Source organism: Zea mays, chromosome 9 (genome assembly GCF_902167145.1).
Source record: "Zea mays cultivar B73 chromosome 9, Zm-B73-REFERENCE-NAM-5.0, whole genome shotgun sequence".
NCBI classification, from domain to species: Eukaryota; Viridiplantae; Streptophyta; class Magnoliopsida; order Poales; family Poaceae; genus Zea; species Zea mays.
In genome coordinates, this window is record NC_050104.1 from 123,688,394 (window position 1) to 123,832,572 (window position 144,179).

The 144,179-nt window shown below is 47.1% G+C and overlaps 3 protein-coding genes and 2 pseudogenes across 3 annotated transcripts; 2 read left to right on the top strand and 3 right to left on the bottom strand.

Annotated features, from left to right (window-relative positions):
* Nucleotides 1–21,468: 21,468 nt before the first annotated feature.
* On the bottom strand, nucleotides 21,469–22,948 carry LOC103638974 (poly(U)-specific endoribonuclease-B). Its single transcript, XM_008661758.4, has 3 exons — nucleotides 22,352–22,948; nucleotides 22,205–22,276; nucleotides 21,469–22,113 (listed from the first exon to the last, which is right to left on the bottom strand). Exons 1-3 carry the CDS (start codon nucleotides 22,946–22,948, stop codon nucleotides 21,877–21,879), a joined length of 906 nt encoding a protein of 301 aa, XP_008659980.1. The 3' UTR covers nucleotides 21,469–21,876.
* A 25,440-nt stretch (nucleotides 22,949–48,388) lies between these two features.
* LOC103640255 (clustered mitochondria protein) lies at nucleotides 48,389–50,136 on the top strand. The gene is made up of 5 exons (XM_008662870.2): nucleotides 48,389–48,490; nucleotides 48,655–48,719; nucleotides 48,798–49,137; nucleotides 49,300–49,404; nucleotides 50,002–50,136. Exons 1-5 carry the CDS (start codon nucleotides 48,389–48,391, stop codon nucleotides 50,122–50,124), a joined length of 735 nt encoding a protein of 244 aa, XP_008661092.1. The 3' UTR covers nucleotides 50,125–50,136.
* Nucleotides 50,137–53,303: 3,167 nt separating this feature from the next.
* Nucleotides 53,304–54,113, top strand: LOC100279117 (uncharacterized). Its single transcript, NM_001152158.2, has one exon. It carries the CDS (start codon nucleotides 53,485–53,487, stop codon nucleotides 53,863–53,865), a length of 381 nt encoding a protein of 126 aa, NP_001145630.2. The 5' UTR covers nucleotides 53,304–53,484; the 3' UTR covers nucleotides 53,866–54,113.
* Nucleotides 54,114–57,499: 3,386 nt separating this feature from the next.
* LOC103638976 (syndetin-like) lies at nucleotides 57,500–97,371 on the bottom strand (annotated as a pseudogene).
* On the bottom strand, nucleotides 60,143–60,261 carry LOC111590226 (uncharacterized; annotated as a pseudogene).
* Nucleotides 97,372–144,179: the final 46,808 nt, after the last annotated feature.

Genomic DNA, 144,179 nt, shown 5'->3' on the forward strand with positions numbered 1-144,179 from the left:
GTGGGCGCTGGGCGTGGGGAAGGTGAAGACCTGGTAGCACCAGGTGCCTACGTACATTAGATTCTTAATAGATAGTAGATATATGTTCTTGTGCTTTTGGTAACATGTCGTTCTTTTCTCTAAAATAAATATTAATGGTTTTCAACTTATCCTGGCTTATTTGTATATGTTGGTTAGTGGTCAACTGTACTATGCTGCTACGATCTTTTAGGTACCGATGTGTTGTTGGGTTCCTATATGGCTTATGAAGTTATCCAGTTCAAGCATGCTTGGGTATTATCGAAGCCCATTTGTGTTAGGACTTATTACGATGATCTCCAGTATAGGGGTTCATGGCCTCAAAACACTATCAATCTAACTTTCATGGTGGAAATAATTGCCAAACTTGTCTGGGCAACTAGGGATCATTACTTCTTAGACCCCACATTATCTCTTGAATTCCTTTATCACTTGTATCTATCGTTTGTTTGCAAGCTGAGAGCTGGATCCTCTTTGGCATCTGATGCCACTCATGTGTCAATTCTTCTTAGTTTACTGAAGGTACATGTGAACACTTTTGCATATGCTCTATTGAAATTTAACCTAAGTATTTTTCTACTTTAATATGATTTTTTACACTCTAGAAAGGCATTTTGTTACTGATACAACTGCATGCTAGGGGAAGTTCACATGCATAACTTCTATCATGTGTTAGAGACAATTTATAGTTTTATATGGCTCCTGATGTCCATTAACCAGACCTTGATCAGAGGTTGGTGACTAGATAGCATGTCGCACCATAAAAAAAGGTTGAGAAGGACAGGCCTCGTGCAGTGGTGAGAGTTGTCTCACTAATTCACCAGGTTGAGTATTCGAAGCAGCCTCTCCACATGTGTGGGAGGATGGCTTGCCATGGTTTTTTACTTCCCTAGACCTCATTCGTGTAGGAACCTCTAGCACTAGCTCTACCTTTTTTGCTTGTTTTGGCTGCTAAAGTTGTGCCTAGCTTTACAGAGCAAATAAATTTGGAAAATAAAACTCATTTCAACAAATAAAGCTGCTCTCAAATATCAAATTGCATGTTTGTTGCATTATTTTTTCAATAATTTGTTTAAGATTTTGTTGCATCATCACCAAGCTCTTGCGTTGTCCCCAACAACATTTGTGATTCTGGTTCATTCGTGTACCATGACAACAAATTAACTTGCAATAATGTCGTGTTCACCTTAAGGTTGTCAACATACATGCTTCTTGTGAAATATTTAGAACTTACTATGATGAGTACCTTACTGCATAATCCATTAATATGTTGAAGCAACATTCCTCTTTAACCTGGAAGGAATAAATATACTGTTCTGGAGCTCAATGGTGTTGATACAATATCTAATAGACTTGCTAGCTATACTGCTAATTGACAGGTGCATGCTTCACATTTAATTTTTTTCTATTTTCATAGAACTCACACTATCTGAGTAACGTGTTGCTAAATTTGAGATATTAAGGCATCAGAATGGTTTTATTCAACTTTTGTTAAGGCATCTTCCTTCAGTATCACTTGTGCTGCTGCTGCACTTCTCCTACCCACTCCATCCGAGAATGAGAATATACTCTATCTAAATTGAACTGTTTATATGGTCACTACTCATTATTATGTCTTTATTTATTATAAATCTTTGATGTGGCTAAGAGGAGTTACTGTTGAAGGGGTCATTCATTCTTTGAACTTCTAGCCACCTGGTATAGGTTCCTAAGGACAACAGAGACTACATCCATCCTTACTTAGCAATGACCATGATCAATGTTAGCAAAACCAGATATCTCCTGCTCTCAATCAGTAATTCAGTATCAAGCAGTGGTTGTTGTCTCAGCTGCCTTCCAGTGTGCTGGTTATCTGAAGCAGCAATTCCTACACCTTCAACAGCCTATGCAGTCTCCACAGGAGCAGTGCAACCTCAATCCACTGTTGCTACAAGAAATATGATAGCTTTTGCTGGTCATTCTATGTTTCTATCATGTAAGTTTCAGGAAATAAATTTATTCAGTGTGGCAACTGGAAGAAAGCACATACTATTTTACTGACTTGTGGTGTGGAGTGAGTTAAGTTTGTACCCGTGAATTGTGATCAATGTTTTATTGATTCTTCCATCCTTATTCCATCTACTAGGTATATGTCGGTGCGTTATTACGAAACCAATATGATAAAATACATTAATATACAAAACACTAACTGGTTTGTTGATTCTTCCATCCTTATTCTATCTACTAGGTAAATGCCCGTGCGTTGCAGCGAAAACATATAATATCACAATAACTTATGTACAAATGTGTGTTATACTGTTGTGAGAAAACGTTTCGTAATCTATTTATGATCCAGACATATATAAATTGTTATTTTAATCTAACTATTTCAACACTACACAGTACTATACAGACTTCTATATATGATTTTAATAGTGTCATGTCAATTGCATCATTTAAATGTTAAGACTATCACAAAAAACTACAAACTTATACAATTCTTCAGAAAATATTTAGGTGCCTTGAAATGATATACAAAATATTCGACAAATGTTAGTGTACAATGATTGCATACATTGATCACTCTCCTGCTTATTGGATTCACATTGCAATATATATCATCCATGCTAGCCAAATGTTCGGCCAACAAACGATAGCCAGTTACAACATTACACTCGACATCAAAGAAGCTTGGAGTAGCAGAGGATTCAACAGCAACAACAAAGCAATTTAGTCTCAAGCAAGTTGTGGTAGGCTATAGTTGAAACCCAAGTACCCAACATGAGTCCCAAGCAAATTCAGAGGAAAGTGGATGATTGCAAGAGGAATACAAAGAATTAGGTGTGTACCCTTGTTTCAATATTGACAATCTCTCTAAGTAGTGACAACCAATCTGTGAATAAGAATAGAATATCTTCAGCTAGACCACTGGAGCTTGAGAAGATTTTCTTGGTAGCATCATAAACTACCTTCTCACCTCCGAGCTTAGATGGCAAAGTAGATATATTAGCAGCTGTACAAAAGGACAATGAATCAATACCTGCTACAGACATATAAGTATTTCTCCGGTAGTAAGAAGCTAAATGTGTGCATCAATATTTTAAAAGAATTTAGAATAAGAAAAACAAGGTCAATAATTTAGAGCATTCAAGCCAAATATATGTACCTGCAGCAATGACTGGTAAATCTAGAACCAAACAGAGAATTCTAGAACCAAACAGAGAAACAGACGGCCTGATTGGTTGCCGACAGCATATGCGCCTGGCTTACATGAGCCTGTACCGGTTGAGTCGCTCATATTTGGCATCTGGACACATGCATGCTAATAAGTGTAAAAAAGCCTTGCCTGCAGCCGCGTGTACAGGTTCCGACAGTGCTGTTCAGCCAACCAATCAAAAGCACAATACCTGCTACAGACATATAAGTATTTCTCCGGTAGTAAGAAGCTAAATGTGTGCATCAATATTTTAAAAGAATTTAGAATAAGAAAAACAAGGTCAATAATTTAGAGCATTCAAGCCAAATATATGTACCTGCAGCAATGACTGGTAAATCTAGAACCAAACAGAGAATTCTAGAACCAAACAGAGAAACAGACGGCCTGATTGGTTGCCGACAGCATCTGCGCCTGGCTTACATGAGCCTGTACCGGTTGAGTCGCTCATATTTGGCATCTGGACACATGCATGCTAATAAGTGTAAAAAAGCCTTGCCTGCAGCCGCGTGTACAGGTTCCGACAGTGCTGTTCAGCCAACCAATCAAAAGCACAAGCCCAGTTAACGCATGCGGGGACCCTGGCGCCAGGGGCTAGGTAACCAATCATGCGAAGAGTGGCTCTGTTCTGATTGCCAAACACAGAATAGAGCCATTCCATACTCAGAATCTGGAATGGAACTATTCCATCCAAATAGACTCTAGAACCAAACACTACCAGCACAAGTTTTATTGCTGCTGACATACATAGCAAGCTTTTCTGATCTGTATATATCGAACATGCTTACATATGCTTCCTCTCTAGTTTTGCATGCCGATCGTGGCTCTGTCCTGCTGCCTAAGCCTCTCTACTGACTGAATTTCTCCTGCCAACATGCATGTGAGACAACACGTCAGAACAAGATCTCGTGCATGATGCATTAACAGATCTACCAAATGATATTTGTAGGGGAACACTCTAAAATCGGTTATTTAAATCCAAAGTCAGCTTTATCCCGACTATCAGCTAGCTATCACAACCCCCAGTCCGTTGAATAGGAATAACATCAAATTTCTTCAGCAAACTATGTGCAGATCGATAACAAGGACCAGTTAGAATGGTAATTCAGGATGCCTAATCTATTATGCAGTTCATGATTTCTAAATGTATCCATGGTCGTCCTACGCAAATTGACGAACACTGCATTTGAGAACATGCTGGTCAGCTGTTGTGCTATTACAAAAAAGGGGCAAACCAAACCCTTTCCATTGAGAATGAAGACAACAACAACACAGGGAATCAATAGATTATAGTGATTTAACCATCTGCATTTAAGATGCCTAATCTAGTATGCAGTTCGTGATTTCTTCGCAGATAGGTACAATCAGGTATCCATGTTCGAATGTGACATCAACCACATCCCACACGAATGCATTAACCAGATCCATGCGTCATACAGCATCAAACCGATGGAGCAGCCGAAACAAGCACCGTGCACGGACGGGATCGGGCGAGCGCGTGATCCAGGAATGGGGACTGAGGGCAGTACCTTGCCGCCCAAGAGGAAGATACCGGCCAGGCCGGCGGTGGCGACGCCGCACCAGATGACGACCGTCGATGAGAGCAGTGACCACTTGCGGTAGATCATCTTTGACCTCCTCGGATCCCTCTCTCGCTCTCCCATCCCTTGGCGTGCGTGCAGGTGCGGCGGCGGCGGCTAGTCCTCGACCTCGATAGAGCTGCTGGACGTGTCACGGATGGAGAAGAGAGAGACAGACGGATTCCACCAAAGAATGGGCCCTTGTAACGAGGCGTATCATGTCGTGGCAATCGGCGGCGGCCCTGCCGGTGCAGGCGAGCGAGCGCAGCACGGTGCCGAGCTCCTCGGCGGAGATGAGCCCGTCCCTGTTGCCGTCGAACACGTCGAACGCCTCCCGCAGGTCCCTCTCCTCCTCCTCCGCACCATCGGCCTCTTCAGCGTCGCCCTCCGCCACCACTGGCACCGGTACCTCCCTCGCCGCTGATGGGGCGGATCCGAGGCCACCTTCCATTGACGGCATGGGAGGAGGCTGGGGCGGAGATCATCGGCCACCTTCCGTGATTGATGGTGGGGCGATCCTCGGCACAAATCTGCGGCAGCACGGACAACAGCCGTGTTTCAGGAAACAAATCAGGAAGCTAAATGATTCTCGGCAGAACCGTGCATGGCGCCGTTGTTGGTAGTATAGATTCCGTTGATGGCGGCCATTGTTGGTAGGAGATCGCGACGCGGATGGCGGTGCGGGTGGGAGTGGGAGGCAGAACCGTGCACCATATCAGTGTGGACGTCTACACTATGTTCTTAATAGTATTAGAGATTATTCCATCTACTAGGTATATGCCGGTGCATTATTATGGAATCAATATGATAAAAAACATTGATATACAAAACACTAATTGTTATTCTACACTTCTGTTGGCATCACTATATAGTTAGGCATGTAAACATCCACTCTTAGTGATGCCAACAGAAGTGTAGAATAACAATTAGTGTTTTTATATATCAATGTATTTTTATCATATTGATTCTGTACCAAACATGGATAGTATCTTATGTTTTTTTGAGGTATGTAAACATTCACTTTTAGTGTTGCTAACAAAAATATAGAATAAGAATTAATGTTTTGCATATCACTGTATTTTATCATAGTGCTTCTGCATCTCAATGTATCTTACTATTACATGGTGACTCTGTAGAAACGCACGGACATACATCTAGTAAAATTTAGAACCCATTAGGACTTATTCGGTTATTTTTAATCCATATGGATTAGAGGGGATTGATACGGATTAGGAGAGATTTTGACTTACTAGGGATTGAAAACCCTTCAATTCCCCTTAATTTATATGGATTGGGGTAGAACCGAACAAGCAGTTGTGTGGTGAAAGCCCGCGTGGAAGTTTTTGAATCCGTTGGAATTCGCGAGGTGGTTTGGGCCCAATATTTAGTAGCCCAGCGTGCGAAATACATATAGGCACCTTCTCTGTCGCCCTAGCTAACTTCCGGGACAGGGATTTATCTGAACAGGGATTGTGTCACTCAGAGGTATAGCGTCAATGTTCTCGCCGGCCGTTCGAACAAGATGGGGAGGTCGGGGAAACAGGGCAGGGCACAAGCAAACAAAGCATGGTACGCGACGGCCATACCCATACGGGACAGGACACAGGACGAGAGAAGAACAGCGCGAGCATGGAGCTGGTCCCATCGGTATCGGCGTCGGCGTCGGCGTGGTCCTCGCATGTTGCAAGAGTCTCATCAATCATCCAGTCTGAGGTCTGAACCGGACTATAAAGATGGCGGCACGAACGCCAGCCAACGCGGCCGGCAAGTAGTAAAAGCTGGCGCCAGGCCAGCTGCCCGCGGGATTCGAGCGCTGAAACCCATGCGCCGTAGCTGCAGCCGTGGTGGCGCGCTGAAACACATGCGCTGCGACCCGCATCCTATGCCAGCGCCTTGCATCCGCACGTGCACCGCTTCGATTCGTTCGGACGGGTGCATGCACATGCACTGCAGTTGCAGCAACTGACAGTTTTTACTGGGAGGGACACGTTACCCGACTGCCCGCCGTCAAAGTCAGGCTACTACTGTTCACCGATCCCAAATGGAAATGCCATTCCACGAGGCAAAACCAGTTCATTGCGGTTGCGGCTGGAGCGAGGGATCACATTGAGCCGCACGCGCAGTTTGGGGCTTCCAGCCTCGAGCTCCATATATGTCCGTTGCGGCTGTGCGCGCTGTAACGCGTGTGTGTACGAGGTTAGATTAGAAGCTCGCGGCAGAAAATTCATAGATTGATTCTCGCCGGTCAAAAGCCACCAAAAATAAACGTATCCTAACAAAAAATAATTTTCTTTTCGATGATTTAGAGAGTATTTGAATAAACTAGAGTTAATAGTTAGTGGTTAAAATTAGTTGAGACATCCAAACATCTTAACTAATAGTTCAATTATTTGCTATTTTTGATAAATTAGTTAATACTTAGTTAGCTAGTTAATTCTACTAATAATTTTTAGTCAACTAATTATTAGTTCTAGTGTATTCAAACACCGGCTAAATAGGTTTACTTTTACTTCCGGTTGTATGCTTTCGTAGAAATTCCAACATCGAAAGTAGAGCTTGTTTTCGTCGGTAGCCGCTCCGCGAAAACCAGGCCTACTATTCTCGAGTATAGCTAGTGCCCGTAGTAGCTTGTTTATTGTTGTGCTCTACTAGTGTACAAAACAAAGCTAGTACTATAGTTATGTAGGGGCTTGCATTGGGTGAAATAATAGAGCTAGTGCAAAGTAGAGTAGTTGATTTTTTTTCCCGTAAACAAGTTCTATATATCAACGACAAGGACAGTTGGTTTTGAATCAGACTAGATCAAAGGGCGCCCCCTATCCAGCACAAAGGGAAAAACATGAGTGCTAAGGATTTGATAATACTACTTAAAAGCTTGAGTGCGAGACAAATAGAGCAACAAAGCAGTGATCAGATCGGACACATAGCGAGGCTAGTTATAATAGTAACATCCAACTTTTTTTGCTAGCTTTGAGACTGTTTGGATCTCTCATTAAATCATGCAGTGCCTATTTGTTATGTTATTATTTTTTATGGTTGCATTCTTATGTTTGGTAATTGTACGACAACCTCTACTATATGTGTGAAAGTGGAAACCCGAAGAAACTTTTGTATGAACACTATTTTCATTACTAGATGAAGCTATGGATGCAGTCGGAACAATACTGCCATCTGAAGATTCAGTCCGAGAGGAGGAAAAAACCTAAATTTCTTGAGATGCAAGAACTTATCAAGTTGACGTATACATATGCGTGCATCTCTTTTATCTCTGTACATATAACATGTAGAGTGTAATAATTAAACGACGTGTTTTTTAACCTCCCATTGTGCCAATGCAGCCAAAGCTTTGGGAAATACAAAACCACTATATTGATCAGTCTCACCCTATATGCCTACTTGTTATTTGTTAGGTGCATTTTATCTTGATCCCCTCTAAGGAATTTTTCACTATCGGACATTCCAATGGCTTTGAAGAATGAAACTTACATGATTGATAGCATCAACACCAGTAGACGTTTTTGTGATGTCTGTACTTTCATGGTTTCCATTTTCTTCAAGTCAAGCAAAGAGATCAGATCATCGCATTTGTTACATAATAGGGAGTAGAAAAGGTCACATGTTAATACCTGGGGTAGGAACTGATCCTCGATGCCTCATTTTTGGCTCAGTAAAAGCTCACTCATAGGTGGTGCAACATTCTTCTTGCAAAGACCACTTTGATAAAGAAACTGTAGTTTTGGCTCTGAAATATGATCAAATAATATTAATAATTATGAACTGAACGATTGCTGCAAACATCTCATGATTTGGGTATGGAATTGTCATTCTAATTTTATGTAAATGTATGCTTCAATAAAAACAAAACTTGAATTGAGGAACCAGATTCAAGAGAAATAAAAGCATTCCTAAAATCTAGAATTAGTTCAGCAATGTTGATAGATAGATAGAGCATCAGCTAACTCAAATAGTATAAAAGTAATTTACTTGATTATTTTTTAGGTCATTATGGTCAACAACTTGAAGTTTAGTGGCAGCAAATGGAAGCCTTTGGCCCATAGATCGACAAACATCTCCTACAGAAATTGAGACACACCGAAAAGCAAAATAACACATCACTACATTTTAACCATTTGGATAACTATATGCGAGTTAGTCAACTAAATGGAACTCCATATTAGCTGCAAGTAAATAGCTAGCTGAAACAAGTGTTTCCAAGTGAATATAATTCTCATTGTAATAACTAAACAATATAAGCTAGAAGATGAATAAAATGCCACAAAGTAATGAAACCTATCCTTAGGACCAACTCAGGAATAGGCTAGCCTACATCCTTAGGCTACCCTATCTTTAGGGTTTTAAGCTTCTCTTGTGTTTACGATGACCTAAATCTAGTAAAAGAACGATGTTGTCGTAAACACAAGAGAAGCTTAAAACCCTAAAGTGATCTCGAGCGTGATCCACCAGGGAACACAACTCCTAAGCCCTATCCCAAGACAAAATCACCAAAGAACCCTAGATCCACGAGATGAGAGACATCCAAACGAGGGTCAAGGCACACACATAGGTGTCATGGCCGTCCTCCTTAACGATCCCCGGTGGCTCAGGTCCATGGGGGCGAGGAGATTGGGGTGCTTCCTGTCGCCTCAGGTCTCACCCTCGCCGCGGCTGCGTCCTCCCCAGTCTCCGCGTCGTCTTGGTCACCGCCGCATCCTCCATTATGAGCACGCGAGGGAGGAGCAGAGAGAGGCGTGAGAAAGGAGGAGAACCTGTAAGTGTCGGTGGGCGTGCTGCTAGGGAGTAGGAGGGGAGTGTGGTGGCAGTGCTCAAAGTTGAGTTAGATAACAAATTCATGTTCGAAGTCGGACACACGTCGACAACCACGCTAGCCGAAGGAGCCACCGAACGTGGGGCGGGGGGCGCTGGATGGGAGTGCCAGCGCGGGGATGACGATGGCTGGAAGGGGAAGAGGACGAGGGTGTGGAGGGAGTTGCGGGATAGAGGACAATGCATAGGTCGCTGCTCAGCTGAATTGGATGTAAGTTTTGGGTCCGTCCGGACGCGTGTTAACAAGCGATAGGAGGTTATATGCAGGAACGCGGAGGAAGCCCCAAACCTGAGCGTCTTTTAAGACTTTAGATTAGTACTCCATAAAAGTAATTCCTACATATGTTCCCTTGAACAAATCATATATCAATGGAACCCATATATATATACTAGTCGGTTGCCTGTCCGTTGCGACGGCTCACAACAATATCCACGTAAACTATCCACCAAAAAGATCTCAATATTTTTTATTGATTATCTCCGCATAATATTTTTTGATTTGACTAACTGATGTTGTTGTTTACTCCATCCAATATGTTTTGGAACAACACAGCCAATAAAGGGAGCGATTAGAAGAGAGTTCACAACGACTCACTGGACGAACAGAGATTATAGAATGACATAATTCCACCATACAGAGACCAAATAAAAGGAACTTTGTGAGCTCAAGTTTCTAAAATAAGTCACATGAACTCAAACTTATAAACAAGATAGATCAAAATATGGAGTGGTTGCTAAAGTAAGGCATCAATAAAAATCGGATCCGCTCCATACAAATTATGGTACTTCGTAGCAATTACTAACGTTTAAAACCAACAAATAACCTTTTCTTTCACTGTTAGCATGACAAATCATTGCTGCTCCATCCAATTCAACAACCTCAAACACCATGGAGTCCATTGCGTCAATGTGGTCTCAGAAACGAGCTAATGCATGCAAGAGCCAAGAATACCAAGAACGAGCACCATGTGGTAGTGCCTGCATGGATCTCCAAATCCTAACACATATTTGCAGGATCCATGAGCCATCATCAGAATAACACAAACCATGTGCAGACAATAAATAAAGTATTAACACACCCAAATTATGTTCAGTCCTTAGCATAACAAAAATTAACACCCAAAACAACAGATGAACAACACAATAATTTTTGCAATGGCAGAAGGATGGGTGACTGGTATATAGAAGTGGTAGAAGCATACCGAGTCGACACCGTGGTAAGGGAAATGACATATAGACATGCGATGCCGAGCCATCGAACGAGTACCATAGGCAGCAAATCAGGGACCCCCATCCCCGCCTTCCCCACTTCCAAGGTTTCGTAGAGCAGGAAGGGAAGGGAAGAGGCGGGCATGCCTGTTCGTTGCCGGCGAAGAATACGACGAAGACCTGGACATCTGGAGGCGACATAGGTAGTATACCGCTAGATACATATAGGGAGAGAGCATGCAAGCAAAGAAAGAAGCCCAGCCGGAGCAGCTCCAAACCGAGAGGCACCCGCACCAGACATCAGTCCGAGAAGGGACAGAGAATGAGAGTGCCTTCCCAGCCCTGGACCCGTTGAGATGACACACCACCAGCACCAACTCCATATCATATGCTGACTGTTGTCGCGCTATGGACCTTGGTTGTCCAATATCTCAGACCTGGACTCCTCATCTCCAAGATAACCTAAGCGTGGCGGGCGCCACCGTTTCCTCCTCGGCGACACGCACGGAGAAAGGTCAGGAGCAATACTGACTCGCCCCGTACCCGCGTCGACAAGCGTCGGTCGGCTCGCGGTTGTGACCGTGGGCGAGGGCAGTAGGTTGGGGAGGAAAAACAGGGTGAATGCCGAAAAGACGAACGGGACGTCCGATGACGGTGAAAACGATGGTGTGTGCATGCTGTGAAACGTCCTCGTGGACGTGCAATAACCACTGCGTGGGTCGGTATCGGGGCTAGTGTCGGACGAATATGGGGAGGAGGCGCCTGCTTCCACGCCCTCTGCCGAGAATGGGGTGGCGCGGAGGCGGAGGCATGAGGGGAGATAGAAAAGAAGTAAGATGGCGAACGAGGTGGCGGCAACAGAGGCGAGGACCATCATTATCGTGCGGAAGTATAGATGGCCAAATGAGTTGTGTCTGACAGGCCGGCCCGAGGCACGGCCCATTTAATAGTGCCTGGGCCAGCTCGACACGAGCGTCATGCCGTGCTTGGGCCGTAGCCTTGGCCTGGCCCGGCACGATTTTTTTTATTTTACAAAAATCTTATATACATATGTACAATTTAGATTCAATATTAAAAACATATGAGTTCTACTTGTTAGACAGCTTCACCCAGTGTTCCATCCTTCTTCCTTCAGGACGTGGGTTCGAACACCACCTCATGCACCGCTTTTTTAACAAATTTTACGCTGATTTAACCAAATATAACGACGGGCTAACGGACCAGTCCCGCACGGGCAGCAGGCCGGCGTGCCGTGCTTGGGGCGGAGTGGCGGCCCGCGGGCGTCGGGCCTAGCGGACCCGTGTCGGGCCGCCGTTTGGCCATTTATATGCGGATGTGTGGTTTGGGACATGGAAGTTGGTTGCGTGGAGGAGATGGGCGTGCATCGGGTTAATTTGAAATAGATGTGAGGGGTTATTTATAAAAAAATGACGCGAAAAGACCGTTGAAACTGGTGTTTTAATATAGTATATATATAAGGTGAGGATATTAGGAGCCCTGGGCTTACATAGCATACAGGAAGCCCCCAGCCATGCACCACCGCAGTGTGGCCGCCACTAGTAGAAAAAGGCTCAACACCTGTGGGACGATATATTTTTACAGACGGATCCGGTTATCCACCGACTGTGCTATTTCTACTGGCGGTTCCTTAAGAAAACCGCCACTAAAAATCGTATTTCTACTGGCGGTTCCTTAAGAAAACCGCCAGTAGAAATCCATGATTTGTAATGGCGGTTTTCTTAAGGAACCGCCAGTAGAAATACGATTTCTAGTGGCGGTTTTCTTAAGAAACCGCCACTAGAAATCATTTTTATCCTTAATTTTTCGAGTTTTTCAAACGACCTCGTATGACAAAACCACCAAAATAAAAGTTGTAGATCTCTAAAAGTTATAAAACTTTGTAGTTGACAACTTTTTTATTTGAACTCATTTCGGCTCTCAAAAATTGAATCTAAGTATGTCAAATTTAAAATTCAAATTTTGCAAACTACCTCGGATGAAAAAAGTGTCAAAATAAAAGTTGTAGAACTTCAAAAGTTATTTATCTTTGTAGTTGACAACTTTTTTATTTGAATTCGTTTAGGGTCTCAAATAAGCAATTTACATTCAAATGGTTGTAATATGTGGAGAAAACAACTACAAACTAGACACAAGGCATGTCATAGACGGAGTGGTAGTGGAGGGTTCGCGCGAGGGTGAGGTTGACGGTTCGATTACTAACAACCGCGTAGCGCGCGAATTTTGCGCGAAAAACGCCGCGACTTGCGACGGAGACAGGCGGGTGGGGTGGGCCTAATAAAAATAAATTTTTTTATTATTTTTAAAATTTGATTTATGTTTCCTGGAAACGATTTGCACTGGCGGTTTTATTACGTCGACCGCCAGTGAAAATCGATTTTCACTGGCGGTTTTATTAGGTCGACCGCCAGTGAAAATCGATTTTCACTGGCGGTCTTCAGTTACCCGCCTGTAAAAATGATGATTTTTACTGGCCCCTAGCACTGGCGGGTACGATAAACGCCACTAAAAATAGGTTTACGACCGCCAGTATAGATCTTCTCTGTACTAGTGCGCCAGTCTATCTCCTGCATGTGTCCATTCCTTGCATGCGCGCAATTTGTTTGCATTTACATGTGCGAGAAATTAGAAAGTGTATCCATTAATTGGTGCATGCATGGAAACAAAAAAAATCTGATTTAAATGCTTTATTACTTCCATGGGCGAAGCCAGGATCCAAAATTAGGGGACCAAATTAGATTAGGGGCTGTTAGAAGCATTTTTTTGCACTATTTACATGTGAATTAGCCAAAAAAAACTAACATGTCCTATAGAATTAGGGGGCATTAGGGGGGACATTGCCCCTGTGCCCCGTGCCATCGCCCCTGATTACTTCCATAAATATAGGATATCTATAACAGCCATGCAGCTAGACTCGTTAGAAACATTTTATGAAATATACTGCTACTAACTATGCTACACAGGCAGATATTTATACAATACAGTACGCTGCGTAAAAAATCAGTTTCCTATTGCATGTGCACAAATTTAGGATGACAATAATGTGCGTTGAGAGAAAAATGAATTGACATGCATGGAAACAAAAAAATCTGATTTTCATGCTTTATTTTGTGCATAAAAATAGGATATCTACAACAGTAATGCAGTTAGGCTCGTTGGAACCAGTTTATGACATATACTGATACTAATTATGCTACACTATATAGATATTCTATGCAGTTTGGTACATCGCGTAAAAAATCTGTTTTTCGCTGCATACGCACAAATTTAGGATGATAAGAATGTGGATTGAAAGAAAATAGATTGACATGCATGGAAGCAAAAAATCTGATTTAAATGTTTTATTTCGTCCATAAAAGTAGAATCTTGACAACAGTCATGCAGGTAGGATCGTTGTAAGCAGTTTATGACATATACTAACATTAATTATGCTACACGGTATAGATATTTATGCACTGCGGTATAGCGCAAAAAAATATGTTTCCTGCTACATGCGCACAAATTTAGGACGACAAGAATGTGCGTTGAAAGAAAATTGATTGGCATGCATGAAAATAAAAAAATATGTTTTAAATGCTTAATTTCCTCCATAAATATAGGATCTTTTCAACAGTCATGCATCTAGCCTTGTTAGAACTAGCTTATGATGTACGTTGAGATTAATTATTCTACGTCGAAGGTATTTATACAATACGGTACATTGTGTACAAAATCTATTTACTATTGCATGCGCACAAATTTAGAATGACAAGAATGCGAGTTGAAAGGGAATGGATTGGTATGCATGGAACAAAAATCTGATTTTCAATGTTTTATTTCGTCCATAAATATAGGATCTCTCCAACAGTCATGCAATTAGGCTCGTTAGAACCAATTTATGATATATACTAATACTAATTATGCTACATGACAAATGTATTTATGCATTTCGGTATACTATGCAAAAATCAACAAACGTTTACATAAAATGTGAATAGAAATATCATAAACATACAAAAGATGGAAGGAAAGCCATGAACTGACAATGTATCATAAAACCTATTGACGTTGGCATAAATATGTATACAAAATAGCATAAAAACAGGGTCGTCGATCCGCCACTGCTCGTCGGCTAGAGAAGTCTGTCGTAGTCGCTCGCGCCTAGGGAAGGACGGTGTCGTCGCGGGAGGGGGGACGCCAGTGGGCTCCACTCTGGATGCGTGCCTCCGAGAAGTCAACATCGTGCTCGTGCCTCTAGGATCCGCCGCCGCGTGCACTCCTCCAAGATCCATCGTCGCTGCTGCCGAAGCCTACAGCGCCTCGCGCAACCGACGTCACCACCGGGCCTAGGGTGCACCGTCGCCGCTCGTCCGGTTCGAGAGCGCCGTCGGTGTTTGCCCGCCCGCCATAGGAGCGTCGCCGCCGGTCGCCCGCCTCGGCGTGCCACCGCCGGTAGCCTCCGGGATCGTCGTCGCTCGCACGCCTGAGGAAACTGCCACCACCGCTAAAACCTAATCTCTGGCGACCTGGGGGGTCTTTTTATAGCCGTCTGAGCCTAGTGCGGTTGAACCGGATGGCACCGTTGAGCCAAGGCTTCCTTTAGTTATTAGAAGCACATGGCTTCAAATATACACAATATATATATAGCACACTCAGCCCTCACTAGTACACAGAAGCTCTATAATGACGGTTGTAAACCTATTTTTACTGGCGTTTTTTAGAATCGCTAGTGGAATGCACTGGCGATCGGCATAATAAAACTGCTAGTGAAAAATATTTTCAGAAACATAAACCGGTTTTAAAAACAAAACAATATTTTCTTTAATGAGAGGCCTCGGACCACCAATGGTTGCTAGGAATTTTTCGCGCAAAATTCAAGCGTCACGCAGTTACTAGGAATCAAACCCCGACCTCAGCCTCGCGCATACCTCCTCTACTAGTCCACATATGACATGCTTTGTGTCTAGTTTGTAGTTTTGTTGTCCACATATTACAATCAATTGAATGTGAATTGCTTATTTAAGACAGTAAACTAATTCAAATAAAAAAGTTGCTAACTGCAAAATTGAATACCTTTTGAAGTTCTACAGCTTTCATTGTGGCACTTTTTTCGTCCGAGGTCGTTTGCAAAATTTGAATTTTAAATTTGACAAATTTAGATGCAATTTTTGAGAGCCGGAATGATTATAAATAAAAAAGTTATCAACTACAAAGTTTCATAACTTTTGGAGATCTACAACTTATTTTAGTGGTTTCATTATACGAGGTCGTTTAAAAACTCGAAAAATTAAGGATAAAAATGATTTCTAGTGACGGTTTTTTAAGGAACCACCACTAAAAATAGCACAGATTGATAACCGAATCTATATGTAAAAATACACCACACCGCCTTTTTCTACTAGTGCCTTAACATGTTTTTTTTGGTTTTGTTTTGTTTCGAACGTGTCCAACTCTCACTGTCTTCTATTCTATCTCGTAGATACAGTGGACCACTATACTTGGCCAAATACGCGTGGCCCATGCCTGGCACGGCATGGGGCACATTAACCAGACATGCATGCATAGCAGCGCTTCAGCACGATGCCCTGATCATGTCGTACCGCCCTGTCAGCCATGCGCCCCATGCCAACGTCTCAGCCTAGGCATGGTACTAGCGCTGGCCTCTTTGTCATGTCGTGCCGTCGTGCCAACAAGGCAGCGGACCTGCGCCGCCGGCCGGCATGATCAAAGTTGTGTAATACTACTGAATAAAACTTTGGAGATGCTCCTTTTTAACGAGGGTTTGGAGAGTAGGTTTAAAATATACTTTGAAGATGCTCTAAGCCCAACAAAAGCGCAGCTAGCAAGCATACACGTACAGGAGCCTTATTATAATATAAAAACGAGATATGTATTTAAACACGAACAAACATAACTTGTAGTGGTATAAGCCAAGCGAGCAGAGTTGGAATCCTCCACTGCGTTCAACAGAGTAGGCGAGGTACGGAGAAACTCACTTAAAATATAGTAGTAGAGATGTACAACTACTCCGCCCGGTAATACTTTTACTCACTGATAGTCATCCATAATGGCGACAACTGTCACAATTATTTTGAAAAGGAAAACGGTACTAAGAAAAAGGGGACTGAAGTACGGGTGATTCCCTTGTGCCGTGGTCGACGAGTCGAGCCGACACACCCGGCTCGCGCGGAGGTTAGCCGCCGCGAGTCCACGACGTGGGGAAAGCGGGCGGCATCCGAGGCTAGCAGGCTGCATGCCGGTAGCTGAGACTGAGAGTATGGGCACGCGTACTCGCCGGTGTAGAGGTAGAGGTCGCGCGACAGACACAACAGGGTCGCGTCGTTTTCAAAGACTGCCGGCCACCGATGGCGCGAGACGTGACCGGGCGGCAACGGTTGCCGGATCGACCTGGCCTCGGTCGCGTCGTCCTGGTCTCTGCGCTCCAGCTTAATTGCATGCACAGCACATGCCTGGCCTGGAATGCAAGCTGATCTGATCACCGTACCAACCCATTCTCATTCTGGGCGCAGGCAGGGCAGCAGTATGCTGTGCCGCCCGTGGCATGCATCGGCTGCGGATCCGCGGGCGCCGCCGAAACTCAGGCGCCGCCCGCCCAGCAACCGTATCCGATGCGCGGCGGCCTTCCATGACTCCACGTGCATGCAGCCCTTGATTACGGTCCGGACGAAAGCTAACGCGACTGCCGACCTGGAAGTTACCACATGCATGGTGGAACCGAAGAAATTTTAATTTACTGCTGCTGCTGCTTACTTACAGATCCCAAAACGATCGATGAACAGTGAGCGCATCTATATATATATATATATATATATATATATATATATATATATATATCTACTACTCTATATGTTAGCAGTGTAGGCGTCCACATTGCCATGTTCTGCCACCCGCAGCCGCCCCGCCCCGCAGCCGTGTGGACGCCTACCAGATCTCGGTCGCGATATTCCAGCGATTCTACGTCCCGCCGCCGCCATCATCGCCCCCAAACTCGCGCTCTGCTCCGCGGCCTCCACGCCCTTCCCCCGCCCGACTCTCCTCGCCCGACTCTCCTCTCTCCCGCAATCCCCGCGGCCTCGCCCCAGATCACCGTCCCGGCTCCCCAGAAATTCGCCTAGATCGCCGCCCCAGCTCTCGATCCTCGCCCACGCTCTCCATGGAAGGCGAATCCGTCCGCGACAGCCCGATCTCCATGCAAGGCACGTCCTCCGCCCCGGATTGCTGCCCCGGCTGGCTGGTTCCTTCCTTCCGGCTTCCCCCGTCAACCAAATCAACTCGTGAGGTCTCCTCCCCATCGCCACACCCACGCGCCGCGCACCGCACACCCGCTCGCCACGATCCCTAATCAATCGGACTGACCCTAGCCCGCCGCCGGCCACCCACGACCGCCCGCCTCGGCTCGTCTCAAATCGGGCGTCCCAGGGGAGCGAGGCCTCGATCGCAGCGGACCCCGATGCCCCGCATTCTGGCCCCTCCGGCGACGTCGGCGGCAGCGGAGGCATGATCCGGGGGGACTCGGCGGACCTGCCAGCCATGGACGCCGCCACACGCCCGGCCATTGTCATCGACAACGGCACAGGGCTCCCACACCTTGCAGGACGTGTACGACTCGCTGGACGTGCACGTCGTCCACTGCCTCTCCGTGCTGGTCGACGCTGACTAGGCGCCCGACGACTACTACATGGTGGCCTGCACGCTGTTCATCCACGACGCCAAGTCCGCCTCCACCCTCATCCGCTACGCCGGCTCCAGCGGAGCCTCGCCGACGCCCAACATGACCGAGCCGCCGGCCGGCTGGGCGACTGGGCCTGGTCCATCAACCAGGCCAGGTCGTTCCGATGGAACCTGACGGCCAGTGTCGCACGCCCCAACCTGCAGGGCTCCTACCACTATGACCAGATCAACATCACCCGCACCATCAAGGTCATGGTCTCCCGTGGCCACATCGACGGCAAGCTCCACTATGGCTTCAACGACATCTCCCACAGGGACACCGAGACCCCCCTCAAGTTCGCCGAGTACTTCAACGTCACTCACGGGGTGTTCAGCTACAACCAGATGGGCAACGTGCCCCCCGCCGTCAATGGGCCACTCCATGTCATCCCCAACGTCATCACAGCCGAGTTGCATCTATTTGATCAATTCTAGGCGCTGAGGTTACTATCGGAAGATCATATAATACCCAAGTAATCGAAGTAGAAGAAGCTTTGGAGAATCATGCAAAGAGTGGTGGCCTTCTTAAGCAATATGATATAGGGTTTCAAATCTCTGTTCTTGTTGCGCTGACAACTACTTTGATGCTCTTCTGCAGCCATATCCATCAGGTATATCTCTAGCTGCCCATGTATAATTTCCCCCAAAGTAGTCCAGTGTAGTATTTTTATTGAAAGAATATTCCAGCGTAGTATATTACTCTATGTTCTTCTGAGAAAAGATATTATAAGCAGATACACCCTTTTATTCTGTAGATTGATGGAGACCTTGCGGTTAGAAAGATGACCCCACTGGTATTTCTTTTACCTTAAACCCAGTTCAAACTTCCTTTACCAATTTTGGCTTCGCACCCATAACTTTTTTTATAACATAGATTTTATGTACCTGAATCTGCAACCTGGTAAGAATTGGCATAAAAAGAGTCGCGCAGATTGTGTCAATTGGGATTCTCATGCTTTACATTCCCTTGACTGTATTTGGCACATGCGGATCTCTCCCATCACCTTGCATTATTGTGGGCTACTTTCAACCAACCATAATGCTCCATGTAAGAAAAAAATAGTGTTCTTGATCTGCAGTTCATCAATCCAAAATATACATGCTAAAATCATTCATGTAAAGTTTCAGTTATTGAACGTGCCTCTTCTGTTTATAATGACTGTTGAGTGATTTTAGGATAGCAATTTAGTATAGCATGTCATTAAGTAAAGGAACAAACATCAATGTTTTTTTGTTTATTTTTGGCGCAAAGGAACAGACTGTCTGAATACTCAGTTGTGACGAATGCTATCTATTCTGCCTCTTCTGTTTATAATGACTGTTGATTGATTTTAGGATAGCAATTTAGTATAGCATGTCATTAAGTAAAGGAACAAACATCAATGTTTTTTTGTTTATTTTTGGCGCAAAGGAATAGACTGTTCGAATACTCAGTTGTTTATAATGACTGTTGATTGATTTTAGGATAGCAATTTAGTATAGCATGTCATTAAGTAAAGGAACAAACATCAATGTTTTTTTGTTTATTTTTGGCGCAAAGGAACAGACTGTCCGAATACTCAGTTGTGACGAATGTTATCTATTCTGTTTTTATTTTTCTTACATCTCAGCTTTGATCATTATTTGAAGTGATGCATTGTTGTTTTTTGGTTCCTACATAAATAGAAAGGGTCGATGGGTTATTGGATTATGAGTGATGATAACAAAATATTCTATTTTTAATGAACAAGAGACATGCTTTCAATTAGCGTCAAGAGGAGGATCCCTGTAACTTGATTTGTTCTGGTGTGGCCACTGGTGCTTAGGATTATGGACCAACTAATAGGACTTATCAAAGAAATATTGGTCCTACACATTTTGTACACAAACTATTTTGCTCATACAACTGGTTACATATCATAAATATTCATGCAACTCGAGTAATCTGCAATGGTGTGCAATTGGTGAAACACAATGGTATTTTCCACCTTGTGCTCCATCTTCTTAGGGCAGTTGAAGTCTGTAACATATCAAAGCATAGATTTTTTTAGTCTGCTTCTTCATGCTTGGAGTAACTCATTTTTATCTATAGGTGTGGTTGGTGCAAGGTGATTCTTCACTGCGACGGCAACGCCAACAGCGAACTGGGAGGTGTTGTGGCTCTGCACAACCCTTGGTTAGCCTTACTCAACCTTTGCATCCCCTCTTGCTTGCTTTCTCTAACTGCAGGGATTTGTTTTTTCTGTGCTTTTACATACATAGCATATTCCCGATTGAGCTGTTACAAATGTGATCTAGGCTCATTTGCTCATTACTTTTTTATTTTGCTTTATCTGTTAATGAAATAAAAAGGTACCCTCTCCTTCACCGGTCCATACCATTTAGATTTCATCATACAAGACCAACTGAAAGATTCTGTCACTGTTTCTTGGTCATATTATCGTGCATGTTCGGGTGTTCTGTCAGTCTCAAACAGTGGTGATAATGTCTATCTTACAGATTACAGATTGGATCACACAGTCCTGGTTGATTTCCTCACTTAAGGTGCGTGAACTCTGTAATCCTTGGTTTTTTCCGACCATGAATCAACTGAATTGTTATTTTTTTTATCATGTATTGTTATGTACAGAGTTCATGCCCATACCATTTAGGTTATTCTTAGCCTGCCCATACCATTTTGATTTCATTTTTTCGACCATGTTTCTGTTGAATTTTCCTAACAAACTATGGTGTTAATGTCATGGATGCTTGTGTGTATTGGGTGTTTGTATTGGGGTATAAAGTTTATATGCATTCTTCCAGTATATATCGGTTGATGCTAATTTTTAGATAAAATGATAGTGGAGAGGCATTAGACATTCTCTCTGTAGATTCAAAGGCCTTATGGCCCCAGACTCTACAAAGTCAACCAAAGATTAAGACATTATTAAAAAAACAGGTTCTTTCATCCAATACTCATACTTATAAGGTTTAAACTTTAAAGTAACCTGACATGCAGCTATTTGTGGATGTAACAAACAAGCTGGCCAAAACAAGTCTGAAGTGTGAGACCAGGAAAAATCATTAAGCGATCACTAACTGTATCTTCTGGTAAATGTGAAACATAGTAAGATCAGCATAACCCAAACATAAACACGTTCACACATGAAAGTCTCGGTCATCAACTTTTTAGTAGTGCAAGTAGCAATACGATTGGAGATGGCAGCAACAAATTGAATAGTATGTTACATTTTCTTGCACAAGTAACCAGCTGACCATGAACAGTACAGTGTTAACTTCACGTAATTGATTATAAAACGAAGAAATTGAAGATTTGGAAAACTGTAGAAGCATAGCACCAGATAATCAGTTCTCTGCAATGGGAAAGGTTGATCCAATTTTGTTATTCCCTAATCGGTAGCACTTGACGTTCACACTGTATGGGCCAATATCGACGCGGTTATCTTCCCCTCCAACAAAAAAGCACAACGTGTAGAGTGCAACCTCGAACTTAGGACTGACGCCAATCAACGTGTTGGATACTGATTTCAGCACGCCATGCCACTCAAACTGAACAATCAGCAGCTGTATCTCTGAATCAGGCTGCCAAGACCAGGGTAGAACATTTTAGCTAACATTTTTCATATGCACAGCAGCGTTGCATCAATTCTTAGCTACATAGTAATATAATCACCGATTCACCACGGCGCCTTGGAAATATATAACCTTGGTAATCCACATTTCCCTTGGCTTCTTCCAAGTAAAACTGCAAATTAGTCATGGAATACCTGTTAGTGTTCAAATGAGGAAATTAGATTTCATTAACAACACGAGAACTTGCCTGAATCCAGTTATGGAAGCCTGATACCTCACTTTCCCCTTGTCCCGGTCCTTTGATCTCACCAACAAACACATGCTCAAAGGCAGTAGAGCAGCTAGAGTTGCCACCTCTTCCATACAAATCAAACCATAGGGATGTCAGCATTTTCTTGAAGTCCTCATAGTCCTGAGGCACAACCCCCTTCTGCACTAAGTACCGGTGCAAGTACTTAATTGGCGATGTTCTGGCGATCTCTTCAACAAAAGCTATTTCTTCGTGCTTATCCTGGTGGGGGTTATAGTTATCCAGAAGTGCGCAAAAACGTGAGTAGGTGGGTTTTCTTAGCACATCGTCGCCTAGCCAGCTGAACAAGCTTTCGGATGCCATATCACCCTTCTGATAAACTTTCTTCCCCTCGCCACAGTCGATTATGTAGTCCTTACCAGGAACGATACGGTTCATATCGAGCTCCCAAAGTCGGCTACACGCTTTCGATAAGCTATCCAGCTCCTCCCTGGTGGGCTCGAAATTGAGTCCTTGGTGGATATGACCGACATCCTCAGAGTACTTTTGTTCTGATGGTGGCTTTCTGTATCCATTCCATGCTTCAGACTGCATTATGCAATATCGTGAATTCAGAGTTTAGATAGTACAAGAAAGCTTTAGAACACGCAATTATCACCATTCAACTAGAGTGTCAATTGATTTATGTGGACGTAAAAGTAACAGTCTTACAAGAAACAAATGGGGTGCAACCGTGTATCTACACCTGGTTTGGTCAGATCTGTCACCAGCAAGGCAGCAATAAAGCTCAAACTGGTGTGGTCTAACAGAACGACACAACTTCAGACTATTGATACAGTTAAAATAAAACTTCAGAGCAATTATCTTGACTTGGTTCATATTCTGGTTTCCTCATTCAAAGATGAGCAAAGAGGGAAGAGTCGACAAGTGGCATCTTTAACACTAACAGATCACATTCTGCAACGGTCTCAAGGAGTGAATATCCCACAGACCAAACAAGAAGGAGTGAGATAACGATGGCCCACTCTATTACTCAAACCAAACAGGCCATTACAACATGCTTCTAAAAAATACTTGTCTTTTTCATATTCTTATTTAGAAATTAGATCATGCTGCTTTTGCATCATAAGAAAAAAATAGCCATGATTATTGGCCCCTGAAAACAACGAACCATAAGCAGGGTTGAGTCAGTACCACCTGTCTCACTGGCCTAGAATGTTCGAGGTGATCAGGATGCTAGAAGGAGACAGGCTCACAGAGAGATGGGAGGTGTCGCAGAACGTGGACACGCCAGAGTTCGTCTCATCGGAGCTCCTACTTCAAAAGTACATGGATTTTGCAGCGGACGAATGCTCGCTTGGTGTAGAAGCCATGGAGCTCTCTGGACTAAGGTGACCATCTGATCGATCGGATCGGCCATCGCACAGGTCGCATAGGTGTCTTGCCATATCAAGCCTATATTATTGTTGTATTACATTGGACACATAGGGAAGGGAAAAAATCCGGTGAATTGTAGGGTGTGATCTGTCTGCCTATACTTGTGGTGGCATTCATTTATGCAAATGATTTTGATATATTGATGTCGAGAATATATATGTTGTTTATTTCTATGTAATCGTTGCACACTATAATTTTATCAAACAACTTTTGTATTGTTGCAAGGGGCGACAAAAATTCAGTGGATTGTAGTGTGTGATTTGTCTATCTATAACTGTGGTGGTATTCAGTTGTGCAAATGATTTGTGGTATATTGATGCCAAGGATATATATGTTTGTTTTTATGTAATTGTGCGTACGTGGCAACGCACGGGCACATACCTAGTATATATATATATATATCACTACTACAGCATACCTCTGTACAGGCGGTTTGGTTCGCCTCTACATAGGCGGTTCCAGGAACCGCTTGTGGTGCACCGCCTGTGATATAAAACAACATCACAGGCGGTCAATCAAAAACCGCCTGTGAAAAACACAGATTACAGGCGGTCCAGTTCAAAGGAACCACCTGTGATAGACACACATCACAGGCGGTTTCTTATCCTAGCCGCTTGTGTAGCCACACATCACAGGCGGTTTTTTATATAAGTCCGACTGCATACAATATAAATCACAGACGGTTTTCATTATACAGATTCATATATACAGAATTTTCAAACATAGAATATACACAGATTTCATACACAGATTATACACAGATTCACACAGATTGCATACACAGATTTCATACACATATTACAAGTTCCATAACAGGTATAATACACAGATTCATCCACATATCAAGTTCCATCGTCATACACAGATTTATACACATATCAAGTTCCATATACAACTAAACATCTCAAAGTTCCATAGACAACTAAACATCTAAAGTTCCTAACTAAAGACCTAAACACTGTGTGATATTGTGTACAAACTTAGTTCTGGGAATTTTTGCAAATTTCCATTTGTATTGTAGAATAGCCCTTGTTGATGAAGAACTTCACGGCGCATAAAGTAAAGCAAGTCTCTTACAACCTTAGCAACGCCGACGGAAACCATATCTCTTTCTAACCATTCAGCATTGATCTTGGATTTAGGAACCTGCAATGAAAGCAAAAAGCAAGCGGTGCTAAGAGTAATGTGATGAGCAACAATATAACATAAAAATTGCAACATAGACAATGATAGCGAACTTACATCCTCACGATTGACCATGTAATTGAAGGTGACACGACACCATTCGCATACATAATAACCGCACGGGACAGTACCCGGAGGTTGTTTGTCACCATATGGAAATAATGATATTGACAAATTAGGCTTGTCCTCTGGATGTTCGCCGCCAAGATCTTTCCAATAAAAACGGTATGCACTGCATATAAGAATAGCATTGTGAGATTAAGAATACATTTGTTAAGTTGTAATAAGTACAAGTGTGCAATAATAATCATACTTCTCTAAAATCTTCAAGAAGTCATTATACGTAGCCTTTTCCATTCTCAGTGAGTCGAAGACCACGACTTTACCATCCTTTGGCCAGATCATGATACAAATGTAGTGGTCACTATATAGACATAGACGAAAACACATGTTAAGATCACGATTGCCATAATTTATAGTTCAAAATTAAACCATGTCGATAACTTACTTAAAGTGGTGCGGAGCTATTATTAAGTCCTTGCCATGTTGTACATGATTATACATGGCTCGTCCAATGTATGCCGCCATTACCTTCATTTTCTTTCTCTGATTCTATTTGACGGCTTTCTCAAATTCAGCATCGTCCAAGTCTTTGTATTCTTCTCCATGCCTCCGAGCAACTACTTTGTAGCGAGCTTGGGATATCATCAACGGGTCAAGAAACCCTGTCTTAAGTTGTTTATTCTTATCATCCATGTATTGCATCCTACGTGTAATAGTGTTAATCGTTAGACTCTCGTTTATGTGTGCGTGTACAAAACTAACAAATATGAAAGTTTAGAGGTACTTACAAGCAAAAGAGGGTTAAGTAGTTGGTTTCCATCCTTTGTCGGTGGTACAACGACCAGATATCGTCAAAGAATAAATGCCGCACAGGATCTATATGATCATTGCTCCAAAATGCATCTTCTGGCACAACAAATGTGAAGTCCTCGAGTTTGTATTTGTTGCTAGCCACCATGTACCACTCATGCATTCTAATCTCCGGAATCAACAACTTAAAAAGTTGCACCGTCGTCAAGAACGGCCTCCCATTCACAAATTTTGGAGGAACATCCTCCTTCTTGTATACCGAGATATTGGTTTTAAGACGTAATGATTCTCGAGTATGAATCATTCCATCTTCTTCCCATACTTCGAAATTGTCTATTTGGGACCATGTGCCTACTCCATGAGATGCTGATTCCGCTTTTGATTGATTTGTCATAACTCTCTGCAATTTATGCAGGTAGCGTGCCACTGATTCTGACGGTTTCTTGACATCGTCAGTGGTGATTCGCTTATGAATTTTCTTTGAAATAGTTGGCCCTTCAACATTGGTGCCAACCTTTGGTTCCTTTTTTATGTTGACGTCGACATTCTGAGGAACAATTTTGTCTACGTCCCCCTCGTCGAGTTCCTTCGCAAGAGGCGATATGATTGTTTCAACGATTTTTTGGAGGTCGGTGTCATATTTTCCTGCACCATGGGGTGTGGAATGATCGAACTATCTTTTTGTTGCATTGGTGTTGAATTCGGCTCATCACCCAACTTGATGTCGCGTCGATGCCAAAGGACCAACTCGTTCATTGCCTCCTGCAAAGTTATGATCCCCTCAACTGGAAAATCTATCTCACAATCTTCACAACCACTGTCTGTGATTTCTAGAACTTGGACCACATCATAGTGTGGCGGGACAGGATTATCCTTGTAGTTAACAAGTCTTGGTTTTACCAAACCAGTAGCAGCTTGCTTTGTTTTTGTCCTAGATCGATTGATTGGAATATGAAGAAAGCAAGGCTTGTCCTCAACAATATCGTCTACAGGGTACTTGGTCAAGTCTTGCACAGATCCTACGCTGCTAGGGACTATAGGTGGACTCATGTGGCTTGGCTTGAGTTCAAATGATATGCATTCTGTTTTCTTCATTTTGTTCATCACGCCATTAATAGCCTTTTCTACCCTTTCATCAATAGTCTCTTCAAGGGTCCTTTTCGACTTCTCGTGTTTCCTATATGACGACGCATACTCTGGAAACGCCTCTCTCCAGGAAATCTTAGAAGAGATTCCCCGAGCCCGTCCAGTGTGTTCAGGATTGCCTAGTGCTGCAGTTAGTATGTCATTATCCCTCCGAGGCATAAATTCTCCTTTTTTTTTTCTCTTATCTGCATATTCTTGATTTTTTGTCGAAACTTCGCCTACCAATTCTGGATGCAAAAGTTTGCCTTCCTCACTCAAACCTGCCCGACCTAAGATCCAACGAATAGCTCGCTCATCGATATCTTTTAATATTGGGTCCAAAGTGTCGTTAGCTATAGCTTCCTCGATTATCCTGTTCCACTTCACAACTTTATGGTGATATCCGGTTGACCCCAGGCGATGGGGGTGTTTGTTCATCTTTGCTCTCTGAGAATTAGTTTCGCCCATTTCTTTGGCCTTCAGTTCGGTCTTCTGACGAACAAATTCCTCCCACTGAGCTTGAGTGATTTTCCCCATTTTCTTGGGCGGAGGAACCTTATTCTTCTTAACAAATTCCCTATTCATCTCGGCCTTCCACCCACGAAACATCTTGACCATAGCAGAGAGCATCGACTTCCTTACTGCATCCTCTGTGCCTTTTGGGAACTTGAATGACTCAGACAACTTAGCCCATAGCTTATTGCGGGTGTCTTCATCTAAATCCTTCCATTTTTGAAGTGTGATTGGCACTATATCTCTAACAGTAGACCCGCAGGAATTTCGAAACTTTGTAACCATGTCAAGTGGTTCTTCAGGAAACCCCTCTGCATTTAGTTTTGTTACGTACATAACTGCACCTTCTTTCATCTGATTCGGACCTCGTCGCCCTCGTTTCCGCTTATGTGAAACGGATGATTCAGGCATCAGAGCATCCTCCGTGTTTCGTTCCAAACATGCATCCTCTTTCTTCTCTTCATTTGAAATCTATATAGTGAAACAATTAATGGCCTTTCATATATGAACATTATTTTAGAATATAGTCGGCATATTTCTATTTACCTCTTCTTCGTTGGGAATATAGTCGGCATCAAGCTCATCTGATGTTTTTTTCTTCCTTGGAGGTATAGGAGTACAAGGATTGTCGTCACTAGAACTATCCTCCCCGCTCCCTTCACCGGAGCTGCTCGTTGTCTGCCATTCAAGTTTGGTCGCGTCTTCATCAACTTTGTTAGACGCACCGGTGCAGACCACATCCATACTAGGCTGCTCGTTGTCTGCCATTCAAGCTGGTTCCATCGATAAAGGGATATATTGTTAGTCTGATATACTTGTTCCATCAATAAGGGAACTTGGAGAAAAGGTGATTCAAAAGAAATCGAGCCCAAACCCGCCTTCGGGGCAGGATCGGGTCGGGAAGCAAGCTCGCAGATAGAAGTGCACTTTCCAATGCAGTTAGACAGAGAAGGCATGGCTGTGATGTTATAATGCTGAAGGACCTCAAGAAGAGATTATGCCCTGTAGTCTACCACCTCCCGTTATTTGTGGGCTTCACCGAGGGCGGGAAACATTTGGTGACATCAAACGACCTTCGGGCTGGGGAAGTCTGCGAGCTTGTTAAGGGGCCAGACGATGGTGAGCCGGTGTACTCTGTCCGGATGTGTGGTCACAAAATTTAAAGCCGCCCCGGCTTCATCTGTGTTCTCTTCTCTTATGTCGGCTACTAAGATCACTTAGCACCCCACCTAAGAGAAGAGAAGCACACACATGCAGCCGGGGCGGCTTTAAATTTTGTGACCACACATCCGGACATAGTACACCGGCTCACCATCGTCTGGCCCCTTAACAAGCTCGCAGACGTCTTCAGCCCGAAGGTCGTTTGCTATCACCAAATGTTTCCAGCCATCGGTGAAGCCCACAAATAACGGGAGGTGGTAGACTACAGGGCTTAATCTCTTCTTGGGGTCCTTCAGCATTATAACATCACAGCCATGCCTTCTCTGTCTAACTGCATTGGAAAGTGCACTTCTATCTGCGAGCTTGCTTCCCGACCCGATTCAGGCATTTCGCCGATGCCATTCTCCATATAAGTCCCAAACAGAGAATAGGGATGAGGTAGTCAAGATTGTAGGCGCTAGTGCTCAACTACTAGCATCTATAGATATGGACACAAGTCCAAATTTGGTGCTACTCGGCACCATCGATATCACTAGAAAAAAATACATCAAAGAGATCCACTTCCCAATAGTACTCGAAGATAGTTCATTGACTTGACACTCTCTAAGAGGTTCATACAAAATACATTATCTCTAAGAGTGAAACCTACGATACTCATATCGTGTTGTTTAGGACTAAACATCAACAACCCCTTGACTGGTCGCTATCATACTCAATTCCAAAATATTTTTCCAATATGTCGGCTTGAGTAAGGAGATCTGGGCTTGGGAGTTCCTCCAAATCTTCTGCAGCTTCATCATCTTCAGCATATTGCAGGGCTTCATCTTGAATAATTTTAGCCCTCTTGGAGTCAGCATACTTTTTGATGGACAGAGCACACTTCTCAAGCATGTCGCATACATCTCCAATTTGAAACAAAGTGGTCTTAAGTGTGTACACTGATTCCGGTTCACTAGTATCCACAACCCCATCAGTCACTAGACTGCGAATGATGTCAACATGTGTCTCGATGACTCGAACTGAGCTCTCAACCATGTCAAGTGGCTCTTTTTCCATCTCTAAAACTGAAAATGGCCAAGTCTCACAATCAAAATTGAGATCGCAACAAAGGCAGGGATCAGAGGGAAAACAAGGATGTGGCTTATAGGGCAAAAAGAGGGGTCCAAATAACATTGTCATGGCTATGAACAAGTCAAAGATGGGAGATAAGAACAAGTCTTATAACATAGGGTTGGGAAGCAAAGATAGGTAGTCAAAAAACTAAGAAGGGAGATAAGAACAAGTCTTATAACATAGGGAGATAATAACATTGTCATGGCTATGTACTTCCATGATGTATGTGGCCATAAGCACATTTGCCCTAATGATTATCAAACAAAGATAGGTAGTCAAAAAACACTAAAAATAGACTTGTTGCCCCAATCACTATGGAGATTTTCTTATAACTGAATATGTAAGTGAAAAAACATTTAATCAGAAGGGATAAAAATAGATCCCAATCGATGGAGGGACACAAAATTCTTCATTCGAAGGATACTAACACCTTAATGGTATACAAACATTTAATCAGAAGGGATAAAAGAAATAAAAAAATTGATACATGAGAAGTAATTGACAACCAAGCAATAAGCATATGATTCAGGGATAGCCAAACAAGTAATTGACAACCAAGCAATAAGCAATAAGCATATTGACAACCAAACAAAATAAGTAAGTGAAAACAACAACAGTAATTAATCTAAGAACTGATACTCAGGGATAGCCATTGATTAACACCTTGATGTGTTTGAACCATTGATTAACCTAAGCATTTGATTAACCTAACCATTTGATTAACCTAAGCTATGATTCAAACACATATATATCCAGCTGTGTATTCAAACACATATATGATTCAAACACAAGTAATCTGCCATCAATTAACATATATGATTCAAACACATATATGATTCAAACACATATAGGAAATTCGAGCCATGAACTTAGAAGAAATGAACCTGAACTTTGACCTTACTACGAGAGGAAGAAGAAAGAGCTTGGGGACGGCGGCGCTTCGGGCTCGGGGACCGTGACGGCAGCCCTTGGGCTCGGGGACGAGGACGGCGGGGCTCGAGCTCGGGCTCGGGGACGGTGGGCGCTCGGGCTCGGTGAAGGGGACGACGGCGCTCGGGCTCGGTCTCAGGACGAGGACGGCGGGGCTCGAGCTCGGTGAAGGGGACGGCGGCGCTCGGGCTCGGTGAAGGGGACGGTGTTGCTCGGGCGCTCGGGGACGGCGGCGCTCGGGCTCGGGGATGGGGACGGCGGCGCTCGGGCTCGGGGACGGGGACGGCGGCGCTCGAGCTCGGGGACGGGGACGACGGCGCTCGGGTTCATGCTCGGGGACGGGGACACGGCGGCAGCCTAGCGGCGCTCGGGTTCGTGCTCGGGCGGGAAGAGTTAGGGTTCCTGCCGACCAACGAGCCTTTTATATTGTAAAGAATCCCAGGCGGATATTTAGCAAAACCGCCTGTGATAGACAACATCACAGGCGGTTGTTAATTCCGACCGCCTGTGATAAATTAACTTCACAGGCGGTTGACGTAAAAAACCGTCTGTGATGTTATCTATCACAAGCGGTTTTGCTAAATATCTGCCTGTGATGTGTGTACACTATAAAAGGGCTAGCCCCCGACGGGTTCCAGAACCCTAACTCGCAGAACCCTAATTCACAGCACTAGCGGCGGCGGGTTTTTTTTGAGATCTACAGGGAGAAGGTTTTGTTTTTGAGTTTATTGATTGATTTCAATAGTTTATGCATATATATGATCTCTATTTGTTTTCTTTCTCATTTTGATGCGATTTTTTGCCTTAATTTTGTAATATAGAACGGATTTGAAGAAAAGCTTTGGAATTCAAGATTTGGACTTATAATAGTTGATCTAGTTTAAAGATTCTTTAAAAACACAATTGTCTCACCTCAAGGTATCTATTGTTGCAATGTTTGTTTTATTTTCATACATATCATCTCGTTTCATGTTTTATGGATGAATTCAATTAATTAATGATTTTATTGATGTTAATCAATATAAGGATAGGTAATGGACCGAGGTTGGATGTACAATGTGCCAAGACCACATCCGTTGTATATTCGAAATTTGAGAAGCTTTATTGAAGCGGCCAAAAAGCACACGAATTTGCGAAAGAGCAAGGAGATATTATGTCCGTACATCGACTGTGATAATAAGATAGCTTGGAGAGATACAGGAGTAATCCAATCACATCTGCTAAAAAGAGGGTTTAAAAACAATTACACGATATGGTCAGAACATGGTGAGTTGGATCCGTGTGAAGTGCCTGGTAATGACGAGAGAGTTGTCGGAATTTTAGATCTTAAAGTTGATGGTAAAGTGGATAATGTGGATGCTAATCAAGATTTTGAAGAATTTGATTGCGAAGAGATGTTGCGCCATATGGAACCAGAAATGTTGAGTTCTGTGGGATCGCAGAAAGGGCTATCTAAAATGGAGGGACTGGAAAGTGCTTCAAAAGAACCTTTATATGATGAATCAAAGGGTTGTGACAAAGAGTTTACTACACTGCGTACAGTTCTAGAACTTCTGAAGTTGAAGGCTAGCGCCGGATGGTCAGATACTAGCTTCACAGATGTTTTGAATTTTCTGTCCCAATTACTACCAAAACCCAACAAACTACCAACAAGCACTTATAAAGCGAAGAAGCTTATATCTCCCATAGCTCTGGGTGTGCAAAAAATTCATGCATGTACGAACCATTGTATTCTGTATCGTGGCGATTTTGAGAACGCATCAAGATGCCCAGTTTGCAATGTCAGTCGATACAAGAAGAGCTACAATCAAGACTGTGTAAAAAATTACCGAAGAAAAATAAAAACAAGAAATCCACTATTGGACCTGAAAGTGACGATGACACTTTTGATGACATGGATGGGAAAAAGAAGTCAAAGAACCCAGCTTTGGTGATGTGGTATCTTCCAGTAATTGATCGCTTAAAACGTTTGTTCTCAAATCCTAGGGAGGCTGAGCTTATGCGTTGGCATGCTGGAAATCGCAAGCAGAATAAAAAACAGATTCGACACCCTGCTGATGCATCACAATGGAAAAATTTCGATCTTATGTATCCTGAGTTTGCCAAAGAAACCAGAAATGTAAGATTTGCTTTGGGTACAGATGGAATGAATCCATTTGGTGAAAAAAGAAGTGTACATAGCACCTGGCCCGTGACTTTAACGATGTACAACCTTCCATCATGGCTGTGTCACAAAAGAAAGTACATTATGTTGACTATTCTTATTCAAGGTCCGAAATCAGCTGGTGTTGATATTGATGTGTTCCTAGAACCTCTTATGGAAGATATGACAAAGCTCTGGAATGAAGGAGTTAGAATATGGGATGAGTATTGCCATGAGTATTTCAACTTAAGAGCAATTATATTTGTTACCATCCATGATTCTCCCGGTGGCGCCACACTATCAGGGCAAAAGACTAAAGGAAAGAATGGTTGTGTAGTGTGCGTCGATAGAACTACTTCCATGTACCTTAAATCATCCAAGAAGTTGGTGTTCATGGGACACAGAAGATTCTTGATGAAGCAGCATAAGTACCGAAAGATGAAAGCGGAATTTAACAATCAACTGGAAAGTGAAGGCGCAACAAAGCCTTATAGTGGGAAACTTGTTTTTGAAATTGTAAAGAACATTCATGTTGTATTCGGAAAGGGAAAATGAGAGCACCTAGAGGGGGGTGAATAGGTGATCCTGTAAAACTTCAAAACTTAAGCCACAAACTTGGTTAGGTGTTAGCGCAATAACCGCCAAGTGGCTAAAGAGGAATCTTCAACAAAACACAATAACCAACAAGAGATCAATCACAGAGATGGCACGGTGGTTATCCCGTGGTTCGGCCAAGACCAACGCTTGCCTACTCCACGTTGTGGCGTCCCAACGGACGAGGGTTGCAATCAACCCCTCTCAAGCGGTCCAAAGACCCACTTGAATACCACAGAGTTTTGCTTGCTTTTCTCAATCCTGTTTGCGAGGAATCTCCACAACTTGGAGCCTCTCGCCCTTACACTTGAAATTCACAAAAAAGCACAGAGCAAGGGAGGATTAGCAACACACACAAGACACAAGAAACAGAGTATCAACACGCACACAAGTCGCAACAAGAGCTCGCAACACAACTCAATGAGTTCACAACTCCACTAGAGCTCTATATGCTATCACAATGAAACAAATGCGCGGAATCAAGGTCTTGGTGCTTAGGAATGTTGTAGGAATGCTTGGTATGCTCCTCCATGCGCCTAGGGGTCCCTTTTATAGCCCCAAGGCAGCTAGGAGCCGTTGAGAGCAATCTAGGAAGGCTGATCTTGCCTTCTGTCGACTGGCGCACCGGACAGTCCGGTGCCCGATTTCTTTCCAAAAATGGCGCAGTCGACCGTTTGCAGTCTGAGAGCCGTTGGCGCACCGGACATTCCGGTGCCCCCTTCTAGCCGTTGGCTCGGCCACGTGTCCCGCGCAGATCGCGCGGCCGACCGTTGGCCCTGCCGACCGTTGGCTCACCGGACAGTCCGGTGCACACCGGACAGTCCGGTGAATTATAGTCGTACGTCGCCGGTGAATTCCCGAGAGCGGCCACTTCGCTCGAGCCAGCCTGGCGCACCGGACACTGTCCGGTGCACCACCGGACAGTCCGGTGCTCCCAGACTGAGCAGAGTCTTGGCTGCTCGAGCCAAGACATTTTCAATTGGATTTTTCCTGTTTCCAGCACTTAGACACAATACATTAGTCCATAAAACAATGTACTAAGTCTGAGAAACATACCTTTATCCTTGATTTGTACTTTGTCCACCTTTTTACACTTAGGCACTTGTGTTGGACACTAAATCACCAAAATACTTAGAAATGGCCCAAGGGCACATTTCCCTTTCAATCTCCCCCTTTTTGGTGATTTATGCCAACACAACATAAAGCAAGTAGAACAAGTACAAAATCAATTCAAATAAGAACTCAAAATTGTTTTGATTCAATTTTGACATATATGGATCACTCTATGCCACCACTTGGTTTGTTTTTGCAAATCAAACTCAAATTCCTATCTCTAAGTCAAATCCACTTGTAGAGACAAAAAGAGAGGTATTCCAAAGAAATTTGATCAAGGATTTCAAAAACTCCCCCTTTTTCCCATAATCAACACTTCTTCCCACAAGAGGCCAACTTTTGACATAAGAGACAATAAAAGAGTTTTGACAAACCAAAAGCTCTAATCTACTATTTTCAAAATTTCTCAAGTGGTAGCTGATCCATCTATTGCTTTGGCCTTTATTTTCTCCCCCTTTGGCATCAAGCACCAAAACGGGATCAAGCTTGGCCCTTAAACCCCATTGCCTCACCAAAATCTTCAAATAAGAACACAAAGGCAATAAGAGTACATGAGATGAACTTGGAATAAGTTACCCTCTCATCGGAGTGCAGTGGAAGTCTTTCATGGTCCAAGTCCACCTTTTCCCTTTCAAACCTCCTTTGAGACTAAAACAAGCAAACTCAAGCATATGGTTAGTCTCAAAGGGTCAAGTTGTAACACAACTCCCCCTAAATATGTGCATCACTTGCACAAGGACTTGTGAGGTCCGGGAAGTGTTTGTACAACTTGAGCACCATAGTAAACAACAAAATGCATAAGGAACATGATCAAGGGCATAAACACATGTATGCTATAAATCAATCCAAGTTCCGCGAATCTAGGACATTTAGCTCACTACGCAGCCTGCAAAAGGTCTTTTCATCTAAAGGCTTAGTGAAGATATCAGCTAGCTGGTTCTCGGTGCTAACATGAAACACTTCGATATCTCCCTTTTGCTGGTGGTCTCTCAAAAAGTGATGTCGGATGTCAATGTGCTTTGTGCGGCTGTGCTCAACAGGATTTTCCGCTATTCGGATAGCACTCTCATTATCACATAGGAGTGGGACTTTGCTCAGATTGTAGCCAAAGTCCCGGAGGGTTTGCCTCATCCAAAGCAGTTGCGCACAACACTGTCCTGCGGCAACATACTCGGCCTCAGCGGTGGATAGGGCAACGGAAGTTTGTTTCTTAGAGTTCCACGACACAGGGACCTTCCTAAGAATTGGCACGTCCCCGATGTACTCTTCCTATCGACCTTACATCCAGCATAGTCGGAATCTGAGTACCCAATCAAGTCAAAGTTAGACCCCTTTGGATACCAGATCCCGAAGCAAGGCGTAGCGACTAAATATCGAAGAATTCGCTTCACAGCCACTAAGTGACACTCCTTAGGATCGGATTGAAATCTAGCACACATGCATACGCTAAGCATAATATTCGGTCTACTAGCACACAAATAAAGTAAAGACCCTATCATAGACCGGTATAATTTTTGATCAACGGACTTACCTTCTTTGTTGAGGTCGGTGTGTCCGTCAGTTCCCATCGGTGTCTTTGCGGGCTTGGCGTCCTTCATCCCAAACCGCTTTAGCAAGTCTTGCGTGTACTTCGTTTGGGAGATGAAAGTGCCGTCCTTGAGTTGCTTCACTTGGAACCCAAGGAAGTAGTTCAACTCGCCCATCATCGACATCTCGAATTTCTGCGTCATAACCCTGCTAAACTCTTCACAAGACTTTTGGTTAGTAGAACCAAATATTATGTCATCGACATAAATTTGGCACACAAAAAGATCACCATCGCAAGTCTTAGTAAAAAGAGTTGGATCGGCTTTCCCAACCTTGAAAGCATTAGCAATTAAAAAGTCTCTAAGGCATTCATACCATGCTCTTGGGGTTTGCTTAAGTCCATAGAGCGCCTTAGAGAGCTTACACACGTGGTCGGGGTATCGTTCATCCTCGAAGCCAGGGGGTTGCTCCACGTACACCTCCTCTTTGATCGGCCCGTTGAGGAAAGCGCTCTTCACATCCATTTGGTACAACCTGAAAGAGTGGTGAGCGGCATATGCTAGCAAAATACGAATTGATTCTAGTCTAGCCACAGGAGCGAATGTCTCCTCAAAATCCAAACCTGCGACTTGGGCATAACCTTTTGCCACAAGTCGAGCCTTGTTCCTTGTCACCACCCCGTGCTCGTCTTGTTTATTGCGGAACACCCACTTGGTTCCCACAACATTTTGCTTGGGACGAGGCACCAGCGTCCAAACTTCATTGCGCTTGAAGTTGTTGAGTTCCTCCTGCATGGCCAACACCCAGTCCGGATCTAGCAAGGCCTCTTCTACCCTGAAAGGCTCAATAGAAGAGACAAAAGAGTAATGCTCACAAAAATTAACTAATCTTGAACGAGTAGTTACTCCCTTGCTAATATCACCCAATATTTGGTCGACGGGATGATCTCTTTGAATCATCGCTCGAACTTGGGTTGGAGGTGCCTGAGGTGCTTCTTCTTCTTCAACTTGAACATCTTGTGCTCCCCCTTGATCATGCGCCTCCACTTGAGGTACCTGTTCGTCATCTTGGGTTGGGGGATGCACCATAGTTGAGGAAGATGGTTGATCTTGCTCCAATTGTTCCTGAGGCCGTACATCTCCAATCGCCATGGTGCGTATCGCGGCCGTTGGAACGTCTTCTTCATCTACATCATCAAGATCAACAACTTGCTCTCTTGGAGAGCCATTAGTCTCATCAAATACAACGTCGCTAGAGACTTCAACCAAACCCGATGATTTGTTGAAGACCCTATACGCCTTTGTATTTGAATCATAACCTAATAAAAACCCTTCTACAGCTTTGGGAGCAAATTTAGAAGATCTACCTTTCTTCACAAGAATATAACACTTGCTCCCAAATACACGAAAATAAGACACATTGGGTTTGTTACCAGTTAGCAGCTCATATGAAGTCTTTTTGAGGAGGCGGTGAAGGTAGACCCTGTTGATGGCGTGGCAAGCCGTGTTCACGGCTTCCGACCAAAAACGCTCGGGGGTCTTGAACTCTCCAAGCATAGTCCTCGCCATATCAATGAGCGTCCTGTTCTTCCTCTCTACCACACCATTTTGCTGAGGTGTGTAGGGAGCGGAGAACTTGTGCTTGATCCCCTCCTCCTCAAGGAACTCCTCCACTTGAAGATTCTTGAATTCGGACCCGTTGTCGCTTCTTATCTTCTTCACCTTGAGCTCAAACTCATTTTGAGCTCTCCTTAGGAAACGCTTGAGGGTCCCTTGGGTTTCAGACTTATCCTGCAAAAAGAACACCCAAGTGAAGCGGGAAAAGTCATCAACAATAACTAGACCATACTTACTTCCTCCTATGCTCAGATAGGCGACTGGTCCGAAGAGGTCCATATGCAGCAGCTCCAGAGGTCTTGAAGTAGTCATCACATTCTTGCTGTGATGTGCTCCTCCCACTTGTTTACCTGCTTGACAAGCTGCACAAGGTCTATCTTTTTCGAATTGCACGTTAGTCAAACCTATCACGTGTTCTCCCTTTAGAAGCTTGTGAAGGTTCTTCATCCCCACATGTGCTAAGCGGCGATGCCACAGCCAGCCCATGCTAGTCTTAGCAATTAAGCATGCATCTAGACCGGCCTCCTCTTTTGCAAAATCAACTAAATAAAGTTTGTCGTCTAGTACACCCTTAAAAGCTAGTGAACCATCACATCTTCTAAAGACAGACACATCTACATTTGTAAATAGACAATTATATCCCATTTTGCATAATTGACTAACAGATAACAAATTATATCCAAGCGACTCAACTAAAAACACATTAGAAATAGAGTGCTCAGATGAAATAGCAATTTTACCTAACCCTTTTACCTTGCCTTGGTTCCCATCACTGAATATAATTGAATCATGGGAATCCTCATTTTTGACGTAGGAGGTGAACATCTTCTTCTCCCCCGTCATATGGTTTGTGCATCCGCTGTCGATAATCCAGCTTGAGCCCCCGGATGCATAAACCTGCAAGGCAAATTTAGGCTTGGGTCTTAGGTACCCAACTCTTGTTGGGTCCTACAAGGTTAGTTACAATTGTCTTAGGGACCCAAATGCAAGTTTTATCACCCTTGCATTTTGCCCCTAATTTCCTAGCAACTATCTTCCTATCCTTTCTACAAATAGCAAAGGAAGCATTTAAAGCATGATAAATTGTAGAGGGTACATTCATAACTTTCCTAGGAACATGAACAATATTCTTTCTAGGCACATGATGAATATTTTTCCTAGGCATATCTCTACCATGCATATAGGAAGAACTGGGAGCAAACATAGCATAAGAATCATAGGCATGTGAATCAAAAGCATTGCAACTCCTATGAGACTGTCTTCTATCATTGTACATAAAAGCATGGTTCTTTTTAGTACTACTTGCCATAGGGGCCTTCCCTTTCTCCTTGGCAGAGATGGGAGCCTTATGGCTTGTTAAGTTCTTGGCTTCCCTCTTGAAGCCAAGCCCATCCTTAATTGAGGGGTGTCTACCAATCGTGTAGGCATCCCTAGCAAATTTTAGTTTATCAAAATCACTTTTGCTAGCCTTAAGTTGGGCATTAAGACTAGCCATTTCATCATTTAACTTTGCAATAGAAGCTATGTGTTCACTACAAGCATCAATATCAAAATCTTTACATCTATTGCAAATAACAACATTTTCTACACAAGTTGTTGATTTACTAGCTATTTCTAACTTAGCATTCAAATCATCATTAATGCTCCTTAAGCTAGAAATCCTCTCATGGCAAGAAGATAATTCACAAGAAAGCAGTTCATTTCTCTTAACTTCTAAGGCATGAGATTTTTGTGCTTCTACAAATTTGTCATGTTCTTCATACAACAAGTCCTCTTGTTTTTCTAAAAGCCTATTCTTATCATTCAAGGCATCAATCAATTCATTAATTTTATCTACCTTGGTTCTATCTAGGCCCTTAAATAAACATGAATAATCTATTTCATCCTCATCACTAGATTCGTCCTCACTTCAAGAAGCATAAGTAGAGTTTCGAGTACATACCTTCTTCTCCCTTGCCATAAGGCATGTGTGACGCTCGTTGGGGAAGAGGGATGACTTGTTGAAGGCGGTGGCGGCGAGTCCTTCATTGTCGGAGTCGGACGAGGAGCAATCCGAATCCCACTCCTTGCCAAGATGTGCCTCGCCCTTTGCCTTCTTATAGTTCTTCTTCTTCTCCCTCTTGTTCCCTTGATCCTGATCACCATCATTGTCGGGACAGTTAGCAATAAAATGACCAATCTTACCGCATTTGAAGCATGAGCGCTTCTCCTTGGCTTTGGTCTTGCTTGGCTGTCCCTTGCGACCCTTAAGCGCCATCTTGAATCTTTTGATGATGAGGGCCATCTCTTCATCATTAAGTCCGGCCGCCTCAATTTGTGCCACCTTGCTAGGTAGCGCCTCCTTGCTTCTTGTTGCCTTGAGAGCAAGGGGTTGAGGCTCGTTGATCGGACCATTTAACGCGTCGTCCACGTATCTTGCCTCCTTGATCATCATTTGCCCGCTTACGAATTTTCCAAGGACTTCTTCGGGCGACATTTTGGTGTACCTGGGATTCTCACGAATATTATTCACCAAATGAGGATCAAGAACGGTAAAGGACCTTAGCATCAGTCGGACGACGTCGTGGTCCGTCCATCGCGTGCTTCCGTAGCTCCTTATTTTGTTGATAAGGGTCTTGAGCCGGTTGTACGTTTGGGTTGGCTCCTCGCCCCTTATCATCGCGAATCGTCCAAGCTCACCTTCCACCAACTCCATCTTGGTGAGCAATGTGACGTCGTTCCCCTCATGAGAGATTTTGAGGGTGTCCCATATTTGCTTGGCGTTATCCAAGCCGCTCACTTTGTGGTATTCATCCCTGCACAATGAAGCTAGAAGAACAGTAGTAGCTTGTGCATTCTTATGAATTTGCTCATTAATGAACATGGGACTATCCGTACTATCAAAGTGCATTCCACTCTCTACAATCTCCCATATACTAGGATGGAGAGAGAATAGGTCACTACGCATTTTGTGGCTCCAAAATCCGTAGTCCTCCCCATCAAAGTGTGGAGCTTGCCGAGAGGAATGGAGAGCAAATGTGAATTTGAACTTTGCGGAATACGAGAGTAGTCAAAAGAAAAGTTCGAATTGACCGATTTCCTTCTCTCATAGTCGTTGTGGTCGTCGTCCTTTTGGGAAGAAGTAGACTCATCGCTGTCGTCGTAGTAGACGATCTCCTTGATGCGCCTTGTCTTCTTCTTCTTCCCATCCTTCCGTCTATGGCCCGAGCCCGAGTCGGTAAGCTTGTCATCCTTCGGCTCGTTGACGAAAGATTCCTTCTCTTTATCGTTGATCACGATACCCTTCCCCTTAGGATCCATCTCTTCGGGCGGTTAGTCCCTTTGTGAAGAGAACGGCTCCGATACCAATTGAGAGCACCTAGAGGGGGGGTGAATAGGTGATCCTGTAAAACTTCAAAACTTAAGCCACAAACTTGGTTAGGTGTTAGCGCAATAACCGCCAAGTGGCTAGAGAGGAATCTTCAACAAAACACAATAATCAACAAGAGATCAATCACAGAGATGGCACGGTGGTTATCCCGTGGTTCGGCCAAGACCAACGCTTGCCTACTCCACGTTGTGGCGTCCCAACGGACGAGGGTTGCAATCAACCCCTCTCAAGCGGTCCAAAGACCCACTTGAATACCACGGAGTTTTGCTTGCTTTTCTCAATCCTGTTTGCGAGGAATCTCCACAACTTGGAGCCTCTCGCCCTTACACTTGAAATTCACAAAGAAGCACAGAGCAAGGGAGGATTAGCAACACACACAAGACACAAGAAACAGAGTGTCAACACGCACACAAGTCGCAACAAGAGCTCGCAACACAACTCAATGAATTCACAACTCCACTAGAGCTCTATATGCTATCACAATGAAACAAATGCGCGGAATCAAGGTCTTGGTGCTTAGGAATGTTGTAGGAATGCTTGGTATGCTCCTCCATGCGCCTAGGGGTCCCTTTTATAGCCACAAGGCAGCTAGGAGCCGTTGAGAGCAATCTAGGAAGGCTGATCTTGCCTTCTGTCGACTGGCGCACCGGACAGTCCGGTGCACACCGGACACTGTCCGGTGCCCGATTTCTTTCCAAAAATGGCGCAGTCGACCGTTTGCAGTCTGAGAGCCGTTGGCGCACCGGACAGTCCGGTGCCCCCTTCTAGACGTTGGCTCGACCACGTGTCCCGCGCAGATCACGTGGCCGACCGTTGGCCCTGCCGATCGTTGGCTCACCGGACAGTCCGGTGCACACCGGACAGTCCGGTGAATTATAGCCGTACGTCGCCGGTGAATTCCCGAGAGCGGCCACTTCGCTCGAGCCAGCCTAGCGCACCGGACACTGTCCGGTGCACCACCGGACAGTCCGGTGCTCCCAGACTGAGCAGAGTCTTGGCTGCTCGAGCCAAGACATTTTCAATTGGATTTTTCCTGTTTCCAGCACTTAGACACAATACATTAGTCCATAAAACAATGTACTAAGTCTGAGAAACATACCTTTATCCTTGATTTGTACTTTGTCCACCTTTTTACACTTAGGCACTTGTGTTGGACACTAAATCACCAAAATACTTAGAAATGGCCCAAGGGCACATTTCCCTTTCAGAAAAAACAAAGGAGAAAAGAGAAAGAGAACTGACCCTTCAACTTACACAACTTTCAAGAAGCAATCAATTTTTTTCAAGTACCTCCCGTACTGGAAGGATATGGAAATTTGCCACAGCATTGATTTGATGCATGTAACAAAAAATGTTTTTGACAGCATCATTGGAACCTTGCTGGGCATGCCGAGTAAGACAAAAGACGGACTCAAATCACGCAATGATCTAGTAGATCTTCAAATCAGACCGGAACTTCATCCAGTGGATAGTGGCAAAGGGAAGCCTTACCTCCCCCTAGCTAGCTACAACTTGTCAGTTGAGGAGAGAACAAAGATTTGCAAATGTTTGCGTGGGGTCAAAGTGCCCACAGGTTTCTCATCCAATATCAGCAGACTAGTCAGGATGAAGGACTTGTCTCTATTTGGCTACAACTCTCATGACTGCCATGTGATGATGACGGTGTTCCTCCCAATTGCGGTAAGAGCCCTCGAAACAGAGCATGTCAAAGTTGTCATCACACGCTTGTGTTACTTTTTCAATGCGGTTTCACAAAAAGTAATAGCTTTAGAAGACTTGGACTATCTAAAGGCATACATCATCGAGACTATGTGCAAGCTTGAAATGTGTTTTCCTCCATCATTTTTTGATATGCAAGTACACCTAATCATACATCTCGTGGATCAGATAAAAATATTAGGGCCACTATATTTACATCATATGTTTCAGTTGGAGCGATACCTGGGAGTATTAAAAGGTTATGTGCGAAATTGCGCTCACCCAGAGGGTTCAATCATGGAGGGATACACTACAGAAGAAGTGATTGAGAGCTGTATAGATTACATCAGTGACAGAACAATGATAGGTGTGCCTGTACCTAAACATGAGGGTAAACTATGTGGGAGAGGGAGAATGGGCAAGAAAACTTTTCGCGTTGAGGATTACAAGCTAGTACATTGTGCTCATGGTAGTGTACTACAACATCTCACGATAGCCGAGCCTTACATAGAGGAACACCTGGATAAGCTTCGTAAAGAAAATCAGAACCGCACAGAGGACTGGATCATGAGGGAGCACAAACATCGTTTCAGCGAATGGTTAATGGACAAAAACATCCCATTCGGAGACTCTTTGGAAGAGAAAACAATGAAGAATTTGGCTTCTGGGCCATCGTGTTTTGTGACATCATGGCAAGCATATGACATCAATGGGTACACATTCTACACTAAATCAAAAGACATGAAAAGTGTTGCACAAAATAGCGGTGTTCGTATCGATGCTTTTGACCTACATGGACAGAAGACCACATATTTTGGATTCATAGAGGAAATATGGGAACTTGATTATGGCCCAAGCATGAAAATACCCTTATTTAAGTGCCAATGGGTACAACATCCCGTGGGGGTGATAGTGGATAACTACGGACTCACACTGGTAGACTTAAAGAAAGTAGGATATAAAGATGACCCGTGGGTTCTCGCCGAATGTGTTGCACAAGTGTTCTATGTACTCGATCCAGCAGATGAGAAGATGCATGTAGTTATTTCTGGAAAGCAAAAAATTGTTGGAGTTGAGAATGTGGGAGACCAAGATGAGGAATACAATAAGTATGAAGAGATGTTCGTCTTTAACGGTCTAGAGAGAATCAAGCGTGTGGAAAAGAAAATTGATAAGAACTTAAAGCCATACATGCGGAAAAATGGTAGTTCATGAAAAATTGTATGAATCAAATTGTATTTGTTATCATGTATGATCGACTATGAATTGTGGTTGCCAATTAATTTAAAATCTCTCTAGTTATCTATGTGTGCTATTGTAATTCATTTAAATTGTATTTGCATACTATTGTTAAAAATTAAATATTAATTCATTTAAATTGTATTTGCATATTTCTGTTAAAAATTAAAATTATTTTCATATTTAAATTGTATTTTCATATTTTTACAATCACAGGCGGTTTTTTCTTAGGGTCCGTTTGTGAAAAGGATAGAGCACCACAGGCGGTCCTAAACAAAAACCGTTTGTGATACTATTACATCACAGGCGTACTGAACCGCCTGGGACATCACATGCGGTTTTCTAACCGAACCGCTTGTGATGTAAAAAGTCTACCGCTTGTATAGTGCCAAATTGTACTAGTGTATACAGTATAGCTTGAATACTAGCAGCTGGTGCCTAGAGTGGAGTGGCAAGGAAGTTTTTTTTAACGATCGAGGTGAAGCTAGCTAGGTATAGCCACGCCAGCAGCAAGCTGCAAGCAGTTCACGACTTACGGACAGGCCGAACACGAGACGACGATTAAGGATTTCAAAGTGGCTAGCTAGAGCACGAGCGCCTGCGCGGCTGCGCCATCCATCGAGCCACACGCGCAGTTAGTGTAGGGTCGTCAACTACTATACTACCGGATCAAGCCGGCGACCTCCACAGTCTCCAGACTCCAGTGAGTGTGTAGGGTCTGATCCTCTTGGTGAGGTATATAAAGCCTACGCCCCCGGCCCTACTCATCAATAATGTACACGTACGTACTCCTCCAGATTTATAATATGTGTAGTCGTACGGAAAATTGAGATTATAACAACTAGTATACTATACTAGATACACCATCAAAATATTTTTAATAATGCCATTATATGCTGTTATAGCCGTGCGACGTCGTTAGTCGTTTATATTCTGTCAAATATGTCTGAGCGTCACAACGGCGCACCAGATAAGTCCGCTGTTGCGTAGGAAAGCCTGTTGCCACGCACAGAAAACTGTCGCATTCCAACGGGCTAGTTCTGTCGGCCACCTGACTTGTTACCAGACGCGCTAGTGGGTATATACGCAAAAAAAAACTGACGGGTTCCAATGGCTCTATTTGAGTGAGAGGACTATAAATACCACTATAAACTGGTCATTTTCAACTGCGGGGAGCTCAGATACATTGTCAAAAAGTTGAGACTTTATTCCATAGCTCTTAGACAACCAAATGCTAAATAGAATCACTCAGTGATTAGCGTAAGTGCTTTTGCGAAGTGCTTAGGTTAGTTAGACCGTTGTTATTGCTTGTTCAAGCTATGATTTCTAAGTGAGTTTAGACATCCTCAAACCCTTAGTGCTTATGCACACCATCGTAATTCATTGCCACTTGTGTGTGTCGGTGTAGTTGTACCGAGTGGGGCAAGAGTCTTGCGAGATCACACTAACCACATTTGTGGTGTGGCTGTTACCGTGTACCAGAGAGAACGAGACCTACGTTATTTGGAAGCTCAATAGTGAAGATGGTGGGGAGCACCAAATGAGGCCAGAAGCGAAGCACCACTTACTGAGTTACCTGACCACGTGTTTGGCCCTCGCACGGGCTTCCACTTGTGTAGGGGCACCAATGGGAATTAGAAAGAACATTGCACAATTCTTGATACCTTGGTAAAAATATTATTATGTCAACGGGAATTTGCATCTCTATAACATTTAAGCTTCCACGTTTATATTGTTGATGTGCGTAGATGTGTTGCGCCCCGACCGAACGATGCTTCATGATGGTGTCACACACGACGTTGCCATGCTACATTGCGCCTCGGTAACGTGCGGGGTTGTCACAGAGACCTGTCATAAGCCCGCCAACGCTCCACGCTTGGTCAGGGTACGCCGCGGTCGCGTTGCACTTGATGTGGGCTGAGGCTTTGCTTCCATGCGAAGGTTTACACCTTGCGCCCGGTAGTCACGTGGCGTCACTAGACCCTTGCCTAGGTCTAGAGTAGAGTTTGGGGGCATGTTCTGCCATTAAGCACTGGTAGCCCCTGATGGCGACTGGGCCGGGACCCCATACGAGGGGGGCGGGTTTGGGTCCCTACTTAGGGCTCGGTCCATACACGTGGAGGTCCTAGGCCTTCCAGGGGGCCCAGACTGCGTACATGGGGGTTTGGGATCCACCCATGGGAGTCTAGACCTATTGGTGAAGTCCTTTAGTACACGATTAGAGATAATCGTGTGGGTATTGTGTTTTGATACAACAGTAAGGGGTACCCCAGTTCTGTGGTAACGATAAACCGGTATTAAACCCTTCACTTTTAAATACTGGTTATGTTCAAGAACTAGTACTAAAGTAATTTGGACGAAAAACGAGAATGAAAAATAGTCCTTTAGTACCGATTCTTCGCTAGAACCGATACTAAAGTTGTCTTTTTTTGCAAAACTTGATGATCTTTAGTACTTATTGGGGTTTCCAACTATATCTAAAGAGTTAAACTTTAGCATCGATTCCTTGTTAGAACCGGTACTAAAAATACATCTGCACATTAGTACTGGTTGGTATCTTCAACCGGTTCTAAAGACTTGATATTAGTAACGGTTGAAGACACCAATGTGTACTAATATCCTCTGCACAGACTTAACATTGAGAGTCGTTACTGATTAGGGATGGCAATGGGTATGAGTATGGGTAAATAATCATAGATATTTTTTCGTTGGGAATGAGTATGGTGGAATTTACTATCCACGAGTACGGGTATGGATATAATAAGATATCCGCGGAAACTGTTTTGCATGTATGGATATCTGGCATCCATACCCGTTACCCGATGGGTACACTACTACATATATGACTATTTAAGACACACCATTAAAGACTCATATAAGTATATTTTATAGAAGTGTCTTATATCATACGATGTTGAGTAAGATAAGACAATTTTTTTGGAAATCCGTCTTAATTGGAAAAGTTTTTTGAGACAGTTACATCGTAAACAATGTCTTATATTGATTTAAGACATGTTTTTATTATTAACTGTCTCAAATAAGGATAGTATTTGAGTCATCCCTACTTTAACAACTGTCTTAGATGTCAATGAGTATTTGAGACACTTCCATGTATGAAACAATCTCAAATAAGAATACTATTAGAGTCATCTAGACTATAAGAACCATCATAGATGTTAGTGAGTATACTAGACACTTATAAATATGGAACCGTCTTCGCATGATAGTCTGACAAGACGTATATGAAAAATGTAGCAAATAGTGAAATCACCTTGAGTTGATGATATATACAAATCGCTATCATTTTGTTTCCATCCCGCGACGCCTTCTCACCATACACACCCAATGCCTCCCTCGGGAACGACCGCCCCCGCCCAATAATCATGGACTCCGAACCCCAAGAATCGCCGCCACCGGAGGCCGTCTCACGTTGTGGTGGCTTAGAACGGCCGGCGCCGGCCTGCGACGTTCATTCGTGGCGTCATCAGCAGCAACCACCAACTCAAATAATCTAGGTAAACAAACATGACTCACGTTATTGGCATGACCAATTCATATAAAATTTAGATATTATTATTATTATTTAGATTATATAACCTATATGTTAAACAAATAGAAACTTAGTGACATACCAATTCATATAAAATTTAGATATTATTATTATTATACTAGGTGTGTGCCCGTGCATTGCAACGGGAGTACGTTGAGATGAGCATTAACACATATCTGATCGGATCTTATATTTCCTTGGGATTTCAACGGGCACACACCTAGTTAGAATTGATGATGAGGAACGGAACGGAAGCACACCATTACACCAAGGCCATGCGCCTTCTTCTCACTGACATCCGGGCCTCTCTGCACAGCGATAGTGAAGGACCCACATCAGTCGGGAAACGGAGCCCACATCGTGTGCTAGTGCTACGCGAGTGGATTGAACTAACCACCCCTGGCCTCGTCATCTTCTCCACGCCCCCGATGCGTTCCCCACCTAACCCCACCCCAAATCCACCATGGCCGCCGGCTCTGGCCCCGCCCCGCCCGCGGAAGCGCAGCCTCCGTCGCCGATCCACCACCTGCCGCCGGACGCGCTCCACAACGTGCTGCTCCGCCTGCAACTGCGCGACGCCGTCGTGTGCCGCCCCGTCTCGCGCCTCTTCCACGAGACCCTCTCGCCGCAGCTCCTCGCGCTGCTCCCCACCCTGCGCCTCCTCCTCCTCCGCCACTCGCGCCCCGACGGCGGCGGCTGCAGGCGGAGGAGACAAGGGAGCTACGGACGGTGAGTTGCCTCCCGTTCGATCCGTGGCCGCAATACCCTGCTCAAACTGCATCGATCTGTGGCCACATTTTGATCTGGTCTCCAATGCGTGATTCGACAGATAAACAAGTGGGGCGAGATGATGTACGAGAAGATCAAGAAGCTGGATAAGGAGCTGGCCAGGTACAAGGAGCAGATCTGCAAGACCCACCCGGCCCATCCCAGGAGGTCGTCAAGGCCTGTGCCATCCGACTCCTCAAGCACAAGCGCATGTCAATTAAAGTTCAATCTTTACTCTATCTCTGCTACAACACTGAGTGTATTGTTATTTGTGCTCTTGTTCTAGCTTAGTGAAGCCTTCGAATGTAGGTTTTGCTTTGTGATTTTGGTATTTGTGTAATGCAGATTTTTTTTGTAAAATGGATTGTTATGGCTACAAAACTGTTAGGAGCTTGTCACTTCCTTGCAATGTATACATGCTTGGTCAAATATTATTTGAGTTTCTTGACAAGTCTGTTTTAATCTCACTCCTGCTATCTCTGCCCCAGGTATGTTCACAACAATATTTTCTTTAGTTTTGCTGTCGACTCTAACTTTGAAGACATTTCAAAGGACCACAAGCTAGATTGCCAAAATGGCTCTAGCAGAAGCACCAAGGTTTCCTCCCCAGATGTGATCACTAAGCCAGATGCAAACCATGGCAAATCTGCTGAGGTAGTTGATTCAAAATCTGAAGAGGCACAACTCGCAGATAGAGAGCAGGCGACATATGCTTCTGCAAACAATGACTTAAAAGGAACTAAGGCTTATCAAGAAGCTGATGTTTCTGGCCTTCACAATCTTGCGATGGCAATAGTTGATTACAGAGGTCACAGGGTTGTAGCTCAGGTCTGTATTTAAATTACATTTCCTCGTATATATAGCGCTTTTAGAATCTTTTGCTGTTTTTATTATGGTTATGCAATTTGTTTTTTCACTCAACATCTTTTTGTATATTATTATGTCAAAATGTCACAAATGGTAAGCTCAATTCGAACTTTTGACCTGTAGAGTATAATACCTGGTATTCTTCAAGGAGACAAGTCTGATTCCCTTCTGTATGGTTCTGTTGATAATGGCAAGAAGATATCTTGGAACGAAACGTTCCATTCTAAGGTCAGTTGACTGTTTAAAAAAAATCTAATGTCAGTCTGTTGCAATAAAGAGTAAACAATTTTCTCTGCTGAAAGAAGTCTGAAAATTGTCTCCATATTTTTTTTACAAGTGGTTAGTCTAAACCTTGAAATATAGCGCATTTCAAATATTTGTTAATCTGCAATACCATCCTGTTTGGGTCCGAAAGGTTTTGGTGCAATGTGAAGTATGATGATCGTTTACATGAATTGGTTTACTGAGGCAAATTGAACTGCATGCTATGCTAAGTATTCCGTACTGAACAACATTGTTGTTAGTGCACACTTGACATGGTTTGACTGACTGATATTTCTGTCTTACTTTTGGGGTGCTTACATTTCAGGGGTTCCCTAGCTTTTTTTGTGTTGTTGATTTGAAGTTCTTTATTACAATTTCGTTTGCATAAGAATATTTCAATGATTACACTCGATTCTTACTCTTGGTAGGAAACTTGTAGTGGTGAAGTTAATCCGCCTATTGCCATATTAGTATTAATGTTAATGCTATTTCATCTTCTTTTGCGATTCAGCTTGTTCTTCAGTTTAACTAATGTTGTGCTATTCTGTATTGCTATTTTAGGTTGTTGAGGCTACAAAGCAGCTCCATTTGAAGGAACATGTGGTATTGGATGGTTCTGGCAATCCTGTAAAATTAGCTGCTACAGTCGAATGCAAGGGTATTGTTGGGAGTGATGACAGGTAATTTGATTCTTGAAGTTACACGCTGGGGTTTGTTGATGTCTGGTATAAGTAATGGAATCACTTGCGACCTTTTCATTTTCTTTTCTTGAAGGCTCATCAGTTGGTAGTAGTTTACATTTTTCTGTGCACAAAAGCAATGATGAGCATGTTTTGAGTTATCAGTAAGCACATGGTTTAATTGTGTTGCTGATAGACTGGAGAGAAGAGGGCTGGAGCACCCGGATGGTTGCCCTCTCTGTGACCATGAACAGGAAACCACTCAACATCTTCTAGCTTCTTGCATTTCTGGCACATCATTCTTTCACCTTTTGGGTTGGGGCACCTCTCTCCTGGGGCACATGTGTCGTCTTATGATAGATGAAAATCTAGCATTATTCTATCATTTACACATCCATATGACCTTTGTGATATGTGACGATGTGAGGTATTCAACAGTGTCTAACTACTAATTATTGCCTTCTCCTATTTGTTGTATAGGAAAAGATGAAATGGAACTCAAATTTTAGTGGTCGCACAAGTGTGGAGACAGTTGATGACCAAGTTTTTCAATTAGTATTTTAGTTTGAATTTAGAGTACACATATGTATGAGTTATTTGACAATGCTTGTTTATGAGAGATTGAATGATACCTATCTATATTATATTAATTATAATGTTATTAAATAAATGTGTGTATGTATATTTCTCTTTCAAATTATTATAATGTGTTATCTCAAAATGATTATAAATTGAAGAATGTACTTTAAATCTTAATAAGAGAGTTCCTAAAACGTCTAATATCAGTCTCCTAAATAAGACTCCTAAACAAGACGGTTACTAAAACGTCTAATATCAGTCTCCTAAATAATATGGTTTTCCTATTGCAAACGTCTATTATTATAGGATATTCTAGTCAGTTTCATAAATACTTTGAGACTTATAATGTTCGTATTCTCGACAGTTCTTTAGAAGGAGTGTCTTAAACAAAAACCTAATGTAAGGCAGTTTAACAAACAAAATGACTTAAATAAATACCTTTCTAGACGGTTATAAATTAAAAATTGTCTTATATAATATCTTTTAAGACGGTTTACAACCATCTTAAATGAGGGATTTCTTTTGCGACTCCATCAAATTTGGACACTTCATAAGCGTCTTAATAACTAAAAATTAACTGTCTCATATAGCATGATCTGTAGTAGTGGTATCTGACATGTGGGCCATCCGAATTCAATACATTATCCTAAATCCCCCAAAAAAATCAATTCTCATCCATGACATATTGTTTGGTACTGAAATTATCATCTGATGTTGTTGGAATGATAGTTTTTTGAAATACGATAAAATTGTTGTTTGATGTTGAATGCTAAAATTGTAGTGGGCGGGCGGGTCACGGGTATCCTTCGGGTAGCGGATACGGTTGTGGATACAGATCCATATACCCATAAACATATATGGGTACGTGTATGGAATAAGTTTTGTATCGCGGGTACATAAGAGTTAGCGAACCAGCATATACCCGTGTCCTACCTGCCTGATTGCCATCTCTGGACGGAAGTCATATTCTTCAGCGGTGTTAACAACTTTATAAAATAGACAATTATAGTTGTTAGCATCGTCATTGAAAATATAGTTTACCTAGCTAGCGTCTATCGTCTGATTGGTTTCTCGTACCAACTTATCTTGGACCACCGCATGTATTGACTTTGTTTGAGGTTATGTTTGGTTGGTTGTTCTTGGTTGACGCAGGGCACATAAGTGGATGCAAAATAAGCTATTTTAAAGTTATTAATTTGCATATGTCCGTACGCGCAAAATTACTGTTTCTAGCCAGCCAGGGCGCGTCCAGCCTGCGCCTTCACGCGCAGCTATATATCCGTGTGATTGGATGCCTGGACGTGTATAGCCAAGCTCGCATGGTACGGTCAATTTCTACGTATCTGTGGATGCAGTCAAATAAGTCTAGAGTATATCGGTGCGTGTGCGCAAGTATGACTAGATGCAGCGAACCAAACACGAGTCGAGCCTGGCTCTTTATATGCGGGCAACCAAACACACTGTACATGAATTGATCCATGCAGACCGTGCCTTAGGACTGCTCCAGCAGAACCGCTTCAGCTCTCCGTATGTTAGGCTTTCTAGCTCGAGCGCATGTCATGGTATACGACAAGCTGTCAACTGATCAAAGCAAACGCAACGCAACCCGTCTGTCTCGTCGCCATATAAAGATCGAGTACTATGCCTACGACGATCCCCTGGCAACAAACGATCGAGTCACCGTCACGATTTTCGTCCCAAATAAAAGAAAAAGAGAAAAAAATATGGGAGCGCTACGCTTCAGCTTCGCTATGGATTCCTCCGACTCTGACTCTCTGAGCTAGTAGTAGCATTATATTTGTCCGCGCGCGGCGCTCTCGTCGTCGACGCCCAGCGGAACGTGGGCGGACGAACACAGAATCTAGGCGCACGGGCGCGGCGGCATCCGATGCGTGGCCCGGCGGCAGCCAAGTACGTGGGGGCACGCGCGCTCGTCAGGGCCGAGCCGAGCTGAGCTGAGCGAGCCTGGGTGACAGACAGACAGACAGATACAGTCATCACAGTCACAGTCACAATCACCATCGTCGCAGAGGCAGAGCCTATCCGGAAAATTCGCGGCGGCGGCGATTATTTTACGCCGTCGACGATGTGGTATCCTATGAATGATCGGCTTGTCGGCTGCCTGCCTGCGCGTGCCCATCCATTAGCCTCCCCATCTTGCGTATAGGTCCCTGCCATTGCTGCGTTTGTACAAAATCACCCTTCATTCAGCTCCGAGCGAGCCGAGCTCACGGTGTATACTAGTAGCAAATAAAAAACGGGTACCTTTTCAAGATAATCTAGAGTGGAGGAAAAGGCTACCATGCTTTGAAGCTAAGGAAGACGATGAGTTTGGGCAGCTGCAACCGTGCCAAAAACTGGTGAGCGTTTTATTAGCACAGTGTTTTAATTCGTACCAAGTTTTTTTTTCCTGAGCCACTGTATCGAGCCACCGAATAATTGAAGCGAGTGGTGGTGGCCCAGTGGAGAGTATCCATGCCATGCATGTGTGCGCGGGTACCATCAAGGACCTAAATGCAATAACCGCATCATTCGAACGCGCTGGGTAGTACCAAAAAAAAAGGGGGCACCCCGCCCAATACAAAAGGGCCGAAACGAAGGGCCCTTTCCTTTCTCCCAGAACAAGAAGCAGACCCAGGGAGAAGTGACCAAGTGTCTCAAGCAACCTCCCGTCCTCCCCGCCGCCGCTTCCTCGTTTCTCTCCTCCAATCCACACCCACCCACCACTCTCCTCTTCTCTTCTCTCGAAAAAAGAACCAGCTAGCGAGCAATCCATATCCCCGCCATGTCCGCGTCGCCGGAGTTCTACAAGCCAGCGCCGCCGGCGTTCTCGCCGCCGACGCTCCTCCTGCACGGGGCAGGGGCGGACGACAGCGCCGCCGCCGCGACCATGTGGCAGGAGGATCAGGACTACCGCTGCCGGACGCCGACGGGCGGCGAGAGCCAGGTGAAGCCGCCGGGGACGTGCCCGCCGGCGCCGCGGAAGCCGCGGGCGCCCGCGGCGTGCCGGAAGCGCCTGTTCGAGGTCGAAGTGCTCAGCCTGCGGCTGGAGGAGCTGGAGCAGCTCTTCTGGCGCCCGCGCCCCGCGCCTCCGCCGCCGCCGCCCGCCCAGAAGAAGAAGCGCCGGAGGGTGGCCTGCACGGGGCCCAACAAGAAGAGCATCTAGATAGCTAGGGCTAGTAGCTTCGTGTACTGTAGGTGCCAGTAGTGGAGATCGAGTAGCAGCGGTAGCTAGGTGCAGGGCCAAGTGGTCTTGGCTGGATGAGATGAGAGGAGGTGCATTTCAGTGCATGCATGGTAGTAGGGGGTGTTAGGAGTACTGCGTTTTTTTACTGCTGTACTACAGTCTGCTGTTCCTAGATGCTGTTCACTCGTTCAGTTCAGTGCATATATACGATGCTAGTGTTGTGGTCAGAGCTCCGGCTCCAGCTCTTATCAACAAGCCCTACTAACGCCTCTCAAAAAGCCCATGCCATTTTCGAATTAGAAACCAGAACCAGAGCTTTGCTCTGTCTGTCTCTGTTCCTCTCGAAGATGCTCTATAAACTTATTTTACTAAACGTTCATGTAAATCGCTTTTAACTTCATTGGATAATCTGCTTCGCGTTACCAAAGGCCCGAGAGCCATTCTAGCTAGGAGAAGCCCATGTCCTGGCAAGCAAAGTTCGCGGTGAGAGCTGCTCAACTGTAGATGACTCCATCGTATTCATGCTTTGAAGGTGACGCACATGATGGGAGTTCTGCTCCTGCAACATGGACGCCGCCGCCGCTGCAGCAGGCAGGAAGTTAAGCCAAGCAGCTAGCCTGCTGCCTGCAAAGGAGAGGAATCCGAGCCTAAAATCCGGTAATAATCAATCATGCGCCAGCGAATTCACAGGAACCGCTGCAGCTTTGGCGGTCTGCGAGCGCTGTTCACGCGGGTGCGGCGCTGCCGCTGCCGCTGCGTGGCGGAATGGTTCCGAGAACTGTTGCTGCGTGTGGACAGCAGCATCGCAAGCAGTTGCAGCTGTCCGGCGCCCAGGAATGGTCGGGTCATGGCAGACGGCGCACGGAAGAAGGCTGGGTCCGTCCAACTCTGGTAGATTTCGACGGCTGCACTATGCCAGCCGATCGATTGCGTTGGTTGTTTGGAATTATAATATACTCAGAATGATTATACAATCTAACTTATTTTAAACTAATTAATTCAAAATAGGTTAATTCTAAATAAATATTACTTTCATTCTCAAATATTTGCCGTCCAATAATTTATTTTTAAACTAAATCGGAACAAATAAAAAAGAACGGAGAGAATAGTCCTTAATACTATCTCCAACAAATCGTGTACTATATGGTTGTACAAAACACTGTTTTGCATTATTCATATAATGAAATTTAAAATATAAGATAAGACAAAGATAGGATAAATAAGCTACTAAAGATAACATAACATTGATTGATTTAGCCGACTAGTTGGTATGACGATTAGTACAAATCACGTTGAAGATAGATCTGTTGGTACCGACAGCTATGTCAGAATCGGCCGATATCCATCCAAACCGGATGGTATTAACCAGCTTTAATCATATGTTGTTTTTGATTGGTCTACATGATTTTAGAGTTTATTTTTTTTAAAAAAAAACCCAAAAATAAAAAAAACTTGGAATTTGCCTTATAAATCCTTTACTAATATCTCGTCTCTAACCACTGCAACTCATGTTGGTTTGTCTTATACAAGAAATCGTACATCATATATAGAAATTGTATCGATGCACGGACAACTAACTAGTAGATGTTTGGATTATTCATTCACACCTCTCACTCTTCAATTTGTTCCCACCACTTCCTAATTCACTCCTCTCTCTCTCTCCTCTCACTCCATCAAATCTCTATCGATCTATCTTTCTCGAGGTCCAATGTTGAGATGACCGAGAACGAGATACTCGATGTGCTGCATCAAACTATGATGGATGTCGCGATAAAATTTGCCTCCAGATCTTCAACGAAAGAGAGGTGAAGGACGCAGTAGTGGAGCTATATCGATCGAGATCGTGAAGCCACCCACAACCGACAGATACAAGACTACTTCAATGACATGTGTGTTTACCCTCAGCTCTACTTTTGTCGAAGGTACCATACGCAGAGGAGTCTCTTTCTTCAAATCTTGGAGAGGTTGAGTAAGCATCCCCTATTTCATTCTTAAAACCGATGCACTCAACTATAACAGTTTCTTCCTCACAAAAAATGCACTATTATCCTCCGTATGCTCGTCTACGGTAGCGTTGTTGACTCCACTAATGAGTATATCAAAATACGAAAAATGTTGACCTTAGAGTGCCTCAAACGTTTCTATAGAGGTGCCATTTCATATTTTGGTGAGGGGTATAGTCATCATCCCATTATTGATGATCTTAGATGGATTTTAGCTAAGAGAGTGGGAGGATATTTTCTAGTATGATAGGGAGTACAGATTGCATGCATTGGAAGTGGAGAAGTTGTCCTATTGGATAAAATGGTAGTTTACTATGGGTATATTGGATCTTCGATTATTATGTTTGAGGCAATTGCCTTGTATGACCTACATATTTAACAAGCTTTTGTGATAGCGAAATCAAACGACATCAACGTGCTCAACCAATTGTTGTTGTGTGATGTAATTAAGGGAGAAACACCAAATGTGAATTTTATGGTGAATAGACATGAGTACAACTAGGGGCGATACCAAGAAGGGGTAGATCAGAGGGGACAATGTCCTCCCTAATCCTCCCCAAATTCCATAGAAGCTACTAATTTTTTAGCTAATCACCATATAAATAATGTAAATTACCTCCTAACAGCCCCCTCAATCCGATTCCCCCCTCCCCTCAATCTTAAATGTTGGCTTTGCCCCTGAATACAACCAACCCATTGAAGAACTACAACCACATGCAAGAGTCCAACATACAAGATAGAATTAAGTTGGACATAAAGGTCATAACGAAACAAGGATAAAAGGCATTATAGGGCATTGGACCATACGTCAACATGTTATCATCTTTTTTAATCTTAATTTACATCTACTTTACTTTAGTAGTTATAATTATAACGTGTTGAAGCTTTTTTTGGTTTTGAAGCTTGTTCTATATGTACTCAATCATGTCATAGTTTATAATATAGTTTGATAAAATAGAAAATATACTCTAAGACATTTACAACCCTATTAAATGAAACCTCTCTTGAGGAGTCTTTAGACTCTCTCCAGCAAAGACCGTAAACAATTCGCTACCGTAAATTTAGCGTTTGCCAACGTCTGTATTGTGTCCAGCAGCAAACTGTAAAGTGTGCAAGGTTGGCTACAGTTGCATTAGTATACTACAGAAGATGAAGCGGACCTAAACCGACCTTAATGTAGTGTTTGGTTCGAAGAGCCAATCCATTCTAGATGAGACCAGGTGGTACATCATGGCTTCTATTCCACAAATTTAGTGGAATAAAATCATTCATCATATTATTCTTAATTATTAGCCTACAAGAAATAAAATAATGGATCAACTCATTTCATTTCACAAACCAAATAAAAAAACAACTCATTCCTCAAACGAAGTTTGAACACGCTGTAAATCTTCCGTAATGAAAATCCAGAAAGGCTTGGATTGGATTCCATAGTACCTGGTACGGGTACATCAGCGCCGACATTAAGACATGGAGTACACGAATCCATTACAGCGCCACCAGAACTTGCTACGATGTCCCTGAAATTCTGAGACGCATCAGGGCAGTTCATAAAGGCATCAGCAGCAGTACCATAATCTGAGAAACTCAGAAAAGGGGTGCTATTTATGAACGGCCCATATTTATTATTGAGCCAATGTTCCATAAAAGGTGTACAGTTCTTTTCCTTTTGGTGAGTGTCCACTCGCCCCACTCGCTTGATACAACACAGGCCCAACTCTTAAATATACATACACCATGGTCCATGGACGGGCGGGCGATGGCCTGATGGTGTTAGCTAGCATCAGAATGGGCTAAGGGTGAAAGAACCGGCAAAATTGATTCTAAGGTGAAAGAAAAATGAGAAGAAAAAAAAAATACAGCTCTATGTGCAGCTGAAACAAACAGGAGAAAAACACAATCACAGCAAAAACCTGCCGTCGAGATCGAGTCTATGGCCCTGCCTCGATCTTCTCGACCGTTTCTAGTCTCGTCTTCCGCTTCCACCCTTTCATGGTGGCCACCAGGTTGACTAGCCCGACTACCTGACTTTTGCTGTATTCCTGTCGAGTTCAGAAACAGCAGCGTTTAAGTCCATCTGTACGTCCACGTAGGATCAACGGGAGATGCAAGTTTTGCAGGGTTCTTACTGGATGAGACCGCGCCCAATGGACGTACTCGGTCTCCGGTAAATAGTAAGCCTGTTTGATTGGCACAAGAACTGTTAGCGGCAATCCTCTTTGCCAGGATTTTGCTAGTATAAGAACAAAATGAACAGAACTGCTGGATTGAATGGTGAATGCTCTCGGCAATCAGAACGTGCCACCATTAAGTAACCAAGGTACCGTACGTAGGAACTGACTACCGCCGATTTGCTCTGCTTACCTTTATGAAAGTGTCCACGCTCTGTGCAGCTTCGGCCTTACGTTAGATGATACGATGTGCTGCAGCCCATTAATTAGTAGGAGTACCTGAAAGAACATCAAAGCTGTCACTATGGCGTGCCATTTTCACTTCCAGATACGTAACGTAGTTAAATTGAAAATTTAAGACCTGGAGGTCAAGTGACATCAAAACGCGCCCTTCGTCCGTGCACCTTTTCACTCGAGAGAGACCTTCAACTACAACTTCCGATATGCTCTCCATGCCATATACTCTAGCAAAACGTGTTGGAGCTGGGAAGCACATACGTGAATTTACTCTGGTCGTCATCATCAAACGATTCAAAAGGAAACAAAGAAGTACATCATCCTTTTCAAGATGAAGCAGAACAAACTCTAGTAAGTTCGTTACTTAGCACCAGGATAAAAACAAAACAAAGTGAGGTCAACAGAAACGGGGAGGAAAACAGAAAGAGAAGAACTACTTATTAGTTCTCACACACTGACCCCCTTAGAAATTCCTCCATGGTCCAATCGTGTTTTGTAGTGTTTGAACTCACCCAATAACAAATCAACATATCTGCCAAACAATCGGTCAGTGGTGTAATTAAAAAGTCACAACAGTAACTGCAGTCTTTGCTCTGATTATGGAAATAGAAATCATTTCCCAAGCCTCTTAGACAAAAGAATCAGGCAGCTTTAGGCTTTCCGCACTGAAGAACTGCAACCGGTACGCTATACATATAGAGTTGAATATACAGTTGAAGACTGTTGCAGCGGTCAACTGTCTGATCTACTGTAAACTCTATGAGGAAATCGGAAACGCTACTTCCAGAGTAGTGTAACTCCGACTGGAAAACTGTTGCAGAGTACGGATAGCCTGATCAGTTAGACTGTCGGCTGCGGAGTTCAACTGTTGCAGAGTTAGAAAGAAATGATAAAATATATAGTAGTTAGTATAGAGTTGATATATAGAGTAAACATGACTGTAGAGGATTGTAGTATAGGGTAGATAGTTTTGCTGACCAGGACAAAATATTCCTTTTAGAGTATGAATTTAGAGTAGTATGAGTGCGGATAGCCTTAGTCCTGTGGCCTCTATTGTACACATAAGACATGTTAAGTGAAGGCCCATCTACTATTGGCTCATATGAGTGTGTGTCCACTAAGGCTGTCTCCAGATAGTGCATATGGCTATGCAAAACATTGTTTTATGCTGTAGATTGCACTGTTCACAGAGTGAAGTTTGACATAGAAGAATATTTTTCCGATAACGCCCTACAATAATTGTGTTCAATTTGACCCTCCACATCTTCCGGTTGGTCCAATCTACCCCTTAATAAGATTTGTCTTTTTTGTTTCTCCGTATACAAGTTGAGTTTTAGTTTAAATTTTGTAGGGTGATTAGGGGTGACAATGGCTCTAAATTTTACACTATAAAACGTAAGGATCAGATCAGGTTAGGATCGGGCCCTATTTCTATTCATTTTTGAACTAAAAATAATTTAGGGCCCTAGCAATTTATGAAGAAACATTTGTATCATATGATCCATTACCACCCCTAAGGGTGATAGAACATAATTTGTGTTAGAAAAATAATACGTATTATGAACTTTCCATCATTATTTTAGCTCAGACATTCAATAATAAATGAACACTACAAATACAAAATTATACAAAAAATGATGATGAAAAAATCCTAGTGTTTTTTCTAACATAAGTTATGATATTCACTATCACTGGTATCACTCTACAAAATTTGAACTTAAATTCAACTTGTATGTGGAGAAATAAAGAAAGATAAATGTTATTAAGAGGTAAATTGGACCAATTGAAAGATCCGAAGGGGTAAAATGGTAATAAAATTACTCCACATATGGTCCACATATTATTCTGGCGTAACATTATTTGTAAATTTAATATCAAAATGATCATATGGTCCATGTATCAAATATTAAATTGATAAGAACAAATATTACACTTTATCTCAGCCAAAAGGTTGGGAAAGGTATGAGTTGAAAACGAGTCCGACCCATTTTTCTATAGCTCGCTGACCGCTCATCCTTTTTAGCTAGCGAGGTGGTCCTATGTGAGAGTGTTGTGCTATGTGTGGCTTTCTGTCTTGTTGGGATTATGTAGTTTCTCACGGCCCATCTGTGGTGCAACGGTCCATTGGACATTGTTAGGCGAGAAGCAGGAAAGAGGAATAGATCTACGCGCTTCGCACGTGACGCACGACGCACGAAACTCGTGCTTTAAAGGAGTAATAAAGATGTATATTCTACCACATTAAGGGTTTCGACTACTGTATCCCCCTCAAAAAAGAAGTGTACAACGGAATGATATATCCAAATGGTCTACTCCACAACCTCCACAACCACAGGTAAATTACCACAAAGTGCTTTCTACATTAATGCAACAAAGGACATCAAGGCTGTCAAGATCGGATTTAGACATGGTGAATTGCTATAAAACTAATGTATACATTATTGTGAAGAGGTAAAGGAGAGTTGCTATCCATGTGCCGAAAACTTGACTTATGGGTTCTGCTGAAATGCTGAATATTTAACTCTAGCCTACCCCAACTTGCTTGGGACTAAAAGGTTTTGTTGTTGTTGTAGGAAAAGGAGAGTTTCAAGGAAGCATAACAAACAGTAGGAAAAAATCTGCCAAAACACAATCTAAAAAGGGGGGCAAAATTGTTCAAATGAAGAAGGCTCAAGCATAAACATACCCATTGTGCTCTATTCCAAGCTCCTTCACCTCCCATTTAGCATTTGCAATCTTGTCTGGATACCTGAAAACACATTCAGTCTGTGACTTACTGAGCATACATGTTTCATGTGGGGTGATTCAAAACATCAAGGTATGGTACTAGTCCCTCTGTTTCAAATTATAAGTCAGTTTAAGTTTTTCCTATGTCAAACTTGTCCAACTTTGAACAAGTTTGTAGAAAAATATATTAACATTTGCAATATCAAATAAATGAACTATCAAAATATATCTCATGGTGTTTGCATTTTTCTATAAACTTGGTCAAAGTTAGAGAAGTTTGACTTAGGACAAAACTAAAAGTGACTTACAAATTGGAAAGCAGTACTATCCATCTAACTAGTAACAACATTCATGGTGTATGCTCTGTTTGATAGAAATTGGATGGCTGACATCAAAGGAGCATTAAAAGTAGGAGTTATTGCATATTTCCTTGGTTTATCAGATCCCCTTCTTACTATTAATCTTTACCCTAATCGTAATGACAAACACATATTCAGTGTTGCTTCAGACGGAAAGTACTCGGCCAAAGCAGCTTATGAAGGTCTTTTTATTGGATCAATCTAGTCTAAGCATTGGGAGAGAATCTGGCAGTCCTGGTCACCTCCTAAATGCAAAAAAAATCTCTGGTTAGCTGCCTTGGGGAGATGTTGGACAGCAGATAGGCTGCAAAGAAGAGGACTAAATCGTCCTGATAAATGCCCTCTTTGTGATCAGGAATCTGAAACCATAGATCATTTACTAGTTGGCTGTGTCTTCACGAGAAATTTTTGGTTTCAGTTGCTTGGTCAGGTCAACCTTCAGGGTTTTGCTCCTCAACTATTATTCACCGACGTGGTCTTAGACAAGGCGATCCTTTGTTCCCTTTTCTGTCCATCTTGGTCATGGATATTTTGGTATTCTTATTTAACCGAGCCGAACAGATTGGGCTGCTGCAGCCCCTTGCCCCATGGATTTTGCAGCACCGGATTTCGTTATACGCTGATGATGTGGTGATATTTCTTCGTCCGACTGCTTTGGATATCAATATTACTTTGGATATTCTTCACCTCTTTGGAGAGGCTTCCAGTTTATGTACTAATGTCTAGAAGAGCAGCGTATATCCCATTAGATGTGATGACCAAGACCTTGCTGTGCTTCATGACTTGCTACCTTGCGAGGTGGCTGTTTTTCCTTGCCGGTACCTAGGTCTACCGCTAGCTATTAAAAAGGTCACTAGAGATCAGATTCAACCCATCATTGATAAGATTGCAAATAAACTTGCTGGTTGGAAGGCTGATTTATTGACTAAATCTGGTCGTAAAATTCACGTCCAGTATGTTCTCACAGGGATGGTCATTTATCTTGCTATGGCTGTGGATCTTCCAGCTTGGGCACTCAAAGCTATTGACAAGATTCGTCGTGGGTTTTTATGGAGAGGGCGGAAAGATGCAAGAGGTGGACACTGTCATGTGGCCTGGGGGACTGTTTGCAGGCCTATTGAGCTGGGTGGTCTTGGTATTTCGAGCTTAAAAGAGCTTGCTTGGTCACTTAGAATGTGTTGGTTATGGTTGGCAAAAACTGATCCAACTCGCCCTTGGACTTCTATTTCCATCCAAGTTCCTAAAAAAATAAAATATTTCTTCTCAATGGCTATGCAAACTGATCTTGGTAATGGTGCTACTACATTTTTTTGGACAGATAGGTGGCTGTCGAGACATAGAATTGCAGATTTGACTCCACGGTTATTTAGAACTATTCCTAAGCAAAGGGCTAATCGGAGAACAGTATTGGATGCTCTTTCCAATCACAACTGGATTTCGGATATTCAGGGGGGACTTTCAGTGGGTGTTATCAACGAGTATCTCCTCCTGTGGGATTTAATAGATTTGGTTCAGCTAAGACCTCATGTTGAAGACAAGCATTTCTTTCGCCTTGCTGCCAATGGAAAATATTCTTCAAAGGAAGCTTATAGGGGTTTCTTTATTGGGTCAATTGAGTTTGAGCCTTTACATATAATATGGAAGACTTGGGCTCCTCCGAAATCTAAGTTTTTCATGTGGTTGGTCGCTCACAAGAAGGTGTGGATAGCTGATAGGTTGCAAAGAAGAGGTATGGATCATCCGGAGAGGTGTTCATTATGTGATCAGGATCAGGAAACCTTAAACCATATGCTGCTGGGCTGCGTTTTTGCTAGAGAAATTTGGTTCAAGCTGCTTCTTCTTGTAAATCTACAACACTTGGCCCATCAGTCCTGTGAAGGGGTTTTATGGATTGGTGGCAAGACTTGAGCACCAAGATTCCTGGGATTGCAAGAAATGGTCTTAACTCTCTTGTCATTCTTGGGGTTTGGACCCTATGAAAACATCGCAATGGCTGCGTTTTTGACAATAAGAGTCTTAGTGTTGATGTTGCAATTAGAAGTGTTGGTTTGGAGATTGATCTTTGGGTTTTGGCTGGTGCAAAGAAGCTGTCCTTGCTTACTGCCCCCATTCCAGGTCTCCCTGTTAGCTAGATAGCTGTAATGCTGTTTTTGTAGCAGTATTTTTGTCATGAATGGGTTCATTTATGCTTGTTATTGGCCGCCGTATGGAGGCCTTATCTGTATCTTGGGGTCCTTTTGGACCTTTTTCTCCTTCTTAATATATTTTCGCGCAGTTCTCTTGCACTTTCGAGAAAAAAAAGAATATCATGCTTTGGTGGAAAAAAATTAGTGATCGACTGCAAGGAGTCGCCAAAAAGAGGTTGAACTCTTTAGTCACTCTTGGTCTCTGGACTTTGGAACCATAGAAACAGTTGTGTGTTTGATGGTCGTAGCTGTGGCGGAACCTCCCAAGTAATTAGGCCCACCTACAGTTGTCCTTGTCCAACGGACCTCAGACAACCCTGTAGGTGCCCTTGAATCACTTGACAAGTTCGGTATCTGCTTTACTCACCTTTCCCAAGAGCGTTTCACCCGTCACGCAGACATTACAAGCATCGGAGTTACGAGAATGCGGAAGCAATTACATAAACTTACCTTTATTTTAAAGTAAGATCAAGTTGAATATGTACAGACCAGATTATATCCTAGGAGTGCAGAGTAATATTATTACATATACCAAGGGAGGCAAAAACTCCTCCCGATAAGTTTTTACACAAAAGTCCTAAATGGAGGATCCTTTCCTCCCGCACTTCATTCCTTGCGTTCTTCCTTTGGTACCACCTTAGAACAGAAGCAACAAAAGTTTGTCGCTCCTTCACCTAAAACAACATGGGACAAAGCCCTGAGTACGAAGTGTACTTTCGCAAGACTTACCCGACAAAGTAAAAGACTCTCAAGGATATGCTGGATTTGGGAATCAAGGAGAGGCTTTAGCAAGAATCAACTTAGATACTGTCGGGGACCATAATTAGGGGTACCCCCAAGACTCCTAATCTCAGCTGGTAACCCCCATCAGCACAAAGCTGCAAAGACCTGATGGGTACGATTAAGTCAAGGCTCGGTCCACTCAAGGGACACGATCTCGCCTCGCCCAAGCCCAGCCTCGGGCAAGGGCAGCCAACCCCGGAGGATTCACGTCTCGCTCGAGGGCCCCCTCAAGCAACAGACACACCTTCGGCTCGCCCGAGGCCCAGTCTTCGCCAAGAAGCAACCTTGGCCAGATCGCCACGCCGACCGACCGTATCGCAGGAGCATTTAATGCAAGGATGGCCTGACACCTTATCCTGATGTGCGCCCTTCAGTCGACAGAGCCGAAGTGACCGCAGTCACTTCACCGCTTGTAATACTCAAAAATGTAAAATTGAAAACATAGTTTATTTACACACATGTTTTTGCCTCTGTTTATTATAACAGGTGAATCAACACCTCAAAAGTCATTAACTAGCTAATGACACTTAAATTAATATGTGCATCATGCTGAGTTTTATTGGATTGTGCATTTGTGGATAATAAAATAAATGTGTCAATAAAAATATATTAATATGTTAATGGGCACATGGGATATAACCTCAAAATGACATAGAAAAAGAAAAGAAAGAGAAGAAACATCATAAAATGTAAAACAAAATTGATAAAAATATAAACCCAAACATAAATGGTATGATTAAGGTCTACCTTTAATTGGGTACTAAATTCATATTCATATTTGAAGTTCAAATTTGGGACTTAAATTTGAAATTAAAAGGAGAAAAGAAAACATGAAATAAAAACAAAAGAAAAAAGGAAGAAAGCTTACCTGGGCCGCGGACCATCACTTCCGGCCCATTGACTCAACACACGCACGGCCCATATCCCGTTCCACTGGGCGTGCGCGATCGACTGCCGTGCGGGGCCCACTGCTCGGTCTCAGGGGCGCGCGTCGCGTACACCAGAATGAGTCGCCGACCGTCTAGGCCCACTGCCCAGCGTTCCTCAAGCGTGTGCGACTAACCACTCACCTATAGAGCGGGCCCGTTTGCCAGTACAGTCTCCCACCTCCCGCGACAGTCGACTCTGCTCAACTGAAGCCGGAATCCACGCCGGGACCTTGACTGCGCTACGGTGGCTGGGGCTGCTCGGGCAATCGTGCCACGACTCGCACCGACCGGTTCTGGCGGACCTCCGCTGACCACTCCGGGCCACTTACCAGTAGTAGCGAGGCCTCCTTCCACCTACCGTCGAAGTCGCCGCGGACTGTTACCAACCGAATCCACGAAATCCTCACCGCGGGACTTCATGCCAAGTCTACCGCATGCGCACGACAGCCGAAATCCGCGCGCACCTCGCGATTCCGTTCAACCGCCTTCCACCATCGGCCCAGTTGGGCTATAAAGCAGATTAACGACCTCCTCCGTCATCGCTGCTGCTCATCTCACCTAGAATCGCCCACCATCGCCGCCACCATAGATAGCCGCTGGTAACGCGACTCTGGCGCCATTCTGGTAACCTAAAGCTTGGGTTGCTCACGTTGAAGTTGTGCGAGGGAGCAATCGAAAGGGCGGGTGGAATCCACGCGGCAATTTCTCACCGGGCGGGGATGACCACCGCGGGATTCCTAGTGCCGCGGCTAGCTTGGGTCGTTGCTCCAAACCAGTGGTAAGCATGTTTATTCTCTTCAAAACCTTCCCATATTCGCGTAGGACCGTCCAGGGAGGTATTGGAATCTGACCGGTAGACGCAATTTCTCATCGGAGGAATTTTCGCCGCCGCGGATACACTCGTGCCGCGGTCCGGCCCCTGTTGCCTAAACCAGTGGGTAATAGCCCAACGGATTTGCCTCGGTGACCACTCCGGCACTTTGTGAACTCGTTGATTTGGGGTGGGAGCACCGGGGTGACACATAGATCGCGCGCCGGCGAACCTCCACCGCGGAACCGTGCGGGCGCCGTCGTGCCCAGTCTGCCGGAGGTAGGAGATAGGGTTTTGGATCGTCGATTGACCAATGAACGACCCAGATTGGATCGGTACCTAACGCTTCGGCCTGAGAGATCATCACCGTCCGTTTTGATCGGACGGGCGATACTGGATTAGCCCTCATAAAATCTCCACCATAGGTCTTCGATCGGACGGATCGCGCTAAATACTGATTCGATTAAGTAACAGTCTAGTCGATGCCGTCCGTAGGGAATCCAACGGATACCTTTGGTCCATACCCCTTCGCCTCGACATTTATGCTAAAGAGACCCTACGCTTTTTAGAAATAAACCCGTCATCCCCGCGGGGAAGACCTGAGTCACAAGGAATTTTATGCGTTAGACCCCCGGGTTATTTGTTTTATGTGCGCAGTCCAGAGGTCAGAGAAAAATAATGAAGGATTATAGAAATTGATTTTTAGTATATAAATAATTCTAGAAACTTGTTTAATCTATATAAAATTCATAGCGCGACCAAATTAATTCATTCTAGTTCCTATAAATTAGTAATAATGTTGTTTATCACCCTGTGTCTATGTTTTAATATGAAAATGGTATTAAAATTTATTTCTTAATTAATCTCGTATCAAATACATAAAACCTTAAGAAATTCGTATCTCCTTCGTTTTAACTCCGATTTGACTCGTTTCAGTTGCGTTAGTCTCGTAGCAACGCGTAGATCATTATTATTCAGTTTGTACTTATGTTTTGTGTGATGTTAATTTTATCTATACCATGTTTGTTTGTATTGCTACGACTAGCGTGAGGACACGTGTCATCTGAAAAGCAAGTTGGTACCTGGAATCTCAAGTGCCAGGCAAGTTGTGCCCTTGACCACTTTTTACCCAATAATGTTCTTAATATCACTTATTCATGCATAGGTTAATTTTGATGGGACCCAATAGGTCACCCTAGATTGTTTATCTCATTACCTTGTTTACCCCTGAATCACTTGGGTAGTTTTGCTATTGCTTTACATGGTTTTGGGATAATCATTTATTATATCTGTGTTCCAATTCTTTTGTTATTCTATTTATGTTCATGTCAAGATTATTAATGTTAATTGGAACATAGAGCTTAACTTGAGAACCACGTGCCACCACAAGGGTTTAATGGGACGCCCTTGGCTGACTAATTAGGAAAGCTAGTGGAAGACTACCTTACCCGAAAGGGGCAAGGGCAGTAGGGGAGTGGTCAGTGTAGGGAGGTCCTTGGTTGATTTTGCTGCGATGGCGGTCAGACAAGAACCCTGCATTGGAGCTTCCTATAAACTGTAGCGGGTTTTCGGAAGCTAGTGGAACTTTGTAAAGGCCTCGTAGTGTTGCCCTGCCGCGCTTCCTAGGTAGAGGTGTATGGGATTCGCGACCCCTTGGCAGATGGGTAGCATGACTTGTGGGTAAAGGGTACAACCTCTGCAGAGTGTAAAACTGGTATACTAGCCGAGCTCACGGTCATGAGCAGCTCAGGACTCTCTAATGATTAAATTATGGAACTTAAATTCAATTTTGTCATTTGCATATGCATGGGTTTATTATTAAATTTGTTCTATTACTTTATTTAAGGTTTGGTATTTACTTACATCTAGTAATTGCTAATAAAAGTTTGACCAACATTAAAAGCAATGCTCAGCTTTAACCATTCTCTTTGATAAGCCTTACACTCCATGAGCTCCCACCTTTGGTGAGTTCATGTCACATTATTCCCCACAACTTGTTGAGCGATGATCATGTGTGAGCTCACCCTTGCTGTCTCACACCCCCCCACAGGAGAAGATCAGGTGGTTCAGGATGAGCCGCCTAACACTGAGGAGTTCGATCTGATCTAGGTGGCGTTTCCCAGTCGACATTGGCGCCGACGATCCTTAGTTCGTTTTATGTTTACACTTTTATTTTGTAATAAGTCTTCCGCTATGTAATAAATACTCTGATGTTTTATGACATTTGTCTCTATACACTCTGTTATTATATATGTTGTCTTCTTTGGCGCATGTATGAGATGCACCCGGCTTTGTTCCTTAAAGCCGGGTGTGACACCGCTCCACTGACCGGCCTGACAAGAAGACAGCGTCGCCTGCGTCGCTCCGACTGCTGTGCCACTCGATAGAGTGAGGCTGACGGCAGCCAAGTCCGGCCTTGGGCGCCATAGGAAGCTCCGCCTCGCCCGACCCCAGGGCTCGGCCCCCGTCTCGGCCTCGGGCGACGAACTCCGCTTCGCCCGACCCCAGGGCTCGGACTCAGCCTCGGCTCCGGAAGACGACGAACTCCGCTTCGCCCGACCCCAGGGCTCGGACTCAGCCTCGGCTCCGGAAGACGACGAACTCCGCCTCGCCCGACCCCAGGGCTCAGACTCGGCCTCGGCTCCGGAAGACGACGAACTCCGCCTCGGCCTCAGACGATGGTCTCTGCCTCGCCCGACCCGAGGCTCGGACTCGACCTCAACCTCGGAAGACAAACTCGACCTCGACCTCGGAGGAGCCTCCGCCTCGCCCGACCCAGGGCTCGGGCCGACCACGTCATAGGGGGCCATCATTACCCTACCCCTAGCTAGCTCAGGCTACAGGGAACAAGACCGGCATCCCATCTGGCTCGCCCCGGTAAACAAATAATGATGGCGCCCAACGTGCTCCATGACAACGGCGGCTCTCAGCCCCTTACGGAAGCAAGGAGACGTCAGCAAGGACTCGACAGCCCCGACAGCTGTCCTTCCGCAAGGCTCCAGCGCTCCTCCAACGGCCACGACATCACATGAATAGGGTGCCAAGACCTCTCCGGCTGCCACGACGGCATGTACTTAGGGCACTAGCTCCTCTCTGCTAGACACGTTAGCACACTGCTACATCTCCTATTGTACACTTGGGCCCTCTCCTTACGCTTATAAAAGGAAGGTCCAGGGCTCTCGTACGAGAAGGTTGGCCACGCGGGGGAACGGGACGACGCGCAAAGTCTCTCGCTCTCTCCCACGCGGACGCTTGTAACCCCCTACTGCAAGCGCACCCGACCTGGGCGCAGGGCAATACGAAGGTCACGGGTTTCCCCTTTTTTGCCTGTCTCCCTCTTTCTTGCCCCCTTTCGTGCTCCGCCTCGCGCCGACCCATCTGGGCTGGGACACGCGGCGACAATTTACTCGTTGGTCCAGGGACCCCCCGGGGTCGAAACGCCGATAGTTGGCGCGCCAGGTAGGGGCCTGCTGCCTGTTGACGAATAGCTTCCCGTCAAGCTCCAGATGGGTAGTCTCGAGCAACCTTTCCAGCCCGGGACGGTGCTCCGTTTCGGGAGTCTTGAGTTCATGTCCCTCGACGGCAGCTACGATGATACTCCTTCCTCCGCCGCGCGACAACGACAATGGCGGCCGACAACCCGCCCGCCGGCGGCGAATCAACAACGTCTTCCCCACGTGGCGGAAGAACAACATTCGGGTTTGTCCCGTCGCCTCACCCACCGACGGAGGAGGAGGCGGGACAACCAAGGCCAAGAAGGAGGCGGCACCTCGTCGGCTGTCGAGCGAGTCGACGGCGTCGGCGCCCCAACGGGGGACACGTCGGGCGTCGACCTTGTGTCTAAGACGAAGACGAGCGTCGTTTCCCCGCAACACGCCAACTCCGAGCAAACGAACGACGCCAGCACGCTCGCAAGGGACTTGCTGGGCGTCACCCTCGTACCTAAGACGACGGTGCAGTCTGCCCCTGACGCGACTTCATCACCGCCCGTCGACCAAGAGGTACTGACCGATTCCCATCTCGTGCCTTTTGGAATCAGCCTCGACCCACCAAGCGACTTTGCTTCGGTGGAAGCCTTCATAGAGGCATGTCCAAACCTTCCGGGGTACGGTATGCGGTCACCCTGGGACCGGCTGACGGCCGTCTCGACCTACGGACCCTCGGGTTCCGAGGAAGATGACGAGCCCGACCTTTGTTGGGATTTCTTCGGGCTCGGTAACCCCAGTGCCATGCGGGACTTCATGACCGCATGCGACTACTGCCTTTCCGATTGTTCCGACGGTAGCCGCAGCCTCGACGACGAGGACTGCGGCCCAAGTCGTGAATGTTTCCACGTCGATCTAGGGGGTCCCGGCGAAGGCAACCATCTTGGTTTACCGGAAAACGGTGATCCCCCTAGGCCTGCGCCTCGCGTTGACATCCTTCGGGAGCTAGCTGTGGTCCCAGTCCCTGCGGGGGGGTGAGGACTCACAGCTCGAGAAAATCCGCGAGGGCAGGCCAAGCTCGACGAGGGAGCAGGAACACTTGAGCAGTTCCGGCGGAACATCGGGCAGGAATGGGCAGACCGAGCTCCGCCCGGAGAAGCGCGTCATCTGCCCCAGGGCATCCAGCTCCGCATTGCTGACGACATCAGGGCAAGGCCGCCACCGGCTTCCAGTGGGGTCGGCCAGAACCTGGCTGCAGCAGCAATACTACTCCGCGCGATGCCGGAACCATCAACCACCGAAGGGCGGCGTATCCAGGGAGAGCTCAAGAATCTCCTGGAGGATGCCGCGGTCCGACAGGCCGAAAGATCTGCCTCCCGAAGGCAGGGATACCCCTCGGAGCATCGCGCCGCGACTTCCCGATTCATGCGGGAAGCCTCGGTCCACACCGGGCGCACGCGCAACACAGCGCCTGCGGCCCCGGGTCGCCTCGGCAACGAGCACCACCACCGCAACCATCGAACCCACATCGACGAGAGGGTGCGCCGAGGCTACCACCCCAGGCGTGGGGGACGCTACGACAATGGGGAGGATATGAGTCCCTCGCCCGAACCACCTGGTCCGCAGGCTTTCAGCCAGGCCATACGACGGGCGCCGTTCCCGACCCGGTTCCGAACCCCGACTACTATCACAAAGTACTCAGGGGAGACGAGGCCGGAACAGTGGCTCGCGGACTACCGGCTGGCCTGCCAGCTGGGTGGAACGGACGATGACAACCTCATCATCCGCATCCTCCCCCTGTTCCTCTCCGACACCGCTCGAGCCTGGCTGGAGCATCTGCCTCCGGGGCAGATCTCCAACTGGGACGACCTGGTCCAAGCCTTCGCCGGCAACTTCTAGGGCACGTACGTGCGCCCTGGGAACTCCTGGGATCTCTGCAGCTGCCGCCAGCAGCCGGGAGAGTCTCTCCGGGACTACATCCGGCGATTCTCGAAGGAGCGCACCGAGCTGCCCAACGTCACCGACTCGGATGTCATCGACGCGTTCCTCGCCGGCACCACCTGCCGCGACCTGGTGAGCAAGCTGGGTCGCAAGACCCCCACCAGGGCAAGCGAGCTGATGGACATCGCCACCAAGTTCGCCTCTGGCCAGGAGGTGGTTGAGGCCATCTTCCGGAATGACAAGCAGCCCCAGGGCCGCCAGCCGAAAGATGTCCCTGAGGCGTCCACTCAGCGCGGCACCAAGAAGAAGGGCAAGAAGAAGTCGCAAGCGAAATGCGACACGAACCTTGTCGCCGCCGCTGAGTACAAGAACCCTCGAAAACCTCCCGGAGGTGCCAATCTCTTCGACAAGATGCTCAAGGAGCCGTGTCCCTATCATCAGGGGCCCGTCAAGCACACCCTCGAGGAGTGCGTCATGCTTCGGCGCCACTTTCACAAGGCCGGGCCACCCGCGGAAGGTGGTAGGGCCCAAAACAACGACAAGAAGGAGGATCATAAGGCAGAGGAGTTCCCTGAGGTCCACGACTGCTTTATGATCTACGGTGGGCTAGTGGCGAACGCCTCGGCTCGGCACCGCAAGCAAGAGCGTCGGGAGGTCTGCTCGGTAAAGGTGGAGGCGCCAGTCTACCTAGACTGGTCCGACAAGCCCATCACCTTCGACCCGGGCGACCACCCCGACCGCGTGCCGAGCCCAGGGAAATATCCGCTCGTTGTCGACCCCGTCATCGACAATGTTAGGCTCACCAAGGTCCTCATGGATGGAGGCAGCAGCCTCAACATCATCTACGTCGAGACCCTCGGGCTCCTACGGATCGATCTATCCTCGCTCCGGGCGGGCGCGGCGCCTTTTCACGGGATCATCCCCGGGAAACACGTCCAGCCCCTCGGATAACTTGACCTGCCCGTCTGCTTCGGGACTCCCTCCAACTTCAGAAGGGAAACCCTCACGTTCGAGGTGGTCGGGTTCCGAGGAACCTACCACGCAGTGCTGGGGAGGCCATGCTATGCCAAGTTCATGGCCGTCCCCAACTACACCTACCTCAAGCTCAAGATGCCAGGCCCCAACGGGGTCATCACCGTCGGCCCCACGTACCGACACGCGTACGAATGCGACGTGGAGTGTGTGGAGTACGCCGAGGCCCTCGCCGAATCTGAGGCCCTCATCGCCGACCTGGAGAGCCTCTCCAAGGAGGCGCCAGACGTGAAGCGCCATGCCGGCAACTTCGAGCCAGCAGAGACGGTTAAGTCTGTCCCTCTCGACCCCAGCAACGACGCCTCCAAGCAGATCCGGATCGGCTCCGAGCTCGACCCCAAATAGGAAGCAGTGCTCGTCGACTTTCTCTGCGCAAACGCCGAAGTCTTCACGTGGAGTCCCTCGGACATGCCCAGCATACCGAGGGAAGTCACCGAGCACTCGCTGGACATCCGAGCTGGAGCCCGACCCGTGAAGCAGCCTCTGCGCCGATTCGACGAAGAAAAGCGCAGAGCCATAGGCGAGGAGATCCACAAGCTGATGGCTGCAGGGTTCATCAAAGAGGTATTCCATCCCGAATGGCTTGCCAACCCTGTGCTTGTGAGAAAGAAAGGAGGGAAATGGCAGATGTGTGTAGACTACACTGGTCTAAACAAAGCATGTCCGAAAGTTCCCTATCCTCTGCCTCGCATCGATCAAATCGTGGATTCCACTGCTGGGTGCGAAACCCTGTCTTTCCTCGATGCCTACTGAGGGTATCACCAAATCAGGATGAAAGAGTCCGACCAGCTCACGACTTCTTTCATCACACCTTTTGGCATGTACTGCTACGTTACTATGCCATTTGGTTTGAGGAATGCGGGTGCGACGTACCAAAGGTGCATGAACCACGTGTTCGGCGAACACATTGGTCGAACGATTGAGGCTTACGTCGACGACATCGTAGTCAAGATGAGGAAAGTTTCCGACCTCCTTTCCGACCTTGAAACGACATTCTGGTGTCTCAAGGCAAAAGGCGTAAAACTCAACCCCGAGAAGTGCGTCTTCGGAGTCCCCCGAGGCATGCTCTTGGGGTTCATCGTCTCCGAGCGGGGCATCGAGGCCAACCCGGAGAAAATCGCGGCCATCACCAACATGGGGCCCATCAAGGACTTGAAAGGCGTATAGAGGGTCATGGGATGCCTTGCGGCCCTGAGCCGCTTCATCTCACGCCTCGGCGAAAGAGGCCTACCTCTGTACCGCCTCTTAAGGAAGGCCGAGTGCTTCACTCGGACCCCTAAGGCTGAGGAAGCCCTCGGGAACCTGAAGGCGCTCCTCACGAACGCGCCCATCTTGGTGCCCCCCGTCGACGGAGAAGCCCTCTTGATTTACGTCGCCGCTACCACTCAGGTGGTCAGCGCCGCGATCGTGGTTGAGAGACGAGAAGAGGGGCATGCATTGCCCGTCCAGAGGCCAGTCTACTTCATCAGTGAGGTACTGTCCGAGACAAAGATCCGCTACCCGCAAATTCAGAAGCTGCTGTACGTGGTGATCCTGACGTGGCAGAAGTTGCGACACTACTTCGAGTCTCATCCGGTGACTGTGGTGTCATCCTTCCCCCTGGGGGAGATCATCCAATGCCGAGAGGCCTCGGGTAGGATTGCAAAGTGGGCGGTGGAAATCATGGGCGAGACAATCTCGTTCGCCCCTTGGAAGGCCATCAAGTCCCAAGTCTTGGCGGACTTTGTGGCTGAATGGGTCGACACCCAGCTTCCAGCAGCTTCGATCCAACCGGAACTCTGGACCATGTTTTTCGACGGGTCGCTGATGAAAACGGGAGCGGGCGCGGGCCTGCTCTTCATCTCACCCCTCGGGAAACACCTCCGCTACGTGCTACGCCTCCATTTCCCGGCGTCCAACAACGTAGCCGAGTACGAGGCTCTGGTTAACAGGTTGCACATCGCCATCGAGCTAGGGGTCCGACGCCTCGACGCTCGCGGCGACTCGCAACTTGTCATTGACCAAGTCATGAAGAACTCCCACTGCCGCGACCCGAAGATGGATGCCTACTGCGATGAGGTTCGGCGCTTGGAGGACAAGTTCTACGGGCTTGAGCTCAACCACATCGCGCGACAATACAACGAGACTGCGGACGAGCTGGCTAAGATAGCCTCGGGGCGGACAATGGTTCCCCCGGACATCTTCTCCCAAGACCTACATCAACCCTCAGTCAAGACCGACGATACGCCCGAGCCCGAGAAGGCCTCGGCCCAGCCCGAGGCACCCTCAGCTCAGCCCGAGGCACCCTCGGCCCCCGAAGGTGAGGCACTGCGCGTCGAGGAAGAGCGGAGCGGGGTCACGTCTAATCGAAACTGGCAGACCCCGTACCAGCAATATCTCCACCGAGGAGAGCTGCCCCTCGACCGAGCCGAAGCTCGGCGACTGGCGCGGCGCGCCAAGTCGTTCGTCTTGCTGGGGGACGGGAAAGAGCTCTACCACCGCAGCCCCTCAGGCATCCTCCAGCGATGCATATCCATCGCCGAAGGCCAGGAGCTCTTACAAGAAATACACTCGGGGGCTTGCGGCCACCATGCAGTGCCTCGAGCCCTTGTTGGAAACGCTTTCCGACAAGGTTTCTACTGGCCGACCGCGGTGGCCGATGCCACTAGAATTGTCCGCACCTGCCAAGGGTGTCAATTCTATGCAAGGCAGACCCACCTGCTCGCTCAGGCTCTGCAGACAATACCCATCACCTAGTTGTTTGCTGTGTGGGGTCTGGACCTCGTCGGTCCCTTGCAGAAGGCACCCGGGGGCTACACGCACCTGCTGGTCGCCATCGATAAATTCTCCAAGTGGATCGAGGTCCGACCCCTAAACAGCATCAGGTCCGAACAGGCGGTGGCATTCTTCACCAACATCATCCATTGCTTCGGGGTCTCGAACTCCATCATCACCGACAACGGCACCCAGTTCACCGGCAGAAAGTTCCTGGACTTCTGCGAGGATCACCACATCAGGGTGGACTGGGCCGCCGTGGCTCACCCCATGACGAATGGGCAAGTAGAGCGTGCCAACGACATGATTCTGCAAGGACTCACGCCGAGGATCTACAACGACCTCAACAAGTTCAGCAAGAGATGAATGAAGGAGCTCCCCTCGGTGGTCTGGAGTCTGAGGACGACGCCGAGCCGAGCCACGGGCTTCACACCGTTCTTTCTAGTCTATGGGGCCGAGGACATCTTACCCCACAGACTTAGAATATGGTTCCCCGAGGGCGAGGGCCTACGACGACCAAAGCAATCGAACAAACCGAGAAGACTCACTGGACCAGCTGGAAGAGGCTTGGGACATGGCCTTACTACACTCGGCGCGGTACCAGCAGTCCCTGCGACGCTACCATGCCCGAGGGGTTCGGTCCCGAGACCTCCAGGTGGGCGACTTGGTGCTTCGGCTGCGACAAGACGCCCGATGGCGGCACAAGCTCACGCCTCCTTGGGAAGGACCGTTCGTCATCGCCAAGGTTCTGAAGCCCGGGACATACAAGCTGGCCAACAGTCAAGGCGAGGTCTACAGCAACGCTTGGAACATCCGACAGCTACATCGCTTCTACCCTTAAGATGCTTTCAAGTCGTTCGTACACCTCGTTCACACACAAAGTCTAACCATCAAGGAAGGGTCAGCCTTGCCTCGGCAAAGCCCGACCCTCCCTCGGGGGCTAGAAGGGGGGCACCCCCTCTGCGTCAAAATTTTCCTCGGAAAAGGTCTTTTCTGCCAGAACGTCTTTCGTGCTTTTCGACTACTTCGAAAGTGGGATCCTGAAAACGGCAGAGTACACGTAAGCAGCCAAGGCTGACCGAGCCGAGGGACTCCTACGCCTTTGGGATACGGATACCTCACTCATCACCTTCTGCGATAAGTAACTCACGCTTGGATAAGCGATTCCACGGACCGAACAAGTCTTAACGCTCGAAAACTCTTCTGCCGAAACGATTTTTCGTGCCTTCTCGACTATATCGATAGCAGAATCCTACGAACGAGTAAGAGTACACGTAAGCGGCAAGGCCGACCGAGCCGAGGGACTCCTACGCCTCCGGGATACGGATACCTCACTCATCACCTTCCGTGAAAAGTAACTCTTGCTCGGACAAACAATTCTGTTACCGACAAATAAGTCCAGATACTCGAAACAAGAGGAAAAGAAACACAACTTTACAATGCGACGACAGTATGTTTGGGCCTCGGCGGCCGCAGAAAACATACGCACACTATAAGATGAACCGATCTTGCAGGCTCAGACATCGACGGAGGGGGAGTAGCAGCACCCTCGACGTCAACTCCACCTTCGGCGAAGTCTGACCGAGCCTCGGACGGCTCCGCTCGGAGGGGCCATCCACTCCGGCTGCGAGTCACCGGAGAGAGGGCGAAGCAAATCATCAGCAACAAGGGCCTCCAGGTCATCCACCGTGACGGTGGAGAAAGGCCACGGGTCGCGCGGCGAAATAATGGTCACCCGGTCGACCATCACCAAGCAGAAGAGGTGGCGGCGGAAAGGGCTGGGTGCGCGGTTTCCTTTCTCTAACTATTCCCTCGGGTCGCAAAAACCTAAGTGGGAGGCAAGCAACAGAGTAAAGAACCGTCACCAGTCCCTCTCCTGAATATATAAAGGCCCAGGCGAGACCCGTTCAACACTTCGCCTGAACCCGCCGCGAGATTCAATACTCAAAGCAAGACGCCCATTCCTCGAACGGCTCGCGCACGCGCAACGGCCGCCCCGCGAGCCACTCGTCCCGTCGCATTAACTCCGCGGCAGGACAGGCGGCACCTTTGGCAGGCGAAGCAGGGGACACTTCACCTCCGCCATAATGACCGCGTCAAAAAAGGTGCGCCACGTCATTTGATTTCGTATCCTTTTCTACTTCCTCTTTCTCTCTCTTGCCTCAGGGATCGGGAAAGGGGATACTCCGAAAGGGATCCTTCTCCGCGAAGGAAGCGGGCCCCGAGCCCCCCTACTGATCAGAGTTTCGAAGGCTGGCCCCTCGAAAGGGTTCAACAGCCGCCTCAGAGCACTCGGGCTCCGCGCCCACTACTGGTCAGAGGTTCGAAGGCCGGCCCCTCGGAAGGGTTCAATGGCCGCCTCAGGCCACTCGGGCTCCGCGCCCACTACTGATCAGGGGTTCGTAGGCTGGCCCCCGAAGGGTTCAACAACCGCCTCAGACGCAGAGCGAGGGATGACCCTGGGTACGTTCGATACATAACCAAGGCTCGGGCTACGCTCCCGAGGTACCCTAGGACATTTCCGAGACCAACGGGAACGATCTTGTAACGGAATCCCACCAGAGGGAGGCATCGAGCCCTCGGACCCCGTCAAAAGGGGACCGGGTCCGGCAAATCATCCGCAGGTACTTTTGGAGCGCGCCTCCGGGCCACTAGCCGACCCCTAACGAATGGGGCACGGGCGTCCACTCGGATTACCCGTTAGCAACTCACTGGAGACACCATGTTCGGCGCCCTCCGAGGGCAACATGGCGCTTTCCCCCCTCCTCCTTGCGGAAAGGCGACGCAGGGGCATATGTAAAAAAGTCGAGTCTGTCCTTGACCGTCCTCTCGCCCTGTGCGGAGGCTCGGGGGCTGCTCTCGCGAATTCGGCTCCGACCAAACCGTTGACAGCGTCAACATTCCAGCCCCAGAACTTGGGACTCGACTATACACTCGGCTACGGCCAGTTCGTATGAGGGAACAACCAGACCGGACGAAGCATCACGAAACGCGCTAAGACCTCGAAGGAGTCAAATCACTCCTCCGAGGCCTCGGGGGCTACACCCGGCGGGTGCGCTCGCGTGCACCCACCGGAACGAAACGTAACCGAGAAAGGCCGGTCCCCTTGCAAAAAAGTGCGACAAAAGCCTCCAAGCGAGTATCAACACTCTCTTCGAGGCTCGAGGGCTACTGTCGGGGACCATAATTAGGGGTACCCCTAAGACTCCTAATCTCAGCTGGTAACCCCCATCAGCACAAAGCTGCAAAGGCCTGATGGGTACGATTAAGTCAAGGCTCGGTCCACTCAAGGGACACGATCTCGCCTCGCCCGAGCCCGGAGGATTCACGTCTCGCCCGAGGGCCCCCTCAAGCAACAGACACACCTTCGGCTCGCCCGAGGCCCAGTCTTCGCCAAGAAGCAACCTTGGCCAGATCGCCACGCCGACTGACCGTATCGTAGGAGCATTTAATGCAAGGATGGCCTGACACCTTATCCTGACGTGCGCCCTTCAGTCGATAGAGCCGAAGTGACCGCAATCACTTCGCCGCTCCACTGACCGGCCTGACAAGAAGACAGCGCCGCCTGCGTCGCTCCGACTGCTGTGCCACTTGACAGAGTGAGGCTGACGGCAGCCAAGTCCGGCCTCGGGCGCCATAGGAAGCTCCGCCTCGCCCGACCCCAGGGCTCGGCCCCCGTCTCGGCCTCGGGCGACGAACTCCGCTTCGCCCGACCCCAGGGCTCGGACTCAGCCTCGGCTCCGGAAGACGACGAACTCCGCTTCGCCCGACCCCAGGGGTCGGACTTAGCCTCGGCTTCGAAAGACGACGAACTCCGCTTCGCCCGACCCCAGGGCTTGGACTCAGCCTCGGCTCCGGAAGACGACGAACTCCGCTTCGCCCGACCCCAGGGCTCGGACTCAGCCTCGGCTCCGGAAGACGACGAACTCCGCCTCGCCCGACCCCAGGGCTCGGACTCGGCCTCAGCTCCGGAAGACAACAAACTCCGCCTCGCCCGACCCCAGGGCTCGGACTCAGCCTCGGCCTCAAACGATGGTCTCCGCCTCGCCCGACCCGGGGCTCGGACTCGACCTCAACCTCAGAAGACAAACTAGACCTCGACCTCGGAGGAGCCTCTGCCTCGCCCGACCCAGGGCTCGGGCCGACCACGTCACAGGGGGGGCCATCATTACCCTACCCCTAGCTAGCTCAGGCTACGGGGAACAAGACCGGCGTCCCATCTGGCTCGCCCCGGTAAACAAATAATGATGGTGCCCCGCGTGCTCCATGACGACGGCGGCTCTCAGCCCCTTACGGAAGTAAGGAGACGTCAGCAAGGACTCGACAGCCCCGACAGCTGTCCTTCCGCAAGGCTCCAGCGCTCCTCCAACGGCCACAACATCACATGAATAGGGTGCCGAGACCTCTCCGGCTGCCACGACGGCATGTACTTAGGGCACTAGCTCCTCTCTGCTAGACACGTTAGCACACTGCTACATCTCCTATTGTACACCTGGGCCCTCTCCTTACGCCTATAAAAGGAAGGTCCAGGGCTCTCGTACGAGAAGGTTGGCCGCGCGGGGGAACGGGACGACGCGCAAAGTCTCTCGCTCTCTCCCACGCGGAGGCTTGTAACCCCCTACTGCAAGCGCACCCGACCTGGGCACAGGGCAACACGAAGGCCGCGAGTTTCCCCTTTTCTGCCTGTCTCCCTCTTTCTTGCCCCCTTCGTGCTCCGCCTCGCGCCGACCCATCTGGGCTGGGACACGCGACGACAATTTACTCGTCGGTCCAGGGACCCCCCAGGGTCGAAACGCCGACAGATACTTTTGCAGAAATAGCTTACTAAAGTGAGTCCTTACTTTCAACCTTTTAATACCAGATTAAGTATTAATAGACTCTGTTTGCATATGGTCTACTTTCACCATCTCATCAATACGACATCATTTTTATTCATAATGTTCACATCCTGACTTAGGTTGCAGGTCAGTGACCAAGTCTTCATAACCGCGAAGGTACGGCGATCCGAATCGATTATACTCAGCTAAGGATCTCCAATCACACGACATATGTAGCACTTAACCCTTGCATATGTCAACTCGCCACCGGGGTTCTTAAGACCAGATCAGGTTCACGCGAACCGAGAGCACAGATACACCACCGTCCAGCCTCTTGCCATGGAGGGTACACGCTACTCTCGCCACCGCTCCACGCCCATTCCGTGTTATCTTATTCTGGCCTTAGTCTGCCCAAGGCAAAGCTTACCCATGACGAAGCATGTGACTAGTTAAAGGGTCCTCGATCATCAAGCCTACATACGCATCCAATCCTTAATCAACCTGGGTAGAACATCACCTGTTCCTAGCCCAAGTCCCGATTTAAGTACTTCCATCCTTAGGATTGTTTGTGTTCCTTAGGACGAAAAGAGCATCACAGGGAACTTTGCAGTAAGATCCCACCACGCTCTCAATGAAAATATTCTTGCAGGTAGAAGCCATCTTTCCTCAGGATAACCCCTGAGCAAGGCCTTAACGCAAAAGACAACCTCTATCCACAAGATCTGAGCAGTGCTAAGCATTTTTGTAAATCATATTTTGATACTTCACCAGAAGTATCTATAAAGGTATGGATATCAAGGAAGGCAATGCATCAAAGGGTTTCAAGCAACTCCTATAAACATAATGCACATTTCACTAGACTTAAAGTGTGCGAAAATTATTTAAAAACACAAGGAAGGGGTTGCATGCACCGGGGCTTGCCTTCGTTTATAGGTGAGTCAGGCTCGGATCCGCAGATATCAAAGTAGAAACAATTTCCGGCCTGAGATTCCGAAGGTGGTGGTGTCTTCTCTTCGGTCACTTTGATTTCTTCTTCGTTTTCTAAATATAACCATATAGGTATATATATAAGAATGAATGCCATGTAATGCTCATGAGAGTGCAAAGATAATAAGAATTTAGTATCTAAGTCTTGAATACAACTTTCCTTCATGGAACTCCGAGAACTTAGGGTTTCCGGAGTCAGTAAAGGAGTTCAAAGGGCAAGGGGTAGGGTTTTAGGTTCTAGTTATCAAACAAAGTCCAATTCAAACCAAACTCTACCCAAGGCTTCTAAATAATGTGTAGAGCTCATATAAAAAGTTTGGGCAATTTTGGGATTACCATTTATTTTCTAAAAATCCAGAACTAATGGTTTAAGCTAGTTTAAATGCCTCAAAATTCCTTATTTAATCTAAAAATCATGAAATTATTTTTATTAAATACTATGAAAAATAAGGAATCTAGGAAAATTAGTTTGACATTTTTAGAATTTTTCTACCATTTTCTAGAATTTGTTTATCTCTGGAAGAAAAAGAAAAAGGGAAATCTGTGAATAGTACTGGGCCCAATCTAATCCAGGACGACCCAACCACGCAGAAACGTGCGCGGCCGCGGCCGCGATGGCAATCTTACAGAAGGGCCCTTGCCTTTCTGAACAACTAGAAGCATAACCGAAGCACTATTCAATGAGTCACTGACGCATTACATAAAACCCCTCTACGTTCCATTTCTTCACAAGGTGAGGTCCCCGACGGCGTCGCACGCGGCCGAGCTCCGACGAGCTCTTAGATCGGCCAGATGGGGCAACGACTGGCGCCGAACGTTGGCCGAACCCGTATTCACGCCCCCAACTAATGTTTCCCCTAAGTTAATTGCATGAATAACTACCCAATTGCCCATGGCCACGGTGACCGTGCGAATGATTCAAAGAACAATGCGTTCACGGCGAACGGTGGCAGTCTAATTCAATTGGGTGGGTCGGTGAGTATCAAGGACACATGAGGATGTTAGAACAAGACTAAAGACAACAGGATCGGACCTGAGGAGAGCTTCCCACGGTGAGCTTGGGTTCGCGGTGTTCTTCAACCGTTTTGGGGGAAATCCCAAATTGGGAAACTGTGGGAGACGATCGGAGCTGAGAGTGGGTTTACTGACTACACAATTCCCTAGCGGAACATGCTGAGGCTCCAATTTATAGGCTGCTCAAGCGGTGGTGATCAATTTGACTGAATCGCGCTGGCGACCAGAGGGGAAAAGGGCTCTAGCGCATGACACAGGTGGCCTTTCACCGTTGCCGGTGCTCCGGTGATCACCGGACATGCACCGCATGATTCACCGTGACGAGAGCCAGCGCTAAGGCACGTGGTGCGCAACGGCGATAGCACGACGGCGGTGAGGGTTATCTGAGCGACCGACGAGCTGGGGGGAAGTACGTCATGCTTAGCCGCAACCGAGCTCGAGTGGATCAGACGCCGAGATCTTTACTAGGCTGTGCTTATCCATGGCCACGGCGCACGAATCACGGCAAGCAATCGATCAACGGCGACGGGCCACCGGCGACGAGATCTTTTTGGCGCTGGCGGTCTGATCACCAATAGAGCACTGTACCATGGCGAGTGCTTCTTCAGTAAGCCTGACAGCCATAGTTTAGGGCCAGATTTCTTCCAAATTTCTGTGGCAACACATCCAGATCTCTGCAGCAATATTGTAGTGCTATGAACCAACTACAACCTTGCTATATTGTGCTCCCACAAAAAGTCAATGGATCTTGCTTGAAATTGAGCTTGAAGTTCATGCCATTCCACTGTTAGTCTGATTTCAGGCTTTAAGTAGCCTGATAGCCCAACTTTGGGCTTAATTATCTCTAAATTATTCTTAACAACTGAGCTCACACCCTTAAGCAAAATTGTTCTCCTTTGTTTGCTCTACAACTTTGATGTGGTGCCCTAGGGCAAAAACCCTATAATTTGAAAGATGCAAAGCTCCAAAGTTGAGCCCTCAACACTGAATTTCAGACTTGGTATAGAACTCAATTGAGGTCCATTTTGCAATTAAGTCCAAAATCCAATATTTGGCTTACAAGTCCACACATTTGTGAACCAAATGACTTAATATGCTTTAACATTGTAGTTTTTACACTTTAGTCCAAATGTGCACTATTTTTGCACATAGGCCCTAGGGTTTGGACTTAGGGTTTTCCAGGGTTCCAATGGGGTTTTTAGTGTCTTAGGGGTATAAATGTAATTCAAGTTCATTCTTGGGAACATTTTATGACTATTCCCCTAAAGCTTTTAGGTTTTTCTCAATTTGGGTTATGTTTTACCCCTTTAATCCCTATTTAGGGTTAAGTTCCCTATCCAGGGTTCTATTTGCAAAATGCTATAACAATACAACTTGTTTGAAATTTTTACCTAGTGAATGCACTCTAGGTGTGTCAAACATATGCAATGCCAATGTTTATGATGCCATGCTCAAGTTTTAGTAGTAGTAACACAAGGGGTGTTACATCCTTCCCCCCATAAAAGAATCTCGTCCCGAGATTAAAAGTCCTAGGGTAAGTAATGGTAAAGGAAACACATCACGTCTTTATTTCCTTATTCTTGGTACAAGGCAGGGGTGGTTTGGAACTCACTCCTTTATTATAACAATGTTGTACACTTTACAAATGGCAAGAGGCTAAAAAGCCTGGGAAATTCTTATCTAAAAAGTCTTGAGTTTCCCATGTAGCCTCATCTTCGGAATGTTGGTTCCACAGTATCTTGTAAAACTTGAGAGTTTTTCTTCGGGTAATCATGTCCTTTTGATCCAAGACTCGAATAGGATGTTCGGAATATGTTAAGTCTGGTTCAAGGACAACATCTGTCACTTCAACGGTTCGATCGGGAACCCGAAGGCATTTCTTCAATTAGGACATGTGGAACACATTATGTACAGCAGACAAGGTTTCGGGTAACTGAAGTCGGTATGCCACTGGTCCACATTGCTCAAGTATAGGGAAAGGACGAATATACCGGGGTGCAAGCTTTCCTTTAACCCCGAAATGTGATACCCCCTTCATTGGTGAAACCTTAAGGTAGACATAGTCTCCCACAAGGAAGTATAAGGGCATTCGTCGTTTGTCTGCATAACTCTTTTGACGAGCTTGAGCTTTCTTCAAATTATGAATTATTCTTTGAACACTTTCTTCGGTCTCTTTCACCATATCAGGCCTGAAGAAGTACCTTTCACCAGGTTCAGACCAATTTAGCGGAGTACGACATCGTCGTCCATATAAAGCTTCAAAGGGTGCCATCTTGATGCTTTCTCGATAGCTATTATTATATGAGAACTCCGCTAACGGTAAACATTCATTCCATTTCTGTGGGAATTCCAGAACACATGCCCGCAGCATATCTTCAAGTATTTGGTTCACTCTCTCAGTCTGTTCACTGGTTTGAGGATGATAGGCCGAACTATGGAGCAACTTAGTACCCAAGGATTTGTGAAGTGCTTCCCAAAACTTGGCTACAAATTGAGGTCCACGATCCGACACTATGGTTTTTTGGAACACCATGCAGACTAAGAATACGAGCAATGTACAATTGGGCATAAACAGTAACCGGGTGATCTGTCTTGACTGGCAGAAAATGAGCAATTTTTGTAAGCCGATCAATTATAACCCAGATAGAATCATACCCATGTGTAGTCCTGGGTAAGCCCACAATGAAGTCCATACTAATATCTTCCCATTTCCATGTTGGGATAGGTAAAGATTGTAATGGACCAGCAGTCTTCATGTATATGGCCTTGACACGTTTACAAGTGTCACATCTAGCCACGTAGCGTGCAATTTCAATTTTTATCTTCGTCCACCCTAGAGACGATGTCAGCCAGAAGAACACATAAGGTTCCATGTGTGCAATTTGCTTCTTCTGATGACACTGTACTATCTGAGTCTGTTGGGCGGCAATTATGCAACTTTACCCAAACAGAATCAGATGCACCATCTTGGGTAAAACACACAGAAAGAGGTTTACCAACAAGTGGTTATAGCACACGAGACGGGTGTGAATGTCGAATAACATCACGGTCAACTCGTGTTAGCCAGGGAATCGAAGCCCACGAAAAGTGATATAGATTCAGGAAAAATCACCAGCGGAGGGATCTGTAGATGCGGACTTTGCATCCAGTCCATTTTTATCCGGCACTAGTCATGGATCAGCATGATCACACACGCAGGAAAAGCACGCGTGAGGCGGTCGAGGCACGACTAGAGCGATGATTAGGTGGCTACTGCCGACTTAATCTAATTTTGGTAAGTACTTTCTTTAGGGTGGGTTGAACCAAAGTGAGTTTAGACAACTCGATAAAACGATCTCTAAACTCAGCCTTCGTTCAACGGGCAGTTACAAGTTAGTCAAAACCAACTTGTTGAACTACTTTTGACATTAAGCAAATCCTCTCAGTACCATTGGTAAGCCAAGGGTTGAGAGTTCACTCTTTGTTAATAAGAGATTATGTATGTGGGTAAAAATCTATTTGGTCAAGTTGTTCATCCGTTTTCTCATGCGAGATGAATTATCCACATGGTTAGGGAATACATGGATTAAATAAGAGAGCGAATGAACAAACTCCTGCATTTCAGCAGCAGGGGAAGCAGATCTCTATTTTGGGAGCTAATCAGTTGTTTTCCAACACTAAAAAGCTCCAAGGCTTCACCTTTACACAAAGGATGTAAAGGGAACTTGTATGAGTAGTCACTACCAAGATCAAAAGAAATAAGACCACACATGAAAGTGGTATGCCCTTTTGATCCAATGGAAACGACAGATGTTGCTTGATCTCTTTCACAAACAACATAGAAATTGTTTCAAGGAAAGGTCAATGGAACATAACACATCAGTGTAATTCCATAATGGATCATGACTAGAGACCTCGATACCGACACGCGCCAAGCAGCAAAATCCTGTGTGCACATTCACAGGAGACTCTCAGTTTCGCCGCGGTACCATAAGTCCTTAACCATGACACCATTACAAAACGGCACCAATAATGAATCTCACGAGGTAAGAACAATTTGCGCAAAGATAACATATCGATATAGTCTATTAATGGATTATGACTATTAACGGTGATACCAACAGGTGCCAAGTAGCGCAACCATGTGTGTGCATCCACAGGAGGCCCTCGGTTTCATCGCGGTGCCATCGGTTTTAGTCATAACACCATTTCTAGACGTAACCAATAAGAAATCTCGCGTGACACTAATGGATTGGGCAAGGGTGACAATATACAAAGAGATACTCCATCAGTAAAGATGGATATAAGTAGAGAGCCAAATAGATCATGGCCCGATGAAATGAACAAGGCATGGCCATAACCTAAACTGGATGAAAGAAGTATGATGGGAGACTGTTAATTCAGCCCCAAACATATTTCTATGCACATCGTAGAGAGCACAAGGTCAAGGATTAAGTTGGTATGCCTTCGATAGATATGAAGAAACCAAAGGCATAAAATTCAAGAAAATGGTCGGACATGTCTTTCCTAGGTTGGGTTAGTAAAGCAACATGGCGATCCGCAAGGAGAGGCCAACTATACTAGAGACCGCAACCTGTATCAACTAAACAGGAGAATGGTGCTAAAAGGAGACATGACTTGAGATCCTTGCTTGAAGTCCAGGCATACTTTAGGTCCGACAAAGAAATTATCTAGGCATTTATTTGTATGGGTGTGGTCATGGAGTGATAACGAAAAATTCAACTTTGGGTCGGGTCATGGTTCACTAAATACGAATATAGCCTAATATTGGGTTTAGGCAATCAAGTCACCAACTCTCTATTGGCCATAACTCAACCTGATGGTTCTCATATCAGGGTTGAGAATTGCTTTATGCTGGGCTAACCAGTTCATGCCCAAGATGACATCTATGTCTTGGCCTTTCAGAACAATCATATTAGTAGGAAAGTCCCGTCCGGCCAATGTTACGGGCACTTGATAAGCCACTTCTTTTCACTTTTGGTAGCTTTACTGTCGGGCGGGGAAGACCATTCGTCAACCAACTTCATAGAGGTAGGAGGCCTGAAAAGGTTCAGTTCACCACCAAGTGCTTCTCCCGCTACTCCAGAAGGTCTGGCTTCTGTCCCGACAGGATCCGTAGGGACGTTCGGGTACAGTTGTGAATACAACACATGAACTTCTTCATGCAGTGTATTATAATAGACCTGCAGGTTATCCATGGCTAAGCTAAGCTCCTCCACGCGGGCTCGAGCTTTGGCTTCCTTAGCCCAGGCGAGTGGACGAGAGTTAACCGCCCAATCGAGCGCTAGATCTCGTTTCGCGAGTTGGTCTTGCAAGTAGCGGATGGCTGCATCCGCGACCCATAGATCATTCCTGTGACGGAGTTCTGATTGAAGCAGTTCGACTTGTGCTTCCAGATCCCCGATAGGATCGTTGCTACCACTGCTACTTTCTTCATGTCTTGGGGCAAGTTAATGGCGGGGTATGCCAATGGGTCTAGTAGATTTACGCGCGGTCTTTCTGGTGTGCGGCGGCATTTTTCTAAGGGGGAAAATTTGATTAGTATAGTTCTTAGCATGATGCATGTATAATTACAGAATCAACCTTAGTCGATTCACACCTTCTATATGTTGCACTCTTACTACCTGGTCTTTAAGATAAACTCTTCAGAATACTTAGGTAAGAAGGGAAGAGATTTTCTAGGTAAGTCTTTAGAAAATCCTTTTGAAGATGCCTCATAATATCTGCAGAGAAGGGCTTCGCTCCGATACCAGCTGTGGCGGAACCTCCCAAGTAATTAGGCCCACCTACAGTTGTCCTTGTCCAACAGACCTCAGACAACCCTGTAGGTACCCCTGAATCACTTGACAAGTTCGGTATCTGTTTTACTCACCTTTCCCAAGAGCGTTTCACCCGTCACGCAGACATTACAAGCATCGGAGTTACGAGAATGCAGAAGCAATTACATAAACTTACCTTTATTTTAAAGTAAGATCAAGTTGAATATGTACAGACCAGATTATATCCTAGGAGTGCAGAGTAATATTATTACATATACCAAGGGAGGCAAAAACTCCTCCCGATAAGTTTTTACACAAAAGTCCTAAATGGAGGATCCTTTCCTCCCGCACTTCATTCCTTGCGTTCTTCCTTTGGTACCACCTTAGAACAGAAGCAACAAAAGTTTGTCGCTCCTTCACCTAAAACAACATGAGACAAAGCCCTGAGTACGAAGTGTACTTTTGCAAGACTTACCCGACAAAGTAAAAGACTCTCAAGGATATGCTGGATTTGGGAATCAAGGAGAGGCTTTAGCAAGAATCAACTTAGATACTTTTGCAGAAATAGCTTACTAAAGTGAGTCCTTACTTTCAACATTTTAATGCCAGATTAACTATTAATAGACTTTGTTTGCATATGGTCTACTTTCACCATCTCATCAATACGACATCATTTTTATTCATAATGTTCACATCCTGACTTAGGTTGCAGGTCAGTGACCAAGTCTTCATAACCACGAAGGTACGGCGATCCGAATCGATTATACTCAACTGAGGATCTCCAATCACACGACATATGTAGCACTTAACCCTTGCATATGTCAACTCGCCACCGGGGTTCTTAAGACTAGATCAGGTTCACGCGAACCGAGAGCACAGATACACCACCGTCCAGCCTCTTGCCACAGAGGGTACACGCTACTCTCGCCACCGCTCCACGCCCATTTCGTGTTATCTTATTCTGGCCTTAGTCTGCCCGAGGCAAAGCTTACCCATGACGAGGCATGTGACCAGTTAAAGGGTCCTCGATCATCAAGCCTACATACGCATCCAATCCTTAATCAACCTGGGTAGAACATCACCTGTTCCTAGCCCAAGTCCCGATTTAAGTACTTCCATCCTTAGGATTGTTTGTGTTCCTTAGGACAAAAAGCGCATCACAGGGAACTTTGCAGTAAGATCCCACCACGCTCTCAATGAAAATATTCTTGCAGGTAGAAGCCATCTTTATTCAGGATAACCCCTGAGCAAGGTCTTAACGCAAAAGACAACCTCTATCCACAAGATCTGAGCAGGGCTAAGCATTTTTGTAAATCATATTTTGATACTTCACCAGAAGTATCTATAAAGGTATGGATATCAAGGAAGGCAATGCATCAAAGGGTTTCAAGCAACTCCTATAAACATAATGCACATTTCACTAGACTTAAAGTGTGCGAAAATTATTTAAAAACACAAGGAAGGGGTTGCATGCACCGGGGCTTGCCTTCGTTTATAGGTGAGTCAGGCTCGGATCCGCAGATATCAAAGTAGAAACAATTTCCGACCTGAGATTCTGAAGGTGGTGGTGTCTTCTCTTCGGTCACTTTGACTTCTTCTTCGTTTTCTAAATATAACCATATAGGTATATATATATAAGAATGAATGCCATGTAATGCTCATGAGAGTGCAAAGATAATAAGAATTTAGTATCTAAGTCTTGAATACAACTTTCCTTCACAGAACTCCGAGAACTTAGGGTTTCCGGAGTCAGTAAAGGAGTTCAAAGGGCAGGGGGTATGGTTTTAGGTTCTAGTTATCAAACAAAGTCCAATTCAAACCAAACTCTACCCAAGGCTTCTAAATAATGTGTAGAGCTCATATAAAAAGTTTGGGCAATTTTGGGATTACCATTTATTTTCTAAAAATCCAGAACTAATGGTTTAAGCTAGTTTAAATGCCTCAAAATTCCTTATTTAATCTAAAAATCATGAAATTATTTTTATTAAATAATATGAAAAATAAGGAATCTAGGAAAATTAGTTTGACATTTTTAGGATTTTTCTACCATTTTCTAGAATTTGTTTATCTCTAGAAGAAAAAGAAAAAGGGAAATCTATGAATAGTACTGGGCCCAATCTAATCCAGGACGGCCCAACCACGCAGAAACGTGCGCGCCCGCGGCCGCGACGGCAATCTTACAGAAGGGCCCTTGCCTTTCTGAACAACCAGAAGCAGAACCGAAGCACTATTCAATGAGTCACTGACGCATTACAGAAAACCCCTCTACGTTCCATTTCTTCACAAGGTGAGGTCCCCGACGGCGTCGCACGCGGCCGAGCTCCGACGAGCTCTTAGATCGGCCAGATGGGGCAACGACTGGCGCCCAACGTTGGACGAACCCGAATTCACGCCCCAACTAATGTTTCCCCTAAGTTAATTGCATGAATAACTACCCAATTGCCCATGGCCACGGTGACCGTGCGAATGATTCAAAGAACAATGCGTTCACGGCGAACGGTGGCAGTCTAATTCAATTGGGTGGGTCGGTGAGTATCAAGGACACATGAGGATGCTAGAACAAGACTAAAGACAACAGGATCGGACCTGAGGAGAGCTTCCCACGGCGAGCTTGGGTTCGCGGTGTTCTTCAACCGTTTTGGGGGAAATCCCAAATTGGGAAACTGTGGGAGACGATCGGAGCTGAGAGTGGGTTTACTGGCTACACAATTCCCTATCGGAACATGCTGAGGCTCCAATTTATAGGCTGCTCAAGCGGTGGTGATCAATTTGACTGAATCGCGCTGGCGACCGGAGGGGAAAAGGGCTCTGGCGCATGACACAGGTGGCCTTTCACCGTGGCAGGTGCTCCGGTGATCACCGGACATGCACCGCATGATTCACCGTGACGAGAGCCAGTGCTAAGGCACGTGGTGCGCAACGGCGACAGCACGACGGCGGTGAGGGTTATCCGAGCGACCGACGAGCTGGGGGGAAGTACGGCATGCTTAGCCACAACCGAGCTCAAGTGGATCAGACGCCGAGATCTTTACTGGGCTATGCTTATCCATGGCCACGGCGCACGAATCACGGCAAGCAATCGATCAACGGCGATGGGCCATCGGCGACAAGATCTTTTTGGCGCTGGCGGTCTGATCACCAATAGAGCACTGTACCATGGCGAGTGCTTCTTCAGTAAGCCTGACAGCCATAGTTTAGGGCCAGATTTCTTCCAAATTTCTGTGGCAACACATCCAGATCTCTGCAGCAATATTGTAGTGCTATGAACCAACTACAACCTTGCTATATTGTGCTCCCACAAAAAGTCAATGGATCTTGCTTGAAATTGAGCTTGAAGTTCATGCCATTCCATTGTTAGTCTGATTTCAGACTTTAAGTAGCCTGACAGCCCAACTTTGGGCTTAATTATCTCTAAATTATTCTTAACAACTGAGGTCACACCCTTAAGAAAAATTGTTATCCTTTGTTTGCTCTACAACTTTGATGTGGTGCCCTAGGGCAAAAACCCTATAATTTGGAAGATGCAAAGCTCCAAAGTTGAGCCCTCAACACTGAATTTCAGACTTAGTATAGAACTCAATTGTGGTCCATTTTGCAATTAAGTCCAAAATCCAATATTTGGCTTACAAGTCCACACATTTGTGAACCAAATGACTTAATATGCTTTAACATTGTAGTTTTTACACTTTAGTCCAAATGTGCACTGTTTTTGCATATAGGCCCCTAGGGTTTGGACTTAGGGTTTTCCAGGGTTCCAATGGGGTTTTTAGTGTCTCAGGGGTATAAATGTAATTCAAGTTCATTCTTGGGAACATTTTATGACTATTCCCCTAAAGCTTTTAGGTTTTTCTCAATTTGGGTTATGTTTTACCCCTTTAATCCCTATTTAGGGTTAAGTTCCCTATCCATGGTTCTATTTGCAAAATGCTATAACAATACAACTTGTTTGAAATTTTTACCTAGTGAATGCACTCTAGGTGTGTCAAACATATGCAATGCCAATGTTTATGATGCCATGCTCAAGTTTTAGTAGTAGTAACACCAGGGGTGTTACAGTAACCCTGACTTGGAAGAGGCTATTACTAGAGCTGAAGAAGAGATGGACTTCTGGAAGCTAGCTGGAGCCAAAAGCTTGGCTCTTCTAATAGCCTCAATTCTGGGGATTTTGTGGGCAATTTATTTTTTGTTTCCTTTTATGGATCCTTTCTGGTTTCTTTGTTTTTGGCCACCATAAGGTGCCTTCTATTTTTTGTCTCTTTCCAGACCTTGTATTCTTCTTCTTAATATAATGATGCACATTTCTCTTGTGCGTTCAAGAAAAAAAGTAACAGCATGTCAGCATCAATGGTGATGTAAATCCCACACAAAATTATATGGCCAAAGAGAAGATGAAAAGAGGTCTTGGATGATGTAACATACCCATCAATATGCAAAAGCATACGTGCACTCATTCTGTGAATGTGCTCTGTCAAATCTGGAACAGAGTCCACCTATGACACAAAAGGTAAACCTGAAATTACATTGCAAATTTCTATTTGTGGACTACCAAATAAGCAATGAAAACATCCCAAAGTAGAGAAACATACCAGTGTCCTAAAGAAATCTTCAACAACAGAACTGTTATTTTTAGGCAATACTGAGTGTAGATGGGCTTTAGAACGGTTCAAAACTCGAGCAACCAATGATAATGTTTCAGCAGCTGCACATCTCTCCTAGGGGAAAAAAGTTGAAATGCACTTTTTAAAACGAGGACATTGAAACCAAGGAGTCAACAGCATGCAAAAATTATCTTTTTTTTCAAAGCATAAAGAAAAATGCATCCTGCCATACAAAATGCTATGCTTTTATAGCAACCTAATCAAGCAGAAAGGTAACTTAAGACTCCATGAGTCACAGTTCAGCTAAGGTTTACATTAGTAGTAGGGGCACATCCAATGGAATAATAGTAAAAAAACACAATACAGATCCCCATCACACACCATTTGCCTAAGACATTATGTGCTACTATTGACATCCAATTGTCCAATATCTACAATAGTTAGGACAAGGTGTATAATCGAGTTGCAAGTCCACAGCTTTGAAAGCCTAGACACTCACTAACGCCTTCTATATTGGATTCCAAAAGTTTGTCATTCCAACAACCTCCAAGGCTATGCTTATTGGCATGTCATCCTTGTATGAAAAGTCGAAAACAATTAGAATAAGCTAGTATTGTCATATCATCACTTCAATTATGGAAGCAAGGCAACAACAATACATAAATTCCAAAAAAGAGCAAACTACAAACGAAGAATTGTCCCACAGAAATGAGTAAAATGTATTGCCTAAAAGCTGAACAACTACCACTTTTTTTTATTTCAAACAAACTTTGGAATGGTTACAATATAAAGACAAGAAAACAATAGTTGATAAGAATTAATACTAATTGTTAGATTGTGTGTGTGTGGGTTGGCACCACCGTTGGGCTGTCGGCCCATTAGGGTTAGGGTTAAGTCTCTAACTCTCTATATATATGTACCTCACTCCTCTATGCAATACATCAAGCACTTTCACTATTCTACATGGTATCAGAGGATTAGGTTAGGGTTAGGTTTCCCCTCCCACCCCACAGCAACAGCCGTCACTACTCCTACCTGAGCCGCCGCAGCCCCCGGGAGGCTCCTCCATCCCAGGGCGGCACCTACACCTAGCGCATCGCGGCCCTCACGGCCGCCGGCTCCCTCAAAGCCACTGCTGCCTCCTCCTCCGTAGTCGCCGCCCCCGTAAATGCCCCTGCCGACGGATCTCCGGCCGCCGCCCCAGCTACCACCGTAGCTGCGACCGTCGCCACTAGATCAGCCGTCATGAGGGCTCGCTCCACGCCAACGGATCTCCGGCCGCCTCCCCAACTATCACCGTAGGTGCGATCGCCGCCGCCAGATCAGCCGCCGCGCGGGCTCGCTCCACGCCGACAGATCTTTGGCCGCACGCGCTCCGAGACTAGCCGCGCCCGCTGCCTCCCCTCCCCTGGTCGGCGGCCGGTCGCGCCCCTCACTCTCCTCTACTCCCGGCCGCCCTCGATGGCCCCTCCTCGACGTCCGCGCCCCCATGCGTAGGCCCCCCCTCGGCGTCCGCGCCCCACTCTCCCCCTGTTCACCGGCCGTCGAAGTCCCGCGCCCGGACTCGGCATCTGTGGCCTTCCTGCGTGCCGCCGCCCCCACGCGCCGTGCCCTCCCCTGCATCCGTGCCCCTCCTCGGCGTCTGCGCCCCCACGCGTAGCTCCCTCCCCGGCCTTCCTGCGCGCCGCCGCCCCCACGCGCAGTGCTCTTCCCGGCCTTCCTGCGCGCCCTGCTCGCCACTGCTCGCCACCGCGTTGGGCCTCTGCCCACCACCACTGGCTGCCTCTCCACTGCGTCCTCCGCCTACATCTTTGCTCGTACAACCCCTCGTCATCGCGTTGGCCACCTCTTAACCGCCCGTGATGACGTCCAGCAGCGCCTCTTCACGCCCCTCCCGTCGTCGTTGTCAACCTGTCCTGCCAGATCTGGTGCGACCCCCTGCCCGGCTGGACCCGCCCCGCCGCCCACCCTTTCATCGCCTTTGTAGGATCCGTCGCTGCCGTGGCCTTCTCAGCTGGATTCACCGTTGCTGCGACCTTTTCGGCTCGTTCCGCGATCACTTTGACCGGATCGTGCCTTTCCGGCTGTATCCATCGGTGTCGTGGCCTTCCCGTCCGAATCGTCGTTACCCCTTCTATTCTGCCGCGGGCGCGGACACCATGATTGGCGCAGACGCGTGCACTGCCGTCGGCCTCCATGGCAGGGCTCCTCAACGTCCAGACGATCAAAGAAGCAAAAAGGTCGCCCTGCTGTGCTCTTTTGTTGTGTCGCCCTCGCCGATCGTTGACGCTCGAACATCGACCCCTCCCAAAGAACAGGCTTCTACTGCATGTCTCCCAATCGCGACCACCTCGACTTCGGCTACCTCGGCATCTAGGGGCTCTCGTCATCTTGGAGCACACACCGGTCTCTACTCCAGCCGCAACATTCACGCCATCACGACGCTGCGACTGTGGGGTGATTTCAACCCGTCGGCTCCTACCTTCGGCCTCTACTCTAGTCTCATCGTGTGTGGTGCCCCCGTTGCGACTGTGAGGGGATGTTAGACTGTGTGTGTGGGCCGGCACCACTATTGGGCTGCTGACCCATTAGGGTTAGGGTTAAGTCTCTATATATATGTACCTCACTCCTCTATGCAATACATCAAGCACTTTCACTATTCTACACTAATTAATTGTGAGAACAGATTAATCATATCTGCAGTAGACTTCAAGATATATCTTCGGAATTTAGAGTTTTAGACTGCAAGAATTAGCAAAGTTGAATTCAAATGAGACAAGCTCAAGTCAAACAAGCAAAGACAATTTACTTTTGTCTGTTATGTTGAAGTGTATAAGTTGATTGTCTACCTTCTCCTAACAGTTTAAGTTTTTTGATTGAATTGGTTAGTGCGTCCACTCTAACATGGTATCAAAGCCAGAGGTCTCGAGTCCAGATCCCGGCAGAGGCTTCATTTGTACCTCCACCCCTTTATTTCCACGTTCCATATGCAAGGAAACATGTTAAGTCTGCAATTGAGTTGGGATTACATAGGATTATGTAAGCATGCACATGTGAAACCACCGGTTACCTTTAATCCATAGGAGATGAACATTGAACTGGGAGGCGCAGTAGGCACCACATCCATTTGGCCAAAAGTTGAACTCATTGACAAAGGGGATGAAGGTGAATATGAAACGTTATTTGGCTTTTTCCACTGATCAGAGTCTTGTGTTAAATTTGATAAAGCGGCTTTAAGCCGAGCTGAGTACAACGCAAGTAATAGTAAGGACAATTAAGAAAGGTGATCATCTATATAAGCAGTGATAGCTAAGAAATGTGTATATGAGAACTTATTGTGGAGAATTAAATCCTTACATGATTGATGGTTAGGTAAAGGCTTGCTGCTTTGACTCTTGTCTTGGTTCCCAAATGTCTCATTTATGTAGTGATAAAAGATGCCAAATAGTTGAGAGATACCCTGAAAATTTTCTCCAGCGTAATCAGACAATATTACACAAACTCCCCCTCCCCCTCAATTGACTACATGATGATGGCTATGACATGACTACCCTTAAAAAGGTCAACGTTGACAATTTCCAGTTTTTGCATCAGCCATCATCCTAATTCCAGTGGCAATTTAGCTTAGGAAGCTATGCATAGAAACATTACTAAGTTAACACAATTGTTTAATACCTTAATAGAGAAAGTGATGAGCCTGTCTGCGATGAAATGTTCCCATCTTTCCAATGTGAAGAATTGCCTTTTACAATTTTCGTTTTTGGTATCCTACTAGGCAACTGACTATCTTCATCAATGAAATCCGCTAGAAGGTCTTCATTCTCTTCATCAAAAGATGAATTGTTTCCATTGACACGATTATTGCTAACTGATGAGTCAAAAAGCATATTGGACTTTGGGGATTTGATAGAGCCATTTTCTAGCTTAAAAGAAAATGGATTTTCAATCTTAAGCCAAGAAGCAAATCCATGTTTTTCCTTTCCTGAGCTGGTTGTAGTTGAATTCCCATGGTAACAATTTATTGGCAACTTGGGACTTCTACTGGTAGGTGAACACAGTGCAACACCATCACCAGTTAGACCTGCTAAACTAATTATTTGTGAAGCTTCAGCAGACATTTTATTGTCCAAGATTCCTTCTCCAGTACCATCTTAAGTGCCTACCAGATGAATGGCAAGATACAACAAGTTAAAAACGCTACATGCAGAAGACACAGAAAATGACTCACTGCATAGAGCTACTAGTTTGTAACTTCCAACTTTGCAGTCAATAAGTGCAAAAGGTCAGTAAAACTCAGAACTGACTAGAGCAACCACAAATTTCATAGAAAATACGCATTTGTTTTCTTATTTTCTTACAGAATATAATGTGAAATGACTTATGGTACATATCAATTGCCAACCCTTCAAATGTGGCTGCACTGATTTATGTCATATCAGCTGCAAACTCCTTTTGTGGAAACATAAGAGCACTGATAGCTCATATCAAAATCAGTTACAAAAATGGGCTACTACGAAACCAGCACTACCAATGGGCCAATGGAGAAAAGTAAAAGAATTCTAAAGAATGTTCCTAAAGACTACAAACACATCATGAACTGCATACACATTTTAAGTTATATATATGGCTACAGTTAAAAATATAATAACACTTCAATATTCACATATTTGAACTTTGAGCACTAGTAATTAAGATCCGAATCAGAGTTATTGACATACATATATATTTTGCCGGTGAAAGGACATCATATACTTCAAATAGACAGTCTTCAACTTCTGGCGGAACTCACTAGCTTCAAACCCACAAAATGCTTCGCCAGCCAAAATGAAAATGACAATATCTTCATAATTCTTCAGGAATTGGTATGCGCTAGTTGAACAAACAGCCGAACTAGATAGTAAAACATATAAGCGACTTGTTGCCGGGTGCCAAAGATTTCTTCGCCCTATTCGAGTCAGAGTGCGCAATGCCGAGCAGTCGGTCAACGTCGTCCCGCCACTGCTTCATGGCCCCCGGTGAGGCCGTGGAGCTTGGAGGGTGACGCAACAACTCCCTGGCTACAGACAATGCCCCCGGAGCCGCGCTCGACGAAGTCCGAGATGTCTGCGCAGTTGTATGCTGCTATGCAGCGTGCACAGCAGCAGTGCCCGACACTGGGCGGTTGGGAACCTGTGGCGTGGAAGAAGCAGCTTCCTCCTCCACCAAGAAATCCGCCAAAGTCTCGGCACAGTGCTCGACGATTTGCACCATCATGCTGAGCGAAAAAAAACAAGCAAAAACTTAATGCCTAAGCCACTACCTGGCGCGCCAAATGTCGGAGAGGAAATTCTCCGGCCGGGTGGCGGAATGCACCCGCCCTAAATCCTAAGATGGGGAGGGGCCTAAGCGTTTTGCCTGTCTGCTAAGCGATGAACGAATACAAGAACACACAAGGGTTTAGATTGGTTCGGGCCGCCGGAGCGTAATACCCTACTCCACTGTGCGATGTATTGAGCTTGAGAGCTTGTATGAACTTGTGAGCCTGAGCTGGGCTAAGTGAGATTTTTTTGTAACGGTGCATGCCTCCCCTTTTATAGCTAAGGGGAGCACGTACAAGGGTACTGAGCCCCGACATATGGGCCCAGGAACATCACAGATGCAATACTTGGAGCAACTAATATTCGTTGCTGGAGCAATCTTCTTGCACCCTGACATCCGTGATCTGCGTAGTATGGGCATGCAGGGAAACTTCCCTGGCAACATATATGTGATGATGGACACAGTGCACCTCGCAGCACGGGCGTACTGTTTGTCAATGGACTGGACAGGCACGCCACCTGCAGGATGGCCTGGACGCCGCCTGCCAGCGGAGTGGACAGGACACATTAAATGCTGAGGGGGCACATCGTCTGTCAGCGGGATAGATAGGCGGCGCGTCTTCTCCGCAATAAAAATGCGGAGGCAGCCCGGCCCAGAGGCCTTACGTCAGGCTCCGCCCGCTGGCTTACGTCACGGGCGATAGTCCACGTGGCAGCATCGGGCCTCCGCCGGAGCGGGGAGTGAAAGCGCACTGGATAAAGCCTGGGCACGTGTTAGTACCGGACCCGCGTCTGTCCTTGACCTAGGCCAGGGTATTCCCTGTCCCAGGACCTTGCTGTGGGTGGCCTGGACCTCACTCAGAGGGGTCCGGACCTCATCTAAGGGGTCCGGCTTGCTCACTTGGGAGTCCCAGACCGTACTCGAAGGACCAGACTATGTGTACGGGGGTCCGGAGCTTTCTTGCGTAGGTCTGAACCTACTGATGGTATCCTGGAGCATATCACCTCTTCTGTCCATATGGCGTCTTTGGGACTGTCCACATGTTGGGGTTGGGTGCTGTTCACCGCGCGGCTAGAGATAGCCGCACGGGCACCGTGTCCTCATACTGTAGTAAGAGGTACCCCTGATTCAGGGTACCGACAGATAGATATTGGATAATTTTATAGATAGTCAATTTGTTACTTAGCGTTTCATGATAGATACATGATAATTTATAATTTAGATTACTTATGATGATAAATGATATGTATATATATATATATATAATTCACTATATAATACAATTATATATATGAGACCGTGGCTCGCGACCCGATCTAGGCTCATTTTAGGACCTAGATGATCGTGGCTTACAATGCACCAACCTGCAACCTGGGAGCGGTTTTACGATCCGAAGGTAAATAAAAGGATAATAAGACGTCACTTCACACGATGTTCTTTAAACAAGCTCTCTTCATTATCGTAACTTGCCCAGCAAATTGGAAAAGGGTATGATTTTGATTGGTGAGTGCTTTTAGTTGGGTTTGGGAGAGCTGTTTTTAAGGAAAAATCAAAAGTCAATCAAAGAAGTAGCAACTAGAAGTTTTTTTTAAAAAGTAGTTGCTTTTACGTAATATAGTTTTGAAAGCACTTTGGACTTTGTTTTTTGGTATTTATATTTTTGTTGTTTTTTAATAGTGAAAAATAGATAGTTGTTTCAGGGTTGTCCCAATGAAGATAGAGATAGATGTTAGATTTCATACTTATTTGAACGAATCAGTTTCCAACTTTTCCATAACTTAATTTACAGTAGTTTTCACGAGCTACGTACAACTTACAATAGTTTTCATAAGTTACAACTCAACCAAACACACTCACCTTTAAACGCTTATGATGGGAAGGTTTTTCTTGCTTCCAAGGAAAACAAAGCTGGGTGTATTAATTGGGTTGGCAATGTTAATTTGCTCATACGAACCAGGTAAACCAAACCTAAGACGAAGAATAGAAACTGAGTACAAGCGCTAACAAAAAATGTGGTATCTTGAGATATGCAAGCCCTATAAGACAAAGAGTCAAAAGTGATAAAAGTTAAATCTATGTTGTAAATGTGTCAATTGACTAACAACAATGTGTTACTATATCTAGCTAAGATTGAGGAACAAGACTGCTATAAACAGTCCATCACACCGGTTGCGCGGAGGTGTGCCATTGTCGTCAGTTTCCTCCTTAATTGCCTTAGTGTTGTCGTCGTTGTCGGGATCGACAATTGAAAGGGAAATGTGTCCATGGGCCATTTCTAAAGTGTTTTGGTGATTAAGTGTCCAACACATATTCTCTAAGTGTTAAACTGTGCCAAAGATTTAAGAAGTGCAAATCATGCAACAAGGTACGTTTCTAGACTTATACTTTGATTTGGGTACTAATCATCCAGTGGTCTAGACTTAGTACAACCAACTCCTGCTCGGTCTGGGCGCACCGGACTGTCCGGTGCGCTAGACCAGTCTCGGTGAACAGGCCACTCTCGCGACTCGACGGCGGCGTACGACTATAAATCACCGGACTGTCCGGTGGTGCACCGGACTGTCCGGTGAGTCGTCCACGGTGAAGTCGTTGCTCTCGGGAAAAGTTCAACGGCGTACGGATAAAATTCACCGGACTGTCCGGTGGGGCACCGGACTGTCCGGTGAGCCAACGGCCGACGACGCCAACAGTCGGTCGCGCAATCCGCGCGCAACGCGTGGGCGCGCCAACGGTCGGCAGGGGGCACCGGACTGTCCGGTGTGCACCGGACAGTGTCTAGTGCGCCAACTGCCACGAATCTGCAACGGTCGGATGCGCCAGAAAAGGAAGGAGATCGCGCACCGGACAGCTACAGGGACTGTTCGGTGGTGCACCAGACTGTCCGGTGCGCCACCCGGCAGAAGGCAAGATTTGCCTTCCAAGAATGCCTCCAACGGCTCCTAAAATTGTTGAGCTCTTCCTGCATGGCCAACACCCAGTCCGGATCTAGCAAGGCCTCTTCTACCCTGAAAGGCTCAATAGAAGAGACAAAAGAGTAATGCTCACAAAAATTAACTAATCTAGAGCGAGTAGTTACTCATTTGCTAATATCACCCAATATCTGGTCGACGGGATGATTCCTTTGAATCGTCGCTCGAACTTGAGTTGGAGGGACTTGAGGTGCTTCTTCCTCCATAATTTGATCATCTTGTGCTCCCCCTTGATCACACGCCTCTTCTTGATGAACCTATTCATCGTCTTGAGTTGGGGGATGCACCATTGTTGAGGAAGAAGGTTGATCTTGCTCCTTTTGTTCCTGTGGCCTCACATCTCTAATCGTCATGGTGCGCATTGCGGCCGTTGGAACGTCTTCTTCATCTACATCATCAAGATCAACAACTTGCTCTCTTGGAGAGCCATTAGTCTCATTAAATACAACGTCGCTAGATACTTCAACCAAACCTGATGATTTGTTGAAGACCCTATACACCTTTGTATTTGAGTCATAACCTAACAAAAACCCTTCTACAGCTTTGGGAGCAAATTTAGAATTTCTACCTTTTTTCACTAAAATATAACATTTGCTCCCAAATACACGAAAGTATGACACATTGGGTTTGTTACCGGTTAGGAGTTCGTACGACGTCTTCTTGAGGAGGCGATGAAGGTAGACTCGGTTTATGGCGTGGCAAGCCGTGTTCACGGCTTCCGACTAGAACCGCTCGGGCGTCTTGAATTCTCTAAGCATCGTCCTCGCCATGTCTATGAGTGTCTTGTTCTTCCTCTCTACCACACCATTTTGCTGTGGTGTGTAGGGAGCGAAGAACTCGTGCTTGATTCCTTCCTCCTCAAGGTACTCCTCCACTTGAAGGTTCTTGAACTCGGACCCGTTGTCGCTCCTTATCTTCTTCACCTTGAGCTCAAACTCATTTTGGGCTCTCCTTAGGAAGCGCTTGAGGGTCTCTTGGGTTTCAGATTTATCCTGCAAAAAGAATACCCAAGTGAAGCGGGGAAAATCATCAACTATAACAAGACCATACTTACTTCCTCCTATGCTTAGGTAGGCGACAGGACCGAAGAGGTCCATATGCAATAGCTCCAGTGGTCTTGACGTGATCATCACATTTTTGCTATGATGAGTACTTCCCACCTGTTTACCTGCTTGACAAGCTGCACAAGGTCTATCTTTTTCGAAAGTAACATTTGTTAGACCTAACACGTGTTCTCCCTTTAGAAGTTTGTGAAGGTTCTTCATCCCCACATGTGCTAGACGGCGATGCCACAGCCAGCCCATGCAAGTCTTAGCAATTAAACATGCATCTAGACCGGCCTCCTCCTTTGCAAAGTCGACTAAATAAAGTTTGTCATCTAGTACACCCTTAAAAGCTAATGAACCATCATTCCTTCTAAAGACAGACACATCTACATTTGTAAATAAGCAATTATATCCCATCTTACATAATTGACTAACGGACAACAAGTTATATCCGAGCGATTCAACTAAAAACACGTTAGAGATGGAGTGCTCGGAAGAAATAGCTATTTTTCCTAGTCCTTTAACCTTGCCTTGATTCCCGTCACCGAATATGATTGAGTCATGGGAATCTTTGTTCTTGACGTAGGAGGTGAACATCTTCTTCTCCCCCGTCATGTGGTTTGTGCATCCGCTGTCGATAATCCAGCTTGATCCTCCGGATGCATAAACCTGCAAGGCAAATTAGGCTTGGGTCTTAGGTACCCAACTCTTGTTGGGTCCTACAAGGTTAGTAACAATAGCCTTAGGGACCCAAATGCAAGTTTTATCTCCCTTGCATTTTGCCCCTAATTTCCTAGCAACTACTTTCTTATCCTTTCTACAAATAGCAAAGGAAGCATTGCAAGCATGGTAAATTGTAGAATATTCATTACTTACTTTCCTAGGTGCATGAACAATATTTCTTCTAGGCATATGATGAATAACATTTTTCCTAGCCAAATTCCTATCATGCATACTAGAAGAACTCGAAGCAAACATGGCATGTGAATCAACATCATTGTAACTTCTATCATAATGAACATTCCTAGAATATTTCCTATCATGGTACATGAAAGCATGGTTATTTTGAACATTATTAGCCATAGGGGCCTTCCCTTTCTCCTTGACGGAGATGGGAGCCTTATGACTTGTTAAGTTCTTGGCTTCCCTCTTAAAGCCAAGCCCATCCTTAATTGAGGGGTGTCTACCAATCGTGTAGGCATCCCTTGCAAATTTTAGTTTATCAAATTCACTTTTGCTAGTCTTAAGTTGAGCATTAAGACTAGCCACTTCATCATTTAGTTTAGAAATGCAAACTAGGTGTTCACTACAAGCATCAACATTAAAATCTTTACACCTATTGCAAATCATAACATGTTCTACACAAGAGGTTGATTTATTAGCTATTTCTAACTTATCATTCAAGTCATCATTGATACTCTTTAAGCTAGAAATAGATTCATGGCATGTAGATAATTCACATGAAAGCATTTCATTTCTTTTGACTTCTAAAGCAAGAGAATTTTGTGCACTCACAAATTTATCATGCTCTTCATATAAAAGATCTTCTTGCTTTTCTAAAAGTCTATTTTTCTCATTCAAAGCATCAATCAATTCATTGATCTTATCAATTTTAGTTCTATCTAATCCTTTGAATAAACTAGCATAGTCTACTTCATCATCGCTAGATTCATCATCACTTGAAGAGGCATATGTAATAGCATTTCGAGTGCTTACCTTCTTCTCCTTTGCCATGAGGCATGTGTGATGCTCGTTGGGGAAGAGGGACGATTTGTTGAAGGCCGAGGCGGCGAGTCCTTCGTTGTCGGAGTCGGACGACGAACAATCCGAGTCCCACTCCTTGCCAAGGTGTGCCTCGCCCTTAGCCTTCTTGTAAGCCTTCTTTTTTCCCTCTTCTTCTCTTGTTCCTGGTCACTATCATTATCGGGACAATTAGCGATAAAATGACCAATCTTACCACACTTGAAGCAAGATCGCTTTCCCTTCGTCTTGCTCTTGTTGGGATGCTCCTTGCGACCTTTGAGCGCCGTCTTGAAGCGCTTGATGATGAGGGCCATTTCATCCTCGTTTAGCCCGGTCGCCTCAATTTGTGCCACCTTGCTAGGTAGCGCCTCCCTGCTACTAGTTGCCTTGAGAGCAATGGCTTGGGGCTCATGGATTGGGCCATTCAGCGCCTCATCGACATATCTCGCCTCCTTGATCATCATTCGCCCGCTCACAAATTTCCCAACTATTTCTTCGGGCGTCATCTTGGTATACCTAGGATTTTCACGAATAGAGTTTACAAGATGAGGATCAAGGACAGTAAAGGACCTTAGCATTAGGCGGACGACGTCGTGGTCCGTCGATCGCGTGCTTCCATAGCTCCTTATTTTGTTGACGAGGGTCTTTAGCCTGTTGTACGTTTGGGTTGGCTCCTCCCCCCTGATCATTGTGAACCTTGCTAGTTCGCCTTCCACCAACTCCATCTTGGTGAGCATGGTGACGTCGTTCCCCTCATGTGAGATCTTGAGGGTGTCCCAAATCTGCTTAGCGTTATCCAAGCTGCTCACCTTATGGTATTCATCCCTGCACAATGATGCTAAAAGAACAGTAGTAGCGTGTGCATTTTTGTGAATTTGTTCATTAATAAACATGGGACTATCCGTACTATCAAATTGCATTCCATTTTCTACTATCTCCCATATACTTGGATGGAGAGAGAACAAGTGGCTACGCATTTTGTGACTCCAAAATCCGTAGTCCTCTCCATCAAAGTGAGGGGGTTTACCAAGGGGAATGGAAAGCAAATGAGCATTGGAACTTTGCGGAATACGAGAGTAATCAAAGGAAAAGTTCGAATTAATCGGTTTCTTTTTCTCCTTGTATTCGTCGTCCTTTTGGGAAGAGGAAGACTCGTCGCTGTCGTAGTAGACTATCTTCTTGATCCTCCTCTTCTTCTTCCCATCCTTCTTCTTTTGACTCGAGCCGGAGTCATTGGCTTTGTCGTTCCTCGGCTCGTTGAAGATGGATTCTTTCTCCTTATCATTGACCACCATCCCCTTTCCCTTAGGATCCATCTCTTCGGGCGATTAGTCCCTTTCGTGAAGAGAACGGCTCCGATACCAATTGAGAGCACCTAGAGGGGGGGTGAATAGGTGATCCTGTAAAAACTTAAAACTTCACGCCACAAACTTGTTTAAGTGTTAGAACAATAAAGCCAAGTGGCTAGAGAGGAGTTCTAGTGAAACACAACAACCACAAAGATATCAACACAGAGAGGCACAGTGGTTTATCCCGTGGTTCGGCCGAGTTCAACACTTGCCTACTCCACGTTGTGGCGTCCCAACAGACGAGGGTTGCAATCAACCCCTCTAAAGTGATCTAAAGATCCACTTGAATACCACGGTGTTTCTTTTCCTTTCACTATATCCCGTTTGCGAGGAATCTCCACAACTTGGAGTTTCTCGCCCTTACAAAAGATGATCACAAAAGAACACGGAAGTGAGGATGGGATGAGCAACACACACAAGTCCATAGCAATACACACACACACGACCAAGACTTGAGTTCAAATGAATATCTCAAAGTTCTCACTAGAACGGAGCTCAAATCACTAAGAATGTCAAACGAGTGTGCAAAGATGAAGTGTGAATGATCAAGAATGCTCAAAGTGTGCTTGGTGTCCTCCTCCATGCGCCTAGGGGTCCCTTTTATAGCCCCAAGGAAGCTAGGAGTCGTTGAGAGCATTCCAGGAAGGCAATTCTTGCCTTCTGTCGACTGGCGCACCGGACAGTCCGGTGCGGATTTCTTTTCTATATTGGCGCAGCCGACCGTTGAAGATTTGGAGCCGTTGGCGCACCGGACACTGTCTGGTGCCCCCTTCATACCGTTGGCCTGGCCACGCGTCACGCGCGGATTGCGCGGCCGACCGTTGGCTCGGCCGACCGTGGGCTCACCGGACAGTCCGGTGAATTATAGCCGTACGCCGCCGGCGAATTCCCGAGAGCGGTCTTTTCACCAGAGCCAGTCTGGCGCACCGGACAGTCCGATGCACCCAGACTGAGCAAACTCTTGGCTGCTTCGAGCCAAGCTTTTCCAATTGTATTTTCTCTGATTCTAGCACTTAGACAAATTTGTTAGTACACAAAAACCAATGTACTAAGTCTAGAATCATACCTTTGTATTGATTTGCACCTTGTCCACCATTTGGCATAGTTTATCACTTAAGCACTTGTGTTGGACACTAAATCACCAAAATACTTAGAAATGGCCTAAGGGCACATTTCCCTTTCACTTAGAGATTTTCTAATTGCTAATGCTTTCAAGGTTGGGAAAGCCGATCCAACTCTTTTCACTAAGACTTGTGATGGTGACCTATTTGTATGCCAAATTTGTGTCGATGACATAATATTTGGTTCTACTAACCAAAAGTCTTGTAAGGAGTTTAGCAGGGTGATGACACAGAAATTTGAGATGTCGATGATGGGCGAGTTGAACTACTTCCTTGGGTTCCAAGTGAAGCAACTCAAGGATGGCACCTTCATCTCACAAATGAAGTACACGCAAGACCTTCTCAAGCAGTTTGGGATGAAGGACGCCAAGCCCGCAAAGACACCAATGGGAACCGACGGACATGTCGACCTCAACAAAGGAGGTAAGTCCGTAGATCAAAAGGCATACCGGTCTATGATAGGGTCATTACTTTATTTATGTGCTAGTAGACCGGATATTATGCTAAGCGTTTGCATGTGTGCTAGATATCAATCCGACCCAAGGGAATGTCACCTTGTGGCCGTTAAGCGGATTCTTAGATATTTAGTTGCTACGCCTTGCTTCGAGATCTGGTATCCAAAGGGGTCTACCTTTGACTTGATTGGATATTCAGACTCCGATTATGCCGGGTGCAAGGTTGATAGGAAGAGTACATCAGGGACGTGCCAATTCCTAGGATGGTCCCTGGTGTCATGGAGCTCAAAGAAACAAACTTTCGTTGCCCTATCCACCGCTGAGGTCGAGTATGTTGCCGCAAGACAGTGTTGCGCGCAACTACTTTGGATGAGGCAAACCCTCTGAGACTTTGGCTACAATCTGAGCAAAGTCCCACTCCTATGTGACAATGGCACTAAGCACATAGACATCCGACATCACTTCCTGAGAGACCACCAGCAAAAGGGAGATATCGAGGTGTACCATATTAACACCAAGAACCAGCTAGCCGATATCTTCACCAAGCCTTTAGATGAGAAAAGGTTTTGCAGGTTGTGTAGTGAGCTAAATGTCTTAGATTCGCGTAACTTGGATTGATCTATAGCATACATGTGTTTTATGCCTTTGATCATGTAATTTCTGCATTTCAAACTATGTTTGTTCATTTGTGGTGCTCAAGTTGTACACATGATCCTCGGACCTCACAAGTCCATTTGCAAGTGATGCACTTATTTAGGGGGAGGCATACTACAACTTGACCCGTTGAGACTAACCTTGTGTTTGAGTTTAGTTGTTTTAGTCTCAAAAGTGAATTGAAAGGGAAAGGTGAACTTGGACCATGCAAAGACTTCCACTGCACTCCGGTATTCACTCCAAGTTCATATCTATGCTCTTATTGCCTTTTTGCTCGTAATTGACGATTTTGGTGAGGCAATGGGGTTAAAGGGCCAAGAATGATCCCGTTTTGGTGTTAATGCCAAAGGGGAGAAATTAAGGCCAAAGCAAATGGATCAGCCACCACTTGTGAAATTTCAAAAAGAGCAGAGTTAGAACTTTTTGATTTGTTCAAACACTCTTATTGCAAAATTTGGTCTCTTGTTGGGAGAATCTATGATTATGGGAAAAGGGGGGAGTTTTTGAATCTTGATCATTTTCACTCTTGAAATATCTCCCAAACAAGTGAGTTTGACTTAGAGATTGGAAAATGAATTTGATTTGCAAAAACAAACTAAGTGGTGGCAAAGTATGATCCAAATATGCCAAATTTGAATCAAAAACAATTTTTGTTCTCAAATGCATTGATGTTGCACTTCTCTTAGTTGCTTTTTGATGTGTTGGCATAAATCACCAAAAAGGGGGAGATTGAAAGGGAAATGTGCCCATAGGCCATTTCTAAAGTGTTTTGGTGATTAAGTGTCCAACACATATTCTCTAAGTGTTAAACTGTGCCAAAGATTTAAGAAGTGCAAATCATGCAACAAGGTACGTTTCTAGACTTAGTATTTTGATTTGGGTACTAATGTATTGTGTCTAAGTGCTAGAAACAGGAGAAAAGTGATTGGGAATGAGTTGGCTGTGTATAGCCAACTCCTGCTCGGTCTAGGTGCACCGGACAGTGTCCGGTGCGCTAGACCAGTCTCGGTGAACAGGCCACTCTCGGGACTCGACGGTGGCGTACGGCTATAAATCACCGGACTGTCCGGTGGTGCACCGGACTGTCCGGTGAGTCGTCCGCGGCGAAGTCGTCGCTCTCGGGAAACGTTCAACGGCGTACGACTAAAATTCATCGGACTGTCCGGTGGGGCACCGGACTGTCCGGTGGGGCACCGGACTGTCCGGTGAGCCAACGGTCGACTGCGCCAACGGTCGGTCACGCAATCCACGCGCGACGCGTGGGCGCGCCAACGGTCGGCAGGGGGCACCGGACTGTCTGGTGTGCACCAGACAGTGTCCAGTGCGCCAACTGCCATGAATCTGCAACGGTCAGATGCACCAGAAAAGGAAGGAGATCGCGCACCGGACAGCTACACGGACTGTTCGGTGGTGCACCGGACTGTCCGGTGCGCCACCCGGCAGAAGGCAAGATTTGCCTTCCAAGAATGCCTCCAACGGCTCCTAGCTGCCTTGAGGCTATAAAAGGGACGCCTAGGCATATGGAGGAGTCATCTAAGCATACTTTGAGCATTCTAAGTCTTCCTCACTCCGTCTCCATGCACTTGATCGACCATATTAGTGATTTGAGCTCCGTTCTTGTAGTGAACTCGTTGTGCTTCATTTTGAGCTTAAGTCTTGGCTTGTGTGCGTGCGTATTGCTGCGGATTTGTGTGTGTTGCTTCCCATCCTTACTCTTGTGCTTTCACCGTGATCTTTATTGTAAGGGCGAGAGACTCCAACTTGTGGAGATTCCTCGCAAACGGGAAAAGAGATAAGCAAAGAAAAGTTGTGGTATTCAAGCTGATCATTGGATCACTTGAAAGGGGTTGAGTGCAACCCTCGTCCATTGGGACGCCACAACGTGGAGGTAGGCAAGTGTTACACTTGCCGAACCACGGGATAAACTCGCGTGTCTTTTGTGATTGTTTTTCTGTGATACTTGTGTTCGCAAGAACTCGCTACTTAGCCATACTAACACTTAACCAAGTTTTGTGGCTATTAGTTGTTGAATTTTACAGGATCACCTATTCACCTCCTTCCCCTCTAGGTGCTCTCAACAATGGCATCTTCAGACCCACTTTGAGGGACCAAAGGCATCCCCAAAGATCTCCTCCTCGAAGGTCTAGACAGGATTTCGACTAGAAGGGTTGTAGTTGCTAGAGCCCTCATCGTTAAAGGGGCAGCCTTATTAGACCTCATCCTCATTATAGTATGAGTCATTGCTAGGAAGCTTGAATAAGCTATCTGTCATGGTTGAAGTTGGATGAAAGAAGTGGATGAAGAAGAAAAATGCTTCTAAAAGAGTAGCACTCATGAAGAATATGCAGAGCACTGGTTGAGCCTCTTTGGCTTCTCTCGATGGAAGTAATGGTGTTGGCAGTTAGAACTTTACTCATCAATCGTGGTGCTTTTTCGATTGATGGACCACCAATAGTCGTTTAGGAGTAGTGGTCACAACGAGTCTCTCAGACGACATGACATATAGTATAACAGAGAAAAAACCCAAGATCATCGCCGGAATGAATAGTCACCTCGTGGTGATACAAATTTTCTACATGTGGTCGAATTGCTCGCTAGGCCCTGTCACCCCTTTAACCATCGGTGAAACAATTTCATCATCAATTATGTAATAACTAGCAATAATGATGGTGGTGGTGATATCTTAGTATGTAGTAGTGGCAACTTAGGAAAGCAAACAAATGTGAAAGCTTAAATGAGATATAGAATTCAAACTCATGTTGGCAGTTGTTGGGGGCCTTCTTCTTCCGAAGGTCCTAAAAACGTGACTAATATGTTTTTAGTGTAATATAAACTGTTACAGGAAACTTCGGTTTAAGACGAAGGTACACGTGATATGGAAATACAACCCGAAGGTAGGATGAACAAGCGCCAAAGCTGCGACTGAAGGAGTTTCGGTTTAGTATGATGATGAAGGTGGAAGATGAAACCGACCTAAAAGGGAAAAGACTACTCAACCCTTGATAACTCGCTTTATGATTAACAGTAAATGTCAGGGATATGAATGTAATTTTGTCCGGGTTGCTTCCCGTGCCTATAAATAGATGAACAATAACACCGTACTGTTCACGCTGAACTGTAATCGCTCTTGCGTCACTCTCACATTCTCACCTTCTGACAAGCCGAAGGTATCAATGTAATATGAACATTGTGAATATTTATCCATGTTTTTGAAATAAGGATGTAAATACTTTATCGATATATCATCATTATTTACATTCTTTGGTATTTCATTTATATTTGTTTACTGATATGATGAAGGTATGTCCTTCATGACCTTCGTCTGGAGATCATTATACCCGAAAGGAGATAATGTTTCGAAGGACGAAGGTCTTTAATCATTAACAATTGTGTTGCTTTGTTCTTGATGTATAACACCCAAGAGCAAGGACCAACATTGGCGCCCACCTCTGGTGAACTCATTCGACCACCTTCGGCAAGCATTGACTTTCACAATGCCACCGAAGAAGACTATGGTGCTAGGGGCTACCCTACAGCCACTGGACACTAATCAAGAGACGTTACGCGAAACTAGGAGCCAGAAGAGAAAGGCTACCAGCCCAACACCTCAGGAGGAGGAACTGGATCAAGAGATCAGGGATCTGGAAGCTATCCATCAACATGTGCAAAAGAAGAGGGAAAAGATGCTTCGGCTCGCTGACCTCCAGAAGAAGATCGACGAAGCTGCCGAAGAAATGTGTCACTCACTCAGGATGACCAAGACCGAAGGCCCCAACACAGGGAGCTTCGCCAATAAAGTTCATTCAATGATGATGAATGGTACGGTGACTTTCATCAGGGCAATTTTGGTTTTGACGATGCTTCTCCCTTGGCAGCAAAATTGCAGGCTACCCCGTGGCCATCGTCATACAAGACATCCCAGCTCCCTATGTATGACGAGCACTCAGACCCCAAGCAATTCCTAATGAGCTACGAAGCAACCATATCCTCATATGGGGGCAATATTGCAGTCATGGCGAAGTCCTTCGTTATGGCAGTCAAAAGCGTAGCTCAAACTTGGTACTCCTCTCTTCGGCCAGGGACAATTACGTCGTGGCAGAAGCTAAAGGATATGTTAGTGACCAGCTTTCAGGGATTTCAAACAAAGCCAGTCACTGCCCAAGCTCTCTTTCAGTGTACACAGGACCAGGAGGAGTACTTGCAGGCGTATGTCCGAAGGTTCTTAAGGCTGAGAGCTCAGGCACCTACAGTGCCCAATGAGATCATCATTGAGGCCATGATTAAGGGACTTCGGCCAGGACCTACGGCGCAATACTTCGCAAGGAAGCCACCACAAACCTTGGAGAAGCTTCTCCAGAAAATGGACGAGTACATTAGAGCTGACAATGACTTTTGGCAAAGAAGGGAAGAAGTATATAGTTACTCTGAAATGGTCAGGGGCTTTGGAGGAAGATTCCGCCCTAGGCATGTCAGGTCAATCCATAATGCTAGTTCAAGTGACGACAGGGGAAACCAAACCCAAAGGCAGTAGCACAACTCCCAATCATCAGGGGCACAACAAAGTTCCTTCAGGCCACCAGCTCCAAGAGGCAGAGGGGACAGAAACTTCGAAGGAAGGTATGGAGATCAGCCCAGAAAGCTTTTTTGTTTGTTTTGCAGCGAAGACAAAGGGCATACCACAAGAATGTGCCAGGTTACGATCCAAAAGCAGAAAGAGATTGCTGAAGCCGAAGCACGGCAGAATCAGCCGAAGCAGGTTCTACATACCGCTTTGTGCTACTCTACATATGTCCCAAAGTATGTAGGCAATCAATAGCCTACGGCCTATGTTGCTTCAGTAAGTCATTCTCAAGCTTCTTGGGCCCAGTTACCACCGCCACCACTGCTAGCACCTACTCTGGTCCGCAGTCAGCAGCCAGAAGGGCATCACCACGCTCAACGACAGCGCGATTTCCAGGAGGAGTCCGAAACTCGCACAGTCAACAGCACTGTGCCCGAGTCGAAGCACATTTACTAAAGGATATCCTAACCTGATGTATTTTTGTTTTGTTTGTCATTTTATTTTACTGCATGAAAAACAATTCACGGAGGTTTAATCTCCAACTCGATGTAATAATATTGTGATCACACTATCGAGTGTAGAATGCCACCCCTCACGCTTCCGAAGCTACAAAAGTCGTTCCTAATGGAGCGCAGAGTGAGTTCCGAAGCTACAAAAGTCGTTCCTAATGGAGTGCAGAGTAAGTTTCAAAGCTCAAAAGTCGTTCCTAAGGGAATGCAGAGCCAATATGCCACCGAAATAAAAGGTGAAGAAGCTCAAAAGTCATTCCTAAGGGAATGCAAAACTTAAATACCACCGAAATAGAAGGTGAAGAGACTCAAAAGACGTTCCTAAGGGGATGCAGAGTCTGGGTGTGTTTTCATGTGGGTATGTGACTTCGGCATAAACATCATGTTGTATCATATCATCGCATCATGTCGCATAGCATTACATCATACATCATGTCGCATCAGCAGCAAGATTGTGCAGAAATAAAGTTGCTTCTTTCAAAATATGCGATGAATAAAACAATGTGCTGGAGCACAAAGTACACCTTCGGCAATTATAATCTTACATGCCAAGAAAATTTTCGTCGACAACAATATTATACAACAGCTGTGCTATAGAATGGCTCTTTCTTTACGAAGCATTAAAAGAAGGGAAGGTGTTTTTTCGCCGAAGGCTCAAAAATGGTATGTACGCAAATTTCATGCATCGCAAAGAAATACATTACATTAATACACACATAGATATACAATGTTTAACTCATGTACGAATATTACATTTCCTAGTTATTACATTTCTTAAGTACACAAAAATTGTCTTCTTTTAAGATCTTCTCGGCAGCTTCGTTCAGAAGTTTGTTGACAGCTTCATCAATAGCTTCTTCAGCAATTCTTATTGTTTCTAATGTCGCTTTCATGGCTAGATCGGCCTTGGGATCATATGGCTCGGGTGGCGGTGAAATTTCAGCTGCAGTAAAATAGCGAGTTGTTAATCCGAAGCCAGAAAAAATACCGAAGCTAAGATTCAGTAAAAATACCTATATGCCTTGTGCGCTCAGCAGCCTCTTCGGCTCGCTTGGCTTCTTCTCAGGCGTCATGGGTTTCTTTTTCATTTTTCTTTATAGCTTCGTCGGTTATTTCTCGGTCGCCCTTCACCCAAACGTTGGAATAGAATTTCCCGTCCATCAAAGTAGCTTCAGCCGAAGGATCCTTCGTGTTGTCTATGGAGAAGACGATTTTCGTCTGGACTGCAGCTTTAACATGTTCACAGCCAGTTTTCTCGAAAATTGCTGCAACCCCTCGGGCGCCAGCGAAGGCGCAAAAATCCCCGCGGTCGCTAAGAATTTCTTCAAAAGCTTCAGCTTCTTCACCGATCCATTCAATGATTCCTTCGGGATCGCCTCTAATAAATTTTTGCTCCGATGAGTATGCACCCACCTTTGCAAAACAATCTTTTAATTTCTTAGCACAATCCAAGGATTTCTCGTAATATCTCTCCTTTAATTCCCGAAGCTCATCCACATTCTTTTGCAATCTTGAGCTAGTTCATTCGCTTATTTCCCGTTTTGCTTTAGCCACCTCAGAATCCTCATTCTTTTCAGCAAACTTTTTCTTTAAGTTTTCAACTTTGGCTTTATGAGCTTCAGACTGTGCAGCAAGATTGGCTTCGTTAACCTTTACCCTGTCTACCAAGGAAAGCAGAATTTTATCCTTTTCTGCGGCTTCATTCCTCAGTCTGATAACCTTTGACCGAAGGTTCCCAAGGGCTATTTGACAACTTTCCTCCTCAGCATTCTTTTGTGCCCTTAAAGCATTGCTCAAGATTAAGCCCTACAAAAAGGGGGGAAAGGAGGATCAGCACAATGGTAAAATATACAAAAAATAATTTGCTTATAAGTCAAAACATCTGCACGTTCAGACCGTTGTAAGCGAGGCTGTCTGCAAGGTCATCCTTCGACATTGCAGAGAGGCCAACTTCGAGCTTCGGAAACCCTATGTTCCTTGCCAACTTCCGGCAAACAGATATTTCCTTGTTGTCCGGAAGGCAGTACAGAAAGTCATCTTCATTAGTGCTATTATACACCAAGGATCCTTTTGGGTACTTTAATTCCTTGGCATAGTGCTTAGTTTCAGCAATCTCCTCTTCCGACAACTGTTTATCCGAAGCATGTCGAATGATAAAGTCTAGCTCTTCATTAGATGCTTTGGGAGTATGAGATTTAACCTTCTTGGGTGTGCCTTCTTTTTCCAAGACCAGAACGGCATCTAAAGGTCTTTGTTCAGTATCCTTCCCAACAGTTTCAACAGGCCCTGTTTCGCGCGGGATTTGAGGGCCCAACTTCAGTTTCAACACGAGTTGTAATAGCTTCGGTAGCCTCCTTTATATTTTTATCTTTTGTAGAGGCAGGAGTTGATACCTTCATCGACTCCATGACAGCGTCCAGTACACTGGCCATTCTCCTCCTCTTAGGAGTTATTGCAGGGATTTTGGACACCTTCAGCAACTCCGGCTCTGGTGGCGGGCTCAGGATTTTTGGCAATCCTACCGACTCCTCTAGCTCTAGCTTTTCGGCCGTTTTTCTTTGGCTTCGACAGGGCGCTTCGGTGCTTCGGCCGACTCGGCTTTCTCTTGTCCCATTACTTTCGACACTTGAGCCGATTCTCCCTTGGCACCGGCAGGAGCGGGGTATTCCGGCTCAGCGGCGGAAGAAGTCCCCTCAGTAAGCTTCGGCACCCTGACCGTTTCAATGTACCTAGGCCGGTGTGTCAAAACCTTGATCTTCTTACCCATTGGCGTAGTAGAGATGGCCGAAGCAGCAGCTTTTCTTTTCTTTCCCTGCTTTCACGAGGGATAGCAATAGTCTGGATATACAAAACCAATTACATTGAAAACTCTGTTTAATATTTTCTTGCCTGGTCCTCCGAAGGCTAAGGTCATGGCATCATCTTTGGCCCTTGTATAGGCCCCAAGCAACTCGTCACTAGTTGCCTCAACACAGTTCAGCCAGTCGTCGTTCGGCTCATCAAACTGATCTCTGTATCTGAAGGTGTATTTCAGATAAACCAAGCCGCCTTGACTGGACCCGACAGCAGTTTACTTCGGCATCTCCCAGTCATTCACAAGAGGCCACACTCTATAAGCAATGTGCTCTTGGACTAGGTCTCTTGTGCCAATAAAAGTGCATACACTGTTAAAAGCCTTTTGGCATGCTTCGATATCATTTCCAAGAGTAGTGGTTGGCCTTCTGATGCCGAAGCGAGACCAAATAGGGCGTTGGATGATCCCCTTTGTATCTTCTCTTTAAATTAAGTTGTTCTTTACATAAAACCATTCTTCCATCAAGACTCCTGCCACCTCTTCCGAAACGTCGGAACTGGATAGCTCATATCAGAGCGAGGCACGAAGCCGTAACAACCAAAATTATTGTGATACTGCTCGTTGCCAGTAGCCTTCGTCTCATAGGACAACTCATGCATGTTGCAGAAGCATTTTGCACTCGGCTCTATTCCCTGGATCCTCACGGCCCAAATAAAAATGTCCATCCTGATGATGGCTTTGGGGTAATCTGATGAAGGAAAATCTCAAAAGTCTTCAGAACTTCAACTAAAAATTTACTCAAGGGAAACCGAAGCCCTGCCTTCATGAACCTCCTATAGACAACAACTTCATCTACTTCGGGCGCAGGGGCGGCGCTATCTCCTCCAGCCCTCACAATAGAAATATCGCGGAAATATCTCCCTCTCATAGCATCAATCTGACTTTGCTTGATGGATGACTTTCCGAAGATGGTATGACTCGACCGCCAGAGCCGATCTTCGGCATCTTCGTTTCCACTTTCCAGATCAAAACTTTCGCTACCGCCAGAATCCTCGGATAACCCAGCCAACATTTCATTGGTGATTTTCTCTGTGTTCGTCTTCTCCATAGCTTCATAAAACCTAGCTAATGCAGGGTCAGCAACCTCTTTCTTTTCAGCCATTTAGTCAGCACTTGTGCAAATGCCAAAGCTCACAAATCAATCACAATTTGGCAGAGCAAGAAAATTCATAATGGCAAAAATAGCGCAAGCATTTGAAATAGCACATCAAACGCTATCAATGTGAGTCCCTATTTATATGCCCAGCACACCACAGATGGTGGGCCCTACATGACGGTGTCTTTCGCTATTCTAGAGAAGGGAAGGTGTTTTTTCGGACCTTCAGCTAAAGGCATTCGTTCATGTCGCAGTCTGAATTTGTTAATATAGAAACAAATTAATACTGCGAGGAGCTACTGCTGGGGGCCTTTCTCTTCCGAAGGTCCTAAAAAACGTGACTAATATGTTTTTAGTGTAATATAAACTGTTACAGGAAACTTTGGCTTTAGGACGAAGGTACACGTGATATGGAAATACAACCCGAAGGTAGGATGAACGAGCATCGAAGCTGCGGCTGAAGGAGTTTCGGCTTAGTATGGTGATGAAGGTGGAAGATGAAACTGACCTAAAAGGGAAAAGACTACTCAGCCCTTGATAACTCGCCTTATGATTAGTAGTAAATGTTAGGGATATGAATGTAATTTTGTCCGGGTTGCTTCCCGTGCCTATAAATAGATGAACAGTAACAACGTATTGTTCACGCTGAACTGTAATCGCTCTTGTGTCACTCTCACATTCTCACCTTCTGACAAGCCGAAGGTATTAATGTAATATGAACATTGTGAATATTTATCCGTGTTTATGAAATAAGGATGTAAATACTTTATCGATATATCATCATTATTTACATTCTTTGGTATTTCATTTATATTTGTTTACTGATATGATGAAGGTATGTCCTTCATGACCTTCGTCTGGAGATCATTACACCCGAAAGGAGATAATGTTTTGAAGGATGAAGATCTTTAATCATTAACAATTGTGTTGCTTTATTCTTGATATATAGCACCCGAGAACAAGGACCAACAGCAGTGTTTCCTCGAGAAAACATGTAATACCCAAATGTGAATAATAAGAAAGTTTGGAAATAACCTAGAAAGGGAACATACTACATAAAATAAAATAAGTAAATTATTCCCATACTGGTATGTTCAAATTGTATATTTAATCTAAGGACAAATTTGCCACAAACTTGAATTCAAATTTGAACTCTGAAAATAAAAAGGAAAAGAAAACAGAAAAGGGGAAAGAAAAAGGAAAAAAGAAACATAAAATTGCGCTTGGGCCGAATTGAGCCAGCTCGGTCCACTACCAACTCAGTGTGCGCCCAACACCTACACGACGATAGACATGTGGGACCCGAAGACCAGACTCTCTCGCGCGCACCTGGTGTTGGTAAACCTTGCGCCGACAGCGCGGCCCCACGCATCAGCTTAAGTGCGCCTACAAACCCAGCTCTCTTTGGTCGTGGGCCATTCCCGTCAGCCCCACCGCCACATCTGGTACTCAACAGAACAAACTGCGTCCATCGCCGGGGTTTGCGCCAGAGATCTGGCGTCGGCTGATCGCAGGCTATTACCCTCGTGGCTATATAATGGGGGGAGTCCCTCGACCGCGCTCGCCACACCATCTCCCTCTACCTTCGTACACCGAGATCGGACCAACGCCAATAACCCCGCCGTGGCAAGCCAAGAGCAAAAGGGGAGAGTGCCGCCACACGAGATTCGCATCTACACGTGGTGGTAGCCTTGGGGGATACTGGGAGGGCTTCGTGGGAGCACTGCGGATGTATCTTAGCAACTCGAGGACCACGACAACTCGGGGCCACGGGAATTTGTCGACGTGATCTTCTTCTCCGCCACGATGTGCCTGTTGCCGGGGTCAAGCTTCATCGTTGTACGATCGCGGGTAATTATGGTCTAATCCCATTCAGGATACTGTGCACATCGCGTATGACTACTTGGTGGTAGGTTTCGAGACCCTGGGCGCCCAGTGGGAGCTCGCAGGAGAGAACTCCGCCGGTGGGGGGCTCACTGCCGTCGCTCTGCTACGGCCGGAGGAGGGAGACAGGGTTTAACCGTTCGATACTCGTTGGATGGCGATGATCAGAGCGAGGGATACCCCTTCGACCGATATAACCCTAACCATAGATCTACGATCTGAGGGATACAAACAAACCCGGTGGATTTAAAATCAAGGTCGTTGATCCCTGATCCACTGGCCCGCATCCCATACCGTTTCAGTAAAGAACTGGATCTAATCTTGACCGAAGGATCATAATCGCGCGGCGCAGATTCTAAGTTACCGCTTCGATCGCGTAGTCTTGCAAAAGAGGCCCCGAGAGAAATAGAAATTAACCCGCAATCCAGTGCGGGTCTAGCCTGAGCCTTGGAAATTTTACAAACTAGCCCTGGTACTCTTCAGTATTTTTACGCGCAGTCCAAGGAACACAGAAAATAGGAAAAAGAATATAGAAAATGGATTTCTAGTGTAAAAATAATTCTATAACTCATTTAATTCATAGAAAATTCATTTTACATTCTTTTTGATCCATTCTAGCGGCATTAATTTTATTTTAATATTTTTTATCACCTGGTAACCCTGTTTAGACATGAAACATAGGTTAAAATTGTCTACTTAATTTATCCCATACTAAGCACTTAATGACTTCGGAAAATCATAACCTGATAACCGTAACTCCGAATTTAGCGATTCTTGTTCCTACAATCTTGTTACGATGCGTAGAATATTATCATGCATTTTGTTCTGCTGTTTGGTATGATATTAATTTTTTCTATACCATGTTTGTTTGTATTGTTGCGAGTAGACGAGCAAGCCACTGAGGACCCATGTGTTCAGCAGGTGGAGACTGCTGAGCAGGAGCTCATTGAAGGAAAGTTGTGCCCTTGATCACTTCTATTTACCCAATAATGTTCATGTTAATCATTATGATCTGCATAGGTTAATTTTGATGGGACTCAATAGGTTACCCTAGTTTGGCTATCTTTATACCTTGTTTACCACTGAACTTTTAGGTAGTACCTGCTATTGCTTTATGTGGTTTTAGGTATTGAGATACACATTATTTATGATCATGCTTTTATTATCAGTTTGTTATTTACTGTTCATGATAAGATCATTACGTTAATTGAAACATGGAGCGCCACCCGTGAAAACTGTGCTACCACAAGGGTGGTATGGGACGCCCTTGGCTGACTAATTAGGAAAGCTAGTGGAGGACTACCTTACCTAAAAGGGGCAAGGGCAGTAGGGGAGTAGTCGGTGTAGGGAGGTTCTCGGGTTGATTTTGCTACGATGGCGGTCAAACCAAGGATCCCTGCATTGGGGCTTCCTAGAAACTGTAGCGGGTTTTCTGAAGCTAGTGGAACTTTGTAAAGGCCTTGTAGTGTTACCCTGTCTCGCTTCCTTGGTAGAGGTGAATGGGATTCATGACCCCTTGGCAGATGGGTAACATGACTTGTAGTTAAAGATGCACAACCTCTGTAGAGTGTAAAACTGGTATATCAGCCGTGCTCACAGTCATGAGTGGCTCGGACCCTCACATGAGTAACTTATGGAATTAAATTCAATTTGTCATTTGCATCGCATTGTGGTCATTATTAATTTGATCTATTATTACTCTGGTTTGGTATTACTTACATTTAGTAACTACTAATAAAATTTGAGTAACTTATTAAAAGCAATGCTCAGCTTTAACCATTATTTGTTGATCAGCCTTACACTTCACAGGAATTCCTACCTTTGGTGAGTTCATGCACATTATTCCCCACAACTTGTTGAGCTATGATCTTTTGTGAGCTCACTCTTGCGATATATAAACCCCCCACAGGTGAAGAGCAGGTGGTCCAAGAGGAGCCCTACAACAAGGAATATGCGCTTATCTAGGTGGCGTCTCCTAGTCAGCTTGATGGTGCCAAGGAATAATTATTTAGTTCGTATTAATGTTATCGTCTATTTTTGTAAGACTTCCGCTATGTAATAATGATACTTGTGACATTTATCTTTATACACTTTGTCATTATATGCGATGTTCTTCTTTGGCGCACATATGAGACGCAGCCGGCTTTATACCTTAAATCGGGGTGTGACAGAAGTGGTATCAGAGGAAATGTTAACTGTAGGACGAAACCAAGATAGAACTGGACAAAACCCTTACCTACTTACCTTACTCTGATTCTTTCTATACTTTTTTTATCCTGTCTCACCTTTTGTTGTTCTACTCTGACCACTCTTATCTTTTCTACTCTAAGACAAGGAGGATTTCACACCTTGGAATCCTGCATTTATGACCCTTTAAAGATATAGGAAACCTAAGACAAAATTAAAATTATTTTCTCTACCCGATATGGTCTATATGAGTTCACAGTCATGTCGTTCGGCTTAACTAATGCACCAGCCTACTTCATGAATCTGATGAATAAGGTGTTCATGGAGTATCTTGATAGGTTCATCGTGGTATTCATCGACGACATTCTCATTTATTCCAAGAATGATAGTGATCATGAGAAACATCCGCGGATGGTGCTACAAAAGTTATGGGATAATCAACTCTATGCCAAATTTAGCAAGTGTGAGTTCTGGCTTGATGAAGTACCATTCCTTGGGCATATCATCTTCAAAGGTGGAATCTTAGTGGATCCGATTAGAGTAACAGAGATAGTGGGTTGGAAGATACCAAAAATAGTCATTGAGGTTCGGAGTTTCCTGGGACTCGCGGGACATTACTGGCGTTTTATTGAAGGATTCTCCAAGATAGTGATGCCTATGACCTCACTATTGGAGAAAGGGAAAGAGTTTGAGTGGACTCATGAATGCCAAGAGAGTTTCAATCAACTGAGGTTTAAATTAATGTCACCCCCATTGTTGATTATGCCAGATCTGCAGAAGGGATTTGACATATATTGTGACGCATGCCGCCAGGGCTTGGGATGTGTCTTTATACAAGAAGGACATGTTATTGCTTACGCGTCACGCCAGTTGCGGAAACATGAGTTGAACTATCCCACTCATGACTTAGAACTAGCAGCCGTAGTGCACGCTCTCAAGATTTGGAGGCATTACATTATGGGGACCAAATGCCAAGTCTACACTAATCACAAGAGCTTAAAATATATCTTCACTCAGAAGGATCTTAACCTTAGGCAACGCTGTTGGTTGGAGCTGATAAAAAATTATGACTTGGAGATTCACTACCGTCCAGGCAAGGCAAATATGGTTGTGGATGCCTTGAGTCGGAAGGAGCATGTCCATGCAGCTATTGTTGCCCAGCTACCTCCCGCCCACACACTCTGCCGTGGACGCGCCCATGTCTCGCGTTTCTTGGCCACTCCCCCCCCCCACACGCCCGACCTCCTTCTGAGCCCGCACTCACTCGCTCACTCCCCTCGCTCAGTAGCACCCCAGCAGACCCCCTCGCACCTCTCTCTCGCACCGCGCGCGCACCATCGTCCTTCGCGGTCCGTTTCGTGGCCGCTGTCGAACTCCTGTCTCGTCCATTGCCCCGGTGAGCTTCGCCTTCTCGCCAGCAACGCGAGACACCCTCTGGTTTGCCCCCAGCACCTCTATTTCCCTCAGTTCGCGCTCACCAGACTTCTCGCCGCGCAGCCGTGCCTCCGCCGCCGTCGACCAAGGTCCTCGCTACGTCCTCGCTGTTGCTCAAGCCCTCCAGAGCCGTCTCTCGAGGTATCCAACCCACCCATGCCCTTAATTTCACATTTACTGCCCTGTTGTCCGCGCAATCGCTCGCCAGAGTCGATGTGCGCCGCCGTCGGGCCACTCTGTCGCGGACCATGCCCCATGGTGCCTCTACGCCGGTGTCGTGCCCATGGCCGAGTCTGCCATGTCACCCGAACTCGCTTGAGCCCTTTCCCAGTGCCCCAGACCCTCGCCGTGGTCGCACGCTCGCCTCCGGTGAACCTCCAACGTGAAATCGAGCGGCGCCGCCATGGGTAGCCCAACAACCCCGTCCGAGCTCACCATTGGATCTTAGGCGTCCATCTAAGATCTGACGGCCTGCTTCAATTAAACCCGATATGATCCCAGCCGTCCGATGGAGATCGGGCCGCTCGGATCCGCCCCCTCGCCCACGCTCTATAGCTAGGTTCAGCCGGTCAGTTTACCTCGCCCCTAGGTCGCTGACTCCCCTAGCCCACTTATCAGCGAGCGCGCGCTCGCGCTCATATCTAATCCTGGCCGTTGATTCACGATCGCACAGTCGAGATCAGCTGATACCCGTTCGCGTGGAAAACTGGTTAAACACCACGACTTTCTGAGAATCAACCCACCGTCCCTAGGTTTCACGTGCAGGCCCCTGTATTTTTGTAGAAAGACCCCTGATCTTTTGAGTTATCGCAGAACTAGACCTAGTTTTGTATTTTGAATTCCAAAACTTGTTTATTTTATATCTTTTGCATAAGAACTCCAAATTGAGTGATTCAAATTGCAAAATGTTCATAAGATTATTCTTTACCTATTTAAATTATAACCTTTTACTGTATGCATGTATTAATTTTATGCCTAGACTATAGGTTAGTGTAAGTGATGGCCTTTTTATTAATAAGAAAGATGAAAGGAAACCCATAATGGTAATTAGACGTTTAACTTTGTGAGGTTAATAATATGTAATATATGAACCTATCCCTGGTATAATTCTTGTGTCTCATTAAGATAAATGAAATTAAGTTATGTAATCTATTGAGATAGGCAGTACTTAGAGAATCACAAACCTCTAGGTGTATTAGTCCACCCTAGAACCTAGGTTTACCTCTTGTGTTTTGACTATTCTTACGAGCTTGAGTTCACTTGTTTGTACATGTTTGGCGTAATGTTTCTTTGTCATTATCCAAATGTGTTGAATGCATGATCGTTTTGCGTAGACAACGAGCAGCCCGTGGTTCCTGAGTGTGTCGCCGAAGATCTTCCTAAGCAGCAACCTGGTGAAGGCAAGTGTCCTCTGACCTATTATGTCCTACTTACTTTATAATTCATTGTCCTGCATTACTTAATTGAAGCCTAAGGATTGACTAGTCTGTATTCATCTTGTCCTTGTTTACCTTTTGGGTTATTATGGTTAGCTTCATGCTATTGCTCCACTTTAATCAATGAACATGATGCAAATATTTATGATACGACGTTGTTATTATGATTATGACATTCTTATGGCACTTTAGGGGATAGGCTGTTTTCCTGAGTACCTCTCCATAAGGACCTGTTCGTTGAGTGACCACCCCGGATAACAGTGCAACCATGAGCGTGGAATGGGACACCCTTAGTTGAATAATTAGATGGACCTGGGGGTGTAGTTGGCTTTGCCGGAGGGCCGTCAATGGGAGCCGGGGCATAGTGCTCGCTCTGCTAAAGGTTGGGTGCCGAGGTTCATTTGATTTGGTTTTGTTAGTCACCCACCTTAGGGAGGAGTACTATGTTTATACGACTGGCGAAACCTAATGAGCAGCTATGCACTAGGGGAGTCTTTGTAAATGCTACGTAGTGTATCCCTGGCCATTCACCTCGATAGTGAAGATCGGATCTGTACAACTCAAGCTGGAAAGGGATCACGACTCGTGGGTAAAGTGTGCAAGAAATGGTCTCCACTAGAAATCCAAGAATGTGATCTATGACGAGGAAAACATATATGGGGTGCAATGGACGAGGCTCTGGTCGATGATTAATGGCCACACAACCCCATTTGTGTCAAAAATAACCATGAATGACCATTTTCAATAATACCAAAGGCTAACACCTACGGATTTTTGACCAAGAAATGGTCTCCACTAAAAATCCAAGAATGTGATGTATGGCAAGGAAACATATGTGGGGTGAGGTGTACGAGCCTCTAGTCGATGATCAATGGCCACACAACCCCCATTTTTGTCGAAAATAGCCATGAACGACCATTTTCAATAATACCGAAGGCTAACACGTATGGATTTTTGACCAAGAAATGGTCTCCACCAGAAATCCAAGAATGTGATCTATGGCAAGGAAACATATGTGGGGTGAGGTATATGAGCCTCTGGTCGATGATCAATGGCCACACAACCCCTATTTTTGTCAAAAATAGCATGGACGACCATTTTCAATAATACCAAAGGCTAACACCTATGGATTTTTGACCAAGAAATGGTCTCCACCTGAAATCCAAGAATGTGATCTATGGCAAGGAAACATATGTGGGGTGAGGTGTACGAGCCTCTGGTCGATGCTCAATGGCCACACAACCCACATTTTTGTCAAAAACTGCATGAACCACCATTTTCAATAATACCGAAGGATAACACCTATGGATTTTTGACCAAGAAATGGTCTCCACCAGAAATCCAAGAATGCAATCTATGGCAAGCAAACATATGTGGGCTGAGGTCTACCAGCCTCTAGTCGATGACTAATGGCCACACAACCCCCATTTTTGTCGAAAATAGCATGAACGAACATTTTCAATAATACCGAAGGCTAACACCTACGGATTTTTGACCAAGAAGAAATCGAAGGATGTCGAAAATTGCATGAACGACCATTTCAATAATGTCGTAGGCTAACACGAACGGATTTTTGACCAAGAAATGGCCTACACCAGAACTAAGAATGTGATCTATGAAAAGGAAACATATGTGGTGTTAGGTGTACGAGACTCTAGTCACGATTTATGGCCACACAACCCCCATTTTTGCCGAAAATATTATAAATGACCATTTTCAGTAATACTAAACGCTAACGCCTATGGATTTTTGACCAAGAAATGGCCTCCCCCAGAAATCCAAGAATGTGATCTATGGCATGGAAACATATGTGGGGTGAGGTGTATGATCCTCTGGTCGATGATCAATGGCCACATGACCCCCATTTTTGTCGAAAATAGCCATGAACGACCATTTTCAATAATACCGAAGGCTAACACCTACGGATTTTTGACCAAGAAATGGTCTCCACCAGAAATCCAAGAATGTGATCTATGGTAAGGAAACATATGTGGGGTGAGGTGTACGAGCCTCTGGTTAATGATTAATGGCCACACATCCCCTATTTTTGTCGATAATAGCATGAACGATAATTTTCAAAAATACCGAAGGCTAAAACCTACGAATTTTTGACCAAGAAATGGTCTCCACCAGAAATCGAAGAATGTGATCTATGGCAAGAAAACATATGTGGGGTGAGGTGTACGAGCCTCTGGTCGATGATTAATGGCCACACAACCCCTAATTTTCTCGAAATAGCATGAACGACCATTTTCAATAATACTAAACGCTAACACCTACAGATTTTTGACCAAGAAATGGTCTCCACCAGAAATCCAAAAATGTGATCTATGGCAAGGAAACATGTGGGGTGAGGTGTACGAAACTCTGGTCGATGATCAATGGCCACAAAACCCACATTTTTGTCGAAAATTGCATGAACGACCATTTTCAATAATACAGAAGGATAACAGCTACGGATTTTTGACCAAGAAATGGTCTCCACCAGAAATCCAAGAATGCAATCTATGGCAAGCAAACAAATGTGGGGCGAGGTATACGAGCCTCTAGTTGATGATCAATGGCCACACAACCCCTATTTTTGTCGAAAATAGCATGAACGAACATTTTCAATTATACTGAAGGCTAACACCTACGGTTTTTGACCAAGAAATGGTCTCCCCTAGAAATCAAAGGATGTCGAAAATTGCATGAATGACCATTTCAATAATGCCAAAGGCTAACACCTACGTATTTTTGACCAACAAATGGTCTCCACCAGAAATCGAAGAATGCAATCTATGGCAAGCAAACATATGTTGGGTGAGGTGTATGAGCCTCTAGTCGAAGATCAATGGCCACACAACCCCTATTTTTGTCGAAAAGAGCTTGAACGACATTTTTAATAATACCGAAAGCTAACACCTACAACTTTTTGACCAAGAAATGGTCTCCCCTAGAAATCCAAGGATGTCGAAAATTGCTTGAATGATCGTTCCAATAATGCCGAAGGCTAACACCGATGAATTTTTGACCAAGAAATGGTCTACACCAGAAATCCAAGAATGTGATCTATGAAAAGGAAACATATGTGGTGTCAGGTGTACGAGGTTCTGGTCGACGATTAATGGCCACACAACCCCCATTTGTGTCGAAAATATTATGACCGACCACTTTCAATAATAACAATGGCTAACACCTACAAATTTTTTTACCAAAAATGGCCTCCACTAGAAATCTAAGAATGTGATCTATGGCAAGGAAACATATATAGGGTGAGGTGTATGAGCCTCTGGTCCATGATCAATGGACACATAACCCCCATTTTTGTCGAAAATAGCCATAAACGACCATTTTCAATAATACCGAAGGCTAACACCTACGAATTTTTGACCAAGAAATGGTCTCCACCAAAAATCCAAGAATATGATCTGTCGGCGTTTCGAGACAGGGGGGTCCCTAAGCCGACGAGTGAGTGTGCTGCGTGCCCCAGCCTAGATGGGTCGAGCGCGTGGGCGAGCGCGGAGGGGGGAGAGGCGAGGCGGCCGGAGCCGAGCGTGAGAGAGGTGGAAGTCCCGCGGCCTTCGTGTTCGTCCCGCGCCCAGGTCAGGTGCGCTTGCAGTAGGGGGGTTACAAGCGTCCACGCGGGTGAGGGAAGCGAGCGGCCCCAAGAGAGCGCCTGTCCCGTCCTCGGTCCCGCGCGGCCAACCTTCTTTGAGAAGGCCCTGGTCCTTCCTTTTATAGTCGTAAGGAGAGGACCCAGGTGTACAATGGGGATGTAGCAGAGTGCTACGTGTCTAGCGGAGGGAGAGCTAGCGCCCTAGGTACATGCCGATGTGGCAGCCGGAGAGATCTGGGCATCCTGCTGGCGTGATGTCGTGGCTATCGGAGGTGCGGCGGAGCCTGATGGAGGGACAGCTGTTGGAGCGGTCGAGTCCCTGCTGACGTTGTCCTGCTTCCGTAAGAGAGCTGGGGGCCGCCGTCGTCATAGAGCTTGTGGAGCGCCATCATTGCCCCTCTGGCGGAGCTGGCCGGACGAGACGCCGGTCTTGTTCTCCGTGACCCGAGTCGATTCGGGGTAGGATGATGATGACGTCTCCTGTTGACATGGCGGTCTGTGCTCTAGGCAGGGCGACGTGGGGTTTCCTCCGAAGCCGAGATTGAGTCTTGCCTTCAGTTGCCGTGGCCGAGCCCGAGCCAAGGGGTCGGGCGAGGCGGAGGTCGTTCGGCCGAGGCCAGGGCGGAGTCCGAGCCCTGGGGTCGGGCGGAGCGGAGTTCGTCGTCTTCCGGGTCTTAGCCCGAGTCCGAGCCCTGGGGTCGGGCGGAGCGGAGTTCGCCGTCTTCCGGGTCTTAGCCTGAGTCCGAGCCCTGGGGTCGGGCGGAGCGGAGTTCGCCGTCTTCCGGGTCTTTGCCCGAGTCCGAGCCCTGGGGTCGGGCGGAGCGGAGTTCGCCGTCTTCCGGGTCTTAGCCCGAGTCCGAGCCTTGGGGTCGGGCGGAGCGGAGTTCGCCGTCTTCCGGGTCTTAGCCCGAGTCCGAGCCCTGGGGTCGGGCGGAGCGGAGTTCGCCGTGGCGCCCTTGGCAAGGCCTGATTGCCTGTCAGACTCACTCTGTCGAGTGGCACTGCAGTCGGAGTGGCGCAGGTGGCGCTGTCCTTCTGTCAGACTGGCCAGTGGAGCGGTGGAGTGACGGCGGTCACCTCGGCTCTGCCGGGGGCGCGTGTCAGGATAGAGGTGTCAGGCCACCTTTGCGTTAAATGCCCCTGCAATTTGGTCAGTCGGTGTGGTGATTTAGTCAAGGTTGCTTCTGAGCGAAGCCAAGACCTTGGGCAAGCCGGTGATGTGTCCGCCATAAAAAGGGGGCCTCGGGCGAGACGGAAGTCTCTCGAGGTCGGCTGCCTTCGGCCGAGGCTAGGCTCGGGTGAAGCGTGATCGAGTCACTCGTGTGGACTGATCCCTGACTTAATCGTGCCCATCAGGCCTTTGCAGCTTTATGCTGATGGGGGTTACCAGCTGAGAATTAGGCGTCTTGAGGGTACCCCTAATTATGGTCCCCGACAGTAGCCCCCGAGCCTCGAAGGGAGTGTTAGCACTCGCTTGGAGGCTTTCGTCGCACTTTTTTGCAAGGGGACCAGCCTTTCTCGGTTGCATTTCGTTCCGGTGGGTGCGCGCGAGCGCACCCGCCGGGTGTAGCCCCCGAGGCCTCGGAGGAGTGGTTACACTCCTTCGAGGTCTTAATACTTCGCTTTACGCTTCGGCTGGTCTGGTCGTTCCCTCATGCGAACTGGCCGTAGCCCGGGTGCACGGTCGGGGCCCAAGCTCTCGGGCTGGTATGTTGACGCTGTCAACGATTTGGCCGGAGCCGGTTTTTGCGAGAGCAGCCCCCGAGCCTCTGCACAGGGCGAGAGGACGATCAGGGACAGACTCGGCTTTTTACATACGCCCCTACGTCGCCTTTCCGCAAGGAGGAGGGGGGAGCGCGCCATGTTACCCTCGATGGGCACCGAACATGGTGTCTCCGGTGAGCTGCAAGCGGGTAATCCGAGTGGACGTCCGTGCCCCGTTCGTTGGGGGTCGGCTAGGGGCCCAGAGGCACGCCCAAAAGTACCTGCGGGTGATTTGCCGGACCCGGTCCCCTGGCGACGGGGTCCGAGGGCTCGATGCCTCCCTCCGATGGGATTCCGTTACAAGATCGTTCCCGCTGGTCTCGGAAATGTCCTAGGGTACCTCGGGAGCGCAGCCCGAGCCTCGGTTATGTATCGAACGTACCCCTGGTCATCCCTCGCTCGGTGTCTGAGGCGACTGTGAACCCTTCGGGGGCCAGCCTTCGAACCCCTGATCAGTAATGGGCGCGGAGCCCGAGTAGCCTGAGGCGGCCATGGAGCCCTTCGGGGGGCTGGCCTTCGAACCCCTGACCAGTAGTGGGTGTCGGGCCCACGCGATCTGAGGCGGCTGTTGAACCCTTGGGGGGCCAGCCTTCGAACCCCTGATCAGTAATGGGGGGCTCGGAGCCCGGTTCCTTCGCGGAGAAGGATCCCTTTCGGGGTATCCCCCTTCCCCGGTCCCTGTTGCAAGAGATAGAGAAAGAGGAAAACGGAAAAGGATACGAAATCGGACGACGTGGCGTACCTTTTCTGACGCGGTTATGACGGCGAAGGTGAAGCGTCGCGCGCTCCTCCTGCTAGAAGCGCCGCGTGTCCCGCCGCGGAGTTAATGCGACGGGGCGAGTGGTTGGCGGGGCGGCCGTTGCGCGCGTGCGATCCGTTCGAGGAACGGGTCACGGGTGCACCGTCTTCACGCCGCGAGAGGAGGTTCTCTTGCTGTCTCAGGATGGGACGTGAGCCTGGCTGACGACGTGACCGCTGCGCCCGCCCGCCTGCTACTGCTATTACTGCCGGCCCGCTTTCGGTCGCTTTGACCGACGCGCCAGTCTGGCGCTGTTAGGTCGCCTCGAGTCGTGGCATGGGCTTCGCAACCGAAGAGGCGCGATGGTGGCACAAGTGGCGGTGCGGTCGCTTGCATGCAGCAACTGGCGCGCCGGTTGTTCGACGCGTGGGCCTGGGTTCCAAGCTGGCGTGTCAGAAGTCGGAGAAGCGCGTCCATCTGGCGCGGTTGCATGCCGCCTGCATGGCTGCCCGCCCCTTCTGCCCGTTGGTCTGGGCGAAAATGGGGGGTCGCCTGTAACCGCTGGACGGTCGTGCGCACCAAGCGCGGCGGTTTGGCTTCTTCTGCCCTGAGCCGGCTTGCATGACATGCGGGACCCAGCCCCCGAGTCGCAGGGGAGGGCCTTGGAGCGTGTTGGAGAAGACTCGGCCCGCGGCGCCTGGGGGCGCACGTAGGGGGAGTTGCCTTTAAAAGGAGGGGGGCTCCTTTCGTAAGGCAACCATGTCTTCTTCCTCCCTTAAGCGCCGGGTCTTCCCGTCTTCCAAGCCCCCGGATGGGGGATATCCGCCGCCTTTCCGCCTCCTCGTTGGAGGAACGCAACTCCATGGGAGTTGGTACCTCTCAGCCATCGTTCGGCTTCAAGGATTTTCATCATGCTGCCCGGCTGCTCCCCTCTGCCGGCGGTCGCCTGAGATGGCGACCTCCGACTTGATGGTGAGGGAAAGCGAGCCGGGCCGCGGCCTCTTCCCCTCCCTCAGCCTCAAGGATTTTCATCACCAGGGCTGGGGAGGGGAGTGCGCCGAGTTGAGGTCGGCCCCCGCGTGGGCGGCGGCCCGCTCCTTCACTCAGTGATCAGAGGGAAAGGCGGCCGTCGTCCGTGGCGCTGGCAGCTGCAGCGTGCCTGGCCTTCAGGCGTGAGTGGCTTCGGAGCCACTCGCGGTGCCGGCATCCGCCACGGCAGCTTGAAGAAGTTCTGCTGCCGGCGAGATGGCCGGGGCCGGCCACGGGCTGACCTCCAACTCTATGGCCTTCTGCCCGTCCTTGCCTCACAAGTTTTGGCACGGGCGGGGGCCTCCTGGCAGCGGCATCGAGCCCGAGGTCGGCGCTGCCGCTGCTTGGTCCCTCGGAGCAGAAGGCGTCGTCGTCGCCACTGCTGGAGCGGGTGACGGCGCACCACTCGTCGGCCTTCCGTTGCTCCGCAGGCCTTCCCCCTCGGAGTGGGGTTGTTCGTATCTGCGGAGGGGGAACCGGAGTTCCGTTTGTAATGGCACTTCGAATGCCAGTGAGTTCGTTCATTGTGGCTGTCGAGGCCTGAACGTGTATGTAATTTCGGCACGGAGCCGTGTTTTTTCCTCATTTTTGAGCACTAAGTCTCGTCTGTTTGATTGTCTGAACCGCTTCACCAAGCATGAGTTGCCCCATGTCAAGGTGACGGGTGAGGTATCCGTATCCCGGAGGCGTAGGAATCCCTCGGCCCGTTCGGCCTTGTTATGTGAGGCTCCTCTAGCTTAGTTGAAGAGATCCCTCGGCCGCCCTTTGGTGGATCGAGGCCGGGGGTAGCGACATCAGTATGAACAGAGGCGGAGTTGACTCGAGAATGGGGAACCTGGTTGGCCGGAGCCTAGCCGTGTTGCCCGTCAGCGGAGCCGACGCCCAAGTCGGTCAGTCGAGGCCTCGGATCGGGCTAGCGCCCTTGGAAGCCGGTTGCCCGAGGCCTCAGGGGTAACCGGTTGAGCCGCCTGCTCGGGCCGGATTCCTGGAGGAGCCCCTGGACCTCGGCGCCGCCCGAGGCTGGGTCGGGCTTTGCTGTAGACGTCGTCGATGCCGAGGGTGCTACGGCTCCCTTCGGCGTGAAGACCCGAGCCTGCAGGATCAGATCATCTTGTAGCGTGCGCTTTCCGCGGCCGCCGAGGCCAGAAGAACACGCCCTCGCCGCGCTTGCGAAGCTGCGTCTTTTTTCCTCTTGCTTCGAGCATCTGGACTCTGTCGGTAACAGGGATGTTTGTGTGGGCGAGAGTTGCTTTTCGCGGAAGGGACGAGTGAGGTATCCGTATCCCAGAGGCGTGGGAATCCCTCGGCTCGGTCGGCCTTGCCGCTTACACGTACTTTCACCCGTCCATGAGGCCCTGTCCCCGACTTAGTCGAGAAAGCTTGAAGGACTGCTTCGGCAGGAGAGCTCCCGAACGTGATGACTCGTTCGGTCCACGGAGTCGCTTTACCCGAGCGCAAGTTACTTATCGCAGAAAGGGACGAGTGAGGTATCCGTATCCCGGAGGCGTAGGAGTCCCTCGGCTCGGTCAGCCTTAGCTGCTTACGTGTACCTCGTCGTTTCCAGGATCCGCTTTCCGAAGTAGTCAAGAAGCACGGAAGAAATCCTGCTAAAAAGAGATCCTTTTTCGAGGAAAAATTCGACGCAGAGGGGGTCTCCCCCCTTTTAGCCCCCGAGGGAGGGTCGGGCTTTGCCGAGGCTAGGCCGACCCTTCCTCGACAACTAAACTTTGCGCAGGTGCGAGGTATATGAACAACTTGAAAACATCTTAAGGGTAGAAGCGACGTAGCTGTTTGATGTTCCAAGCGTTGCCGTAGATCTCGCCTTGATTGTTGGCCAGCTTGTATGTTCCGGGCTTCAGAACTTTGGCGATGACGAATGGCCCTTCCCAGGGGGGCGTGAGCTTGTGCCTCCCTCGGGCATCTTGTCGCAGCCGAAGCACCAGGTCGCCCACCTGGAGTTCTCGGGACCGGACCCCTCGGGCGTGGTAGCGTCGCAGGGACTGTTGGTACCGCGCCGAGTGTAGCAAAGCCCTGTCCCGAGCTTCCTCCAGCTGGTCCAGCGATTCCTCTCGGCTAGCTTGGTTGCTTTGTTTGGTGTAGGCCCTCGCCCTCGGGGAGCCGTATTCAAGGTCAGTGGGCAAGATAGCTTCAGCCCCGTAGACCAGGAAAAACGGCGTGAAGCCCGTGGCACGACTCGGCGTCGTCCTTAGGCTCCAGACCACCGAGGGGAGTTCCTTCATCCATCGCCTGCCGAACTTGTTGAGGTCGTTGTAGATCCGAGGCTTGAGCCCTTGTAGAATCATGCCGTTGGCACGCTCTACTTGCCCATTCGACATGGGATGAGCCACGGCGGCCCAGTCCACCCGGATATGGTGATCCTCGCAAAAATCCAAGAATTTTTTGCCGGTGAACTGGGTGCCATTGTCGGTGATGATGGAGTTTGGGACCCCGAAGCGATGGATGATGTTGGTGAAGAATGCCACCGCCTGCTCGGACCTGATGCTGTTCAGGGGTCGGACCTCGATCCACTTGGAGAATTTGTCGATGGCGACCCGCAGGTGCGTGTAGCCCCCGGGCGCCTTCTGCAAGGGGCCGACGAGGTCCAGACCCCATACAGCGAAGGGCCAGGTGATGGGTATTGTCTGCAGAGCCTGAGCGGGCAGGTGTGTCCGCTTCGCATAGAATTGGCACCCTTCGCAGGTGCGGACAATTCTAATGGCGTCCGCCACCGCCGTTGGCCAGTAGAAGCCTTGCCGGAAAGCATTTCCAACAAGGGCTCGGGGTGCTGCGTGGTGGCCGCAAGCCCCCGAGTGTACTTCTTGCAGCAGTTCCCGACCTTCGGCGATGGAGATGCATCGCTGGAGGATGCCCGAGGGGCTGCGATGGTAGAGCTCCTCTTTGTCGCCCAGCAAGACGAATGACTTGGCGCGTCGCGCTACCCGCCGAGCCTCGACTTGGTCGAGGGGTAGCTCTCCTCGACGGAGATATTGCAGGTACGGGGCCTGCCAATCTTGGTCTGGCGTGGCCCCGCTCTGCCCTTCCTCGATGTTCAATGCCCCGCCCTCGGGGGCCGAGGGTACCTCGGGCCGACCCGAGGTTACCTCGGGCTGAGCCGAGGGTACCTCGGGCTGAGCCGAGGGTACCTCGGGCCGAGCCGAGGGTACCTCGGGCTGAGCCGAGGGTACCTCGGGCTCGGGCGCGTCGTCGAGCTTGACGGAGGGTCGATGCAGGTCCCGGGAGAAGACGTCCGGGGGGACTGTCGTTCGCCCCGAGGCTATCTTCGCCAGCTCGTCTGCGGTTTCGTTGTAGCGCCGAGCGATGTGGTTGAGCTCGAGCCCGAAGAACTTGTCTTCCAGGCGCCGAACCTCGTCGCAGTAGGCCTCCATCTTCGGGTCGCGGCAGTGGGAGTTCTTCATGACTTGGTCGATGACGAGCTGCGAATCACCGCGGGCGTCGAGGCGTCTGACCCCTAGCTCGATGGCGATCCGCAATCCGTTGACCAGAGCTTCGTACTCGGCCACATTGTTGGATGCCGGGAAGTGGAGGCGCAGCACGTAGCGCAAGTGCTTTCCGAGGGGCGAGATGAAGAGCAGGCCCGCACCGGCCCCCGTCTTCATCAGCGACCCGTCGAAAAACATGGTCCAGAGCTCCGGTTGGATCGGAGTCGTTGGTAGTTGGGTATCGACCCATTCGGCCATGAAATCCGCCAACACTTGGGACTTGATGGCCTTCCGAGGGGCGAACAAGATCGTTTCGCCCATGATCTCCACCGCCCACTTTGCGATTCTGCCCGAGGCCTCTCGGCACTGGATGATCTCCCCCAGGGGGAAGGATGACACCACAGTCACCGGATGGGACTCGAAGTAGTGTCGTAGCTTCCGCCTTGTCAGGATCACAGCGTACAGCAGCTTTTGAACTTGTGGGTAGCGGATCTTGGTCTCGGACAGCACTTCGCTGATGAAGTAGACCGGCCTCTGAACGGGCAATGTATGCCCTTCCTCCTGCCTCTCGACCACAATCGCGGCGCTAACCACCTGAGTGGTCGCGGCGACGTAGACCAAGAGGACTTCTCCGTCCGCCGGCGGCACCAAGACCGGCGCCTTTGTAAGGAGTGCCTTCAGGTTGTCGAGGGCTTCCTCGGCCTCAGGGGTCCAAGCGAAACATTCGGCCTTCCTTAAGAGGCGGTACAGAGGCAGACCTCTTTCGCCGAGGCGTGAGATGAAGCGGCTCAGGGCCGCGAGGCATCCCATGACCCTCTGTACCCCTTTTAAGTCCTTGATGGGTCCCATGCTGGTGATGGCCGCGATCTTCTCCGGGTTGGCCTCGATGCCTCGCTCGGAGACGATGAACCCTAGGAGCATGCCTCGGGGCACCCCGAAGACACACTTCTCAGGATTAAGCTTGACTCCTTTCGCCTTGAGACACCGGAATGTCACTTCAAGGTCGGAGAGGAGGTCGGAAGCCTTCCGAGTCTTGACTACGATATCATCGACGTAGGCCTCGACCGTGCGACCGATGTGTTCGCCGAACACATGGTTCATGCACCGCTGGTACGTCGCGCCTGCATTCCTAAAGCCGAACGGCATGGTGACATAGCAGTACATGCCGAACGGCGTGATGAAAGAAGTCGCGAGCTGGTCGGACTCTTTCATTCGGATCTGGTGATACCCTGAGTAGGCATCGAGGAAGGACAGGGTTTCGCACCCAGCAGTGGAATCCACGATTTGGTCGATGCGAGGCAGAGGGTAGGGAACCTTCGGACATGCTTTGTTGAGACTAGTGTAGTCTACACACATCCGCCATTTCCCCCCTTTCTTCCTCACAAGCACAGGGTTGGCAAGCCATTCGGGATGGAATACCTCTTTGATGAACCCTGCCGCCATTAGCTTGTGGATCTCTTCGCCAATCGCTCTGCGCTTCTCCTCGTCGAATCGGCGCAGAGGCTGTCTGACGGGTCGGGCTCCGGCCCGAATATCCAGCGAGTGCTCGGCGACATCCCTCGGTATGCCGGGCATGTCCGAGGGACTCCACGCAAAGACGTCGGCGTTCGCGCGGAGAAAGTCGACGAGCACTGCTTCCTATTTGGGGTCGAGCCCGGAGCCGATCCGGATCTGCTTGGTGGTGTCGCCACTGGGGTCGAGGGGGACGGCCTTGACAGTCTCCGCTGGCTCGAAGTTGCCGGCATGGCGCTTCACGTCTGGGACCTCCTTGGAGAGGTTCTCCAGGTCGGCGATGAGGGCCTCGGACTCGGCGAGGGCCTCGGCGTACTCCACGCACTCCACGTCGCATTCGAACGCGTGTTTGTACGTGGGGCCGACAGTGATGACCCCGTTGGGGCCCGGCATCTTGAGCTTCAGGTAGGTGTAGTTGGGGACGGCCATGAACTTCGCGTAGCATGGCCTCCCTAGCAAGGCGTGGTAGGTTCCTCGGAACCCGACCACTTCGAACGTCAGGGTCTCCCTTCGGAAGTTGGAGGGTGTCCCGAAGCAGACTGGGAGGTCGAGTCGCCCGAGGGGCTGGACGCGCTTCCCAGGGATGATCCCGTGGAAGGGCGCAGCGCCTGCTCGGACGGAGGACGGATCGACGCGCAGGAGCTTGAGGGTCTCGGCGTAGATGATGTTGAGGCAGCTGCCCCCGTCCATCAGGACCTTGGTGAGCCTGACATCGCCGACAACGGGGTCGACGACGAGCGGGTATTTCCCCGGGCTTGGCACATGGTCGGGGTGGTCGGCCCGGTCGAAAGTGATGGGCTTGTCGGACCAGTCTAGGTAGACTGGCGCCGCCACCTTCACCGAGCAGACCTCCCGGCGCTCTTGCTTGCGGTGCCGAGCCGAGGTACTCGCCGCATGCCCTCCATAGATCATGTAGCAGTCGCGGACCTCGGGGAACCCCCCTGCTGGGTGATCTTCGTTCTTGTCGTCGTCGTGGGCCCTGCCACCCTCGGCGGGTGGCCCGGCCCTGTGGAAATGATGCCGAAGCATAACGCACTCCTCGAGGGTGTGCTTGACGGGCCCCTGATGGTAGGGGCACGGCTCCTTGAGCATCTTGTCGAAGAGGTTTGCACCTCCGGGGGGCTTCCGAGGGTTCTTATACTCGGCGGCGGCGACAAGGTCCGCGTCGGCGGCGTCGCGTTTCGATTGCGACTTCTTCTTGCCTTTCTTCTTGGCGCCGCGCGGAGCAGACGCCTCGGGGGCTTCTTCCGATGGGCGGCCCTGGGGCTGCTTGTCCTTTCGGAAGATAGCCTCGACCGCCTCCTGGCCAGAGGCGAACTTGGTGGCGATGTCCATCAGCTCGCTCGCCCTGGTGGGGGTTTTGCGACCCAGCTTGCTCACCAGGTCGCGGCAAGTGGTGCCGGCGAGGAACGCGCCGATGACATCCGAGTCGGTGATGTTGGGCAGCTCGGTGCGCTGCTTCGAGAATCGCCGGATGTAGTCCCGAAGCGACTCCCCCGGCTGTTGCCGGCAGCTTCGAAGGTCCCAGGAATTCCCGGGGCGCACGTATGTGCCCTGGAAATTGCCAGCGAAGGCTTGGACCAAGTCGTCCCAGTTGGAAATCTGCCCCGGAGGCAGGTGCTCCAACCAGGCACGAGCAGTGTCGGAGAGGAACAGGGGGAGGTTGCGGATGATGAGGTTGTCGTCGTCCGTTCCACCCAGTTGGCAGGCAAGGCGGTAGTCCGCGAGCCACAGCTCCGGTCTCGTTTCCCCCGAGTACTTTACGATAGTAGTCGGGGGTCGGAACCGGGTCGGGAATGGCGCCCGTCGGATGGCCCGACTGAAAGCCTGCGGACCGGGTGGTTCGGGCGAAGGACTCCGATCCTCCCCGCTGTCGTAATGTCCCCCACGCCTGGGGTGATAGCCTCGGCGCACCCTTTCGTCGAGGTGAGCCCGACGGTCGCGTCGATGGTGCTCGTTGCCGAGGTGGCCCGGGGCCGCAGGCGCGGTGTTGCGCGTGCGCCCGGTGTAGACCGAGGCTTCCCGCATGAATCGGGAAGTCGCGGCATGAGGTTCCGAAGGATATCGTTGCCTCCGGGATGCAGTGCTCTCGGCCCGCCGGGCCGCAGCGCCTTCCAGGAGATTCTTGAGTTCTCCCTGGATTCGCCGACCCTCGGTGGTTGACGGCTCCGGCATCGCGCGGATGAGCATTGCTGCGGTTGCCAGGTTCTGACCGACCCCGCTGGATGCGGGCGGCGGCCTGATCCTGACGTCGTTGGCGACGCGGTGCTGGAGACCTTGGGGCAGATGACGTATTTCTCCGGGCAGGGGTTGGCCCACCCATGCCTGTCCGACGTTCCGACGGATCGGCTCAAGCGCTCCTATTCCCTCGTTGAGCCTGGCCTGCGCCTCGCGGACTTGCTCGAGTTGTGGGTCGTAACCCCCCGCCGGAGCGGGGACCACAGCTAGCTCCCGTGGGATGTCGGCGCGAGGCACCGGCCTAGGGAGATCACCATCCTCTGGCATGCCAAGATGGTTGCCTTCGGTGGGATTCCCTAGCTCGATGTGGAAACATTCGCGGCTTGGGCCGCAGCTCTCGTCGCCAAGGCTGCGGCTTCCATCGGAACAGTCGGACAGACAGTAGTCACATGCGGTCATGAAGTCCCGCACGGCACTGGGGTTGCCAAGTCCGGAGAAATCCCAACCGATGCTGGGGTCGTCATCTTCCTCGGACCCAGAGGGCCCGTAGGTCGAGACGTCCGTCAGTCGGTCCCAAGGCGACCGCATACAGAACCTCAGTGGGGTTGCACTCGCCTCAATGGGAGCGCCCGCCAAATCGAGGTCGTTTGGCGGGTGGAGGCCGAGTCGAAATGACGCAAGATGGGAGTTAGTCGTTACCTTTTGGTTGACGAGGAGCGACGTAGTCACATCGGGGACTGGTTGCGCCGTCATCTCTGGTTCGAGGGCGACGTCCTGCAGGCTTTCCGCGAGCGCGCCGGCGTCGTCTTCTTGCTCAGGGTCAGCGTGTCGCGGGGGGACGGCGCTCGCCTCCGTCTCGAACACGAGGTCGACGTCCGGCGTGCCTTCCGTCGGGGCGTCGGGGGCGTCGATTCGCTCGACGGCTGACGAAGCGCGGCCTCCCGTCTGGCCTTGACGGCTCCGCCTTCCCCTCCGTTGGCGGGGGAAAAAACGGAGCGAGCCCGAATATAGCTCTTCCACCACGCGGGGAAGACGTCGTCGATTCCGCCGCCGGCGGGCGGGTTGTCGGCCGCCATTGTCGTGGTCGCACGGCGGTGGAAGAAGTATCATGTCGTAGCTGCCGTCGAAGGACATGAACTCGAGAGCCCCGAAACGAAGCACCGTCCCGGGTCGGAGAGGTTGCTGGAAACTGCCCATCTGGAGCTTGACGGGGAGCTATTCGTCAGCACGCAGCAGGCCCCTACCTGGCGCGCCAACTGTCGGCGTTTCGAGACAGGGGGGTCCCTAAGCCGACGAGTGAGTGTGCTGCGTGCCCCAGCCCAGATGGGTCGAGCGCGTGGGCGAGCGCGGAGGGGGGAGAGGCGAGGCGGCCGGAGCCGAGCGTGAGAGAGGTGGAAGTCCCGCGGCCTTCGTGTTCGTCCCGCGCCCAGGTCAGGTGCGCTTGCAGTAGGGGGGTTACAAGCGTCCACGCGGGTGAGGGAAGCGAGCGGCCCCAAGAGAGCGCCTGTCCCGTCCTCGGTCCCGCGCGGCCAACCTTCTTTGAGAAGGCCCTGGTCCTTCCTTTTATAGTCGTAAGGAGAGGACCCAGGTGTACAATGGGGATGTAGCAGAGTGCTACGTGTCTAGCGGAGGGAGAGCTAGCGCCCTAGGTACATGCCGATGTGGCAGCCGGAGAGATCTGGGCATCCTGCTGGCGTGATGTCGTGGCTATCGGAGGTGCGGCGGAGCCTGATGGAGGGACAGCTGTTGGAGCGGTCGAGTCCCTGCTGACGTTGTCCTGCTTCCGTAAGAGAGCTGGGGGCCGCCGTCGTCATAGAGCTTGTGGAGCGCCATCATTGCCCCTCTGGCGGAGCTGGCCGGACGAGACGCCGGTCTTGTTCTCCGTGACCCGAGTCGATTCGGGGTAGGATGATGATGACGTCTCCTGTTGACGTGGCGGTCTGTGCTCTAGGCAGGGCGACGTGGGGTTTCCTCCGAAGCCGAGATTGAGTCTTGCCTTCAGTTGCCGTGGCCGAGCCCGAGCCAACGGGTCGGGCGAGGCGGAGGTCGTTCGGCCGAGGCCAGGGCGGAGTCCGAGCCCTGGGGTCGGGCGGAGCGGAGTTCGTCGTCTTCCGGGTCTTAGCCCGAGTCCGAGCCCTAGGGTCGGGCGGAGCGGAGTTCGCCGTCTTTCGGGTCTTAGCCCGAGTCCGAGCCCTGGGGTCGGGCGGAGCGGAGTTCGCCGTCTTCCGGGTCTTTGCCCGAGTCCGAGCCCTGGGGTCGGGCGTAGCGGAGTTCGCCGTCTTCCGGGTCTTAGCCCGAGTCCGAGCCCTGGGGTCGGGCGGAGCGGAGTTCGCCGTCTTCCGGGTCTTAGCCCGAGTCCGAGCCCCGGGGTCGGGCGGAGCGGAGTTCGCCGTGGCGCCCTTGGCAAGGCCTGATTGCCTGTCAGACTCACTCTGTCGAGTGGCACTGCAGTCGGAGTGGCGCAGGTGGCGCTGTCCTTCTGTCAGACTGGCCAGTGGAGCGGTGGAGTGACGGCGGTCACCTCGGCTCTGCCGGGGGCGCGTGTTAGGATAGAGGTGTCAGGCCACCTTTGCGTTAAATGCCCCTGCAATTTGGTCAGTCGGTGTGGTGATTTAGTCAAGGTTGCTTCTGAGCGAAGCCAAGACCTTGGGCAAGCCGGTGATGTGTCCGCCATAAAAAGGGGGCCTCGGGCGAGACGGAAGTCTCTCGAGGTCGGCTGCCTTCGGCCGAGGCTAGGCTCGGGTGAAGCGTGATCGAGTCACTCGTGTGGACTGATCCCTGACTTAATCGTGCCCATCAGGCCTTTGCAGCTTTATGCTGATGGGGGTTACCAGCTGAGAATTAGGCGTCTTGAGGGTACCCCTAATTATGGTCCCCGACAATGATCTATGGCAAGGAAACATATGTGGGGTGTACAAGCGTCTGGTCGATGATCAATGGCTACACAACCCCTATTTTTGTCGATAATAGCATGAACGACAATTTTCAATAATACCGAAGGCTAACACCTATGAATTTTTGAACAAGAAATGGTCTCCACCAGAAATCCAGGAATGTGATCTATGGCAAGGAAACATATGTGGGGTGGGGTGTACGAGTGTCTGGTCGATGATCAACGGCCACACAACACCTATTTTGTCGATAATAGCATGAACGACAATTTTCAATAATACCGAAGGCTGACACCTATGGATTTTCGACCAAGAAATGGTCTCCACCTGAAATCCAAGAATGTGATTTATAGTAAGGAAACATATGTGGGGTGAGGTGTACGAGCCTGTGGTCGATGATCAATGGCCACACAACCCCTATTTTTGTCGAAAATAGCATGAACGACCATTTTCAATAATACCGAAGGCTAACACCTACAGATTTTTGACCAAGAAATGGACTCCACCAGAAATCCCAGATTGTGATTAATGGCAAGGAACATATGTGGGGTCAGGTGTACGATCCTCTAGTTGATGATCAATGGTCACACAACCCCATTTTTGTCGAAAAATAGAATGAACGACCATTTTCAATAATACCGAATGCTAATACCTACAGATTTCTGACCAAGAAATGGTCTCCACCAAAAATCCAAGAATGTGATCTATGGCAAGGAAACATATCTAGGGTGGGGTGTATGAGCCTCTGGTCAATGATCAAATGCCACATAACCCCCATTTTTGTCGAAAATAGTCAAGAACGGCCATTTTCAATAATACCGTAGGCTAACAACTTCGAAATTTTCACCAAGAAATAGTCTCCACCAGAAATCCAAGAATGTGATCTATGCTAACGAAACATATGTGTGGCCATTGATCATCGACCATAGGCTCATACACCTCACCCCACATATGTTTCCTTGCCATAGATCACATTCTTGGATTTCTAGTGGATACCATTTCTTGGTCGAAAATCTGTAGGTGTTAGCCTCTGGTATTATTGAAAATGGGTGTTCATGCTATTTTCGACAAAAATGAGGGTTGTGTGGCCATTGATCATGGACCAAAGGGTCGTACACCTGACCCCACATATGTTTCCTTGCCATAGATCATATTCTAGGATTTCTGGTGGAGACCATTTCTTGGTCAAAAATCCGTAGGTGTTAGCCTTCGGTATTATTGAAAATGGTCGTTCATGAATGTGATCTACCAGAAATACAAGAATGTGATCTATGAAAAGGAAACATATGTGGGGTGAAGTGAACGAGCCTCTGGTCAATGATCAATGGCCACACAACCCCATTTTTGTCGAAAATTGCCATGAACGACCATTTTCAATATTACCGAAGGCTAACACCCACGAATTTTTGACCAAGAAATGGTCTCCACCAGAAATCCAAGAATGTGATCTATGGCAAGGAACATATGTGGGGTGAGGTGAACGAGCCTCTGGTCAATGATCTATGGCCACACAACCCCCATTTTTGTCGAAAATAGCCATGAATGACCATTTTCAATAATACCGAAGGCTAACACCTACGGATTTTTGACCAAGAAATGATCTCCACCAGAAATCCAAGAATGTGACCTATCGTAAGGAAACATATGTGGGGTGAGGTGTACGAGCCTCTGGTCAATGATCAATGGCCACATAACCCCATTTTTGTTGAAAATAGCATGAACGACCATTTTCAATAATACCAAAGGCTAACACCAACGGATTTTTCACCAAGAAATGGTCTCCACCAAAAATTCAAGAATGTGATCTATGGCAACAAAACATATGTGGGGTGAGGTGTACGAGACTCAGGTTGATGATCAAAGGCCACACAACCCCTATTTTTGTCGAAAATAGCATGAACGACCATTTTCAATAATACCAAAGGCTAACACCTATGAATTTTTGACCAATAAATGGTCTCCTCCAGAAATCCAAGAATGTGATCTAAGGCAAGGAAACATATGTGGGGTGAGGTGAACGAGCCTCTGGTTAATGATCAATGGCCACACAACCCCCATTTTTTGTCAAAAATAGCCATGAATAACCATTTTCAATTATACTCAAGGCTAACACCTACGGATTTTTGACCAAGAAATGGTCTCCACCAAAAATCATAGAATGTGATCTATGGCAAGTAAACATATGTGGGTTGAGGTGAACGAGCCTCTGGTCAATGATCAATGGCCACACAACTCCCATTTTTGTCGGAAATAGCCATGAACAACCATTTTCATTAATACCGAAGACTAACACCTACGGATTTTTGACCAAGAAATGCTCTCTCCCAGAAATCCAAGAATGTGACCTACGGAAAGGAAACATATGTGGGGTGTGGCGTACGATACTCTGGTCGATGATCAATGGCCACACAACCCCCATTTTTGTCGCAAATAGCCATGAATGACCATTTTCAATAATATTGAAGGCTAACATCTACGGTTTTTTGACCAAGAAATGGTTTCCACCAGAAATCCTAGAATATGATCTATGGCAAGGAAACATATGTGGTGTCAGGTGTACGACCCTTTAGTCCATGATCAATGGCCACACAACCCTCATTTTTGTCGAAAATAGCATGAACACCCATTTTCAATAATACCAAAGGCTAACACCTACAGATTTTCGACCAAGAAATGGTCTCCACTAGAAATCCATGAATGTGGTCTATGGCAAGGAAACATATGTGGGGTGAGGTGTATGAGCCTCTGGTCGATGATCAATGGCCACACAACCCCATTTCTATCGAAAATAACATGAACGACCATTTTCAATAATACCGAAGGCTAACACCAACTAATTTTTCACTAAGAAATGGTCTCCACCTGAAATCCGAGAATGTGATCTATGGCAAGGAAACATAAGTGGGGTGTGGTCTACGAGCCTCTGGTTGATGATCAAAGGCCGCACAACCCCTATTTTGTCGAAAATAGCATGAACGACCACTTCCAATAATACTGAAGGCTAACACCTAAGGATTTTTGACCAAGAAATGGTCTCCACTAGAAATCCAAGAATATGATCTATGGCAAGGAAACATATCTGGGGTGAAGTGAACGAGCCTCTGGTCAATGATCAATGGACACACAACCCCCATTTTTATCGAAAATAGCCATGAACAACCGTTTTCAATAATACCAAAGGCTAACACCTACGGATTTTTGATCAAACAATGGTCTCCACCAGAAATCCAAGAATGTGATCTATGGCAAGGAAACAAATGTGGGGTGAGGTGAACGAGCCTCTGGTCGATGATCAATGGCCACACAACCCCCATTTTGTCGAAAATAGCCATGAACGACCATTTTCAATAATACCGAAGGCTTACACCTACGGATTTTTGACCAAGAAATGGTCTCCACCAGAAATCCAAGAATGTGACCTAGGCAAGGAAACATATGTGGGGTGAGATGTACGAGCCTCTGCTCGATGATAAATGAACACACAACCCCCATTTTTGTCAGAAATGGCCATGAACGACCATTTTCAATAATACCCAAGGCTAACATCTACGGATTTTTGACCAAAAAATGTCTTAACCAGAAATCCAATAATGTGATCTATGACAAGGAAACATATTTGGGGTGAGGTGAACGATACTCTGGTCAATGATCAATGGCCACACAACCACCATTTTTGTCGAAAATAGCCATGAATGACCATTTTCAATAATACCGAAGGCTAACAACTATGGATTTTTGACGAAAAAATGGTCTCCACCAGAAATCCAAGAATGTGATTTATGGCGATGAAACATATGTGGTGTGAGGTATATGAGCCTCTAGTCAATGATCAATGGCCACACAACTCCCATTTTTATTGAAAATAGCATGAACGACCATTTTCAATAATACCGAAGGCTAACACCTATAGATTTTTCACCAAGAAATGGTCTCCACCAGAAATCCAAGAATGTGATCTATGGCAAGTAAACATATGTGGGGTGAGGTGTACGAGCCTGTGGTTGATGATCAAA

Bases quoted from the DNA above. Each gene is read 5' to 3' on its own strand.
- LOC100279117 (NM_001152158.2), top strand. From the start codon at position 53,485: ATGTCCGCGTCGCCGGAGTTCTACAAGCCAGCGCCGCCGGCGTTCTCG.
- LOC103638974 (XM_008661758.4), bottom strand. From the start codon at position 22,948: ATGCAGTCTGAAGCATGGAATGGATACAGAAAGCCACCATCAGAACAA. The intron at 22,277-22,351 runs GCAAGTTCTCGT...ACTAATTTGCAG, and splicing joins GCTTCCATAACTGGATTCAG to TTTTACTTGGAAGAAGCCAA. The intron at 22,114-22,204 runs GTGATTATATTA...TGGTCTTGGCAG, and splicing joins CAAGGCGCCGTGGTGAATCG to CCTGATTCAGAGATACAGCT.
- LOC103640255 (XM_008662870.2), top strand. From the start codon at position 48,389: ATGATGTACGAGAAGATCAAGAAGCTGGATAAGGAGCTGGCCAGGTAC. The intron at 48,491-48,654 runs GTGCCATCCGAC...TGTGTAATGCAG, and splicing joins CCAGGAGGTCGTCAAGGCCT to ATTTTTTTTGTAAAATGGAT. The intron at 49,405-50,001 runs GTCAGTTGACTG...TTGCTATTTTAG, and splicing joins ACGAAACGTTCCATTCTAAG to GTTGTTGAGGCTACAAAGCA.